The 144179-nt window shown below is 33.1% G+C and overlaps 5 protein-coding genes and 1 long non-coding RNA gene across 6 annotated transcripts; 5 read left to right on the forward strand and 1 right to left on the reverse strand.

Annotated features, from left to right (window-relative positions):
• Positions 1-13432: 13432 nt before the first annotated feature.
• LOC133180203 (uncharacterized) lies at positions 13433-19091 on the forward strand. The gene is made up of 6 exons (XR_009720279.1): positions 13433-13509; positions 13983-14132; positions 14831-14869; positions 15976-16014; positions 17648-17677; positions 18046-19091. It is a non-coding gene; the product is annotated as an uncharacterized LOC133180203 (long non-coding RNA).
• An 8541-nt stretch (positions 19092-27632) lies between these two features.
• On the forward strand, positions 27633-36651 carry LOC133197907 (uncharacterized). The gene is made up of 4 exons (XM_061334086.1): positions 27633-27705; positions 35252-35533; positions 36240-36476; positions 36635-36651. The coding sequence occupies exons 1-4, from the start codon at positions 27633-27635 to the stop codon at positions 36649-36651; spliced, it is 609 nt and encodes a 202-aa protein (XP_061190070.1).
• An 8281-nt stretch (positions 36652-44932) lies between these two features.
• On the forward strand, positions 44933-56740 carry LOC133193029 (xaa-Pro aminopeptidase ApepP-like). Its single transcript, XM_061329033.1, has 23 exons — positions 44933-44995; positions 45198-45477; positions 46104-46177; positions 46390-46479; positions 46738-46798; positions 46903-47007; positions 47077-47178; positions 49073-49219; positions 49547-49642; positions 50146-50233; positions 50726-51053; positions 51168-51254; positions 51534-51584; positions 51676-51737; positions 52005-52145; positions 52223-52283; positions 52530-52599; positions 52691-52798; positions 53163-53237; positions 54544-54627; positions 55696-55760; positions 55882-55977; positions 56248-56740. Exons 2-23 carry the CDS (start codon positions 45411-45413, stop codon positions 56374-56376), a joined length of 2187 nt encoding a protein of 728 aa, XP_061185017.1. The 5' UTR covers positions 44933-44995; positions 45198-45410; the 3' UTR covers positions 56377-56740.
• A 2829-nt stretch (positions 56741-59569) lies between these two features.
• LOC133180209 (uncharacterized) lies at positions 59570-69262 on the forward strand. Its single transcript, XM_061314776.1, has 5 exons — positions 59570-59748; positions 64454-64612; positions 66426-66473; positions 67946-68128; positions 68634-69262. Exons 1-5 carry the CDS (start codon positions 59682-59684, stop codon positions 68969-68971), a joined length of 795 nt encoding a protein of 264 aa, XP_061170760.1. The 5' UTR covers positions 59570-59681; the 3' UTR covers positions 68972-69262.
• Positions 69263-78475: 9213 nt separating this feature from the next.
• Positions 78476-108845, forward strand: LOC133193039 (inositol polyphosphate-5-phosphatase A-like). Its single transcript, XM_061329042.1, is given in 19 exon segments — positions 78476-78768; positions 80841-80882; positions 81115-81215; positions 86458-86545; positions 89896-89959; positions 92383-92414; positions 93304-93375; positions 93811-93863; positions 94419-94482; positions 97697-97752; positions 98564-98648; positions 99145-99234; positions 99383-99460; positions 100755-100828; positions 100905-101016; positions 103830-103892; positions 104365-105079; positions 105082-105144; positions 106143-108845. Coding segments are annotated over 19 exon segments (2088 nt in total). The 5' UTR covers positions 78476-78696; the 3' UTR covers positions 106307-108845.
• Positions 108846-129607: 20762 nt separating this feature from the next.
• LOC133180220 (homeobox protein Nkx-6.2-like) lies at positions 129608-141516 on the reverse strand. The gene is made up of 3 exons (XM_061314782.1): positions 140998-141516; positions 137793-137965; positions 129608-129790 (listed from the first exon to the last, which is right to left on the reverse strand). The coding sequence occupies exons 1-3, from the start codon at positions 141446-141448 to the stop codon at positions 129608-129610; spliced, it is 807 nt and encodes a 268-aa protein (XP_061170766.1). The 5' UTR covers positions 141449-141516.
• Positions 141517-144179: the final 2663 nt, after the last annotated feature.

Raw genomic sequence — 144179 nt, forward strand, 5'->3', positions numbered from 1 at the left:
CAACTATTCAGAAATTTCCTTTCGTTTAAGAGATATATAGAATAACAATATTTAGGGGCCAGCCCTCCAACTCCTTAATGGGGATGTCTTGCAAAAATTAAGAGGGTGTATATTGTTTAGAACATTATTCTGAACATCTTTTGTTCAATATTGCTTATCAAAATATTTCCCCTTTTCGAGACATAAAGTGTCAAAGATTTAGCATTCTGGCCCCGTATGACCCCTTATTACGTAACATATGATCAAAAGTTTATAATATATAGTTGCAGATTGTTAAGATGAACATTTTTGCTTCAGTAATTTATAACAAAATATTGATCATTAAAGAGTTATAGATGAAAGACTTTTGGCCCTTCTGAGCCCCTAATTTGAGGGGTCAGCCCCTTTTTCTTGATATCAAATAAAAGGTCTTGTGATTTTGAAGACTTTTTGTTCAACATCTATTCAGAAATTTCCTTTCGTTTAAGAGATATATAGAATAACAATATTTAGGGGCCAGCCCTCCAACTCCTTAATGGGGATGTCTTGCAAAAATTAAGAGGGTGTATATTGTTTAGAACATTATTCTGAACATCTTTTGTTCAATATTGCTTATCAAAATATTTCCCCTTTTCGAGATATAATGTGTCAATGATTTAGCATTCTGGCCCCTTATGGCCCCTTATTACGTAACATATGATCAAAATTTTATAATATATAGTTGCAGAGTGTTAAGATGAACATTTTTGCTTCAGTAATTTATAACAAAATATTGATCATTAAAGAGTTATAGATGAAAGACTTTTGGCCCTTCTGAGCCCCTAATTTGAGGGGTTAGCCCCTTTTTTGATATCAAATGAAAGGTCTTGTGATTTTGAAGACTTTTTGTTCAACAACTATTCAGAAATTTCCTTTCGTTTAAGAGATATATAGAATAACAATATTTAGGGGCCAGCCCTCCAAGTCCTTAATGGGGATGTCTTGCAAAAAATAAAAGGGTGTATATTGTTTAGAACATTATTCTGAACATCTTTTGTTCAATATTGCTTATCAAAATATTTCCCCTTTTCGAGATATAATGTGTCAAAGATTTAGCATTCTGGCCCCTTATGGCCCCTTATTACGTAACATATGATCAAAATTTTATAATATATAGTTGCAGAGTGTTAAGATAAACATTTTTGCTTCAGTAATTTATAACAAAATATTGATCATTAAAGAGTTATAGATGAAAGACTTTTGGCCCTTCTGAGCCCCTAATTTGAGGAGTCGGCCCCTTTTTCTTGATATCAAATAAAAGGTCTTGTGATTTTGAAGACTTTTTGTTCAATATGTTTTAACAAAATACTTCTATTTAAAATGTCATTATAAGAAATGTCTCTAAAATTCACTCATAAATCACGTCCTAAATTTTGACCCCTACCGAGCTTCCATACTTCGCACTTCCGGAAAATTTGGAAACCAAGGTGCACAAAAAGAACATGTCCTCTATCACCACTGAAAGTTTCAGCACTCTAGCTTTTGTCATTCTTGAGTTTTTGTGCAGACACAAGGTCTATCAAAAAATCGATCAAAGGGCGATAACTTCCGACCGGAAGTGATTTCTCAAAAACTGAAGCGGCGTTATAAACTTCAGATAGCAACGCATTAACCCTGAAAATTTGAAGCAAATCGATCGAGCGATCTCCGAGAAATCTTCTGCACAAAATCGGTAAGGAAAAAAAAAAGAATAATAATAATAATAATAATAAGAAAAGTGAAAAATCAACAATAGAATAATAGAAGGGTCTTCCGCAGAAGACGGAAGACCCTAATAATAGGGAAAAAGAAACCGAACGAAAACAATAAGGTCTTCCGTTGGAGACGGAAGACCTTAATAATAATAATAATAATAAGAAACAGAGTAAAAACAATATGTTCCCAAACTCCGTTTGGGGAACATAATAATAATAATAATAATAATAAGAAACCGAGTAAAAACAATATGTTCCCAAACTTCGTTTGGGGAACATAATAATAATAATGACCACAATATGTATATGTATATCTTTCTCAATGGTCTCTCGATGTCTAAGTCATCAAACAAAGAGATCGGCGGGAAAACGTCCCTAACCAATCGCTAGCTTGGTTATTAAAACTGACCAATAACATTATATACCCTCAGGATAAGTAAGAACTTCTAGAACATAAGTAAAGATTAAAACCAAATGAAGTTGTAATATTTTATTAATTTTATTAACGGTGCGCGCAAAACTCCGCGAAAACGAAATGCTGCGCGATGCTAAAAATAAAATATATATACGTGAATATTAAGTCACTGAACTATATAATATTCACTTAATAAAATAAATTAAATATCACTTTATCATATATATATATATATATATATATATATATATATATATATATATATATATATATATATATATATATATATATATATGTAATCCAAATTTAAATGAAGAACTCAAACTTTAATCTATAGTGCTTTCGCCCCATGCAGGCTCACCCATAGATTTGAAATTAAAAACCATAGATATATTGGCATCCCAGATTAAAGTTTTTGGAGCAGATTTCTTTCAATTACTGCCCTATATTAATCAGAGATGCATGGAAGATGTTTCTAGTAAGATTCATTTGACCAGTCAAGGTTTCAGATGCTGAAATTTCAGCTAAAGAATGACCAGGTTAATGTTTTTGGAGCAGATTAAAGTTTTTGGAGCAGGTCTCATTTCCAAGTAACCGTGATGGGAGGGGAGAAAAATGCAACGGACCAGACCGGGATTTGAACCCGGGCCCCCTGAATCTCCAGTCAGGTGCTCTACCAAATGAGCTATCTGGCCACCGGCAATCGAACCCGTATGACCGCCACATTCCTCCCTCCTTAAAGGTCTTCACCCTCGAAGACACTAACCCAGGTTCTTCCTTGGCAGGTCTTTCACCGGTCACTTCCAGCTGGACATGGCACGGCACCAAATGTAAGGGGAGAGGATAAAAATGCGACAGACCAGACCGGGATTCGAACTCGGGCCCCCTGAATCTCTAGTCAGGTGCTTTACCAACTGAGCTACCCAGGGTGATATCCACGGCCCTAACCATTACATAACTATAAGCCCTATGTTGACCAAACTTGCACAGATTATACATCTAAGGATGCACACTACTGAACTTGCTTCGGATGCTGGATCTGACCTACATTTTCTGGATGAATGACTAGGTTAAAGGTTTTGGAGCAGGTTCATTCTAAAGTATCTATAAGCCCTACATTGACCAAACATGCATGGATGATACACCTAAGGATGAACACTACCAGAGTTGCTTAATTCAGATGCTGGATTTGACCAAACATTTTCCCGATGAGTAACCAGGTTAAAGTTTTTGGAGCGGGTTTATTCTAAAGTAACTATAAGCCCTACCTGGACCACACTGCCATGATTGATGTATCAAGGGATGCACACTACCAGAGTTGCTTCGGATGCTGAATTTGACCTGCATTTTCCAGATGAGTGTTCAGGTTAAAGTTTTTGGAGCAGATCCATTACCAAGTTACTATAAGGCATATTTGAACCAAGCTTGCATGGATGATGCATCAAGAGATGAACACTCTAAAACTGCTTCAGATGCTGGATTTAACTTACATTTTCTGAAAGAGTGACCAGTTTAAAGTTTTTAGATAAGTCCATTCCCAAGCTACTACAAGCCCTCTTAGACCAAAATTGCATAAATATTGCACTTAGGGATGCACAACACTAGATTATTAGTTTAGTGTTGGACTTTGCCTTACTTAAAGACAACATTCTATGAGGTGGGCTCTGTAATCTCTGATTAATGATGTTTTCGTTAATTTCGATGATTAACGATTGTTGAGTTGACATTAATTGATTCCATAAATTTAATAAAATTCGGTCTATGATTGATTGATTGTATGTTGTTTTACGTCCCATTCGAGAATTTTTCACTCAGATAGAGACGTCACCATTACCGGTGAAGGGCTTCAAATTTTTACCTTTACTCGGCACGCAAGGCCAATGAGCAGTGAGGGATCTTAATCGTGCCAACGCCTGCCGTGACACGGGGCCTCGGTTTTTAAGGTCTCATCCGAAGGACCGGCAACTTTCACTTCAAAGTGCCGAGCGCATGACGAAGGAACAGTTGCTACCCATTTTTTATCGACTTGGGTCAGTCGCGGCCGAGATTCGAACTCCCGATCACGGAGCGAGCGCTCTACCGACTGAGCTATTGGTCTATGAGAATAACGATTGCCTTCATTCAAAGTTTACCATTCTACCATATTGTGAAATTCATCAGAAATTTTAGCATTATTAAAAAGTGTACAAACTCTCACAATTTTGGTATACCATACCCTTTTCCAGTTTATTTTGGTAGATGATGAATTTTAGTGCAAAATTTTAAAAGATTCTCTACATTTGTCCTCTTGAGGAATTATTTACGTCACTGGACGACTTTTGAATAAATAAGTCTTGTAATATTTGTTTATAGTGGTAGTTATCCATTTATAATTCATAATGACACACTGTTCGTATCATACATTTGATAAACCACACATATTACAAATCTTCTGTATGCAGTTTAACCATGGGTTTGTTATATTCATCACAATGAAGTTTAAACGATTATATGTATAATACCTTTACAATTTTATTTTGCGGGCCCGAAAAAGCTTTGCCCAATACGAAATCATTCTACAATATACTGAGACATATATAGGAAAACGACCTGTTTCATCATAGACCATGTGCGCTGGCGTGGAGCTTTAAAATATAGATGTAAACAATTAACATCATTGACAACTGCTTTTTCAATAAAAATGGAACTCGTAAATTTACTTACCTCGTCATTTGTCATTTGCAAAATTATTTTGTTAAAAAATATTCTGATTGTACACACAAGTACTCTGAAATTGGCATTAAAAAGATGCTCGAGTTTCTGATTGACAATATCTTTGTGGTTTTTGGAGACCAGGTCTTTTAACAATCTGTTGGAATTTCTATGGTTACCAATTGCGGCCCGTTCTTAGCAGACCTATTTTGTATTCATATGAAGAAGAATTTATTCAAAATCTTATACATGAGAAAAAGAAAACACTTGCTGTCGCCTTCAACTCGACATTTAAATATATCGACGACGTATTATCAATTAACAATAGTTATTCCCATTATTGTGTTGACAAGATATATTCCAGTGAGCTTGAAATAAAAGATACCACAGAGTCTGACACATCTGTTTCATATTTGGGTATTTTATTAGAAAAAGACGATAATGGTAATCTAACAACAAAGCTTTATGATAAACGTGGTGACTTTTACCAGCTGTTTACTTTTCAATCGTCAATTTCCCTTACTTATGCAACAATATACCTTAATTTTATCACCTTCATATGGGAAGTTGATTCGATACGCAAGAGCATGCTCTACATAGGAACAATTTCTAAAACGAGGTAAGTTATTGGCAAACAAGTTGATGAAACAAGAATATTAACAGTCTCGTTTAAAGTCATCATTTCGTAAGTTCTAAGGTCGATACAATGACCTTGTCAGCAAATACAATCTATCATTAAATGACTGGCATTTTTCATACTTATTGTTAGACCATTATTTACACACTGAACTGTCGACGGATTATTCCGTTATTTCCCGATCATGACAAGGAGCACACGGCGTGTGTGACCGTGGGCAGGGGATGCTCACTCCTCCATGACACCTGATCCCACCTCTGATGGTTTTTGGAGGTCCGTATTTGCTTTGCTCCCGATTTGTATTGTTTTAATGGACTTTGAGCTCGAATACTGTTCGTTATCTCCATATTTCATTCTTCTGTGCTACAGCATATCAAATATGGATTTCAAAAACTTTAAATATGTTCTTTATACAACAATTCCTCATGATAAACTAAAGAACAGGCTTTTTGACAACATAAACAACTGCGTCTTCAATAATAAAGGGAATTCGTAAAATTTCTTATCTTATGATTGGTCATCTTCAACTTTTCTTTGTTAAAAATCATTCTGATTGTACACAAGTACTCTGAAGTTGATATTAAACAGTTACTGGAGTTCATCATTCACAAAATCCATGAAGTCTTTGGAGACCAAGTCTTCTAACAATCTGTAGGAAAGTATTAACTGTTGTTAAGGAGAAACGTTAGACACAGTGTGCTATATCATATTCAAGAATAGGTGTAAATCAAATATGAATTTCAAAAAACTCCAAATTCTATATGAAAAGGCCAAGAATATACTTGGATACAGGATTGGAACTCTAATTATGGCTATTACTAACCATAGGCTTTTAAACCGCAACGTTTTATGGAAGAGAATTCTGCTCAAGTAACCCATCTGTTCCTTAAACTTAAATTTGTGCTCCTTTATGTGCTCCTTTATTAACCGACCTGTTTCACATAGTATATACGATGTCTCCTTTGATTCACCTTATGTACATAAACAGTTAGGTCTTCATCACATCCGCACCAACATGTCCCTTTGAAAGGGTTAAATTGTCTATTTGAAAAGGGCAAGAAATGGCATACTTGGATGCAGGCTGAAATCTTTGATTATGGATATTGCTAATCACAGACTTTTAAAACCACCACGTTTTATGGAAGAAAATACTGCTCAAGTAACCCGTCTGTTCCTGAAACATAAAGAACAAGGATCACTTAGGGCCTTTTTTTGGCCCTGTGAATTTCAGAAAAACTGAAACTGCTTGGTTTTTAAGTAACAATGCATTAAATATTATTTAGACCTTTGATGACTGCATATCTATCAAAAATGACGCAATTTTGTGGCTAGCCAATGCATTATGACGTCATGAAATGCGTCATTTTCCTCACATCCTGAAAAATTCTACAAAAAAGCCAATTTTTAAAGCTATTTTTCGATATTTAATATAGAGCGCAACCTCTGATCTAAAATATGCAACTATTAAATGATAGAGCTATTTCTGAGGATTACAAAACATGCTTTATTTTTTAGATCAGAGGGTGCGCTCATATTATTTCTCTTCTGTGAAAGTACTCAAATATACTTGTTTTCCTTAAAATTCAAGAACACTGCAATTCCATGAAGACTGTTTTCAAAGACCTTGGCTTTAAGGAGAAAATTTTTAATAGGAAATGACAGCACTAAGTCTCTACTTTATCTTGATGTTAAAAATGGAACATAAAGTGTTAGTCAATAAATTGGTTTATTTACAGGGCCATTTTATGCATAAAGTGAACCGTGCTCTCTGACAACAAAGAAATTGACACAGTATTGTATTCCACCATATTTTAAGGTGAAGTCTTCACTTTGTATTTCATACAAATACCGGGTATTCATTGACTACTTCCAATTCCCTTTCTATTACAAAACCTTCTACAGTGCTTAAATATCCAACGTCTGAAACATAATCCTCCAACGTGTTCATGTTCTTCTCCATATGACAAAAGTCTTCCTACAGCTATATGCATTACATTACTGGTGACGTGAAAAAAGTCAATAATGATGACCTAAAATCACTGTTTTTAAAACGGCCAAAACTCAGGGAACCCCGATCTTTCAACTGGAGTTAAAATTTCATAAATATTATAAATTCTGTCAAAGATTATGCCAGACAGTCGGTCAAATATGAGGAAGACCTTGACACTTTGTTAGAATTGCAATATACGATGGATGTTGAAATCTCGCATTAGAACGGTTGAGGGGCAATATGAGAACCATATATCCTTCTGTCTTCAATAATTCAGTAGTGAAAAAAATTAGATTGAGTACACGATCAATATGTACTGGTCCCAGCTGACAAAGCATGTAACAAAATTGTCATTGTTTGTAAGACTTATTATCATAATTGTATTTAGAGGAATTGGATTTCATTCTAGAAGTGGTAATCGAACTTGTACTCATGATCCCCTTTCTTTAGTTAGGAGGAAATAAATTCTTCAAACTCATATGTCAATTATAAATATTTCTAACAAACCCAACAACCAAATTGAATTTGAATTACCATATCTGTACTGGATTTCTAAGCTACAAAAATCCTTAAGATACAAACGGTGTTCTAGTAAATGTTCACGAGCCTCTTTTTTTACCCCTCACAAAAGTATTAACAGCAGTGAGGGAGAAAGTTTAGGGGTTTTGTACAACAACATATTCGGGAGGTGATGTTAGTTAGATGTGAATACTTAAAAATTCTAAGCACCTTTTAGAAAATTTGGAATCACAAAATTTAACCAAATCAATAGCATCAAAATGTTAAACTTTTTAAAACTTTATACAACCATTCTCAAAGATGAATTAAATACCACATAGACAGCTGCTTTTCCAGTAATATTAGAACTCGTAAAATTAACCTTTTCATTGGTCATCTACAAAATTATTTTGTAAAAAACATTCTGATTTTACACACAAGTACTCCGAAGTTTATATTAGAAAGATGCTTGAGATTCTGATTTGGGGGAGGGGGGGATCTAGTCTTTCAACAATCTGTTGGAATTCTCATGGGTATACAAATTGCGTCCCGTTATTAGCAGACCTTTCTTGTATTCATATGAAGCAGAATTTATTCAAAAACTTCTACATGATAATAAAAGGTCTCTTGCTATGGCCTTCAATTTAACATTTAGATACATCGACGACCTTTTATCAATTAACAATATTCATTTCATTTCTACTTTGATTCAATGTATTCCTTTGAACTCGAAATAAAAGACATCTCTGAGTCTAACACATATGTTTCATATTTGGATATTTTACAACAGAAATACATAGAGGACAATCTAAATTGCTTTATGATAAACCTGATGACTTCGAATTTTCTATCGTCAACTTACCCTATTCATGTAGCAATAAATCATTATCACCTGCATTTGGAGTTAATGTCTCCCAATTGATTCGATATGCTAGAGCATGTTCTACCTTCGAACAATTTCTAAAAGGAGGCAAGTTATTGTCAGTGAAGGTGATAGTACGAAGATATCAACAGTTTACTCTGGAGTGAATATTTCGCAAATTCTATGGTCGATATAATGACAGGGGATGCTTATACTCCTCCATGGCACCTGATCTCATCTCTGATGTTTAGAGGCTCCTGTTTACTCTGCTTACATTTTTAATGGTTCAACGGAAGTTTGACCTTGATTACTGTTCGTTATCATCATATATCATATATCATATATCATTCATATGAAGCAGACTTTATTCAAAAACTTCTATATGCGAAGACTCCTTTCTCGCATTTCGATATATCAACATTTTATCAACTAAAATAGTTATTTTCATTTATATGTTAACTCGATATGTCCCAGGCAGAGAACTCGAAATTAAGGACACCACAGAATCATTTCTGAAATGTTTTGTGAAAATACTGAGTAAAGAAAGATTTAATGTTGAAACTCTTTCACCAAACTGTAGAGGTCTACCGTCGCCAGAATACTTTCACATTTTTTACGCAACATTTATCCAAATGATTTGTTCATAATTACATGAAGTAAATTCATGATTTTTTTGTCCTACATTTTTCGTGCACATTCTCTAAAAACGTCGTATCTACTCTCTTAATTCTTAATTTTTGGATGAGAAAGGATGATTGTATAAACTTAGGCTCAAAGAAAAGCGACACTTTTTTGTGTATCATCAACTGCTTTTCAATCAGTGCTGTCATAAGTGGTCAAAAACATGTATCTGTTGTTATATATTTTAATAGAAACTTTAAGAGAAATACTTTTATTCCTTTCTTCAATCAATATATCACTCGTTCACTTGCACCTCATCTTACTGACAAATAAATGTCGAATGTTTGCATGAGTATACGTATGGGCACATCTAGTGAAATGAAATATGGAGATAAAGAACAGTAATAAGCCCAAAGTCCTTTGAAACAATACAAATCGGAAGCAGAGCAAACATGGACCTCTAAAAGCACCAGAGGTGGAATCAGGTGCCATGGAAGAGCAATCATCCTCTGTCGCCCGGTCACACTCTCGTGGACTTTCTGCCATGATCGAACGAACGGAAAAATCAGTAGACAATTCAGTGTGTAAATAATGGCCTAACAATTTGTATGAAAAACGCCAGCCAGCACTCGACCCAACAGTAGACCGTATTTGCCGACAAGGCTACCGCACCGACCACAGAACCTGCAAAATGTTGACCCAAAACGAGACTGTTGATATCCTTGTCCAATCAACCCGTTGGTCAACAGCTTGTCTCGTTAGCTCACCTGAGCCAAAGGCTCAAGTGAGCTTTTCTGATCAAAATTTGTCCGTTGTCTGTCGTCGTTGTTGTTGTAAACTTTTCACATTTTCATCTTCTTCTCAAGAACCACTGGGCCAAATTCAACCAAACTTGCCACAAAGCATCCTTGGGTAAAGGGGATTCAAGTTGTTCAAATGAAGGGCCACGCCCTCTTTCAAGGGGAGATAATTAGGAATTAGTGAGAAAATAATGGCATCATTTAAAAATCTTCTTCACAAGAACCACTGGGCCAGGAAAGATGAAACTTATGTGGAAACATCCTCAGGTAGTGTAGATTCAAGTTTGTTCAAATCATGACCCCCGGGGGTAGGGTGGGGCCACAATGGGGGATCCAAGTTTTACATAGAAATATATAAGAAAATATCTTTAAAAATCTTCTTCTTAAGAACAGTAAAGCCAAGATTGGTCATATTTATATGGAAGCATCCTCAGGTAGTGTAGATTCAAGTTTGTTCAAATGATGACCCCCGGGGGTAGGGTGGGGCCACAATGGGGGATCCAGGTTTTACATAGAAATATATAAGAAAATATCTTTAAAAATCTTCTTCTTAAGAACAGCAAAGCCATGATTGGTCATATTTATATGGAAGCATCCTCAGGTAGTGTAGATTCAAGTTTGTTCAAACGATGACCCCCGGGGATAGGGTGGGGCCACAATGGGGGATCAAAATTTTACATAGATATATATAAGAAAATATCTTTAAAAATCTTCTTCTTAAGAACAGCAAAGCCATGATTGGTCATATTTATATGGAAGCATCCTCAGGTAGTGTAGATTCAAATTTGTTCAAATGATGACCCCCGGGGGTAGGGAGGGGCCACAATGGGGTATCAAATTTTTACAAAGGAATATATAGGAAAAAATCTTTAAAAAATCTTCTGCTCAAGAACAGCAAAACTGTAATGTCTTACATTCTGTACATTGTTATTTAGAAATTTGCAGATTATGCATTTTTAGGTACAGTCACAAATGTGTCAATATCTGTATGACTAAATACATTGTTCATTGTTCAAATTGTTTTTATAATCATATTCTCACGCTTGAATTTTGCTGACTGACCATAAAGTCCTGTCTGCTGTTTATGTTAAAGTCAAAATCTGCTGCGTTTTGTTTATTTAACTTGGGAGGGCCTGCAGTTTGATATTTATTTTAATTATGAAACTATGCTGTTTCCTGTGTAGATTTACTATTTAGTCTGTATTTTCACTCACAAAATTCATTCTTGTAAAAGACTCAGAAATGTACATGTCCAGACGTTATTAATCTCGGAGAAACTGTGGCCGATCACAATGTAAGTTTTACAAGTTTTCAGTTTATTGTTTTTAAAGCTGCAACTTTAAGGCTAATGTAAAGCGACATTAAATACCTCTGTAAAAGTTCATGTGTACTTTTAGCGAGTAAATCTGTGTATCTAATTTGTCAGGAATGTAACTTGATCGAGTTCATTCAAACTTTGTGTCTTTGTAGTGATTTTGTTTGTAGCTTGTATTTGTATATTTGTATTTGTTTATTATAGCTTTTTACCATCCACACATCCACTTACAACTCACACAGCTACTGTATATCGTCACCTATTGTAATCAGTGACACCTGCGCATATTAGGATCCGCGCCCCTATGTGAACTGTTTGTGACAATAAAACCTGGTTAACTGACTGTAATCCGTGTTTATATGTTTCAATTAAAAATGACATGGAAGGCAGTACAAAAACCATTTGTTATATTGACATGGAAGCATCCCCAGGTAGTTTAAAATTCAAGTCCCCCCCCCCCCCCCGATGTAAACTTTTCAATACTGAACTGATTTGTGCTTTTTCCTAGCCAATGTGCTCAGGTGAGTGATATGGCCCATGGGCCTCTTGTTTTTTAATCTGTTCGCACGCAGAGCCCGTCCCTGCGCATCGAATCAACTAGAAGACATAAACTCCATATGCAGGTGATAAGGGTACATAAATAAGGGAAGTTGAAGATAGAAAAGTCATAAAGCTTATCATAAAATGTTGTTGTTATGTTACCATTATCGTCTTTTTCTAGTAAAATATCGAAATATGATACAGATGTGTCACCCGCTGTGGTATCTTTATTTCAAGCTCACTGAAATATATCGGGTCGACATATGAATTGAAGTAACTATTGTTAATAGATACTGCGTCGTCGATATATCTTAATGTCGGGCTGAAGGCCGCAGCAAATTTTTTTTTTCATGTAGAAGTTGTTGAATAAATTATGCTTCATAAGAATATGAAAATAGGTCTCCTAATAAAGGGGCGCAATTGAATACCTATAGATTGTTGGAAGACCTGATATCCAAAAATTACATAAATGTTGTCAATCAGGAACTCAAACATTTTTTTTTTTATGTCACCCCCCCCCCTTAACAAAAATTACTATGGTTACTTGTAACTATAGTTAACTTTAGTATCAAAGTTTTTTTTTTATTGAAAAGCAGCTGTCTGTGATGTCAAAAAGCCTGGACTTTAATTATCGTGGGGAATGGTTGTATATAGTGATGAAAAGTCGTCTAGAATCTGGTGGAATGAATTATCGGAAGATTGTAATCTTTATTCACATCCAAATTCGATAAAAAAAAATCAACACGTGAAAAATTTATCCAGTTTACTTGTAAAGTCATTAAAACTGACTAGAATTATAGTAGTTCGTTATACGATGGTTGATAAAAGTCTCGGTTTATTGTTCCTTTGATCGATATACAGAATTAATAGTCAGTGTTTAATGAAAAAGAATGTAAAAAAAAAAAACGCGACAATAACGAAAGTGATCAATTTCATAATTACAAGTTCTTTTTATTAGATTTCACTTACCATCCATATTGAAAAAAAAAATATTCTAAAATATTTTTGCCAACTTGGTTTCGGATCAGTTATTTATAACGTGATCTTCAAGTATCAGGATCTTTCATTGTTTAGTTGACTAAACTATCACTCTCCAGTTAATTCTAGGAAAGACCAATGACTAATTGTCTAAGATTTTATTACGATATCCTTTTTCTCATTTTTAATAGGCAATTCAACACTTTTGCGCATGCTAACAGATATTATTACTTAAAAACCTAGTCCGCTTTTTTACTGATAAATTTTTAAAATTTCTATTTGTATCTTCACAAACACACTTTTATGTTATTGATAAATATATATGTGTGTACGAAAAGCAATAGGAAGGTAATTAATACATTACTTATAACAATATTTTATTCAGAACATCTTAATGGATTGAGCAACAAGCAATACTTTAAGTATCCTCTCTCTGAAAAGAACGTCAAGGTATGTATAGGCAAAATATTCAAAATTAGTTTTTAAAAAATGCTTTTACTGAACGTTCTCATGCATTGTCTTTCACAATTAATTATCGGTAAAGTGATTCCAAACCAATATAATAAGAGGAGTTGAAGTACTGAATATTTCATGACTCATTGATAAAATGCAAATACATGGCTTTCCACCAGTAGCTTCCGCTTTAATTTTATGTTTCGAAGACTGGGGAGTTGGCTGCTGTTATTGTTTGTTCTGGAGATTTACAATGGGAGAACTAAAAGCGAATTTTCTTACCCCTCTTACATTTCTTGTTATTGCAGTGAAAGGCGTGTATTATTTTGATTGAGTTAAGGGCGAATATTATTTTCTGAAGTCATCTTCGGAGATAACCAGCTATTTATTAATTTTCATATTATTTTTGTACATATATTTATAGCAGTAATTGTTATCTGTTATTTCTGTTATGTCACAACAATTTTCAGGTTGTGAAAACGGAACATTTTGGGGAAGCTGTGACCTAAATGTATATTGTGTTTGTTTCAATCAACAATGGCACAAACCAACACTTCAAACCGTTGCTGAATTTCTAGGTGCCTCCTTTGATGGAGGAATTTGCAATTGTCGTGCGGCTAGTAAGTATGTAATTTTCTTATCGCATTATACATTAGGACAGCTATTGTAAATAAGAATAAACTTCTGATGATGCTTTAATATTGTCCTGCGATCAACAATTTTACACAACAGCTCAGCAAGATCATTAATAGTAGATCTTTTTGGACTAGTCGATTTAGTAGACAAATATTTATATGATAAATTTACACACTGAAAATCCTCATGATTTCGTTAAATAGTCCATGAATTAATGAGACAAAAATCTTAAATTCTGAACACATGTAGGTTGTTTCGAAAGGGACACTCTAAGTCATAGTAATATACATTCTTAAGTTGGTGTGTCAAATCATTGACCCCGTGGATAGCATCATATGGTTTAATATTGGAATCAGTTTTACATAATGCATTTGCACTTTTTTTTTTTTACATAAAAACATATGCACAGGGGAAAAACCTTTAAAATGGTTGTACAAATTTACGTGGACCTGTTCTCAGCAATTCATGCGGAATTATTTCATATCAGTACCAGTTTTTTTTTATATTAAAGAATCCCCTGGTAATTTTGTAAATGCAAAAAGCGATCAGAATCCGTAAGATTTTTACACACCTGTTTACAAGTTCAAGTGTTAAGTGAATATTTTGTCATTAATATTAAAAGGTAACAGAAAAGAAATATGATTAATTATAATTAACTGACAATATTTCTAATACCTTACAGAAGGCATATTATACTGTACTAATCCCTATTTGTTTCAAGGTAAGTAATAATTGTACACCAAATACTTCTATAAAAATCCAAGTAAGAATAGTCGGTTTTGATTGTTTAACTTAAATTTTGTAAAAATATCATCTGAAAGATCACAGTTAGTTATGTCCCAGGTTTAAAATGTTACAACTTTTTGAAAATTATTTGTATTTAAATGATTAAATATTGAATTTTTTTCCTAAAACAAGTCAAAAATTAAGTATTTCTAGTTCATTTATTACAAGTGGCATTAACAGTTTTCCGAGGGTGTGTTCAATCTGGGAGACGGTACAAGAAGTGAAAGGCAACTGTAATATGATGAAAATACGATATCCTGTATTTATGCCATTATTTTAAATGGTATAATGTCAGACTGGACCGTGCGTCTTGAATATACAAAAATATAAAGCTGATATCTTTCGTATAACATTGTATAACAATTGCCCTGATTCTTACATTTTTACTCAATATTGAAATTCTATTGGACGCATTTTACAGTGTCATTATTATAAGAAAATTAAAGCAGTGTCCAAAACCTTTTCGAACAACCCTCGTCTATATCTGCCTAGCAAGTATTTTATGATAAAGATTTGAATTGAAATTGATTAAAATTTAGACATACTCTTGTCTAAATGACTTGAATATGTTACATATTCTTGACTCAAGGTCATTTCTAATTTTGGACATTGAAATCATGTCATATTTAAGACCATAATATCTCTGGTTGCCTTTATTTTTTTTTTATAAAGTTCATGGTCTCTGGGAAATGAGATTTTAAAAGCAACTTAAAAAACTGAAAAAAAAAAAATAATAATAATACTGATAAATCACAATGTATATTCAAGTCATCAGTATGATATTCAGCGTTACATTGAATCTATCATATCAGTTCAAAATGTAAATGTCATCGAAGTAATAAAGTGATTGTCAGTTGTAAAACTGGAAAAGTGGGGATCAATATATTGCAAATTAATTTTAAGAGATTCTAGTTTTATTTGCTTACTTATATTTTTTATAATGTCAAATCGGGAAACCATGAATTTATGGACCTTAGATACCTGTGTGTTTATATATCCTTAAATGTTATACTTTCATGCATCCATGTAATTTTTTTTCAGGAATTACTTCAAGTGCCAAAAATTTACTTTCACGAGCAGGTAAAAAAATTCCACGGAGAACTAATTTTTCTGAAAGTATGTATGTGAATAAGTATCCTTAGAAGAAAGTAAGAAAAGAATGTTGAAGAGATATTAAGAAGCTTAAAAGGTACATATAATAGTGTTGTCAACGAGTACCCGGTTAAAGGGTTAACCATCGAACGATGCGAGTATCGGTTAGTAAAACTGCTATAAGGTTACTCGGATATCTAGACATTTCACGAAGTAAAAGAGGAAAAAAGTATGCTTATTTTGTTTTAAATATAAACTAACACATGTCACAAATTTTATTTACCGTTAGTCCTGACTGCGTTTCGCAGAAAACGATCGATTTGTTTTGAATGGTTTTTCACAGTTGACCTAATTGATTACTTTGATTGCCAAAGGGTTTATTACAAGTTTTGAAGACTTGAGTTATAATAACCTCATTTTTTAGCCTGTTCTAGTCTAGTACGGTGTAGAACAAAAGCTGTCCTTCTTCGATATGCAATGAAATATGTAGAGGTAACGAACAATATTCGAGCTCAAAAGTCCATTAAACGTTACAAAATAGGAGCAGAGCAAACACGAACCTCTAAGACATTAGAAGTGGGATCAAGTGCCATGGAGGAGTGAGCATCCCCCCTGCCGACCTGTCACACCCGCCGTGTGCTCCTTGTTATGATCGGGAAATAAAGGGAAAATCCGTCGACAATTCAGTGTGTAAATAATGGCCTAACAATTAGTATGAAAAGATTGTATTTGCTGACAAGGTCATTGTATCGACCGTAGAACTTACGAAATGATGACGTTAAAAGAGACTGCTGATATTCTTATTTCATCAACTTGTTTGTCAATACCTTACCTCGTTTTAGAAATTATTCATACGTAAAGCATGGTCTTGCGTATCGAATCAACTGAGAGATATAAACCCCGTTTGCAGGTGATAAGGGTATATTGCTGCATAAGTAAGGGAAGTTGACGATTGAAAAGTTAAAGTCATCACGTTTATCATAAGGCTTTGTTGTTAGATTATCATTAACGTCTTTTTCTAATAAAATATCCAAATATGAAACAGATGTGTCAGACTCTGTGGTATCTTTTATTTCAAACTCACCGGGATATATCGTGTCGACACATGAATGGAAATAACCATTGTTAATTGACAATACGTCGTCGATATATCTAAATGACGAGTTGAAGGACACGGCAAGTGTTTTCTTCTTTTCACGTAAAAGATTTTGTACAAATTCTGCCTCATATAAATACAAAAATAGATCTGCTAATAACGGGACGCAATTGGTACCCAATTGGAATTCCAATAGTAAAAATTCATGCAGAAATAAATAAATAATCAATAAAAAAAAAAACCTTGGTATAGGGGTAAAATAAAATCCAAATCTAAACGAAAAATCAATAGCCCTTTCACCCCAAGTGGGCTCATCAGTAGACTTGTGACAAAAACCTGCATGGGGCGTAAGCGCTATAGATTATACTAGTAGTTAAATATATATATTCAAAAGTGGTGTCTCCATTTGAATCTTTTTTTACCTTCTGCTTATCTCATATTCATGAAAATAATGAAAAATGTTTTTTACAATATCACGCCGACTTCTGATACGGTTTTTATTAAGATGTTTTTATTTTATTGCAGATGAAACAGAGTGCAAACAGCTAATTGAAGGTAATTAATTTGTTAATTATTAAATTTGAAGATACAGTCTGATACAAGAAAGGGCCTGCTATAGCCCTTATATGCTTTTATATTCTTGTATAGAGCAGTTAAGTTTTTGTTAAAGTCCATCTAATAAATGAACAAAAGTTGCTATATTGTCAACGCCTACAAATAAATCAACAACAGAGCCAACACCAAAACCACGAACAGAACAACCAACAAAAGCATCAACTGAACCACAAACTAAACATGTTATATTCTCTTACTGACTTAGAAATCGATATTTCCAAATCAAATGCAATTTAATGGAAACTACACAAAAAAATCCCAATTTAGAATGGCGAGTTTCTTAACACGATTATGTTTCTTCTTAACAGAAGGTCTTTGTCCCTGTTCGTGTGACTACATGGACAAAATCGAGTACTGGAGCAATGAAACTAACCAGCTGAGACAGTACTATGAACTGAGTCAAAGATTGGCTCAACTAAAGCAATTTCTCAGACTGGACTTTAAAAATCTTTCATCAAAGGTAAACAAAAAGATCAGCGCTGACGACCAGCGACCATCAGCAACAGCTACAGGTTACATTGGGGCTTGCATCTTGGTTTTGGCTTTTACTGGAATTGTTCTTATAGACTTTCCAACACTAATGCGTCAGACTCGATCAATGTTGAGAGATATCAGAAAGCTAAAACAAAATAGGAATGCTGAGCATGAAATTCATCTGAAAAAAGAAACAATATAGTTCGCTAGAGAGAGAGACAGAGTGAGAGAGAGATAGAGAGAAAAAGGGATCGTGACACATCTGAGAAGAAACATGTGTGAACATGTGTGTCATTGCTTCGTCTTTCTGACAATTTTTGTGCTAAGATTCGAGATTTTGTTAACACTTGATCATGATCTCTGGTTCAAAAGTTTGTATGTGATATGTTATTTATTGGAAATATCCATTTTCTGTAGGGGGTTTGGGGTTGTCTAATTATAATTTTTTTTTGCCAAGCGCATTTAGAGAGAAATTCAGTGCCTTTATACCATAGAATAAGATCAGATAATGTCATAAGTATCAAGGAGACTGATACTGCATTGAATAAGAAAAGCATTAGCAATCTTACAACTTGTGACCACTTAAGTCTTGGACACAAATTACTGCTTTTTATACTGATTTTTGACTATGAATACTCCGTATACCTGATCAATACAAAAGACTCTCGGCGGATGTTATCGGTCAACAGGGGTTGCTTGCTCCTCTTAAGCACCTGATCACACCTCTGGTGTTTCCTTTTTTTTGGCCAATTCATCTTTCGTATTGTTTACCGGATTTATGAAATTGATTACAGTTCATTATCTTTACCTTTTTTATATGCTGTGTGCATCTTTAAAAGTAATGAACTATTTCTGTTTCACCTACGAAAATTTCAAATACCTTAAGTAGCATTAAATTCTCTAAAACTCTTTTTTAATTGTTCTGTTTTGTTTTACAAAGAGTTACACTTAGGTATATATTTAAATACTCAGTTTTAATACGATTTGAAATAATTAAGTTGGAAAATACAAACATTAATTTTTATTGGCTCTTTTTTCATATACAATGTAATAAAATAATAAACATGCAACAAATTTTACTATGTACAGTAGCGTTAATCTGCATCCTACATGATAATGTTTCGCAAATCAGGAAAAATTACAGTGCATTCTATCTACATATACAAATCATATGTTCATTATTTTTACAAAGAAAAATATTACAGGGGATATTGCTTTTTGATTATGACATTTAATTTAAATACATAGTAAAATAATACCATTAGTTCTGGGGTAATAATTATAATGTATCTAATATTGGTTGCCAATTTTCAATAAAATTATCTAAATTACTATTTGAGCAATACGCTGCCTTTTTAAGTAGTAATTTCTTTTTCAGAAGGTATAAAAAGGCATGAAAACTTGGTTCGTTTTTAAATACAAACATACTCATGGTGAACAAAATAACAGGAATTTTCTAATTTATATGCATATATAGCAATGCTGGTAGATTCGTGTCTCATTACTAGGGATGGCAAATCGCCCCCTCCCCCGTTTTATGTCTTCTATAGTATCGGTAATTGCACTGATTTTTGTCTTTTGTCCCAAAGGTTGAGACTTGTCAATTTTACGCACCGTTAATCATTTTCGCTGTTGTAATTCTGACTAAATTTGTAAAACTTTATCTTGGAGTTTTTGTTCTCAACACAAGGTAGGCGTTCCGAGCGTTACCATTTCGGCAGAAAGAATTAGAAATTTATTTGAAAATTGTTTTAGAAAGTATAAGGCCAAATTCGAACCATCTATTTTTCCGTTTTCTCTCAATCGGCATTGTTGGAAAAAAAAAAACTTACAAAGACTACATAAACAATATATTTTGGTTCCAGCTATATGGTCTATAATTGTAAGACTCATTATTACAACTGCATTTCAGAGAAAAAACGTTTTAATTCTACATCTGGAAATCCAAAGAGTCACTTTCTGACAAAGAAATTCTTTAAAATCGCATTTCAGTCTTATATACTTTTGAAATTTCAGTTAAACAAGATGAGTTCAATCTATCCTACCTAGACAGGATTTTCTACCTTCAGGAAAATCCTCACAAAAAAGACACATTACAGGGTCCAGCAATTGCTCTCCCAAGACTCTATCTACACGCCTCACAAAAAAGTAACTGTTTTGAAGAAGAAACTATACAGCATATTATAGAAGTGGTGTCAATTAGATATGGATTCTTCAAAAATACAAAGAACCTTTTATAAAATTTAAAATTACTTTTTTTAAAAGTTAGTCACATCAAAACACATGACTTGCATATACGTTTAATAACCATTCCTCACGATAAATTAAAGATTAGGCTTTTTGCTATCATGGACAACTGCTTCTTCAATAAAAATGAAACTCAAAATATTTTAAATCACGTGATTGGTCATTTACAAAATAACTCTGTTAAAAATCATTTTGAATCTACACACATGTACCCTGAAGTTGATGTTAAGAGGATGCTGGAGTTCCTCATTGACAACAACTATGTAGTTTTTTGATGTGTTCCAACAATATGTTGGAATTGCGACGGGCACTTATTGTGCTCCATTATCAGCCGACCTGCTATGAAGCAGACTTTATTCAGCAACTTCTACACGAGAAGAAGAAACTCTTCCTTTGACCTTCAACTCTACGATTAGATTTACAGACAATGTTTTATCAATGCAATTAACAATAGTTATTTCCGTTCATAAGTCGACTCGATATATCCCAGGGAACATGAAATAAAAGACACTACAAAATCTGTCACATCTGTTTCATATTTGGATATTTTACTGACTATAGACAATAATGGCCAACTATTAACAAATCTTTATGACAAAAGATTGATTGATTGGTTGTATATTGTTACGTCTGATTCGAGAATTTCCACTCATTGAGACGTCACCATGTACCGGTGAAGGGCTTCGAATTTGAACGTGGGCGCTTTTGATTGACATTCGGCAGGAATCGGGGCGCACTTGAAAAGTGAAAACTTTAATGAACTGTAAAATTAAATTTTAACATTCATTTGGACTTTTGCGAGAAGCGCTGACTTTTACAGTTGACGGCTTATTTTTACATAAGGACAATGTACGGAAGCTCTTCTACGATATAAATATTTAGGTCAACATTTAATTAAACGAAAATAACGGGTTATTTCAAAGCACAAATAAATTGCCCTTAAAGAAAACGACAACCACCCTACCCTTAACTTCCGGCCTTCACATGTTAGTGCCCCTAACACCATACCTATGACCACAATAAATCTTTTCCCATCTATTATCAATTCTGTACCTCCATACATGATGCAGGTTTAAATGTCAACGTAAACAGTCAACTATAAAAGTCAGCGCTCCTAGCAAAAGTCCTTTAATGTATTATGTTCCTGTGATATAGGAAAGGAAAATATTTTCCCTATAATAGTGTGTTTTGATTTCCTGAAAATTATAACTTGAAACATGGGTAGATGAGTCATTTGGTACAAAATATTACATTTTTAACCAAGTTTTTCTAAGAATTTGCTATCTCTGGGTCATCTCTCCAAGATTTTAAAAAGACATTTGTGTGCATTTGTATTCAAAGAAACTAGAGGCATAAATTACAGAGATTCGCAACTCCGCCATTAACATGTTTGTTTACTGAAATATGTGACGGTCCTGTTATTATCCTAAGAATAACTCTTTATTGGTCTATATTTTTATCTAAAGTAAAAGAAATATTAATCCTTTTATATATGGGTGTATGATTTGTAAAGTTTTATTGATTTTTAAAAGCAAACTAGGCAAATTAAAGAGGTCACTGATCACTGATGATCAAAAGTCGGCAAAATCGCGGCGATATGGCCGACCAAGAGTCACCTGTTGCAATTTCAGATTTCTTCTTTGTTACTGTTTTAAATAAAGAAACTTACGAAAATATAATATCCTGAATAATTTGTTAAAATAATTTTTTTTTACTCTGTTATACCTGTTTATTTTTAAGTTTTATGTGATTTAAGTTTCACGAGATTTGAAAAAAAGTAAACAATAGGGAAGGCGAGATCACGCGAGACTTCGAAGAGTTGTGAATCTGTTTTTTTTAATGTCTCTGTAGAAACGGGCAAACATGTGTAAAAATGGAGAGAAGATCCAGAGACTATTAGAAAATGAACTTCCCCCCCCCCCCCAAATACCAATGTGCAAATGCGTCGCTTCTTTGTCATTTTAAATTCCGAAGCGTTTGTGTAGTGAGGATAGCTCAGTAGTATGTGTTACAAGTCCAGCGCACTTTGGAGTAGAGAAGGTTTTGGTTGGATCCTCGCATGGAGCAATTTTTTTTTCTTTTTTATACAAACAATCAAGTCGTTCATCAGTATTTTATTAACTGATTTATAAGTTTTACAAGAGATAATTTCGGGGATTTTTCAAACCTACTGAAACTTCATTTCATATTTCTTGTTAGTTGTTTATTATTTATGTGAAGTATTTCTATGTTATCGTAACTATTAAGACAGGTGGACTAAAATATTTCATATTTGAAAGCTATTTCAATGTAAATCTAAACATTTTCCTATGTACGTAACTTTGAAAAATCTGTCCACTTCTGGTCAGCCGACCAAATCATGGACATTTAAACCATAAATGTTTCGTACACATGATTCCTGCAGATCGCACGCCAAGTACGCCCATCTTCTTGAGACCTATACTCAGCTTTGAGCAGTGAGGGTTCATTATCGTGCCCACGCCTACCGTGACACGGGATCTCGGTTTTTAAGGTCTCATCCGAAAGACTCGTGACTTTCACTTCTAGTGCCGGCGCTATCTATGTTTACGTCTTAGGTCTGACTCGGCAAGGCGAACGAGAATCGAACCCGGACCTCCCGATCACGAAGTGAACACCCTACCACTAGGCTACTGTGACCGGTTTATGACAAAAGATAAGACTTCAGCTTTTCCATCGTCAACTTTACTTACTTATGTAGTAATATTCAACTATCACCTGCATTTGGTGTTTATGTCTCCCAACTTATTCGACATTCGAGAGCATGCTTAAAGTATGATTAATTTTTAAACCGAGACAGTCTATTGAAAAATAAAATCAATTTCAACAACCTCATTTCAAGTCAGCATTTTGAAAAGTCTATGGTCGTTATTATGGCCTTGTTTGCAGATACAACCTATCACTGGGTTGTATTTTGACTGAAATTTCATTTGAGACTTTTTCTACTAAATTTAACTGCGGATTATTCTGGTGTGACCAGTCTACAAGGAATGCTTACTCCTTCTAGGCACCTGATTCCATCTCTACAATTTTCAGAGGTTCTATGCTCTGTATTATATTTTTAAGAAAAAAGATTTGTGAGCTTGATCACTGTTCATTATCTTCTGAGTTGTTTTTTATTACAATTACACATTTCATACCATTTAGATAGGTTGCTTTTGTACTAAATTTGACTGCGAAGTACTCTGTTTACCTGATCAATACATATGGTTCACGGCGGGTGTGACCGGTTGATAGGGGATGCTTAATCAATCCCACCTCTGGTGTTTCCAGGAGTCCGGTTTTTTTGTTTTTTTTTTGTTTTTTTTTTTTTTTGCCCTTTTTCACGATTCGTTATATCTACTGTATTTAGGAGGTTGATCATTATTTATTATCTTCACATTTTACAGGTCGCTTTTTTATTGCAAAATCTGCAATCTTATAGTTGAGTAAAAGACTAATTAAGAAAATGTATATAATTAAGTTCATTTAAAGATGGTAGGACGTTCGCTTCTGGATCGAAGGCCCAAGTTCGATTCTCGTTCGCAGCGCCGAGTCAAGCCTATGACCTAAACATAGGTAGTAACTTAGCCAAGCGCCCAGCATGAAAAGTGAAAGTTACAATCTTTGTGATGAGACCCTTAAAAACCGAGGTCCCGTTTCACGGTAGGCGTTTGCTCGATAAAGTACCTTCACTGTCCTGAGTGCCGAGTATAGGCCTAAATTTGAAGCCCTTCACCAGTATACGAGGGCTATTCATTAAAAAAATGGCACTTAAAATATACTCCATTTAAATTTTACCTTTGATTGAATTGAACCTCTCTTGAAATGATCCTTGTCTTCCATACTATTGACACATTGTCACAAACTATTTGCAAAACGATTTTTAAAGAAACCATCTTTTCCGGACCCACCTTCAGGACACTGGTTACATGTATATGAAGACAGAATGGAAGTCTCGAAAGGACATTTTGAAAATCAGAGCATGGGACAAATATTTTATATAATGAATATTACGCGATAATAGATAAAAAATCCAAGAAGTTTTCTTGAAACAATGTGGTCTATCTTGCAAAACCGTTTACCGATAGATAAAGCATTTCCGACTTGGCAGAGACTCAGTTGAAAATATCAAAAAGTCAGAAAGGCCTAGATCAGTCATCAATGAGAAATCAGTCGCAGCAGTAAAAAATTAATAACAGAGACAAAAAATTGACCGTGAAACATAATAGATGAATATTGCATCGGGTAGCATTTTTAAGATTTCAAAAGAAAGTTATCATACACATTTTAAATGATGAACAAAAACGAAAGTAATCGCAAATTTTTAGAAAACTATTGAAAATTTACAGAAATGCAATAAAATATGTCTAAATGTTATTGTTACTGGCGATGAAACTTGCTTAAATTTTTATGAATCCCAGAGAAAACTGAGAAATAACTGGCTCACTAAACAAATATAACGATCTACCATTGCTAAACCTGGAAAACCGTAAGGAATGTTCTGTATGCGAACCTCCAATTTTAACGATGTAAGTAGTCGCTCAAATTCCAATTAAAAATTCTAAAAGTGTAATTTAAGCTCTTTACGTAAAAAATATTGTCTGAGGTACAAAAATATCAGTAAACCGATGTCAGGAATGAGGGCAATTATGCTTTTACACAATAATACCTTAGCACACAGTTCAATTAAACACAGCTATTTTGCGTGAAAATGGAATACAGCAACTGGATCTCCCTCTTTAGTCACCAATTTATCACCATGTGGCTTTTTCTTAGTCACTAAATTGAAAAAAAATATCTGGAAGCCCTTTTCATCCCCATTCTGCATTAGATTCAGCAGTGTATCAGTGTCTAAAGGGTATTCCTCCTGCGGAGTGCGCATAAGTGCGTTCCAGTGATAATTAAAAAGACTTTATAGAAGTTAAGGGGAATCAGAAAAGAGAACTATGTTATTTATTGCTGAATTGAAAAAGTCGCACCATTCAATGAATAACCCTCGTATTGTGACGCCTCAATATGGATGGAAAATTCTCGAAAGGATCGTCACTAGCTCAGTGGGTAGAGCTCTCGTTCCGTGATCGGAAAGTCTCGGCCGTGACTGACCTAAGTCGATAAAAAATAGGAAGCAACTGTTCCTTCGCCAAGCGCTCGGCACTCTTGAGTAAAAGTTGCAGGTCCTTCGGATGAGACCTTTAAAACCGAAGTCCCGTGTCACGGTAGGCGTTGGCACGATAAAAATCCCTCACTGCTCAATGGCCCTAAGTGCCGAGTAATGTCTAAGTTTGAGCCCCTTCGCCGGTATATGGTGACGTCTCTATATGAGTGAAAAATCTCAAAAAAGGACGTAAAACAACACACGATCAATCGACCAATCGATGGGACGTAAAATAACATACAACCAACCAATCGTTTAAAGATGTATTTCAAATTAGATTTTAAAAAAAAAACAACAACTCTTAATAAGTAAACGTTTTTACATATCAAGTTAAGTGGTGATAATTATGAACTACATGTATAACCTACAATTCTCTTTGTTTGTTTGTTTAAGTCCCTTCGAGAATTTTTCACTCATATTTAGACGCTACCATTTTCCGGTGGAGGACTGCAAAGCTAGACCTGTATTCGGCATTTGCGGCCTTTGAGCATAGAGGGGACTTTTTCGTGCCAGCACCTCCGCGCCCCGGGACCTCAGCTTATATGGTCTCAACCGAAGAACCGGTCTCCCTGTTACACATTGGATTCAAATCCAGTCGTTGTTAGAAAACGTACACATTTACATGTAATTTTCCTTTTAGTTTTAAAGATATTCCCTTAAAATGGCAACGAAACGATAAATTTGAGAAACCAATTCTATATTTACTACTATATATGTATTGAGAAAAATGATTGACAGATATAAAGCGTTTCCAAAACAAAACTGTTATCAAATAGTTGTTTTTATGAAGAGATCGTGAAAATTATAACCTTATACCTATTACCTTATACCAACAATCTATATCTCAGTGTTTAAAAGATCCAGGGTATGAGAGGTAGGACAGATCTAGAGTACCCAATGGTAGTGTTCTCTGGTTAGCTGCAGACACAAAAATGGTGAATGAATTATGCATACTTGTAGTGCACTTGAGTTTCACTCGATGGACTTTCTAATGATCATAAAAATGTTTGTTCAAAAACAAGGAAAGAAGCAATAAATTTGTCTACTAAACTCAAGTATTTCATTATTAGGTAACCGGTCAAACATCAATATAAGTGAAATTCATCAATAGATAATATTTAAAAGCGTATATTTTTTAATATGTAGCGAATGATCCAAATTCATTATATTATGTTTGAGGAAAATTATTATCCCCAGCAACATTATAAACGTAAATCAATCACCAATTTTGTTTGTCAATGCAATTTATAACCGCCTCTTCCCTTTTTCATGGAAAGGTCTTTATGTTTATTGCACATTCTCTCTAGCTGGTCTTAATATAAACTAAGCATCACAGTTTTCAGATGAGAGCAGATGAACACTGAACTTTGTCAACGCAGTATAATCAACTCTATCTAGAAAAGGTGAAATTTTTTTGACATCCGAATGTATTGAAATTTCAAGACGATCTTTTATTCATATTTGTTTAATTCTATTAGCTTGTTGAAGAAGCAAAAAATTCGATAATTCAAGAATTTTTTTTTTGTTAAATTCTTAAGTAATAAAATAATTTGGAAGTTAATAAAATAAATCTTTATGTCTTTAATTTCCTTTCTGGACTTCTATATTCTTATGGTATTATGTTTCTGAATTGTGGGACTCCTCAAAAGAATTTCATCATGCATCTAGTTTATTTGTCATAATTAGCGAATACTACAGAATGATGTTTAGTTCCAGGCCTACTAAATCTTACTATCAGTTCCAACATTTAGATTTGTGGATTCAGAACTCGATTGATTAATGAAATTTCTTTTCAGTTTAAATTACATTTCATCTTAAATTTCTTGTAACTTATCGTAAGAATGTTTTTATTTTTTATTTATTTTTTTATTTTTTCATTTTTATTTTTATTTTAATTATTATTTTGGCAAGAGAAAACTTTCAATCATTTTAAAATAGATGTTTTTATAGACACTGCATTCAAATACATTCTTTACAATGCCTAAAATGTTATAAAAACATCTTTTGAAGCCCCAAAGAATGAAAGTCGTCGAAATCTTGCTATTATTGGTCAGCAGCAAGAGCATATTTGCCCTAGGATCCGAACAACAAGGTATTTCTATAAGTCTATTTTTTTTAAATAAGATGTCTTAATTTTATCAATTTTGTTTTAACAGCCAAGTCGGCGGCAGCCAACAAAAAAAAGATAGAAAGAAACAAAAGAAAAAAATGAAGCATAAAATAAGAACGAAAAATTTAACAAGACCCCTCCCCCCCAAAAAAAAAATAATAAATAAAAAAGAGAAGGATAAGAAAAGGAAGAAAATCAAAATTATTCTAACTCAGAAAAACATTTTGGGAGAGGGGGTGTTCCCTCGTGGATGGGGAGGGGCCAGCCTTACCCTCTCCCCCTATTATCTTTGAAACTATCTATGTAGTCTTGGGAGAAAAGGTCTTCCAACAACCTGTTGGAATTTCCATGGATAATAATGTGGCCTTTTATTAGAAAATATTTTAAGCTAACTTGAGCTGAATGTCCGGCGTCCGTCTGTGTGTTTCTTTGTCTGTCGAATATTGTGTGTTGTCTGTAAACTTCACATTTCCGACTTCTCCAAACCACTGGACCAGTCTGAACCAACTTGCCACAAAGTTTCCTTATGTGAGGGATCCAAGTTTGTTAACATGAAAAGACGCCCCTTCGTTAAGGGGGGTTAATTTAGAATTAGCATCTTCTTTAAAAAAACAAAACAGATCAAATTTTTACATGGAAAATATGGGGACATCTTCCTTGGAATAAAAAGGCAGTGGTTAGTCATATTAATAAGTATCCTCAGTTAAGGCAGAATCCAATATATTTAATTCATGGCCCCAGGGACTATGGTGGGACCACAATAAGGGATTAAAATATTACAATGGAACAAATATGAACATTTTTAGAAATCTTTAGAAATACGATTCGAATTTGATGTGCACGCTCTGAGTAAGATCAGCTTTTTAAAACAAGGTAAATTACTGACGAATAAGTTGATGTTACAAGAATTTCAACAACCCCGTTTAAAGTCAGCTTATCGCAAATTGTAGGGTCGTTGTGACCACAATGAGCTTCCATCTGCACTAAAAAATGATATATATTCCCATTTTAATCTTGATAATCGGTGGCCAGTGTAAATATCTTTCCCATGTTTCCCCTCAAAACATTACGGGTAATGAGTAAGTTAAATGGAACACACACACACCCTCACACGCCTTGTATGTAAATACAACCTACCGTTGGGTCGTATTTTTTCTGACATGTTTCATACCATTTCTTACGTCATTGCTTTTTTACTCAGTCTGACTACTGAGTACTCCGTATACCTGATCAATACATAAGGATAACGGCTAGTGTGAGTTGTCGGCAGGGGATGCTTACTTCTAGATACCAGAACCAACCTCTTGTGTTTCCAGGGGTCCGTGTTTTTGCCCTGTTCACGATTCGGTTTGTCTACTGTATTTATGAGAATGATCACTGGTTAACTCAATATTTCCCATCGGAATTCCAACAGATTGTTGAAGACCTAGTCTCCAAAGACTACATAAATATTGTCAATGAGAACTCCAGCATCTTTTTAATATCAAGTTCAGAGTTTTTGTATGTATATGTAGATTCAGAATGATTTTTAAGAAAGTAATTTTGTAACTGACCAATCAAAGATCTGAAAATTTGCGAGTTCCATTTCTCTTTAGGAAATAGTTGTTAGAAATAAGTTGTTAGACTATTATTTTTATACTGAATTGTCAACGGATCTCTCCGTTTACGAGAAAGAGCTCTTGCGGGTGGGACCGGTAAACAGGGGACGCTTACTCTTCCTAGACGCCTGATCCCAACGCTGGTCTGTGTTTTTGCCCTGTACATGATTCGTTTTGTTTACTAGATTTATGAGATTGATCACTATTCATCACTGTTCATTATCTTTACCTTCTAGTCTTTAGACTTTTGGCCATGATTATCATTCGTAATGTTCACATCTAAGACATCAGAAGTGCCATGTAGGAGTGAGCATCCCTTACCGACCAGTCACATCCGCCGTGTGCTCCTTGTCATGATCGGGAAATAACGGAAAAATCCGTCGACAAATCAGTTGTCAATAATGACCTAACAATTAGAATGAAAAAAAGTCAGTCAGCATTTGACTTAATGAAAGATTGTATTTGCTGACAAGATCATTGTATCGACCATAGAACTTACGTATTGATGACTTTAAACGAGACTGCTGATATCAACTTGTTTGTCAATAATTTACCTCGTTTAAGAAATTGTTCACACGTAGAGCATGATCTTGCGTATCGAATCAACCGAGAGATATAGACCCTGAATGCAGGTGATAAGGGTATATTGCTGCTTAAGTAAGGGGAGTTGACGATTAAAAAGTTACAGTCATCAAGTTTATCATAAAGCTTTGTTGTAAGATTACCATTAACGTCTTTTTCTAATAAAATATCCAAATATGAAACAGATGTGTCAGACTCTGTGGTATCTTTTATCTCAACCTCACCGGGATATATCGTGTCGACATAAGAATGTCGATATATCTAAATGTCGAGTTGAAGGCCACAGCAAGTGTTTTCTTCTTTTCACATAAAAGATTTTGAACAAATTCTGCTTCATATGAATACAAAAATAAGTCTGCTATAACGGGGCGCAATTGGTACCCATGGCAATTCCAATTGTTGGAAAATCTGGTCTCCAAAAACCACATAGATATTGTCAATCAGAAACTCGAGCATATTTTTAATGTCAACTTCAGAGTACGTGTGTGTATAATCAGATTGTTTTTTAACAAAATAATTTTGCAAATGACCAATGACAAGGTAAGTTAATTTACGAGTTCCATTTTTATTGAAAAAGCAGCTATCAACTATGTCAGAAAGTCTGGACTTTAATTTATCGTGGGGAATAATTGTATATAAAGTTGAAAAGTCGTAAGTTTTCATGTTGTTGATTTTAGTAAAATTTTGTGATTTCAATATTCAAAGAGTTCCTTGGAATTTTTGAGGATCCACATCTGATTTATACCACTTCTCCAACATACTGTTGCATAGTACTCTTGAAGTTTCTCCTTCACTGCTGTTAATAACTTAGTGAGGAGTAAAGAAAGAATAATCAATAAAATGAAATCTAAAACTAACATAAATCAGGGAAATTGGACTCTATTATTGATATTTGAAGGAATAATATTGCTAATTATAGATGATTTTTATTTCTGCATTCATTTGAACAGAATTTTTAGTCACTACTGATACCGGAAATAGCTATTTATATCAGGATTAAGTAATTGTAAATAAGGTTAAGATAATTTCCACACACAAAACAAAGAAAACAAGGCAGCGGAATATAAACTCATATGAGGGGAACTTTATTTCAATAATAAACAGGAGTCATTTTTACAGAAGAACTTATGAGACCAAAAACTTAAGTTGATTGTAAAATCTTGCAAAATTAATGAATATGTTAAAAATTGTTCGTATAAAAATATCTCTATAGTTCTTTTTAAAGAGTTGAACTTTATTTTCATCTTAACATCAAAAAGAAAGTTATTCGCAAAACTATATTTTGGTCTTAGTCGTAAATTGTTTTGTAAAACTGGGCCCAGAACTTCAAGACGAAAAGGAAAATTTTATTTCTCTGTTCTCTGTACAGAAATTAGCCGAAAAATTTATTATTTCCTTATGCCTGGGTCAGAGGGAACCATACTTTCAAGAAAATTCATTTTTTATTTATTTTTGTATTTAGTAGAGTACTTTGAAATTTTTTGTCGATCTGAGGTCCAGTTTTAGGTTAAGAGACATATACTACGTCGCTGTTATGCCGGATGGGAGTGGGGGGGGGGGGTGGAGGAGGTTGAATATCATGTAGCTAAACATTCTTAACTTAACACTATTTTAAACAGAATTTTCTATGCAAACGGCATGTGAAAATAAGCCAAAAAAGAAAAAAAAATTTCAGAAATTATTCTAGAAAACCGACACGCATGTCTCTTAGTATAAAAGATATACAACCGAAACTTATTTTCTACAAACTTAAAAGTATTCCGTCCTTTCTGCCTCCTTAGGAGGTTTAATTTGCACACAGAACATATTACGCATTAACTTAGGGCATTCACAGTAATTAAATGAAAATAAAGTGAATTTTTATGCCCCTGTATCGAAGATTCGGGGGTATATAATTTTTGCCCTGTCCGTCCGTCTGTCTGTCTGTCTGTTTGTCTGTTTGTCCGCAAAAACTTTAACATTGTCCATAACTTTTGATTGCTTGGAGCTATGGCTTTCATTTTTCACATGTGTATTTCTTGTGACAAGACCTTTCTTTGGGTACCACCATATTTGACATTTTGACTTTGACCTTGGAGTTTGACCCAGTTTTGCAAAATTTTATCCAACTTTAACCTTGGCCATAACTTTTAAAAAATGGTGCTAAGGCTTTCATACTTCACATGTATAATCCTTATGACAAGTCGACGTCCTTCCATTGGATACCAACAACTTTGACCCTTTGACCTTGACCTTGGAGTTCGACCTACTTTTGAAAAATTTTAACATTGGCCATAACTTTTAAACCGTTTTTGCTAGGCCTTTCATACTTCACATATGTAATCCTTGTGACAAGACCTTCCTTAGGATACCAGCAATTGTAATCCATTGACCTTGACCTTGGAGTTTGACCTACTTTTGAAAAACTTAAACTTTGGTCATAACTTTTGAACTATTGGTGCTTCAGTTTACATATTTCACCTGTATCTTTCTTGTGAGAAGGCCTTTCCTAAGGCACCATTAATTTTGACCATTTGACCTTGACCTTGATGTTTGACTAACTTTTGAAAAACTTTAACCTTTTCTATATCTATTCAATGGTTGCTGCTAAGGCTATCATATTTCACAGGTATATTCCTCGAGACAACACCTTACTTTTGGTACCAACATGTTTGATTTGCATTTGAGAAAGTTTAACCTTTGCTATAAGTTACCACACGGGGGCATCAGTGTTTCACAAACACATCTTGTTTCTTTTGTGTTTAACAGATTGGATTGGAAATAAACAGAAATCATGGGCTATTTTTACAAATAGGCTACATCAACATCTGTTTTATATTTTTCTAGAAAAAGACGCTAAATGGTAACCTAACAACCAAGCTTTATGATAAACGTGATGACTTCAACTTTTCAATCGTCAACTTCCCGTACTTATGTAGCAATATATCCTCATCACCTGCATATGGGGTTTATGTTTCTCAGTTGATTAGATACGCAAGAGGATGCTCTACGTACGAACAGATTATAAAACGAGGCAAGCTATTGACAAACAAGTAAATGAAACATTATCATTAAGTGAAATGCTGACTGGCGTTTTTCATATTTATTATTAGGCCATTATTTTCACACTGAAATGTCTACGGATTTTTCCGTTTTTCCCGATCATGACAAGGAGCACACGGCGGGTGTGAGCCGTCGGCAGGGGATGCTCATTTCTCAATGGCACCTGATCATACCACTTATGTTTTAGAGGCCCTTGTTTACTCTTCTCCTGATTTGTATTGTTTGAATGGACTTTCGAGCTTGATTACTGTGCATTGTATCCCTATTTCATTAAGATACATGATTTCATATATCGTTTTCATTTCGACAAAAGATGTTGCCATGGTTACTAAAAATAGAAATTTCTTTGAAAGACTTTCAAAACGCTACTCCTCCTACAGCTTTGGTCCAATGTCAATACAATTTGCACACAGGTAAATTATACTAAGTGACATAATTATCTGTAATGGTTTTTAATTTCTACAAACGGTATTGCCCTGGTTAATTCTTTGAATTCTTTATTTTAAACCAGTAATCTCTGACGAGACTGAGGCTCTACTGGTGTGTACTAATAATTAAGAAAGATGGATCTTAGGGAATTTTAGTTGCTTAAAAAGTTTAATCAAAATAAAACTTTAGGAAAATAGCACTTTAAAAAAATCAAAAGAATTTTTTTGGTAACCATGGCAACATCTTTCATCATAACAAATTAAACAAAACAATAGAACAATGCAGCTTTATGTTGTCTAATTGTGAACCAAATCTTTTTAAAAAAAATTAGACCAAATCTCTCGGAAGTGTAGGCTTTTGAAATAATTTTAAAGAAATTTCTATTTTAGTAACCATATCAACATTGTTCGTCGAAATCGAATACTGATATATAGAATTATGTATCTTATTGTAGTCTATGTATGTACAAAGTCTAATTGAAATTGGGCCAAAAGTGTAGGAGGCGTAGCATTTTGAAAGATTTTCAAAGAAATTTCTATTTTTAGTAACCATTCACCATTCATCGAAATAAAAAAAAAACAATATATAGAATCATTTATCTTAATGTAGTCTACTTAGGTACCACGTCTTACTGAAATTGGGCCAAAACTGTAGGAGGAGTAGCAATTTGACAGAATTTCAAAGAAATTTCTATTTTTAGTAACCATGGCAACACCGTACATCGAAATCAATCACATATACAGAATTATGTATCTTAACGTAGTCTACTTGTGTACCATGTCTTATTTAATTGGACCAAAACTGTAGGAAAAGTATTATGAAAGAATTTTAAAGAAATTTTGTTTTTAGTAACCATGGCAACACCGTTCATCAAAATCAAATAAACGATACTCGGAATTGTGTATCTTAATGTGGTCCACTTGTGTTCCAAGTCATTGAATTGGAATCAAAACTGTAGGAGGGGTAGCGTTTTGAAAAATTGTTTATAGACAGACAGACAGACGGAAAGACGGACGGATCGACGGACGACGGACACCTTACCAATGCATAAGCTCTTCTGGTCTCTGACCAGTAGAGCTAATAAACTACTTCTCCTACAGTTTGGTCTGATTAGACTATTTACACAAGTGAACAATGCTAAGTTGCAAATTTCTTCATTTTAGCTTAACATCACTAGAGCTACAATCTCGTCAGAGACTTCTGGTTACTTCTTTCAAGTTTCATAAAGATTTTGTAAGCCATTTAAGAAAACACTCCCTGACAAAACTTAGTTGAAAACAAAATGATATGTTGCCCCGACCTCGTTCGGGTGGCTGAAGTGATAGACCTTCTGATTCCAATTTCTTTACAGAAATCACTTGTCGCCCGCGTGGCGCAGTGGTTAGAGCGTCTGCTCTAGAGTCGCGAGGTAAGGAGTTGATCCTTACGTCGCGGGTTCGAATCCCACTGTGGGACGTGGAGACCGGTCCTTCGGATGAGACCGTATAAACCGAGGTCCCGTGTCGCAGTAGGTGTTGGCACGAAAAAGACCCCTCACTGCTCAATGGCCGTAAGTGCCGAGTATAGGACAAAATTTGCAGCTCTCCACCGGCAAGTGGTGGCGTCTCCATATGAGTGAAAAATTCTCTAGAGGGACGTTAAACAACAACCAAACAAACAGAAATCACTTTTTAATACAGCGGATGGAATAAATCGTTTAAAGTTTCCAAAAACCACTGGGAAAAATAAAAAATTAGGGAACTTTTCAGCTTTTTCCAAGCACGATAGGCATTTAGAAAATTATGAATAATGACTGCACAGCTCGAGTTTTTAATCATAATTTCTGTAAAGTTTCACTTAACTTCTCCAAGCCACCTCTGAGAACATTTCTCCAACAGGTTCTACCACATCAACAAGTGTACCGAGACACTCAACCACAATGACAAGTGTACCTTATCATTCCACCACACTCAAACGTATACCGACAGATTCCATCAAATCAAAAAGTGTACCAACAGATATCACCTTATCAAACATACTAACAGATGGCACCACATCAACAGGTGAACCGAAAGATTCCACCACATCAATACGTGATCCGATGGTTTCCTTCACTTCAGAGAAAGAGACAGCAAATTTCATCTCACCGACGAGTGTTCAGACTGTTTCAACAGAACCAGGTGAAAGTGTCAATATTCTATGAGCTCCACTTGAGTGATATGTGCGTAGCTTCCAAATATTTCGATATAGAGAACCCCCACTCATACTTTTTTCTTCTTCTTGGACTAAGCTACGGTGCTTCTATAAACAAAATAAATATTGAATCTATCATGATAAACAGGTCACTTTTTTGAAATGGCAAAATTCAATAAATACAATTATCTTGCATTAAAATCAATTTAAGGAAGCACAAGCACAATAGCGAAGATTTGGGGTTCTAACGCATAGTAAGTGGTGTTTACAGCTCAATTCATTCTCTCAAAACCCTGTAAATACAAATACTTAGGATAAGAAGGGACATTCACATTTCTTTTGATTAGTTGTCGAATACGTACATATTCAATCTGACTGACGATATCACTTTTTAAATAATCAATGGCTAATATAAATGTTCTGGCAAATTTGCATCCAGACAATATCAAAATTTGTTAGACCTAAATGACAACACATGACCTTGGAAGTAAAGTGGTCACTTGGTGAAGTGCAATATAATTAAAAGTATTTCCTAAACGTGCCATATTAAGGAAAGTATTTCCTAGATTGAAAAATTAGGACATTGAGAACAAATTCGATGAAAATTTGTATATAAAAAACTTTTGTTAAATGAATTTCAAAACATTCTTTGTCAGTATTATTGTTAATATGTTTTACATTTTACAATTGTAGCTCTGTGTTCTTGCTCTTGTGATTACTTCGATAAAATTGAATACTGGAGTAATGTAACCAATCAGCTGCAACAATACTATGAACTAGAAGAAAAACTGAACAATATTAAGCACCTGCTCAGCTTGAACACTGGAAACTTATCGTCAACGATCAGAAAGAAGACCAGCTCTAGTGGAGGACGAGCATCTGCAGAAGTTGTGGGTTATGTTGGTGTGACTATCCTTGCATTGGTTTTTGGTATAATTGTCCTGGTTGATTCTTGCAATTTAGTTTGCCAGTTTTGCTTATTCTATAGAAATTCTCGAAAATTGCGAGTAAAAGTAAATCCCTGACTAAAGAATACTTAGTACATGTTTTTAAGAATGTATGTGTATTGTGATTTCTGAATTCAATAGAGTTCATTAACAAATGATTGGAGGTGTTATTGATTTTAAAAACTGAACTTGTCTGTAACTTTCAAATGTTTAAAGAACAATTTCAGCATCTCTTGGATGAGAGAGGAAGATATCGATGTTAAACTCCATATTACACTTATTTATTTTTCAATGAGTATACGTAAAATAATTGTATGTTGTGCTTGATAAAGATTGATATACAGTTTAAATATGTATTCTTCCTCTTTATACTTCCATTCATGTCAACTCGATGTATCCCTGTAAACTCGAAATAAAAGACACCACAGAGTCTGCTCTGTCTAATTTCTTTCATATTTGGACGTTTAACTGACTATAGATGATAAGGGTCAACTAACAACTACAGTTTATGACAAACGAGATGACTGTGTTTTCTTATTTATGTATTCCACTATCGTCTGCATATCGTGTTTATGTCTCCCAACTTATTCGATACTAAAGAGCATGCTCTGAGTACGATCGATTTCTTAACCGAGGCAGGCTGCTGACAGATAAGTTGATGTTACAGGGATTACAACAACCTCGTTTAATGTCAGCATTTCTTAAATTCTATGGTCGTTATAATGACCTTGTTAGCAAATACAGGTCGTATTTTTGACTGACATATTTTATATCAGTTTTTAAACAAAAATTCACTACGGATTAATCCGTCTACTTGATAAAGGGCTCACGGCGGTGTGACCAGCCGACTGGAAAGGCTTACTCCTTCTAGACAAATGCTTCCACCTCTGGGATTTCCAGTGTCTGTGTTGTATGCTTATTCATAGATTAGCATTTTTTTGGACTGATTATGAATAGAAATAACATAAATAATAAATCCCTAAAATATAAAGAAATTATTTTTTCTTTGGTGCTTAAATATGCGAGTTTGTGCCATTTTCTATGTAAATCTATGCTGAATTTTGCTCACATTTTTAAACATTATTACAAAATCTTACAACATTATTACAAAATCTTACAAAATTTTCACATTTATCCTAGCAAATATAAATCAGGTAACCTAAATGAATAAAAATCTATGAGATGTACTGCTGGTTTGTTTGTCCTTAATTGGATGAGACCACAAGACTTAAAAAAAGCTTAACAAACCCTGAGTTGAAAAACATTTGAAATTACCGTTTGACATAATTTTATCATGTTCTGAATTGCAATTCAGCCCTGGCAATTCCCGCAAATACTCACAGATGGAAAATATTTCCTATATAAATACACTCTTTTGGTTTTTTCCAGTTAGGGTTTCTTTTTTTGTTTTTGCCACGAATCAGGTAGAGATTTTTGACTACCACGTTTTTGATTGATTCCATCGTGCAATTAATATACAAAGCCATTGCACATTCAGACATTGCATTCTCTCTAATTTTGTGTGACCAAACAAAATTTACTATTTGAAATTCAATATACTAATATCTTTTAAAAGAATCTGACTCTGAGAATAAAATTTTATGAAAGTGGAAACCTTCTTTGGAAATTTGTTTTTCACGAACAGCAAGGATTTTTTTACCATAAGAATTGGACATGAACAATATGTTATGGTTCCAGCCGACAAGGCTTATAAGAATATCGTCTTTGTTTGTAAGGCTCATTATTTTAACTGCATTGTGGAGGAAATCGGTTTCAATTCTACATCTGGAAATCCAATTTATACTCGCAGTTCACTTTCTAAAGATGAAATTCTCTACATATCACATTTCAGTGATTATTACTTTTAACATACCTCACTTATACTAGAATTTTTAAGCTTCATAAAATATCTTTACAAACAGAGTTGTATTGGCAGGTCTAGCAAATGCTCTTCCAAGCACCTGTCTTTATTCCTTCCAAAAATATTTACAGCTGTTAAGGAGAAGATCCAGACGTACTGTGCAACAGCATAGTGGAAGTGGTGTAAATCAAATTTGGAATCTCAAAAACTCCAAAGAACTTTAAGAATGTTTAAAATCATCAAATTTTTCAAAAAGTCAGTAACATCAAAACGTTCGACTTCTCTACATTTTATATAACCATTCCTCACGATAAATTAAAAACTAGGCATTTTGATATCATAGACAACTGCTTCTTCAATAAAAATGGTAGTCGGAAATTTGTGTATCTTGAGATTGGTCATCAACAAAATTACCTTGTCAAAAATCACTCTGATTTTACAAACAAGTACTCTGAAGATATCAAAAGGATGCTAGAGCTCATCATTGACAAAATCTAAGTAGTATTCGGAGACCAATTCTTCCAACAAACTGTTGGAATTTCGATGTGCACTAAATGTGGTGTTCTTTTATTACCCGACCTAGTTTTATATCCATATGAAGCAGACTTTATTCAAAAACGTCTACATGAAAAGAAGAAAATACTTGCTATGGCCTTCAACTGGACATTTCGATATATCAACGACGTGTTATCAATTAACAATAATTACTTCCATTCACTTGTTGTCTCGATATATCCCAGTGAACTTGAAATAAAATATTTAAAAAAACCCACAGAGTCTACCACATCTGTTTCATATTTGGGTGTTTTACATAGACGATAAGGCCAACTAACAACAAAATTGTATGACAAACGAGATGACTTCAGCCTTTCCATCGTCAACTTTCATTATTTATGTAGTAATATTCCACTATCGTCTGCATATGGTGTTTATGTCTCCCAACTTATTCGATACTAAAGAGCATGCTCTGAGTACAATCGATTTGTTAACCGAGGCAGGCTACTGAAAGATAAGTTGATGTCACAGTGATTTCAACAACCTCGTTTAATGTCAGCATTTTGTAAATTCTGTGGTCGTTTTTATGACATGTTCGTGAATATATCCTATCATCAGGTGGTATTTTGGCTGACATACATATCAATTTTTAGGCCTCTGTTTTAATACTGAATTTGAATGTTCCGTCTTCCTAAATAATACATAGGACTCGCGGCGGGTATGAGCGGTCAAAATGGCATTCTTACGCGTCCAAGGCACTTGATCCCACCAGCGGTCTTTGTTTAATGCTCTCTTCACAAATTTTCATTGTTTATAGATTGTTTTGGTCGATCACTGTTCGATCTACTAGGAGACTTTTCAACTAAACTCTGATGTTATCCGCTCAAAACATTGGGACGATGAAATTTTCCTGTTGGATAAGACAAGTAAATATGCACAGTTTGTGGCAAAATAATACCAAAGAATAACTGACTTTATAGGTTTGTTTTGCTGGTTTTTTTTCCCTATTTGAATGGCAATAAAACTTATTCCAACCGGAAATATATTTAAATTTCACAAGAATACTATTTTAATTACTAGGATGTTATATGATGTACAAAAAAATCATTGGTTATACTAAGCAAATCAATTAATTTTTCAGTGGCAACTGCTTCCGTTAGACTTAAGTTCTTTCTAATTTACAGGGCAAAATACAAGTATACTTGTGGAATGTTAGGCATGCCTCGTTTCATTAACCTCTTGTATTGTATCAAGATACATATTGTTTTATAATTTTTGTGTTTTACATATTGTTCTTCATTTCGTTGCCTTGATGTATTTCCATCATGCAGAGACGGAGATAAAGGAAACGAATATGCATATTTGATTAAGGAAACTAAAAACACTGACAATTTTTTATTGACTTTGAGAAAATTTTATTACATAGAGGTGTACATATTGAATTTTTCTAGTTCATTTTCAACATAGGGTACCTCCCATATTTCACTGGGGAAAATATTCAAAGACAATGAAGTATCAGTGAACAGAAATTACTGTTGTTTACTTACAGTGGGAATGTACATGCAAACAATGTTTTCAATTTTAACTTTCTTTTGTCTAATATAATGTTTAGAATTATTTCTTTAGTCTAGTATTCTAAATTGTGTCATTAACTATAGAGTTCCATTTATTCCATTTTACATCAAAGGGCAGATCACTCTAACTGCTTAAAACTACCATGTAATTTGAGTATTTTTACTGAGCAGTGTCAGAGGTTCCTCAATAATTCAATTATCACTAATTCTCTCGACATCCTGATAAATATATTCTCTATTTATGGTTGATATCAAATATTATGCCAGTGTTTTGATACCTGTAACGTTTTCGCCGTAATGAGTTCGTAAGATAGGATAAATATGACTAAATATGGTATGGTTTTAAAAAGCCTGGTTGTGGCTAAGATTTGGTCTCTTCATTTCTGGTAGCGAATATAATTATGAATAACCTGGTAGCGGGTTTTTACAAAAGAAATCAACAAAAACAAATAAAGTTTTCAAAAATTATATTCTGATATTCAAAAATTTATTATAGTTAACAAAATCAACAACAATATATGTTTATATATATATGGTCGCACAACGTCACTTGCTAGATTTACAGGACCCCGAAATTCGGATAAAGTTAAAGTTAATTACCAATACCTAATTTCATAAATGATAAATAAATGATATAAATTTCAATAATATATTAATATTACCTCGACATTCCAAAGATAGTCTGGGAGCGACTAAAAATTGAATAATAAAAAAAAATCCACAAGTCTGGTCTGGACAAAAGTAACTCTAAAAATTTCTACATCCGTTCACTAGAATCCCAAAACTTCAACTGCACTACAAAACTAAACGTTAACGCTAATGTGACGTCGCATAACTAAACGTGACGTTGCACAACCCAAAATCACGACACATTTCAGGTAAAACCTATACATAATTTCCCGCGACCGGAAGTAACGGAAAATGAAAGTACAAATATGTAATGACATATAAATAAGGTAAAACAATGATGTACAACAAATCTAAATGTAGTTTAAACATATAATAATGATGAATGAATCTTCCGATCGGTATAAATTAAGATCACAAATAGATAAACACAGATTTTAATAATATAGTCAAAAAATCGTTACATACCCATAAACAACTTAAAAAAATTATTCAGTGGTTTATTTTATTCTGTATTTTTTTCTTACATCAGATGCAATGTCATGACTCTCGATAAAACATCGTGACTAAAATCTGGGGACTACTGGGGAAACGTTTTGTTTATTAATCAGTTAACTCAACATATTTCTTCAAAAAAATTAAAATCAAGTTTGGATTGAAATATTGAATTTCACCATTGACGGTTTTTCAAGTATCAAAATATTGTAAATTGTCAGTTTCCTTAAAAATTGCAAGGATATTATATCCGAGAAACTCCGTACTGTCTTCTTAGTCTTGCCCCGTGATCTGTTGCACTCCGTGGGATCATGGAACAAGACCACTATTTTTATGATGTTTATCGAAAAGTAGACTTTCAATTAAATTTACGATAATCGCTCTGCCGTTAAAAATAAGTATATTAACAGACATCACTTTCTTGCAAATTGTCAAATTCATTTAAAATTCCCAATATAACTTGGATCCCAAAACCGTGTCCACTTTCATTCTGTCTTTTAGCTGTAATTACTCTGCGACTGAAATTTAAATGTAGTCAATGGACTCTAACTTATACCTTATGTAATGTTAGAATAGTAAGCATTATATTTTGGTGCAGATGGAACATTGACTGGGGGGTAATTTTTCGACGTCGAAAAGTGACACCTTGTTATTATTTGACGTCGAAAAATGAACCATTTGCCTGTAGAAAAAGTGGTATCACCCTTAAAATACTGACTCATATCAGCTTTTAAATTTTGACCACGGATTATTCCCTCTACCTGATCAATATATCGAGCTCAGAGGATGCTTATTCCTCCTAGGCACCTGATCCCACCCTGTAATTTCCCTGTTCAAAGATTTTTACTATTTGTAGGTTTTTTTCTGGTTTGGGGGATTTTTTTGATCGATTGCAGTAGGTGATCTTAACCTATATCTGCTTACCCTACTTGAAGAACCCCCCCCCCCCCCGGCAGAATAATGATTCCATGTAGATTTTATTAGGAATATATTTTTCTTTTTGTTTAAAATAAAATTAAGAAATATAAATCAAGAGGTTCGTGGGCCAAGATGCTTACCTGAAATAAATTGAGGATACATGATCTAGTCTCATTAAATTGTTCTCATTAAATCTTTAGAATAAAATGATCTGTCTTTTAACATAAATTAACAGCGTTCTAACTATGTGAAAATTCTTCCATTTTGATCTGAAAAATTCACATTGTTTAACAATATATTTTATTTTTAATTTAAAGTTGCGTTTGAGTGTGTGTATTTTAGGTCATGATTTTTACAGTGTATACACATGGAAATTTCGGAAATAAACCAAAAGTATCTTACAATTAAAATAAGAAGAATTGTGTGATGTTTTAGATACTTTTGGTACATTTTCATTAAAACCGAATGAACAAGCATTAATTAAGTATCCATTGTACATAGCAAACAAAAGTGGAGTTGAAATGCAAGCAATTTTAACCTAAACTGAAAAAAAAAAATCCCTGGTTCATTATAATGACCAAGGAATTTTCGAAATGATTGAGATGCTGAAAGCTCTGTAACCTCAATTTTTTGTCAGTATTCTGTCTTTGTATAACAGTTGATCGTACTCAGAGCATGCTATACAGCACCGAATAAGTTGGGAGAAAAACACACCACATGCAGGCAAGAGTTGAATATTACTGCATAAACACTTGTAATACAATGATGCACATTGAAATGTTAAAATTTTCCATTTGAATGGAACGCTTTGAGCTAACTTAATAACACGCCTATTTCTTCAGAAAGAAAAAAAGCCGTCTCATGCTTCATTCGAATACCGGTGGAACAGGTATTCCATTAACACAATAGCCAATCAGATCATTATTTAAAACACGTGTTCGACCGACACATGTGTTCTGATAACTTCTAGCCATATAAGCATGATGAATTCATTGTAACATTCGTTGCAATACGTCAGTTTTACAGAATCGGGGAGGCTCTCACTCTCTCCTAAATTCATTAAATCCCCATTTCAGCAAAACTCGTGTTGCTGGTCGCAGAGAGTGAGGTGTCTTAAAACATTGCGACGAATATTATATTCTAAATTCTGAAGAAATGGGCGGGTCATTATGTAACAATAATTGACATTTGATAAGAAAGATTTAAACGTTTCATTCAAACAAAATATTTTACCACTTCAATGCGCATCATCGTAAGCTGGTAATAGAAAAGCCGATTCGGAAGTTATCCTGTTTGTCATATACATATAGTTTAGTTGTTAGGTGGCCATAAACGTCTAAAATCAGGAAAATATCTGAAGAATATAAAACAGGTTATAAAGAAAGCTTAAAATGCCAGTTTTAACCAATAGCCACTGTGAGGTACAATGGAGCGCATTGAAGTGGTAAAGTTTTTCGTTTGAGTGGAAAGTTTGGGTGTTTCTTATGTGAATTGCTACATAATGACACGCCGATTTCTTTAAAAACGAGAAAGAAATAATTTGTCTAATGCTTTAGGACACCCCACACTCTGCGAGTAGCAACATGAGTTAAACTGAAATACAGATTTTATGAAGTTCGGAGTGAGAGTAAGAGACTTTCACTTCTGTAAAACGCGTATTGCAACGAATATGTACATAATTATAAATTTATCGTTTATTGGAGTTACCACAACACATGTATCGATGTAAACACATGTAAACACGTGTTTACTCGGTGCTTATGTAGACTGTCAATTTGATTGGTTATTGTATTTATAGAATGCCTGTTCAACAGGTATTCGAATGAATCATTTGAACGCTGTTTTCCTTTCTAAAGAAATGGGCATGTCATTATATGACAATCAACGTTCTAAAGAAAGCTCAAAACGTTCAATTTTACCACTTCAATGCGCTTCATTGTATCAAAAGTGCTATTTTTATTGTTTTTGGCTGGGGGTCATTTTTCGACGTCGAAAAAATGACCCCCTGTTAGTTTTCTACGTGGGTCATTATTTGTCTTTGCACAAGCAATTTGGAATTTATTTGCAAAAATATCCTTAAAATTAGTAAAGATAGAGTTGTGCTTTCTACACTTTTAATTCTGCAGTATCTGTAAAAATTGAAAATTTGCAATCTATCTGCCTTGCATTTTGCATATTTTAAGCATTCAACATTTTGTGGGATTAGGACTAGATTTATTATAAGTGTTTTTTAAAATAAATATATGAATGGGTGAACAATTCTATACATACATGTAGGAGTGGATCATTTGCTCTATATTAATCTATGTATGAATGCCAGCTTATTTATTTATTTTCAAATGCTAGCGGCACCCATTCCTTCACTCTGAGCTGGTGTGACGCCTTTCTTTCCTTGGGAGATACAGAGTTTAAAAACAGGTATGTTTACTCTCTTTCTTTTGCAGGGTACCACCCATATCTTCGAATATCTCTGATATTGTGTACGAATTTAGCTTTAAATATGTATCGTCTGCATGTTTTAAAATAGGTCAGGTGAGTCTGACTTTTACTCTAATTTTTATTAAAGCCTTGTGTTATTAAAAATTTCAAACTATTTGATTTCAGAAAAGAAACGCTTAATTTAAAGTAAATCAGATTTATTTTTCATTCGCTTCCGTTTTAGCGGAATTTGCCAGGACTGCTTTGTTGACATGTGTAATCGTGAAATATAATTAGGGGACAGATGTTATTGTAGGTACTACAAAAGTACAAAGTATACGACAAAGGCTTGAACTGAAAGTACCATGTAAATGCTGAAAGTTCTCCACTGTCGATGATATTTTGATCTTAAGACAAACTGTGATCCTTTCCTTGGTGATAATACAATGAACAATTCTATGCATGGTCATACAGGGTATTATAATCCTCTGGACTAGAAATACCACAGACGTTCTGAAACTCGGCAAAGATGTACTACGTAGTTTTGTTTCTATTATTTCCAGTCTTGTGGATAAATAGTACTACAGGTACTGCAGGTAAGGTGGGTTATTTTTAGTATTTAGTTCTTAAACTTCTCCTATGAAAAAAAAGCAGTGACTTCAAACTGATGAAATAAATATGATACTGTAGTTGTTTTTAATCAACTGGAAGTCAAGGTAGCTTTTTGGGAGAGAAGGTGTGTGTGTGTGTGTGTGTTTGTTTTTAATGAGTTATATAATCTGTTCCAGTTTACCTGTTCGGTGTGTTTGCTCAAAATGATTACAGTCCCTTAAATGTTCTACTTTCTCATTTTCCGTTTGCTTGTCGTTCGTTTATTGTTCGCAGTTTTGCGTTCATCAACTGCTCGCGTTCACCGTTCACATAGCGTTAGCTCACCATAAACTTGCGTTTACCTTACGCTCATCTTTCATTCAGCGTTCAATTATCGTTCAGACTTCGATCTCCAAAACTCCAAGGTAAAACGATAGATTGGAGGTCCCTATGATAACAGGTTAAATGCATTGTCATAGTTATTTTATTTATGAACACTGCAATGAGAGGATCGTACATGTATGTACAAGTACATGTGGATTGCTATGGAAATGAAAGCAAGCAAAAATAATTACAAAGAAAGGTAATACTTTAAAGATTAATTGATATACTTCAATAATAATTTTAACAGAAAAATGGTATGCAAAAGACTTTATACCAAAAGAGAGTTATTACTTTAACGAGGGCGATTGTCACACAGATCGGGTAAGTTACAAATGAAACGTATGAAAATGTTCCGAAATACAAAAGCATGTAAACAAAAAGTTAATATGTTTTCAAAGCAATTTTTATTTTAATCTGTTTGCTTGTAAATTGCAGAATTATCAAAATACACAAAATGTGAAAGAAACATTTTTAAAATCTAATGTGCTCAAATACTCTGGACATGTGATCTTATTACAAATTTCTCTTTACAGGCGAAAGTTAAACGTCTAAATGATGTTAGGAATCTCATGCGAGAAAATCATATTGACGCCTACATAATATGTAATGTGAATGAGAACCATGTGAGTAAATATTTCGCATTATTGAAGAATGTTTTCTCAAATTATTTCATCCCTGAACAACAGAAATAACGAAAAAACAAATGTTATCTTTATTTAAAATTGTTATCTGAATCAAAACAAAATATTTGCATCTTAATCCATTGATTTTGAAGTTATTAGGTAGATAAAAGCAAGAGCTGTAACGAAAAGAGAATTTTGTTTTAACATTAACTTTTTCTTTATGCTCCTTGATATGAATTATGTAGATATATCTTGAAGGGTACCCTAACACCATATGACAGAAGGATAGAAGCTATATCAGGGTTCACTGGAGGAATAGGTAAAATTTTCTCTTGGTACGATGAAGTGACTTAGATAAGTCAAAAGATTTATTTTGTAATACTTTACTTCAATATTCCTTGATTTTTTTCCCTTTTCTTTCAGGAACTGCGGTGGTGACGCTTGACAAGGCGGTGTTATGGACAGATGGTAGAACGTTCCAGACGGCCATTGATGACGTAGACTGTGGTTGGGCAGTGTACAGAAAAGGTATAAAGATACAAATCTTCGCAAACTGTATCTTTGGTGAATGAATGAATAAATTTATACCTTTTGAAGGTGGAGATGATACAACCTCTCTGGTGGACTGGATTTTTACTAACATACAGGCAACTACAGGTTCTGTTTCTGTTGGAGCAAGCCCGTATCTTGTAAGCGCCGGTAAGTTTGGATTTCTTCCTTCTTAAGTCATGGCAAGCTTATTTTTTCAACGGATAGGTGAAGTAGCGCTATAGCCATTATAAAACACAGAAGTAGATTTCTGATCCTTTGGTTCATTTTGCTGAATCGATTAATTATAAATAGGAAGGTAGTTTTGCACTGGGGATTTGGGTTTTCAATACTCGAGTGGCCTTCACGTTGGCAATGGCATCTTTGTGCTTCAAGGAATCTGTCTTTAAATGTAATATCTATATTGAGGTGGAAAATATAATTTATATTTAAGAGATCGATAGAACCAATGGGCATCTGGTTTAAAATACTCCAGTGTGATATTGTCTTTTAGAAATCCCATCCACTTTGCACTTTTCTCCTAGCTCGGAAAGACTTTATATCACCGGAAATTAATTTTGTACAAAATGGAGTTGCTTCCCATCAATTAATGTAGATTGTCTCATCTGTAGTAAATTTCAGGCTATATCGTACTTTCCATTCAATGATTGATTTATTAATTGTGTTTTTACGTCCCATTCGAGAATTTTCCACTCATATAGAGACGTCACCATATACTGGCGAAGGGTTCAAAAGACAAGATAGGCTAAGACCCTTTCTTGGCCCCTGGTTTGGGGTGTCATTTAGAAAGATGCAACAGTTTGTCAATAGAAACCTGGTGTCACCCCTGCCACAAAATGAGTATTGGTTCTAAGTTATGGGATACAGAGTTCACAGGAAGGTCAGAAAACATGTCATTTTTCGATTTTTCTCATTTTTATACAAATTTTCATCGATTTTAGAGCACTGTTTGTTTCAGAAAACACAGAGCACAAGCTTGCCTATCTACCAAACTTATATATTTCATACACTAGTATCAGATGCATTTTGTATGACAAAATCTCAGATAGGCAAGCTTGTGCTTTACAGTATGTTTCCCGAAGTAAAAAGTATCTCAAATTGTTCGAAATTCCACCAGAATTGAGGAAATTCGGGAAAATAATCTACTTCTGCACCCTCTTGTGACCTCCGTGTAAGCGTTGAATCAAAATAAGTGTTGGTTATAAAACAAGCATCATATTTAGTTCTTCACAATAAACTATAACAGTTTTAACTGTGTTCTGACTTTTACATCACATAAGGGGTAAGATTGGTCGTTACATACCTTGTCCTTTAGACGATTACTCGGTACTCAGGGACATTGAGCTGTGGGGGATCTTTTTCGTGCCAGTGCCTACCGCGACACGGGGTCTCTAGATCTGTTTTTAAGGTCACATCCGCAGAAAACACCCACATCTTTTACTTCAGAGTGCCGAGCGCTTGGCGAAGGAACAGTTGCTACCTATTTTTTATCGACTTGTGTCAGTCGCGGCCGGGGTATGAACCCACGACCTTCCGATCATGGAGCGATCGCACTTCCAACTGACATTTTTTGAATCCAATGAAGTTTAGCTCCAGACTCTATACGAAAGAGGTCTCTCAACATTTATTTCAAATCTTGTGAAAAGGGATTTGTCATGGACGATTGCGTAATATTTCCAAGCCTTCGAAAGGCCCTAGAAGGTAACTAAGAAAAGCTACTTTTACTATGGATTTTAGAAATAACTGAACTCTGCAGTCTTGGTATAATGGAGCCCAAGTTTCTGGTACTTTTGTACATGATAAACGACAAAAAAAAAATCGAACCTTCAGTTTATAATTATACGAAACTGACATGGTATTTATTTTCTGAGAATGCAATGAATGCCCTTACGGATGCACAACTCCCCGTTCAAAGAGGAAATTTGAAAGTTAACCATTTTATACCTTTGTTGGACCCAATGAAGATTTTTATCCAAGATTTATTTGTTAGTTTACTTAAGCAGCGTGATTAAGTTCAGTAAATCTGGTCCATTTTTCATTTTAGTTTGGTGGAAAAATTTTGAAAAAGTATTTGCAGAGAAAAAGATCGATTTTGTTCCAGTGTATCCAGATTTTATTGATTTAGTATGGACGGACGACAGACCTCCGTTACCATCTTCACCTATTCACATACTTCCACTGAAATTTACAGGTAAATTCAAACGAATATGAGCATGTACATGTTATTATGATATTATACTATGATGTTCATAGAAATTAAATTAAAAGAAATAAAATTTAGGAAAAGTAGGTATAACTTCTCAAAAACTAACCTTATTCTGAAAACTAGACTTATATAGAAAGTCTGCAAGATTATTTACGATTGTACTATTATTAACAGAATTTTGAAAATGTTGACATCTCTTTTGCATCGTAATACTATGCCAGAACTATTAAAACATCGGTATTCGATTGCTTAATAAATATGTTTGATTAATGCATTAAATTAAAACATTTGACATTTTTTCTCCCCTTGCAGGCGAAACTTGGCAAAGCAAAATTAAACGGACGATGCACATGATGGGAGAAAAGAATGCTGATGTTTTAGTACTGACTAATTTGGATGAAATAGCTTGTAAGTAGCAAACCTTTACAGTATGTGCTCAAAAAGTGACAAAACTTTACAATTTAATAATGAGGCAAGAATTTGAGTCATATTCAAGAGGCTCATTGAGGTATAACCCTTGACATGTCTTTGAACTTCTTTTGACATTCGTGAGTATTCATATAATTTAAATTATTTCTTTCTTTCTTTCATTTATTTTAAACCAATACTTACTGAAAACATTTCTATAAAGATGCTTCCTTATGTAAATAAAGAAAATTTTTTTTAAATTTGTAATTATCATGAAAAGCCCCTAAAATAGGAGAAGCACTGGTATTCAGTTATAAAGAATATTGACTTTGACTATCTTTAACAACAGAGAAGTTGAAAGGCATGTATTTGATTCAATCATGCTTTTGACAAAAAATTATAATACATAGAAAAAATTTCTGTTATTCATCCTGATATTCTCGTTAAGGCCCTTTGATTTATTCGTATTTTATTCATCTAATGTATTTATCACTATTTTACAGGGTTATTTAATATCAGAGCAAGAGACTTCACTTTTGACCCGTATTTTATCTCTTTTTGCCTTATAAATGCCAGAACGAGTGATGTAAGGTAAATTTTTTATCCAAGTATGTTTATTGAGTACTTGATATGGCATGATCTACTAAAAGCTTAACTAAAATGCATTTGGAAATATTTCACAGATTTTAAGACTGATTCATTAGTCATTGATATTCTTTGTTTCATTCATTTCAGTTTTTCTAAACTTTAGAGTCCTGTATAGTCAGTGATTTTACTTAAAATACTAAAAAATAGGGTGGGGTCATACATTTATATAATGATATTGTGGTTGTTGGTGTCTTTGTGTTATCTATGATATACCCCATTTCATTAATATGTGAGTCTAATGCTAATAAAGATGATACGTAAGAGATATTGGCTGGAATTCGATTTTCTAAGATGTCAAAATAAATGATAATTTATGAATTCCTAATCTTTGCTTGGGGTGGGGGGGGGGGGGGGGGGGTATGCATGTACAAATAGTTTTTTCATGAGTTTTTTAACAAGCAATAAGTTAACTATTTTATTCTTACATATGAGTAGCCTTTACATTGTTAACCATGAAAAGAAGCTTACACAAAACTGTGAATTGGAGGATCTAAAAATCCACGAGTTCCTCAATACGTCTCAAAATGGCAGTTGTGCTCACTGGAAATGCCTTTCGAATACAAACAAGTATGGAGACGATAGTGTAGAAAGATGTGAGAGAATAAGTGAAGTCATGAGTGACAGAGGTAATTGTGTGGAGGTAAAAGAATATAGTCCTAGTGTGTTAAAAGATGACATCCGTAAATTATCCCATGATGAACGTATTCGAAAAGTTTGGGTTTCATGGGAGAGCAGCCAGTCATTTGTTATGGAAATTCCAAAGGTAAGATTAAATTACCTGTAAAAAGTAGTTCAGTTTTAAAAAATCATTTATTTAATATATTAATGTATCTGTAAAAATTTCTTTTCATTTAAACGGATTTGAATTTTGTTACAGGAAAAACTTGTAATGGAACATTCACCTCCTTTAATCTTTAAAGCAGCGAAAAACGATGGTGAGATACAAGGGAAAAAGAACTCCACGGTACATTATTTGCTTTTTAAACGTGTTTCCTAGAAGTCTAACAATATAAAATGTGAAGATAACGAATAGTTCTCATGTTCAGAAGTCTTATTTAACATTAGAAAATGAGAGCAAAGCAAACATAGACCAATGGAAATATCAGAGTTGGGATAAGAATGTATGGAATATATCTGAATAAATTTTCTAACCCAAGACTTTATGATGAAAACAATATCAAAGTTAAATTCACTCAGGCACACACACAAAAAAACTCCCCAAACTGAATGAATTATTTTACAGCTACGAGAATCTGTGTTCTTATCTTCCTATTTTGCTGGACTAGAGGAAAGGGTAAGTAGAGAAATGTACTCACATTGTTAGAAGAGATTTACTTAAAATAGCATTGAGATAAAGATCACTATTTTCACATGAATCCAAAAAGATGAAAAATGGAGAAGTTCTGAGCGTGCAAGAAATTGAAGCTGAAACAAAGGAGTTAAGAAAGTGAGTATCTAAAATTAATCATTATCCTCTATATATTGAGTGCCCTCTGCATATTGTAACCCCAAAAAGAGACTCGCAGTAATATTTCACCAATCAAAAAGTACATTTTCTTACGGTAATTTTCAGAGATTCCAAACATTTAATTTACCGAATATCATTGTCTCACATAAAAAGTGAATGGTCATTTTTTAAAATACAATTCTCTGGGTTAAAGAAAAAGAAATTTTGGAAATTCTATCAATATTTTGCATCTAAATATATTTGTAGGAACGTCCTTTTCAATAGAGGTCCCAGTGGCACTTCTCTGATTGGTTTTGGTTCCACTGCTCTTCCGATGGTTCCAAAAATTACTGACGATGTTATCACAGAAAAAGATGTCTTACTTTTTGACATGGGCGCACAATATTTGTAAGTATACACTGAATAAAGTAAACCATGAATGCAGAAATGTAAAACTTAGTCACAGTAAAGCATTTCTTTCATAGGGATGGCACCACGGATATCGCTCGTTCATTTGTGTATGGAACTCCTTCAGAGAGGCAAAAAGTAACTTTCTAATGTTGATTAGTAAGATCTTTTTAAAAAGTTAATTTTAGACATAACAGTTTTTTAAAAACTTTAAACAAGAAAAAACAAAACTAGCAATGAAAATCACTGAATGTATTTTTGATGTTTTGTTTTTTTTTCTTTTTTAATTGATATTTTGTTTTATTTGTCTGAATAATTTTATAGTGGATAGAGAAGGAATCATATTTTTTTTATTTCTAATTAATAACATAAAATTCTCTGTAGGATATATACACACGTTTGTTGATGACACACATTAATCTAGCAAAGAAGACATTTCCAGTAGGAAGCACAGGTGATCTGAGTTTAGAATTCAAAACAAATGAGTAAGTTTTTAGGTAAAGATTGTTTTTGAAAATAACCATTTTTACCTTTGTAATATACAGGTCGTGATTTAGATACGAGAGAAATGAGAGAACCCCTTCAAGAAATAGGTGTCGATTTTCCACATGAAATAGGACATATGGTAGCTGCTTATGGTGCCATTGTAGAAGGTAGAGTCTGCACTGCCACTCTTGCAATTCTTCTGAATTCTCCATTTCATGAAAATTACTTAATAATTATTACAATAATGTCAATACTTTAAAAGTTACCCAATACCTTGGCAGATTTAAATATCAGTTTCAAGGGCTTTTTAATACGTCATGTTCTCTCACATGGATAATAAACTAAACATTTGTCCTAAAATGAAATAAATGTTTTCTATTTAGATTTAAGAATATGAAAATTGGGAAAAGGAAATTTGGAAATAAGGCCTTGAGATCGATAACATCGTGTTGTTGAATGTTGTTCCATTTTGCCAAAAAAAGGAAAAGGAAACTTCTCCAAAATATGCTTCAAACTTTGTTTAAATTCTAGGTCCAGCATCCATTTCTAACACCTCTGCAGACTGGAAAAGCGATGTTCCTTTGGACAGACATATATTTGATTGCAGTAAGTTATTAACTATAGATATTTATACAAACTATAGTTTCACAAATTTGAACTTAAAATGAATGCTAAGATCATACGCTCTACGACAAATACAAATTTACTATATATTAATTTAAATTTCATTTGATGAAGCGTAGCTACACTTCTTTCTTTAAAAATAGTCAGACTAAAACGAAAAGCTTTAATTAATATTACGTATATAAAAAATATGAATAGTGATTAATAAATGTATTGAAGTTATGAACGGTTTGGGCAGAAATTTAAGAAAATTTGAAATAAATCCTATATTTAAAATTAAAAAAAATTATTTGTGAAGTTTTTTTTAATGGTAAAGGTTGATTCCGATGTGATTAATGAATGACTGAAACCGGACACTAGTTTTTCTCGAATTCAGTCTTTCATCTAAGTTGTTTTAGTGCATATGTCCTTTGCAGAATGCACTTAGTCTGAAAAAAGGTTAAAAAACGAAGATTATTTTCGTAAAGTTTGGATCTGAGCAACTTTGTTGTGATAAAGATGACAGAAATAAAATGAATTATTTCTTAGTTTGCTTTCAGTATAGTGTCATCAATTAAGCAACTAGCTAAGTCTGTGAAAGCACACATGGACTGTGATAATTTTTTTACCTTCCCAAAATATTTGGATCACTTCTCACAGTATCTTTGCAAATAAATGTTTTGTCCCCCTCTATTTCCATTTTTTAAAATATACTAGGTTAAAGAAGGGGCAATTTCTTTATTACATGATAATGCGTGAAATAAATAAAATCCCGATGCATTTCTAAGCATAAGCGCTTGGAGAGAGTTAATCGATCTATGCTAGTTATGCTGAACGGTCGGAGAACTCAACTTACAAAGAAGATGAGGTGTAAATTATTTTATGTAACCAATAATACTTTAATCTTTCGAGTCTTTCTGCTAATGATTACAATAATCCCTTTTCAATGAAGACTGTGATAACTGTAAGACTAATGCCTATCTGCTAATTCTTATCTTCTGAAATGAAAATCCATCATCTACTTTCCAATATTTTACATACCGATTAAAATCATGGTATTAGCGTTTTCGTCGGAAAAATTTCTTAGTCTTTATTTCTGGTCTTGCCACAATATGCCAGAAATATTTAAAAAATATTATCCCCGGCGTTAAGTATATGCAGGGTAACAATATTTGCCTTGCTGGAATTGTTGGTTAAATAAATGAATGAAATGAGAGTAAGTTGTCTTACTTCTATATGTTTTTAATCCATGGAAATGTTGTTATACACAGAAAAGGAAATAACAATACTTGTTTCATTTGAATTTCAGACACTTGTAAACAGCCACAAGATTTAATTACGACTCCTGATTGGCGTGATTATACACTGAAAGAGGGCATGGTTTTCTCAAATGGTAAATCTCGCTCTAAATGCTAACAGTAGCTTTGGATATTTACATGTCATTTGACGACGTTTCAGCATTCATCATTCAGTTTCATACCTACTTTGATTTGATATATATCTTTGAACTAGAAATGAAAGATACCACAGAGTCTGACACATCTGTTTCATATTTGGATGTTGTACTTGAGAAAGTATGAATGTTAAAATGATAAACAAACTTTATCTTAAACTAGATGACTTCATTTCTTCTATCGTCAACTTCCCTTATCTATGTAGCAATATATCATAATCAATTTACGTCTCCCAGTTGATTCAATACGCAAGAGCATGTTCTACGTACGAACTATCTCTAAAACGAGGTAGGCTATTGACAAATTAGTGTGACCGGTCCACAGGGGATACTTATTCCTCCAAGGCACCTGATCCAACCACTGGAATTTCCGGGATCCTTGTTTTATGCCCCGTTCACAGATATGTATTCTTTGTAGATTTTTTTTGATCGTATAAAGCATTTCGTAAATTCTCTGATCGATACTAGGGCCTTGTTTGCAAATACAATCTGTCTTAAATTGAATATTTTACTGACGTTTTTCGTGCATATTGTCCATTATTTTCACACTGAAGGATTTTCTTTCGGTTACTCGATCATGAAAAGGAGCACATAGCGGGTGTGACCAGTGGTCAGGGGATGCTTGCTACTCCATGGCACCTGATCCCACCTCTGCCGATATATAGATTACTATAGAAAACATAGATACTATATGCCTATGTCCCCTCAATAAAAACGTCTGATGACCTTTTTTTTTTTTTTAAATGCTCCTCAACTGAAAATGTATGGCAGGATTGGCTGTGCCCCCCCCCCCTCCAACTGAAATTGCTTCCTACGGGCCTGTGCTACATGTAATAACCTGTGCTGTTTTCTTTTAATAATGATCACTCTTTTTTTTCTTTTTTTTTTGTTATCTTTTCATTTCAATTTTACATTTATCCTTATCATATCCATATACTTTACTTGAATTTATTTTATTCGTCACACTTTTTAACCAACTTAATGTGAGTGTCTTTTTTCATAATCCAGAACCGAGCTTTTATGGGAAAGGAGAATTTGGCATGCGAATAGAAAACACAATGCTTATCATTAAGGTAAGTGGTCCTAAATGCTAGAATCGATTTAGTAACACACATTCGTAGAAGAAATACATTATTTTGTGAAAACTTAACACAATTTCGAATAATAGTAGATATATTTGCAAATATTCTTCAGGGAAATTGTTCTGAGCCCTGCTATGCTTTTGAACAACTGGTGTTTTTGCCATATGAATCCAAACTTATAAAACCAGAGTTGTTAACAGATGATCAGGTATACATTACAAATTATTTACATTTTTTTAAAAAATAAAAGGTCATATTTCGGGGGACCTGCTAAATGAGAAATCAAAGCTGAAAAAATATTGCGTTTCTGAATAGTCGAATAGATGATGAAAATTTGAACACATTATGTATCTAGGTCAGGCTAGCACTCAATGGAAACCTTTAATACAAAGTTTATAATTTTATAATAGTTTTATAATTATCATGTTTCTAAACATCTGAAAAGAGTGGAAATATATGTTTTATAATGTCTTTACAGATTTCTTGGTTAAAAGACTACTATACAATGGTGGATAAATTAGTAACTCCTCAACTGGGAGCAAATAACGACACAAATGCGTTGAAATGGCTGAAAGAGAGAACAAATTTAGAATTTCTATTTCAATAATTCATGGACACATGGAAGTACTGCTTTAAAACATATATCCAATATTATACAAACACTGATTAAATTACAATGTCAATGAGCTACCAGAAAAGGACAATTTTTATCGAAGCCAGATGTAATGAAGTCAATATTGAAGGCTATTTAATTGACCTCAGGGATAATGTTACAGAAAAATTAAAAAAGAATATATGCTGTCTATTTTTCAAAATTGTTCGAATGGATTTCTTTTTTTTTGTCTATCATGTAGAATATTTGTATTTATACCATGTTATTGTACATGTAGTTTTTGTAATGTTTGTTTAAAAAATACATGTTACGACAGAAATAAAATATGAATGACAAAAAAAAAATAATAATAGACCTCAATAATTTTTTTTTTAAATTAAAAATCCACCTAGGTCTTCTTGTTCTTCCTTTTATTTAAACTGTGTGCTTCTGCTGGACACAGCATACAGGAGGTGGAAACGTAGTTGAAAAAATGATCTGGAAGCAATCATTTAAACAGGTCCGAAATTCAGGAAGCCCCGATATCTCATAAGGCGAAAGAGTTTCACTTATATGAATTCTTTCGAAGAGTATGCCAGACGATAAGCAAAATATGAAGGGGAAGAACTGACTTCGACACTTCGTGAAAATGAATAAAGAGAAGTTTTCATACATAATATCTTATGATGGATCATCTACAAAATAACTTTGTAAAATATTATTCTGATTCTACGAATAAGTACTCGAAGTTGATATTAAGAGAATGCTGGAGTTTCTCATTCACAACATCTATGTAATCTTGAGACCAGGTCTTCTAACAATCTGTTTGAATACTGATGGGCACTACTAGTGTCCTTTTATTAGCCGCCCTGTTTCTATAATCTTATAAAACAACATTTAATTTTCAAAAACGAATTCATCAGAAGATAAAAAAAAACCCAATTAATGTGGACTTCAACTCGTCATTCAGATATATCGACGACGTTTTATCAATAAACAATAGCTATTTCTATTCATATGCCAACTCGATATATCCCAGTGAACTCGAAAAAAGACGCCCCAGAGTCTGCTACATCTGATTCATATTTGGTTGTTTTACTGACTATAGACGATAAGGGCAACTAACACCTAAATTGTATGACAAACTAGACTTCAGCTTTTCCATCGTCAACTTTCCTGATTTATATAGTAACATTCACAATCAACTGCATATGGTGTTTATGGCTTCCAACTTATTCGATACTCAAGAGCATGCTCTGAGTACGATCAAGTATTAAACCTAGGCAGGCTATTGACAGACAAGTTTATGTTACAGGGATTTCAACAAACTCGTTTAAAGTCAGCATTTCGTTGATTCTATGGTCGTTATAATGTTTTTGTTAGCAAATACAACCTATTATTTGGTCGTATTTTGACTGATATTTTTCACATCAATTGTTGGGCCATTGTAACTAATCTAAATTTAACCTCGTATTATTCCGTCTATTGGATCAATTCATCTCCTCCTAGGCACCTGACCTCTGGTGTTTCAAGGTTTCCATGTTTTGCCTTTTTAAAGACTATTTTTGTTTACTGGATTTATGAGATTGATCGGTGTCGGTGTTTTTTTTTTATCTTCACATTGTACATACACGGTTCAAGGCGGATGTGACCGGTCGACAAGTGATGCTTATTCCTCCTGATCCCACCTCTGGAATTTCCAGGGGTCCGTATTTTATGTCCTGATCACAGATTTGTATTGTTTTTAGGGTTTTCGAGATCGATCACTGTTTGTTATTTTCACCTATTTCATCATCAATATCGATAAGACACGGATATTAAAATGACAAAAAAGTCTTTATTTTAAATTTTAATGAGAGTGAATGTGTGGTTTGAATAAGCAATATTATTCTAATTGCTTCCAGAAGTGTCTTTAAAATGTATGTTCCCCTTTTGGACCTAGGTGCTAAATTTTTATTGATGTCATCGCTATGTTCAAAAGGTTTCCAATAAATTATTTATCAAGTTTGATTATATTGAATTAATGATTCATTAACTTGTTTTGCACAAAGACATGTTCTCTTTATCACAATCTGTAACAAACTTTGTTAAAGTGTAAAATTACACGAATATAAATTGCATAATTTACTATCTTTAATCAGCTTTCACATCTCCAGATATTCCCAGTTTGATGTTCAAATTACAATATTTTTTTAAAATGCAAATTAGATATAATGAGTCTGCCAATTATTAAAAAGATTAATTCATGTTCATTCATTTACCATTGAACACGGATGAAAAGCTTTGGTAATCCTATCTTCCTATTGAAATATACATCAATATTATTATTAATTGATGCATGTCATAATATCGACATTGCTTTTTAAAACATGACAATGCTTTTGAATGTATTCCACTGCGTTCATTAAAAACCCCATTCGCTGTAGTGGACAAAATGGTAGAACTTTTTTTGTGAGTAAGTACATGTTTTGCTAATCCTATTCACTTTTATATCATTATATCTCAATAATTTTCAGTAAAATACTGTAATCGAATTGAAGGAGGAAATTCACTTTTGCCAAGCTCATAAATTATTTTGTTTGTTACTTTTTACTCGGAACGAATCATGTTAATTGCAATCTTAACATTCTTAACATTAATCAAACATTAACAAAATTTTTATTACTTTGACATTGACTTAAAAATATTAACGTGAAGGAGCTTCTAGACACTGCTCACTAATTTCAGAGTATTTCTGTGTAGTTAGATTGATTCACCATTTGATTAAATAAAGAATAAATTGCAATCTGCACTGTAAGTAATTAAAGTATTTTAAACATTACTTTAGACCAAAAAAGAGAAAATTGGAAACATTGTTTGTATGTTTTTCCCCAAGTTAGTAAGCCAACATGATTTTTCTTCATCAGTATTTAATGGTCTTTCAAGATTTTTCCTGGGTAAATTGCAATCTGCACTGTAATTAATCTAAGTATTGTGGACATTATTTTAGACCAAATAGGAGTAAATGGAAACATTTTTTGTATGAATTTTCTCATTTGAGTAAGCAAACATGATTTTTCTTTATCAGTACTTCGTTGTCTTTCAAGGCTTTTTTCCTGGGTAAAAAACGCACGCAGCCTATGTTAAAAATGAACTATATAATTTTAATTTGTATTCCATTACAGTAGGTTGTATAATTTTCTCAAAGTCCAGAAACCTTTTTCATAAGTATATGGAGGGTCCTAAAAAGAAATAGATTAAATTTGAAAATAAACATTGATTTCTAGAGATTTTATACGATTTACTTCATTTATTGAGCCATCGATTCTGAATCAACAAAAATGGTCAACAATGAAGGATTTCTACCTTTTGCCATTTTAATGATTGGACATATTCAAGGACAAAGTGGTAACTATAACCTGATATATATATATATATATATATATATATATATATATATATATATATATATATATATATATATATATATATATATATATATTGTGTGTGTGTGTGAGTGAATGTTCACTTATGTAACAATTGATATAAGACATATCAATCAAAGTACGACTCAAGAATAAGCGATTTCATAAACATTTATTGAAACTGTCTTTTCTATTAAAAATCTAATTGAATCATCATCATATGTATTAACTTAATGAAGCTATTGCTAATTAATCAAATATGATGAAAATAAGATTAAATAGCTATTTTTGATTGATGAATGTTCTGATATGTGACTTTTATGTCCATTATGTTCTGTGTATGATTTTAAGCCCCTTACTCACGGTGACTATGGAATACTACATGTACAGTGTCCATACACACACAGTGACGTACTCCCTATCTGAAGAAAAATTCATACACGTACTTATTCGTCATCACTAACATTGAATTTTGATGCATGACAGAAGAAATGAAGTTTCGTGTCATATTTGGAGTACTTTTAAGACAATTATTCAGTTTAATATTTTATTTTTTGCAAGATAATTGCTTATAGTATGACTTTGATGAGTGATCCTAAAAGCAAATTTTTGTTCCATAGATTTATATGCTCAAATGGTGCTTTGAAGATTAAGGGTTAGGACGTTGTAATTTACGCGTCCGTTTGCTATAATTACTTAGGTATTGATTCTCATAAATTTTAAAGTATTTGGAGATCTTGAAATCACTATTTATTTCCCCTAATGCATCTTCATTCAAACGTTTGACTTCATAACACTTCACCCTACCATTCCTGACAATCAATTAAAGACAACATAGACTACTGCTTCTTCGATAAAATTGGAACTCACAGATCGCTTATCTTGTGGTAAGTCATCTATAAAGTAACACTTCATCATTCTACATAATTACTCTGAAGTTGATATTAAAACGATGCTGGAGTTCCTCCTTGACAGGAAACCGGGTCTTCCAACAATCTGTTAGAATTACAATAGGCATAAATTATGTTTCTTTATTAATCGACCTATATATTTTGCATTTTTATGAAGCAGAATTTATTGAAGGAGGTTGGATCTTGCTATCAAAAGTCTTGAGAATTTTTTGTCAAGTATATTTTTAGCATCTACACACATAGCTTAATTAAAAATCAAAACAAAAAATGGGGGTCAACACGCTTCTTATGGCGCTGTGGTACATTTAATGTGACCTTTTTGGACTGAAATTGTGTCTTAACATAATTCACTACTTCGAAGTTTATCCTCCAATATTTTTATCCGAATAAACCATGGGACAAATTTACTCTTAATCTATCTTGAAAAGACACATTAAAAATTGTGACGAAGAAAAGTTTCAATTTCTTTGCATAATCAATCATTTGACCTTTCTGAGCTCAAATTTGACATTTTTCTGTCATAAATAATTTAACAAGCAAGAAAACAATTTTAAAGCCTTAAACTTTTACTGAATTTAAGCAGAATGATCGAAGTTATCTTATATATTCAGAAAAGAAAATCAAAAGTGGGGGTCTATGACGTATATTTTCAAAATAGTACTGAAAAGTGTTAATTTCCAGTTTAAATTGATCCTATTTTCCCCTAGACTTTCAGTATATATTTGCTATATTTGTTATAAAATGATGATAGAATTCGTAAAGGTTGATTTAATAAATACATGTATTTCAGGACCAGCAAAAAACATTTCACTACACAAATGTGTGCTGGCTGCATGGAAAAATAGCAATCAAAACTACTTAACAGTACTGAAATACCTCGAAAGAGAATTCAAAAATTGATCATTTTCTTCTAAGAAAAAACCTTCCGCCACAAAATCTAGTTCCTCACTTAATGTTTTTTACATGCAATTTAATAGTTGGTGTTTTAATTGAATATAGTATTGTAGAATCCAAATTAAATGTAAGAACTAAGATATGATGTAGAATTTTAGAAATAAAGGTACAAAATATCTGCTTAAAAGCTCAGGATCGAACCTCCTTATAACTTCTATACGGTTAGAAGAAACTCTTGCTGTTGCCTTAAATTTGACATTTAGATGAATCGAAGACATTTAATCAATTAACAGTATTTATTTTTATTCATATGTTGACGAGATATATACACAAAACTCGAAATATAAATTTAGGGAGTCTACGATACCTTTTTCATATTTGGATGTTTCTGAATGTAGACTTTATTGATAAACTAACAATTAAACTATATGACAAAAGAGGAGAAGTCAGATTTTCCGTTGTCAACTTCCCACATACTCAGTATTTGTACCAACATTCCATTATCACGTGCATATAATGTCCATGCTTCCAAAATGATTCGGTACGCAAGAGCATGTTTTTGAGTTCTATCACTTTTAAACTTGGCAGACTACTGCCAAAGAGGTTGCTGCTACAGAGATTCAACAGTCTCATTGAAAGGGAACATCTCGCGAATGCTATGGTCGTTATAATGACCTTGTTTGCAAATAAAGTTTATCTTTGGGTCGAATCATGTTTTCATACATATTTTAACTGTATTTTCTCCTTTTTCCTTATCAAAGTTTATGGCACACAGCGGATGTGGCCGGTGAACATGGGATACCTCTCATCTTAGGCACTGTATCTCTAAATCTCCGTGTTTTGCCCCGTTCTCGATATTTATTCTTTATATAATCTAAGAGATCGATCACTGTTTTCTCCATACTCGTATATTTCATCATTTTGTAGATTCTAGGGTCGTTATGATAACGTTTTTAACAAATACAACGTAAAACATATCATATGGTCGTACTTTGGCTGACGTGTTTATGTCCCGTCTACCGGATCAATACATAGCACTCACGCCGGGTGTGACCGGTCAACAGGAGATACTCCCACCTCTGGAATTGCCTAGGGTCCTTGTTTTATGCCTTGTTCCCAGATTTATATATATATATATATATATATTATTCATCATTTTCAAAGTTTATTTTATTTTAAAATTATTTTCTTTTGTTTTTTTTCTGCATATCTAATATTTTTCAATGGCCAAGGTGGTATAAAGATTTCTTAAAAAGACTCACCTTAAAGTCTAATAGTAATGTGTGAGATGACATTCCTGAAGCTAGCTTCCAATATTCCTCGATTGAAAGGCATTTTTCTGTAATTTTATTGGAATATTAATCATATGTCAGTTTTGAATATTTTTAATATTCCAAACAACCAAAATGAATTTGAATTACCATATTTATATTGGATTCCGAAACTTCATAAAAATCCTTACAAAGAAAGATACATAGCGGGTTCCAGTAAATGTTCAACCAAGCCTCTATCTTTACTCCTCACTAAGATATTAACAGTGGTGAAGGAGAAACTTCAAGAGTACTGTGCAACAATATATTCGAGAAGTGGTGTAAATCAGATGTGGATACTTAAAAATTCCAAGGAACTTTTGGAAAATTTGAAATCACAAGATTTTACCAAAATCAACAGCTTAAAAAGTTACGACTTTTCAACTTTGTACACAACCATTCCCTACGATAAATTAAAGTCCAGGCTTTTTGATATCATTGACAGCTGCTTTTTCAATAAAAATGGAACTCGTAAATATACTTACCTTGTCATTGGTCATTTGCAAAATTATTTTGTTAAAAAACATTCTGATTGTTCACACAAGTACTCTGAAGTTGACATTAAAAAGATGCTTGAGTTTCTGATTGACAATATCTATGTGATTTTTGGAGACCAGGTCTTCCAACAATCTATTGGAATTCCCATGGGTACCAATTGCGCCCCGTTATTAGCAGACCTTTTTTTGTATTCATATAAAGCAGAATTTGTCCAAAATCTTGTACGTGAAAAGAAGAAAACACTTGCTGTGGCCTTCAACTCGACATTTAGACATATCGACGACGTATTGTCAATTAACAATGGCTATTTCCATTCTTATGTCGATACGATATATCCTTGTGAACTTGAGATAAAAGATACCACAGAGTCTGACACATCTGTTTCATATTTGGATATTTTACTTGAAAAAGACGTTAATGGTAATCTAACAACCAAGCTTTATGATAAACGTGATGACTTTAACTTTTCAATCGTCAACTTCCCTTACTTATGCAGCAATATACCTTCATCACCTGCATACGGGGTATATATCTCTCAGTTGATTCGAGCATGCTCTACGTATGTACAATTTCTAAAACGAGGTAAATTATTGACAAATAAGTTGATGAAACAAAAATATCAGCTGTTTCGTTTAAATTCATCATTTCATAAGTTCTATGGTCGATACAATGACCTTGTCAGCAAATACAATTTATCATTGAGTCAAATGCTGACGGACGTTTTTCATACTAATTGTTAGGCCATTATTTACACACTGAATTGTCGACGGATTTTTCTGTTATTTCCCGATCATGACAAGGAGCACACGGCGGGTGTGACCGGTCGGCAGGGGATGCTCACTCCTCCATGGCACCTGATCCCACCTCTGATGTTTGGAGGTCCGTGTTTGCTCTGCTCCTATTTTGTATTGATTAATGGACTTTTGAGCTTGAATACTGTTCGTTATCTCCATATATTTCATCCTATTTGGTTGTGTAAACCTAACTTCAAAATTAACATTTCGTAAAATATATCATGCATATGTTATATTCGAATAAGCTAGTAAATAGTTATATATGATTTTGGTTGTCACAGACGTCTGTACTGTGGGACAGATTAAGGGGCGATGTGATTGTAACAAGTATGAAATCTGTCACGGTGGAGTATGGCAGGAGCAAACCGTCCCAAACAATGAGAAGTTTGTCACCATTTGCAGCTACTGTACAGAAGACGATACTAAAAACGGATGTTCAAGTATTTTCAATATTATTTTCATAGCTTAAGAAGCATTCTGCTTCATTGGAACAGCTTCATTATATATTGTTACAATACACTAGTATTTCATATGCAGGCAAATTCAACTGGTGAATTTCAAAGTTTAATAGAAACATTCCCTAGGTTTGTGATTTAAGATGTATCCTCTCTTAGACTGGTAAGTAAAAACAAGAGGCCCATGGGCCACATCGCTCACCTGAGTAACTTTGGCCATGCTGTTCATTACCAGACTTCCCGCCTTGTAATAACTATTGTGGCCCCGCCCTACCCCCAGGGGCCATGATTTGAACAATTTAGAATCTACACTACCCCAGGATGCTTCCACATAAGTTTCAGTTTTTCTGGCCCAGTGGTTCTTGAGAAGAAGATTTTTCAAGATTTTTCTTATATATTTCAATGTAAAACTTGGATTCCCTATTGTGGCCTCGCCCCACCCCCGGGGATCATGAATTGAACAATTTAGAATCCACACTACCTCAGGATGCTTCCACATAAGTTTCAGCTTTTTTGGCCCAGTGGTTCTTGAGAAGAAGATTTTTAAAGATTTTTCCAATATATTTCAATGTAAAACTTGTATTCCCTATTGTGGCCCCGCCCTACCCCCGGGGGTCATGATTTGAACAATTTAGAATCTACACTACACCAGGATGCTTCCACATAAGTGTCAGCTTGTCTGGCTCAGTGGTTCTTGAGAAGAAGATTTTTATATATTTCAATGTAAAACCTGGATTCCCTACTGTGGCCCCGCCCTACCCCCAGGGGTCATGATTTGAACAATTTAGAATCTACATTACCCCAGGATGCTTCCACATAAGTTTCATCTTTTCTGGCCTAGTGGTTCTTGAGAAGAAGATTTTTGAAGATTTTTCCTATATATTTCAATGTAAAACCTGTATTTCCTATTGTGGCCCCGCCCTTCCCCCGGGGGTCATGATTCGAACAATTTAGAATCTACACTACCCCAGGATGCTTCCATATAGGTTTCAGCTTTTCTGGCCTAGTGGTTCTTGAGAAGAAGATTTTTGAAGTTTTTTCCTATATATTTCAATGTAAAACCTGTATTTCCTATTGTGGCCCCGCCCTTCCCCCGGGGTCATGATTTGAACAATTTAGAATCTACACTACCCCAGGATGCTTCCATATAAGTTTCAGCTTTTCTGGCTCAGTGGTTCTTGAGAAGAAGATTTTTGAAGATTTTTCCTATATATTTCAATGTAAAACTTGGATTCCCTATTGTGGCCCCGCCCTTCCCCTGGGGGTCATGATTTTAACAATTTAGAATCTACACTATCCCAGGATGCTTCCATATAAGTTTCAGCTTTTTCTGCCCAGTGGTTCTTGAGAAGAAGATTTTTCAAGATTTTTCCTATATATTTCAATGTAAAACTTGGATTCCCTATTGTGGCCCCGCCCTACCCCCGGGGGTCATGATTTGAACAATTTAGAATCTACACTATCCCAGGATGCTTCCATATAAGTTTCAGCTTTTCTGGTCCAGTGGTTCTTGAGAAGAAGATTTTTTTATAACCCCACCCTATTTTTGTCTTTTCTTGATTATCTCCCCTTGTAAGGGGACTTGGCCCTTTATTTTAACAATTTAAACTCCCCTTCCCCCAAGGATACTTTGTACCAAGTTTGGTTAAAATTGGCCCAGTGGTTCTTGAGAAGAAGTTGAAAATGTGAAAAGTTTACAGACAGGCGGACGGACGACGGACAACGGGTGATCAGAAAAGCTCACTTGAGCTTTCAGCTCAGGTGAGCTAATAAAATATTTTTTAATTATTATTTTTAGATTCCCAGAGAGAGGTTACGTGTGAAAGTAGCGTGTTATCTGCTACCAGTATGTATATAGTACATCATATTCCATGGCTTATTTTACTCTCGAAAGAAATTGTATCTGAATGTTATATCAGTATGTACATCTGTTTGTCTGTGTGGCCGTTTGCTGTGAGTGCCGTAGAATATAAAAATCAAGGTCAAATATGCATTAAAAGTTATTTATATTTAGAAGGCAATTAACAATGCAAAGGCTATTTGACCTTTCAGATTTCAATGAAATTATTGAAAAACATTTACATGTAGACTGAAGATTTCATTCAATATCACAACATCAAAGTTTAAGTCAAAAGCAGAGATAAAGATGCCAATATATGGTGAACACAATATGAAAGGTCTTATTTGACCTCTGAGTCATGCTTATAACAAAGATGTTTGGTAAAAAGAAAAGCGTACTAGTAATTAATTCAGTAAGTAGATCATGGTCAAGGACTCACAGATCAGCATTATGGGCAGTATCTTTCGACCTTTATGTCTCCTAATTACTCCCGAGTTGCCATGAGACCAAAAAGTGTGGTGTTGTATAGCAAAACATACACAAACTATAAAATTGATGCATAAAATTTGTAACTTTTTTAGTTTTGTCTTATTTTTGATTCAGAACAGTCAATGTCTGACAATTTATGCACATGCATATAAATATTTAATCTTCTCTTAGTCTTTAAAAATACCAAATTTCATTCAAATTAAATAAAACTTTTCTTTCTTTAAATATTTCGGATTTTCAACAATTCGGCATGAGCATCACTGAAGAGACTTAATTTGTCGAAATACACATCTGGTGCATCAAAATTGGTATCGTGTAAGATTTACATGAGTAAGGATTTTATTTACTGTACCACTGCTAAATTGAGAATCAGTGCGTAAGCACCAATACGTGTATCCTTATCTAGTTTACAGTGGTTGTACCAAGTTTCACTCAAATCGGTCTAAAATTATACGAGGGGTGGCGTTCAGAACTGCTATAAGAGAGTTTACATGTATTTTATTAAATTTTTTTTTAGTAGATATCGCTCATTAAAACTGAAAATCAATCACAGGAATACACAAATCCGAATGTTTTTATAAAATTGTGAAAATCTTTATCAAATCATATGAATGGGGAAATAGCTTTTTTAAAGTGATTTTTACAGGTGAAATCTTACCTTTTGCGTTGTACATGTAACAGTGATAACAACTTGTACTCTTCTATTCAAAACTCGATGTATAGGGATACATGTACTTATATTGTATCCTTATCTAGTCTACAGACGCACCACATTTTATTCATATACATACATAAACTTTACTTTGTTATTTAGTCACATTTTTTTCTTACAGACAGGCTAATGCCCAATATTTGATTCCCTTGTCCTTCGTGTTTTAGAGATAAAAACTAAAAATATAGGCTTTAAAATACTGACAATAAAACGTTAACAAAAACTACATGTATATGTTTTTAAACACGTTCAAACACGTGTATGAAAACATTTTCAGACGGTATCCCTCTTGCCTCAAGTCTGTCAACAAATTCATTGGAGATCGAATCAACGGATTCCACCAAATCAACGCCTGTATCAACGGATTCCATCACATCAACGCCTGTATCAACGGATTCCACCATATCAACGCCTGTATCAACGGATTCCACCGCATCATTGCCTGTATCAACGGATTCCGGTAACAGTATAGACAATATCCTCCAACAAATTTTTGTTTCGTTGTTTGTTTGTTGTTTAACGTCCCTCTCGAGAATTTTTTACTCATATGGAGACGCTACCACTTCACGGTGGAGAGCTCCAATTTGACCTATATGCTCGGCACTTAGGGCCATTGAGCAGTGAGGGATCTTTTTCGTGCCAACACCTACTGCGACACGGGACCTCCGTTTATAGTCTCATCCGAAGGACCGGTCTCCACGTCCCACAGTGGGATTCGAACCCGCGACGTAAGGATCAACTCCTTACTCCGCGACTCTAGAGCAGACGCTCTACCACTGCGCCATGCGGCGACTCCAACAAAGTTATGAAGTTTTCAATGATGCTGTCTTACAGATTTGGAACTAAATATAAATTACACATTATTCTTTGGAAAATGCTACTGAATCACGTTCACCGAAAGGGTACACTTTAAACAAAATTTGGAATAGTGCACTCATTAATACAAGAATTTCCATTTTTTGTAGCTACCGAGACAGCAGAGGATCAAATGTGTCCTTGTGACTGCGAGTTTATGGACCAGATTGCATTCTGGGAAAATGCTGATACTCAACCTGAGATCGAAGAAGAAATTCTTCTTTCCAAAATAAACGAAATGAAAAAAGAGTTGCAGGTCAACACATCTGAATTAACGTCTACAAAAATGAAAAAGATCAGCGCCCCCGACAGTCGTACATCCGCCTCCGTCGCTGGTTATGTTGGTATGGTCTTCATCGTCGTCGTACTGGGATCCATTGTTATATTAGACTTACCAACCCTGATCATCCAGTTTAAAGGACTCTGGAGAAGAATAAGACATTTTTAAGCATTTGAATTTTGTATAGTGCTGTGTAGAAAAGTAGACGGACTCTGGATACAACGAAAGATTTCACCTAATGTTATTCCAAGTCAGTGGACTCAAAGTCTATATTGGAGGAGTTCAATGTCGAGTTAAAATAGTGTCTTGCCTTCCATCCAAACAGGAGGACTCCGTTAAAGAAGAAAAATAAACCAAATCAAATTATGTTACTCATTATATTTTATAATTCTTCAATTTATTCCATTTTAACATGGAGGTGTTGGTTAATGGAGAAGATGCCTCGTTTTTAACTTGAAGAACAGCAATTATTTTTTCTTTAAATTATTGATTATCAAAATAAATATTTGTTTTAAATAGTTGCAAGCAGAGCTTTGTAAAGCTTTTATTTTGAATGGATCATTAGAAACATTCCAAATTTTTAGCTCACCTGAGCAGAAGACTCAAGTGAGCTTTTCTGATCGAAATTTGTCCGTTGTCTGTCATCGTTGTCGTCGTTATCGTAAACTTTTCACATATTCATCTTCTCAAGAATCACTGGGTCGATTTCAATTTAACTTGCCACAAAGTATCCTTGGGTAAAAGAGATTCAGGTTTGTTCAAATGAAGGGCCACGCCTTCTTCCATGGGGAGATAATTACGAATTCGTGAAAAAAGTAATGGCAACATTTAAAATTCTTCTCAAGATCCACTGTGCTAGAAAATAATAAACTTATATGGAATCATCGTGAGGTACTGTTGATTCTTCTGTTGATTCTACTGTTGAACAAACTTGATTCTACACTACCTGAAGATGCTTCCATATAAATATGACTAACCATGACTTTGTTATTCTTGATAAGAAGAATTTTAAAGATTTTTCCTACATAGTTCTATGTAACACTTTGATCGCCCATAGTAGTGGCCTTACCCTACCCTACCCCAGGGTCATGATTGAACAAACTTGATTCTACACTACCAAAGGATGCTTCCATACAAATATAATTAATCATGACTTTGCTGTTTTTGAAAAGAAGAAATTTAAAGATTTTTCCTATGAATTCCTGTGTAAAACTTTGATTGCTCTTAGTGGCCTTACCCTACCCCTGGGGCCATGATTTGAACAAACTTGAATCTACACTACCAAAGGATGCTTCCATACAAATATAATTAATCATGACTTTGCTGTTTTTGAAAAGAAGAAATTTAAAGATTTTTCCTTTGAATTCCTGTGTAAAACTTTGATTGCCTTAAGTGGCCTTACCCTACCCCCGGGGCCATGATTTGAACAAACTTGAATCTACATTTCCTGAGTATGCTTCCTTACAAATATGATTAATCATTACTCTGCTATTCTTGAGAAGAATTTTAAAGATTTTCCTATGCATTTCACATGGAAAACTTTGTTTGCCCATTGTGGTCCCATCCTATCACCAAGGGTCATGATTTGAATAAACTTGAATCTACATTACTTGAGGATGCTTCCATACAAATATGATTAATCATGACTTGTAAACTGGTAATGGCGTAAAACATAAACAATCGACTTTAAAAACGTATTGGCAAAAAGTAAAAGCGTAATAGGAAAATGTAAATTAAGTTATGAAATATAGAAGAGTGTAGCTTTCATTTGGTATATTTTTGAAAGTTATAATACTATGTAAAACTGTAATTGCCCATTGTGGCCAACTCGTACCCCAGGGGTCTTGATATGAACAAACTTGAATCTACACTATCTGATGGAGCTTCCATACAAATATCATTAATCATGACTATGATGTTCTTGAAAAGAAGAATTTTAAAAATGTTCTAATGTATTTCTATTAAGTACCAGTCCACATAAAAATCAGACAAAGGGTGATGTATGAGGGTTCTCAGAATTTGATGATTTTCCACTCTTAGATTTGTTTTGAACTATGAACAATGTACGTAAAATGAAAACTGTTTTGAGTCATGGTTACCATGGAAACCCGGCAAAAGAATTTTCCTTAGCAACCAGCAAATATTTTACGTGTTGGTAGACAAAATATCGCCTATCTTTAAGGCTTAAAATAAAATGTAAATACCATGAGAATTATTCTCACTTACTGGTGTAATAAAGATACATATTTTAAGTGTTTTGACAATGCAATAAAAAAAAATTTAGGTCTTAAGTTAGTCCTGTGCTAGACATTGGAAGTTACACATGTTTTGCAATTTTTGCTGATTCAGCATTTTTCGTGATTTTGGCAATATTCAAGGCCAAATTTAAAAAGAGGCCAGATTAATACAGTTGTTGCATGTATTTCACATAAAAGCAGAGGAATTTCTTTTTTAGAATTTGAAGTCAAATCCATGGGCCTTCTTGAAAATCGAAATCTGTTGCCTAGCAACAAATATGGGCATTTTGATACATAAAATGAGAAACAATGTAAAAAGTTTACGGAAAAAGCAAATGAATTGTTATCTATGAATAACGATTAACAAATTTTAAAATAGTAGAATTAAATTTGGACTTCCTAGCAAATTCCTAGCAAATTATTGAATATTGTGTAATTATATATTATTAGCAACAACAAGTCCTCCATAGCAACGAGGCAAAGAAAGTTAATCTTGATGTGTACTCATGTAATCTTATTAGACTTATTCAAAATAAGTCTAAAAAATGTGGTTGAGCAAAATTGACAATAAAATGTTGGTTTTATTAAAGTTTTTTGGTACTTAATCAACCCATGGCAACAATTCCCAGTACATGGCAACCATTGTACCCTATGCCTCCTGTAAAACAGATTTAACTTTGGGATCATATTGTTTGTCATGGAAACAAAGGAACTTTGTTATTCTTGATAAGAAGAATTTTAAATATTTTTTCTACATAGTTCTATGTAAAACTTTGATCGCCCATTGTGGCCCCGACCTGCCCCCGGGGGTCATGATTTGAACAAACTTGAACCAACACTACACAAGAAAGCTTTCAAATAAGCTTAATTTGTTTCTGTCCCAGTCGTTCTTGAGAAGAAGATTTTTAAATTACCCATCCCAATTTTAACTACTTCAATGATCTCCCCTTTGAAGAGGGTGGGGCACTTAATTCATTTGAACAAACTTGAATGCCCTTTATCCAAGGATACTCTGTGCCAAGTTTGGTTGAAATTGGCCCAGTGGTTCTGGAGAAGAAGATGAAAATGGGAAACGTTTACGATGACAATGACGACAGACAATAGACAAATTTCAGAAAATGTTCAGAAAAGCCCACTTGGGTAATTGACTCAGGTGAGCTAAAAGAACTCTTGAGGAAAGGACAGAAAGTCTGCGAAAAGTGCTTGTTAAGATGTTTGATATCGTGAAATCTTTGATGAAAAAGAATATCGCAATGCAGGGTTGATCATTAATTTCGAGTCATTCTATGCAGCATTAAATAACTGGAAGAATGTAGCAACTAAACCTATTTTATGACTCACACAAATAGAAATGAGATTATAAATATATAAAATAATTATACGAGGGTTGTCCAAAATTCCGTAAACAAGGGTAGTTTTGTTGGAACCCGGTGTCATAAATATACTTAAGAATGCATGCAATCTATTACAAATCATTGGGGAAAAAAAACGAAAACAAACTACCAAAGTTAAAGCTTTCAATTAACAAATTGAAAACATATGGCAAGATGACCATGGGCCACAGCGCTTACCTGAGTCACTCTACAACTGGAAATCCTAGCTTATACTCACAGTTCACTTTCTAACGGTGAAATTCTTCAAAATCAAATTTCAGTCTTTAATACTTCCAACATTCGAGTCAACAAAGGTAAGTTCGATCTACCCTACCTATAGAGGATTCCTACACATCATAAAAAAATGGCTATGGCCATCAGTTCGACAGTTAGACATATCGACGACGTTGATTCGATGTATCCCAGTTAACTCGAAATAAAAGACAACAAAGTGCTTGACACATCTGTTTCATATTTTGATATTTTACTAGAAAAAGACTTAGGTGGCACATTACCAACAAGCTTTATGATAAATGAAATGACTTTTACTTTTCTATCGTCCACTTCCCTTATTTCATTAGCAATATTTCATGATTACCTACATACGTACATATGTCTCCAAGTTGATTCCACACGCAGGAGCACGTTCTACGTATGAACAATTCCTAAAATAAGGCAGTCGCCGGCGTGGCGCAGTGGTAGAGCGTCTGCTCTAGAGTCGCGGAGTAAGGAGCTGATCCTTACATCGCGAGTTCGAATCAACTGCGGGACGTGGAGACCAGTCCTTCGGATGAAACCGTATAAACCGAGGCCCCGTGTCGCAGTAAGTGTTGGCACGAAAAAAAAAACCCTCACTGCTCAATGGCCCTAAGTGCCGAGTATAGGTATAAATTTGCAGCCCTCTACCGGCAAGTGGTGGCGTCTCCATATGAATGAAAAATTGTCGAGAGGGACGTTAAACAACATAGAAATATACGAATAAAATTAGGCAAGCTATTGACGAATAAGTTGATGATACAATGATATCAACAGTATCGTTTTAAGTCAATATTTCGCAAATTCTATGGTCGATACAATGACCTTGTTAGCAAATATAATATATCAATGAATGTCAGTCATTGACTGTCCTTTTTCATACAAATTGTTAGGCCATTATTTTCACACTGAATTGTCAATGGGGTCTCGATTTTTAAAGTCTCATCCAAAGGACCCGCAACTTTCACTTCAAAGTGCCAAACGCTTGGCGAAGGAACAGTTGCTACCTATTTTTATCAACTTAGGTCAGTCGCAGCTGAAGCTCGAACCCACGACCTTCCGATCACGGAGAGAGCGCTCTACCGCTTGAGCTACGTGACAAAAGTAGAAGTGGCAATCCAGCTTATACCCATAGCTCCCTTTCTAAGGAGGAAATTCTTCAAAATCATACGTCAATTTTGAATATTTTTAATATTCCCAAAATGAATTTGAATTACCATATTTATGAAGTATTCCAAAACTTCATAAAAATCCTTACAAACAAAGATACATAGCGGGTTCCAGAAAATTAAATGCTCTACCAAGCCTCTTTCTTTACTCCTCACTAAAATATTAACAGCAGTGAAGGAGAAACTTCAGGAGTACTGTGCAACAATATATTCTAGAAGTGTTGTAAATTAGATGTGGATACTTAAAAATTCCAAGGAACTTTTGGAAAATTTGAAATCACAAAATTTTACCAAAATTAATAATAAAAACTTGAGACTTTTCAACTCTGTATACAGCCATTTCCCGCGATAAATTTAAGTCCAGGCTTTTTGACATCATTGAAGCTGCTTTTTCAATAAAAATGGAACTCGTAAATTACTTACCTCGTCATTGGTCATTTGCAAAATTATTTTGTTAAAAAACATTCTGATTGTACACACAAGTACTCTTAAGTTGATATTAAAAAGATGCTTGAGTTTCTGATTGACAATATCTATGTGGTTTTTGAAGACCACGGCTTCCAACAATCTGTTGCGCCCCGTTGTTAGCAGACCAATTTTTGTTTTTATATGAAGCAGAATTTATTCAAAATTTTATACATGAGAAAAAGAAATCTCTTGCTGTTGCCTTCAACTCGACATTTAGATATATCGACGACGTATTATCGATTAACAATAGTTTTTTTCCATTCATATGTCGACACACTATATCCCAGTGAGCTTGAAATAAAAGATACCACAGAGTCTGTTACATCTGTTTCATATTTGGATATTTTACTTAAAGAGACGTTAAAGGTAATCTAACAACAAAGCTTAATGATAAACGTAATGACTTTTCAATCGTCAACTTCCCTTACTTACGCAGCAATATACTCTTATCACCTGCATATGGGGTGTGTATCTCTCATTTGATTCGATACGCAAGAGCATGCTCTAAGTATGAACAATTTCAAAAACGAGGTAAGTTATTGACAAACAAGTTGATGAAACAAGAATATCAACAGTTTCTTTTAAAGTCATCATTTCGTAAGTTCTATGGTCGATACAATTGACCTTGTCAGCAAATATAATCTATCATTAAGTCATATGCTGACTGACGTTTTTCGTACTAATTGTTAGGTCATTCTTTACACATTGAATTGTAGAAGGATTTTTCCGTTAACTTCCGATCATGACAAGGAGCAAACGCGTACGGCTGGTGTGACCGGTCGGCAGGGGATGCTCTGTGGCAACGCACTTTGAAAAAATTACGCACTTTGAAAAAATTGTTCAAAGTGCGTTAAAATTGGGACAAAATCAACGCACTTTGAATTTTTTTTTCAAAGTGCGTTAAATTTTGGACAAAATCAACGCACTTTGAACATTTTTTTCAAAATGCGTTAAGAGTGTACATCAACATTTTTTACCATGGAGACACTTAACGCACTTTGAAAAAATACGTATAAAACAAAAATTCTGGACTTAGATTTTAATAATAGACAGCATTAATTTGTTATGTTTCTTCCAAAGAACTGATGAATTGATCTACCCTCATCGAGAACGAGGAGAAGACAGGTAGAAAGTCCCTCAGCCTAACTCTCTATCTTTCCTACACAAATATATGTATTTTCATAACTGGTGTATATGATATTGATATTATTTCTCTCAATAAATTTGAGTTAACGTAAAATAGATGAAAATATTGAGATAAGCTTTCCTGAAAAAAAATTACGCACCCTATTATACTCGTATTAAAGAAGAGAGCCGCATAACCTTTATTCAAAATGTATCCACAATGATTCCTCAGAAAAAATGCACTTACATGGTAATTAAAACATGCTATTTGACATGTCTAGAGTTTTTATGATATCAAATTACAGATTTAGAATTAATCTGACTGCATAACTTTTTTGAGAAAAAGTTATTAGTGAACGAGGTTAAAAATTCAGTCGAGTGAGTAATGTGTCTAAGGTTTATTTTCTTACTTTCAAATAAATGAGTCAACCATTGTTTCATATATGTTCACAATAGAAAGATAGATGAATATGATAGAAAAATAGATGAGAGAGAGAGGGGGAGAGGGAATTTTAATGGTATGGAAAAATCATAATTGCGATGCTTTAAGTCACTTATCGACACCTACATCTACCGAATTTATTAGAGACTGGATAAAATTTAAAAAAGAAAAGAAAAAAAGAAACGAAACTGTGCTATTAAACAATCATTCCTCAGTTATTTCTAAGACCCATTTCCCTTTTATAACAGTTACGAGAACCTTTGGAAACAAGACAACTCCTAAAAATCTTTAAAACGTCCATATCTCAGATCCTGACGTCATCACCGAAAAAGTTATCCAACCAGGTTCAAATAATTATTTATCATACCTTAAATTGGCAAGAATATTGACCAAGTCGTGCACATTTTTTTTTAAAGTGCGTTAATATGGTCGATATTAACGCACTTTGAAAAGAAATATTTTTTTTTCAAAGTGCGTTAACGTGGTCCCAAAATTTACGCACTTTGAAATATTTTTTCAAAGTGCGTAATTTTTCAAAGTGCGTTGTAACAATGCTCACTCCTCATTGGGACCTGATCCCACCTCTGATGTTTTTGTAGGTCCGTGTTTGCTCTGCTGCTACCGATTTGTATTGTTTTAATGGACTTTAAGCTTGAATATAGTTCCTTGGCTCCATATTTCAGTATTCTTAAGTTTACATACATAGTGGTCCTAACCTATACCCCTCGGGGGGGGGGGGGGGGGGGGGTGATGATTTAAACAAACGTGAATCTATTCACTGAGTATGCTTCCATATTTCTTTGACTAATGATGGCTTTAAAATATTTCCCCCTATATATTTCAATGTAAAAGATTGATCTTCTATTGTGTCCTGCCCACAGGCCTTTGGATCGCTTAAACAGACTTTAAAAAATTCGGGTGTATAAATTTTTAACACATTAATTTTTTTAAAGCGATCTAAAGGCCTGTGGTCCTACCCTACCATTGGGGGACATGATTTGAACAAACTTGAACCTACACTTCCTGAGGATGCTTCCGTATTAATATGAGTAAACATGGCTTTCCTGTTGTTGAGAAGAAGATTTTTAAAGATTTTTCAAGTGTACCATTTTTATACTAAATTTGACTACGGAATATACCGTCTATACCTGATCAATACAAAGGGCTCACGGCGAATGTGATCGACAGGGGATGCTTACTCCTCCTTGACACCTGATCCCACTTATGGAATTCCCGGGGGTCCGGTTTTTATGCCCTGTTCACAGATTTGTCATAAAAAATGTACACGTTCAAAAATAAATCTCAATCCACTGTATACCAGAGAATTTACGTTTCTATACCACAGTGGTTATTAAAAAAAAAATATTTAATAGGCCTATTGCGCTAATATTCTGGTAAGAAAAAAAACCATACAGTCACTGCTAGATTATTTTTTCTCAATTACTTTTTTGGTTATTTGTAATTCATACTATCGGGAGGGAGGATGGGGATATAAATATTTGCAAATTTATTTTTCTGGGTAGCAGCGTTTATTCCAAGCCCCTAATCTAGCGGCACATGAAAGAGTTTGACGCTTGGTAAGATAATTCTTATCAAAACTTCCAGAACATCAGGTAGCAAAGGCAGCTGTTAAATCAGTGGCTATCGTTTCTAGTATGATTGACTATCAGTAACTCATTTCTATCCAAAAACCGCATTGACTTTGCAATGATTAGTTTTCTGTAAATGCGTATTCAAATTATTTACAGTATGCTATCTTTCGTAGAACTATCAATAACTTTACGAAAATAACTGTACAATCATGTTTAATTTATTTCTTCATCGACAATAGTTGATCTCGTGTATCTAGTGGGGACAACTGATAGCTTTCTGTGACTTGTGACAGGCACGTAGTATCGTTTTTGAAAGGGGGGGGGGGGGGGGGTTACAACTTACCTGAAAAATTGAAAAAATTTTGACGAGCCAAAAAAAAAAAAAAAATTAATTGCCCAAACTCCAACCAAAATTCTTTTCGTGTGCGGGGTGGGGTGGAAGTGTAGGGTGGGGTAGGTTCCAAATTTCTTTCACAACATACATTATCACATTACCATGATTTCTCTATACCGCAACAAAAAGTGGGGGCAGCTTTTCCAGGAACATTTTCAACAGATAAAAGGTTTGTTTGGAAAGACGTGTGGGGCGCCAGCCCTCCATCCCCACCCCTATTACATGACTGAAAAGTAAACGCGAGTGAAGATTGAATAGAATCCTTTAAATGCTCCGCATTAATGCACATGCATAAATACATGTGCAGATGTTCCTCCGGCACTTAATTTCACGCACAACAATCAAGCCTATTCAAATGACCAATCCTTTATCCAGCAGGGATAAATTTTAATGCTTACATGTACAATAAGTTACATGTGAATCACTTTCGGAAGTAAAATCGATGTTCAGGACTTGTCTCTCTCCTTTGTCTATATCATGTAAATCCTTACGAAATAATTATAAATTGCTCTCGATACAAAATTCAGAAATGTTCCTCTTAGTTAATCTTCGCTGAACACAGTGAAAAAATGTGTTAAAAATTATATAAATGTAAATTATTTAAAAATGTATTGTATGTTTCCTGTATGCGTTACTTACCTTGAATGAAGAGTTGGCTTTCCTGACAGATGGCGCGAACTCTATCGGAAATGACGTCAAATATTTGCTGGCATGCAAAGGCGGAGCGAATGGATTAACTGAAAATATGGGATAGATCATGAAAACGTGGATATGTTGTGAAAGTTATTAAAGTGAAAATTTTGCAATGCAAATTTCACAATTCAGTGGATGAATTCTAATGCTTAAAATGGATGGAAGTTACACGAGGGTGCTACTGGTTAGCGCAAATGTGGGGTCTATTTTTGAGGACGTACGTACTTTTACGTTCATTCACTCTATATAAACAATAATTCTGATTATGCTTATCCTTTAGTAATGGATACCTTTAATGGATTGTTTACACGTATGTCCTTTCTTGTTAACTATAACACATCTGTTGCTATTATCCAAATTATTTGGCCCGCGTTAATATACTAGACTGTTGCACAGTCACAGATCAGTGAAATCGGCGTGAAATGGAAATACTTTTCACACGCTGCTCGCCACTTCACACCGTGACACGTTAATGTGTGAGAAAGTGATATCCGTTAAAAGCCAGGATTATTATAACTGGCTGTATCTCCAATTTTCATTTAATTTAAAGCACTTCTGATGAATAATTACACAGCACATTCATGTGTATAACATGTTTAAACCTTCCATTGTGATTCAGTATAGCATGTGTAGTGCACTTTTATACCTGTGTTTGACATAAAATAGAACAAATAATGTCCTCTTGATTTCACAACATTAATAACAATCCTTGTTTTCACATTCTGAGATAGAAGGATTGGGCATGAAAACTATATGGAGTGTACTTCTTCACACTAACTCTCTTTAGAGAAGTGGGTGTAGGTTATGTCTGTCCACTTCTCTAAAGAGAATATTTCACACTATTCTTTTGAGGGAAAGTAAGGGCTAAAATTAAAAAGAAAAACATTGGCAGAAAATTGTAGCTCAGAAAAGTTGTACTTTACATTGTATTTTAATCGCACACTTTTTTTGCAACAGCATTTGTACAAGTAGTGGCATTAATGCTAAATGTTTGGCTTTCATAAATAAGTTTTAGGAGTCTCTTATTCAGATTTACAGTTAAGAGATGTGGGGGTAATATGAAGTTGAATTTTACCATGCATCCCCGACAGAACATGTTCAGGATTCAAATGAAAAACACTTCACTAGAAAAAATTGCAAATTTGTTTCTGCAGGGTTTAAAGTTAACAATTGTTTTACTTTGATGCAAACATCGCAAGTCAGAGTCATGACATAGCCCCAAGTCTTTTTCATGACATAGGCCCAAGTCAGTGTCATGACATATCCCCAAGTCAGTGTCATGACATAGCCCCAAAATCTATGTTGCTCCATCTTTTCCTTATTATTCATTTTATTTTTATATGCTATTTATAAAAAAAATTTAATCACCTGATTGAAAAACACTGTGTGGGTTGTACTGAATGCAGTTTGAGATTTATAAAGCCTCAGTGTCTTCTTAATTTTATTATAATTTTTTAAAATTTTACAGTCTATGCGAAAGTCACCTGACCGTCGGTTTTTAGTGGTAAAATTTGGTTCGGGTCAGTAAAAAAATTCAGGATTCAGGACCGATTGTCCGATGAAAAAATAAGGCCTAAAAATCTTAATTTACATGTACATATGGCCTTTCTGTCCACACATATGCCTTATTCGATCCATTTAGCAGTAATGCATGATTAATTTTAATAGATCTATAACAACCCTGTTATGATCGTTTATTTCTAATTCAAATTTCCTCCGTTCTGGAATACAGATCTCTAGATAGCTCATACGTAGATTCAGTTGGGGGGAATTATTTTCATTATTAAACAAGAGTAACCATTATGAGTTACTTCAGGAAAGAAATAAATATATTTTAAAGTGCATTTTAAGTTTTAAAAAAATCTTTGTCACTGCATGTGTATTTTGTTTGTATGTGTCAAATAACCAGAAAAAGAGAAAATTGTATGCAATTGTATACTACCTTTCAAAAAGGAAAATTATTAATAATAAGCTTGTTCAGTTCAGTAAAATCATTTTTTTATAATCTCAACTCTGGATCCATTTAAGGTTCAATTCAACAGTGAGAATACCCCCTTTTTTTCTCAGTGTGTCATAATGGTGTATGAATTTAAAGAAAAAAGGTCGGTCTGGTAAGTGAATGCTTGGTCTGGTAAAATATATATTTTCACCAGACCTTATGTCCTTTTGACTTTCGCATAGACTGATTTTAATATTTAATCAGGAAGGTTTACTGTTGTTTTCAACATCTCTTATGTCTTCTGAATATTGGGTTCAGTGAACTAAATTTCTGTTTTCTTTCAATTTCAGCCAGAGCATATGTTAAAACTGTGGCTAAGGGAGTTCTTAAAAGTAAGTATACATTTATATGCTTCATGGGTATTTGTAGAGAATTTTCATTTATTCAATCAGTCTGAGAATCATTGCAGTCTTTACATCAAAGATCATGATGCAAGAGGGTCATACAATTTTGTCATTTGGTCAGTGCAACAGGTTTCCAAATGAAGAATGTCAATTAATATAACATTAGAAAGTAAGGTTCCATGTCAGTGTAGCTATTTAGGTAGTGCTTCCTGTGTTTCAGTGTGTTGCTCATTATGAACCAGAATTTGTGGCCCTGCATTGTCAGGAGGTGGGAGGAAAGAACTACGAGGCTTCAATGCAGCATGTCAACCAGTTTGTCAAGTAAGTGTGTAGCATTGGTGGTGGGCGTAGTATTATTCTTAAAGTTAAATGTATAACAGATAAATCACAAGGGGTGAAAAATCAAGTCTCAACTGGGACTTGAACCCAGGGCCTCTGGCATAGCATGAAAACACTCTAACAACTGATCTAGAGTCAGAATGTTGACTGATATTCACACACGTGTTAACTCAGTAATATATTCCCCCTCTTTGTATAAATTCATCCCTACTGAACTTTATTATGGAAATGCTGTAAAGCATATTCCTCAGGAATAGTGGGCTTTGTAGGTTGGGCACCAAATGTAACAAGTGAACAAGTGAAAAATCAAGTCTCTTCAGGGACTTGAACCAGGGCCCCTGGCGAGAGTCAGGTGTAAAGTGTAGAGTTCTAGAGTCGGATCCATGGTAAGTTTTTACAGGTCATGTAGTAAATGTTAGTGTACTAGTGGTGGATCCAGTGTAACTTTTTTAAACTTTATGTAATAGGCATATAATTGTCTCAGTATTTGGTCCTGATGGTGAATAGAATTCAGGGTTTTACACTACAGTTCATAACTGGGTTCAGGCTACTTGTAGTCTTGTAAACCTACCAATGTCCATTCCAATCAGTATTACTTTAGGTAGTAGGTTTAATTGTGAGTAAGCTGCTTCTGATTAACAATTTTCTAAACCATGTATATTATATGTAAATTTTAAATATATATTGATTTGGTAAGCTGTCAGGTAAACTACTGTGTTCATGCAAACATCCCATAATATCAGCTTCAGAGAGCATCATAAGGACTTAAAGGTGTTGGCTTAGATGTCTTATTCCTTCAGAGCTTCTGGATCTTACACATGTGGAATATATAAGAGTAAAACATGCTGCTGACATAAGGTTATACTTAAAACAATACAAAGTTTTCATTTGAAAGAGAACAAATTACTTCATTAATTGTCTGAGCACGGTAGCAGATAACAATTAATTATAGCATTATAGGCCATGTGGGGACTTTATTGACCTTGAACAATGAAATTTAGGGGCCCAGAGGATGTTAGTTGTAAACAGTATATATATAAACTAAAAATATTTTGAATGTTTTCTGACTAAATTTGTACAACATTATTGGACACTGTATTCAGTTAACTCACATACCAAAAATCAGCTCGATATCCGCAAGTGTTGACTGAGGAAGAAAGATGGAAAACCAAGTGGGAAATCTTGTTCCCCTTAGAAATTTAAAAAGGCCATAATTCCTTCAAAATTTATCAAAGTGGAACAAAATGCAAACTTGATCTGTAACTCATCAAGGTACACTCACATGCCAAAAATCAGCTCAATATCTGCAAGTGCAGTGTACGGAAAACTAAGTGGGACAGACTGACCGACAAACAGAGGGACAGATGGACAGACAGACAGAGGAACAAATGAGGAGGAAACCTACAGTCCCCTCTGGTTTCACAGATAGGGGACTAGTAAGGCTAGTTTACATAATCTGATCATGTAGATCATATGCATTTAATTTGATTATAAAAACTTTCTACAATGCAGTCAAGACTATATTTTGAGTCAATCTTTTATACTAACTGATGCTATATATAGGTCCTTTGTACACATTGTTATGACATGATGTACCTGGATTATCTGTGTATGTATTGTAACAGCATGTAATGATGGGATGACTTGGCTGTACATATGATACTGTGGTTATGCAGTCTTATCTAATCACCTGTACCTATATGCTGATGCCTACTGACACATGCATTCATCAAGTGCTTTAGAATATAGAACTGAAATTGTGGTCATTGTTATTATATAGCATATTGCTTGTTCACCAGAGAATGTCTGACTATTTTTATACATATATAGATGTACAGATAGTAAAAAGGCCTGTGGAAATTATATACAAGGATAATCTGTATATATTTACTCCTGTAAAATTTGAACAATTTACCAAATGTACAAATCATTATGGACAAATGGCTTGATGATTTGCCACACAGATTAGCAGCATTAGTGTCAAATGCCAGAAGTAGATACATATGGGACATAGACTGATCTCTGACTATCTCTGAAAATATCATACAACATATTTTACACATCAGTAACACATATTGTCACTGCTGAGGTATTGAGATAGTCACTTCTCCTTCAAACCAAGATATATAGTGACACTTGAAAAGTCTTATTTACATTGTTACCTAAAATGATTGAAATCACAATGTATTGGCGTCCTTGGGGGAAAAAACAGTTAATGCATGTTCTAGATAATATATAAATATATCTGCCTTTACGTATGTGAAATTTAGAAATGCCTGTCTGGAAAATCTGAAAATAGACAATTCGTGATGGATTAGAGAAATCGTAGTGTCTTAGGGCAGATGGATTAGAGAAATCCTTGGTATATCAGCTGTCTTTTGAGAGCTTGGAATTCCTCCAGATACAGAATTCTGTTACTGCTGCCTGTTTTAAAGCAATTATAGTAGCAGATCTATACAGTACATCCCTCTTTTAAAAGCTTTTTAAAATCACTTATTATCTGTTTCACAGTGTTCACCATTTTAAAATGATTATTTTTGTGGGTTAAGTGACATTGGCAAAGCAGATTTCTGTTCATGACGATTATGTATTCATAGATAGTATTCATTTGGGAAAAGAAAGTTTGATGTATTTTACACCACAAGAAATGTTTCAATACACATCTGTTTAATTTCATCTAACCCACTTGTTTCATGTTTCTAAATCATATAATACAATAGTTTTGTTATATAATTTGATTCTCAAATTACATATTTGGGAGTGAAGTATTTTTTTTACTACACAGATATATATTAATTCATTTATGTTGAATTATTGTTATTGTTGAATAAATTCTGTCTCAAAACATGCTATTGAAACCAAGTAGGGGTTCAAATAAAAGCAGAATTAGCAGAATGGAGGGATAATTGTGCTGTAGAAATCAGGTCACAGTAATACCCTACTCTGCCTATAGTCCTCATGAATTCTTCATGTTGTGTCTGAATGCTACCAGTGAACATATACTTAAAAGATGTATACACTATAATACCCAATTCATGTGTTCTTTATAAAAACCTGTATATACTGTAGTTATGTACTAGACGTACATCTGTAGTCAATTACACAAATCTGTGTAATAGTGCTAATTGCGACAGTATTAAGTATCATGATTTCTACATGGTACTCTTAGGTGTAACTGATGAAAGTTACAATAAGACTAACATAAATGTAATACATGGTAATATATGGTTTGATTTTATTAATTAAAGTATGTTTATGTCAGTGTCATCTATCACGGACACCTGTGAGGAGGCAGATGGGCTATAACTACATAAATATATAGATTGACCTTTGTTATTGTTGTATCGTGTACTGAGAGATTTTATGAACACAGGTAGAAATAAGTAATAACTCTTTTACATCATGCAAAAATACTTAGTTTATTGTATTGGTAGTTAAATGTATGTCTGTCCACATAGGTATAAGTACAGGGATATTAAATCTCATTTGTCTGTCTGTCAGTCTGTCACAAAAACTTAAGAACCCATATACACTGCAAACTAAAGAGTTCTGATTCTGTGGTATTTTTATGTAGTAAGAGTAATCTGCCCTTACGTCTAAAATGAAAGAAATCGAAATCTACAGTTTATTAATCAATTTCTCATCAATTCAAGCATTCTCAACATTTTGATAGGCCAAGACAAATTAATTGAATACCCCTGCATGCATTTTTCCCACTTAGGTAAACAACAGTGATTTGTATTCAATCAAAACTTAATTAACTTTGAAAATTTTTCCTGAGGATAAAAGCCAGGCATCCTATGTTAAAGATGATTTAAATAAGCTCAATATTTACACCTTTTATATTATTTTCTCTTAATGTCCAAAAAACATTTTCAATTAGTGTAGAGAGGGACCTTAAACCTTGGTCGTAACTTTGGAATGAGAGAAATAAGATGGGAATTTTATATTTCACATTTGTATTACCTGTAACAAGACCTTTCCGAATGAACTATGATTTTTGACCTATGGCCTTGACTTTTCTACAACTTCAACCTTGGTATTACTAATAACTTTTGAATATGAGATAAGACTTTGAAATTTGTATTCACATGTGCATTAACCGTGACAATACCTTTCTAATATAATATGATTTTGACCTCATGATGTTGACCTTTATGGTTGACCTACTTTCAAAACTTTTAACCTTGGTCATAACTTTTGCACCTGAAGAGACCTGCAGGGCTTTCATATTTTTTCATATGTGCATTACCTGTGACAAAAATTTTCAAACTGTATTATGTTTTTTTACCTCTAGATCAAACCTTAAAGTTTGACTTTCAAAATCTTTAATCGGTCATTGCACCCCAACCTGCAGTAAGACCCTGTAAGCAAGGGACAACAATTATTATTTATTTACATTATTTTACATTCAACATACCCATGCAGCTCCCTTGGGAGGAAGCAATAGAATACCACACCAGAAAGTCACCACAGTTTGGAAAATAGCTCTATATAAGTTAGTGGTGTGCCTTACTTTATGAATTAACAAACTTCAATGTATGCATGACTTATTATCTTGTAATTAGGTTATAAAATGATGCATAATTTTCAAGTCCTGAATATTCGTACTTTTGCCTTAACCATGACTACTTGTATTTTTATTTAACAGGACATCAACCTCCCAGCTGTTAACATTTGTGTAGTATCTATTCATCATGTATCATTTTCATATAACAGCTCTTTGTGGTTTTGACAATCCCTGGCTTACTTAAAGAAATATTTTTAATATTTAAATTGACTGATTTTGAATACTGTTTACAGGAAAAAAATTCGACCTCATTTTATTTTCGCCATTGTCCAAGTGGGTGAATTTAAAATGGAGGGAATTCCAATAAGACAGAGCTATCTCTTTTACACAACTGTGCTTGGGTGAATTTAAAGTTGAGCGATATCATTTGCAAGTGTGAAAGGATAGAAATAACCTTGTATACAATATGGTCAGGTCCTGATGAGAACTAATCAGATATAATATGAATATGTACCATTATGTTATTAATAAGCTTTATACAGCATATATCTAGACATTCAATCATTAGTGTCCTTTGATTTATCAACTCATAAATTCTTCACTTCTTTTTCATGTCATCCCCCCCCCCCCCCCCCCCCAAGACCAAGATAAATTAGGCATTGCATTTGGATTTTAAAAATTGTAGATAATTTGTGTGTTTGTTATGTTTTCTAGGGCCATGTTAGGTTGTGAAGAACTTCAGAAGTATGACAGAGCTCGGGTGTTTCTGGATGAAGATTATACTGCAGCAGACAAGTTTACAGTAAGACAAATATAGATCACACATATACAGGACAGAATTTGTATAGATCTAACTTAGTCTACCAATATAATACTGCAACAGACAAGTTTACAGTAAGACAAATATAGATCACACACATACAGGACAGAATTTGTATTGATCTAACTTAGTCTACCAAGCTTATACTGCAACAGACAAGTTTACAGTAAGACAAATAGAGATCACACACATACAGGACAGAATTTGTATTGATCTAACTTAGTCTACCAAGCTTATACTGCAACAGACAAGTTTACAGTAAGACAAATATAGATCATACACATACAGGACAGAATTTGTATAGATCTAACTTAGTCTACCAATATAATACTGCAACAGACAAGTTTACAGTAAGACAAAAATAGATCATACACATACAGAACAGAATTTGTATAGATCTAACTTAGTCTACCAATATAATACTGCAACAGACAAGTTTACAGTGAGACAAAAATAGATCATACACATACAGGACAGAATTTGTATTGATCTAACTTAGTCTACCAAGCTTATACTGCAACAGACAAGTTTACAGTAAGACAAATAGAGATCACACACATACAGGACAGAATTTGTATAGATCTAACTTAGTCTACCAAGCTTATACTGCAACAGACAAGTTTACAGTAAGACAAATATAGATCACACACATACAGGACAGAATTTGTATAGATCTAACTTAGTCTACCAATATAATACTGCAACAGACAAGTTTACAGTAAGACAAAAATAGATCATACACATACAGGACAGAATTTGTATAGATCTAGTCTACCAAGCTTATACTGCAGCAGACAAGAGGTAATATATGTCATGTAAATATACATATAGATTACACGTCACAGGACAGCTGACTTCATTAAGACCTTATATAGTCTTACCAGGATTATACTAGAGCAGACTAGTTTACAGTCACACACACGTCACAGGACAGACTTCATTAAGACCTTATATAGTCTTACCAGGATTATACTAGAGCAGACTAGTTTACAGTCACACACACGTCACAGGACAGACTTCATTAAGACCTTATATAGTCTTACCAGGATTATACTAGAGCAGACTAGTTTACAGTCACACACACATGTCACAGGACAGACTTCATTAAGACCTTATATAGTCTTACCAGGATTATAGTAGAGCAGACTAGTTTACAGTCACACACACATCACAGGACAGACTTCATTAAGACCTTATATAGTCTTACCAGGATTATACTAGAGCAGACTAGTTTACAGTCACACACACACGTCACAGGACAGACTTCATTAAGACCTTATATAGTCTTACCAGGATTATACTAGAGCAGACTAGTTTACAGTCACACACACGTCACAGGACAGACTTCATTAAGACCTTATATAGTCTTACCAGGATTATACTAGAGCAGACTAGTTTACAGTCACACACACACGTCACAGGACAGACTTCATTAAGACCTTATATAGTCTTACCAGGATTATACTAGAGCAGACTAGTTTACAGTCACACCATGTCACAGGACAGACTTCATTAATACCTTATATAGTCTTACCAGGATTATACTAGAGTAGACTAGTTTACAGTCACACACACGTCACAGGACAGACTTCATTAAGACCTTATATAGTCTTACCAGGATTATACTAGAGCAGACTAGTTTACAGTCACACACACATCACAGGACAGACTTGTATAGATCTAACATAGTCTACTGGGATTATACTGCAACAGACAATTTTACAGTAAGAATGCAATAGATCAAACACATACAGAGTAACAGGACAGAATTCATATATAGTTCTAACACTAGAACAGACAAGTTTACAGCATGACAGCAGTATACATACAGGACATATTCTTCAGTTATAATCATACTTTTCAGTTAATCATGCTTGACAAATTAATGCAGCTAATATTTTTCACATTATAGAAATAATCTTAAATTTAATCCGAGATCTTGTTTTCCATCTCTCTATCTGCTTTATTCATCCTTCCTCCTTCCAAACTAAAAATTTAAAACTATGAACTACTTAACTGAAAATAAAGTATATGTATGTAACCATGCACACACAGTTCACGGCTTCATTTTCAATAGGATATTCATGCAGCTGTCTGTATGTAGCATTCATGCAACAGATTTTATTATTTTTGCATTTTCATTATACAGTCACATTGAATTAAAGATATTTGTAAAATGAACACAAATATAATCAAATATAGTATTTACCTTAATTTTAAAAACCATTTTCCTAAATGTCTTTGACCATGTTGACAGCCACATCGACGAAATCTAAATTACTATTTCAGATATCTTTATTAAAGCATATCAACCACTTAATTAATAAAACTTTAATAAAAATTCAATCTGAAGTTGTACTTTAATATTGTAGTTTTTCATTTCTATAAACCCCACACAACCCAAAGTTCTTTCAAGTCTAATGTTTTTTTTTTTTAATTTTGATAATAACTTCTAATTAGTTTTGGTAATTATGGTTATAGTTACCAGGACTTTGTCTAGATCTGACATTATCAGGCTTATACCACAGGTGGCATACAGAACAGGAATTGAAAAGATCAAACATAGTCTACTAGGATTACAGCATACAGTTTACAGTAATTCTATTCCATATCTAATAAATCAAATGGATATATCTTAATCTACCAAGAATAAAAGGAGCATATAAGTTTACAGTAAGACATATATATAAAACACATGGAGGACAGAATTCGAGACCTAACATTGTCTACTAAGGATTATAATGTATCAGACAAGTTTACATTAAGACATATATATATATATATATATATATATATATATATATATATATATATATATATATATATATATATATATATATATATATATATATATATATATATAAAACACATGCAGGACGGAATATTGCAATAATTATACTGCATGCATGTATCAAACAAGTAAATACAGCAAGACAGTTATAGACCAAACACATGCAGGTCATTGTCAACTTAAAGATATAGAAGGCCATATGAATACTAACTTGATGCTGTTCTGAGCATTGTCTTTCACAACTGCATCTTAGCTTCAAAATCTGAAGATATCTCCAAATCCATGCACACTAATTACGTAGACTGTCTGTGTTTCTAATTCCATCCTTGGTAAACAAGGTAGTAATTTAACTGACTAAAAACATAGCTGACAGTACTGCAAAAACTAAAAACCTTCGAAACATGAAAAGTTAAGCATGTTTTTATTACAAACAAAATTTTACAAAATGTATATAAATGTGCATTGCAGAAATTGAAATAGAACTGGACTAGAGATAAAAGATGTAAAGTCAAGATGTAACAGGAATAGTTATGTTTTGTAGGCACTGGGAAACCTGTACTTCATTCATGAAAGCCTTGAGGATGTGTCAATATGGGATTTTGTGGGTAAGTAGCCGAGGAGGATATATTGCTACTTAGACGAGAGGATTTGCTGGTATATTGATTACATCGCAAACATTCACCCAAGAAAAAAATCCTTTCTATCGGCTCCAATAGGATAAATACAGAGTTCCAAGAATAGTGTATACAACATTATGTTGCCAAGTACAATGTTTGGAGATAACAATTCAAATGATATACATGTACTAGAAATATTCTCAGATTTAGATAATAGTGCATTTTTTATCAAATTTTATTTCTTAATTTTCATAAAATGATTAAGTCTAGTTGTTTGGAAAGTGTAGGAATCTTTTAGATCTCTGTGAACAGTTGGATCTGAATTACGTGTACTGTAACAGTGTACATTTTTAGCTCTGTTGATCGCAGACAAGAGGAGCTAATTGCCAATTTGTCTGTCTGTTAACAGTTTTTTGAATGTTTCTCATTTTACTGTCTTTGTGTGATTTTGGTAAGACCTATTAAGAGTTATACACTGCATAAAGATACATATATATTTCTATGCACTGCATGAGTTCAAATTCAATAAAAGCTGTTTGTGCTTTTACTTAAAAAAAAAGGAGACAAATGATCTCTCAAATTATTTCAAAAATTCTCTAATTTCTGTCCAATCTGCTGTATAGGGGGAAAGTAACTCATGGTGTAAATATTCGCTATGTTCACGGTGATGATAAATCCATGAATTTAAGAAACGGTGAATAAGTTTTCAATAATTTTTTTTGGAAATATGAGTATAGACTAGGATAGGTATATTTACATAGAGTAGTCATTCAATAGTTATGAGTGGTACTTGTCATTCAATTATTTTAATTATTACGCTTTACTTAACTTAAATTAGCAGATAATGACCTGTATTTATTGTTGAAAAGCCGTTTTAATAGCCAACGCTTCATGTTTGATCAATCAAAGCACGTGGGTCGTGGGTATTGATTACTGATTACCCATGCGTAACTAACATTACCACGCGTATAAGTTTTTTTTCCAACATTTGGGTTTAAAAAAAATTCTTCAAATAACTCACGGACTTACTGTAGATATGGAAGGATATTATTTCGTCTACATACATTAAAACAATTATTATCATTGAGTGGTTTTCGCTGAGAGATGCCGTTCCTTCAGAAAGAAAATACATGCACTCATCGTAATAGCATACGGGAAAGTCATTCAACGTTTATAGTCAAAGATGTTTAACGGCATTTGTTTTATTGTAAATTAATTACCAAATCTAACCACTTTATTTAAACCTCCCCGAGTATTGTTTATGAAGTGAATACATAACGATGATGAATGTCGTTGTGGCAATGCTGGATACAGCCAAGGGAGAAAACTTATTTCACACAAATTCTGCGAATTCATCAAACCAAGATCATGTCAGAGGAGAGAAAAACATGAAAATTACAACCTGTGAAATTAATCCCCTATACAGTATTTCGTTGTATCAATTTCCAACTTTAATGGAGAGATTTACTGCTATTACAAAAAATACAAAAATCTTGTAATTTCATATAATTCAAAAACTATACAAACATCATCCTTTTTATGAGGTAGATCCATAGGTTTATTTATATATCAACTTAACGGAAATGCATTTGACCTTTTTGTCTGTAAAAAAAATTATCAAGGAACATGGTGATCAATAAGTGGAAATTATCAAGGAACATCGGTGCTTATAAAAATTGATTAATTATACAAATGAAGCTTATAAGGAAGTCAAAAGATACATATTAGAATTATACAGGATTTTTGTATTTCATGAAATTTCAAACTTATATGAATAGAGTCTAGGAAAAATATTAATAAGAAAGACTGAGACAGAGCAATTATTTGTCTGGATTTGTTTTTTATGTCTGCTATAAAATAGTACTGGTTAAGTGTCATTAAGAAGGTTCTTGTGTTAAAACAAGGTTAATTAACATTTGAGAGATGACACTTCAATTTTGACGGCGACTCGTTATGCAGACAGTCTATTCATGTGGATTTTTATTAAAACATGACGTGCGGGGGTGTTGTAGTGAAATAAATAATTCTGTCCTAGATGTTATCTGCATTTTTATGATAATTTATGCTGATCTATACATTTTCTATGGGTGTATATATAATTAAAAATATCCTTATGGCACAAAGTTGTGCTCTCTGAATTTAAACTATTTTGGATAGAGTATTGCACATTTCAACAACTACATCATGTCAATTGTTTTAATTTAAAAGTATTCTTTTTATATATTAAAGCTACAATTGCCACATCAATTTAATCAAGAAAAAATATAATTCTTCAATTTATTACTCTTTTGTTATGGGAATTCTTCTTAGTATACAAGACTTAAGGTGATAATTGAGTGAATGGACCTCCTATTGAGAAAGATAAATAATGTCTTTTGTATAAGTTCCTAATTCTTCTTTTTTTTTTACAGAATGCAAGTTCATTGCTGTGGAAGGAAGAGAGGTAATTTGAAGTAGCATTTTAATGCTTACTGTTAATTGATTGATTATTTCTATACAAACTTCTGAGGTTCAGTTCTTTAATTTATGGCAACTTTACATATATTGACGGCTATAGCAAATCAAGTGGGAATCCCAAAAAAGTGCTTACTAGGCAATTTCCTCAAGCGTTGCTGGGTAAGCTTGCATTTCCCCAACTTTTTTTTTTAATTACTTGTGGAATTTTATTGCTACACTTGGTCAAATCATAACAGGATAATGTTTTGTACAGGAGAACTTTATCAGATGATGATGTATATAGGGGAAAAGTGTTTTATGACCCAAAATCAGGTATAAAGTTCTGATTTTTATTTGAACTTCTGTTCATATGAGCACAGCTTGCTCCGTGTGAGACCCAGAATCCTCAAATTTTGTCAGCTGATGCAATTTGGGAGGGAAGTGGCCTTACTGTAGTTGAGCCATAAGTAGGTAGCTGTGACCCCTGTTGTCAGATATATATATATATATATATATATATATATATATATATATATATATATATATACAAAGTCAAGGTCATATCCAGCACAGTGTGAGACATACTAAGTTGATGTCAGGGTTCAAGTTGTTATTTTATTGTTCATGTTCATTAAATCTTGATTTTTCAGCAGCACTGATTTAACATGATGCCCTTTGTGAATATTTTGCTCTTTTGTATTTATGATCATACATAGACACAAAGCACATTTAATGAACTGTACATATAATGAACTAACTGCACCAATTGTTCAAAATTCATATAAATAGATACAATATTGTATTTATAGTGAATTTTATTCCTCTTAAGGTGTTGCTACAGTATGTGAATGTAAAGTAGTTTGATTTGTTGCACACACAGTCATTTTCTGTTTTAGGTCTTGTCAGGAAATATAGAGAATGTTCAGATTAAAGAGAAGGCCAAATTTCCACAAGACTTTTTCCCTGAGGTAATCTATATATTACTGCTTTGACAGCAGAGAAGTTATTGATTCTGAATTTAAGACTTGGCAATAAATTTCTGGATAACTATTGCAGTTCATGTTCTAAGAGAAAAAATTATGACAGAGTTATGTATGCACACTGTTTAAATTGAATGTAGATTTTATCATAGAGTCGGTAATCACCTGTATTGAAATATTTAATAAAGCAAGTAATGGATGAACACACACTTGAAAAATCTGCTTATCATCATACCATACTGAGAGAGAAATTGGATAATAGACTGCTTTACATGTATTTAATGATGCAGTGCTAGCTCCTCTTTATCAAAGCTCAGTGTTCTTTAATGTTCATCTATAATGGATTTCTTCAGCATTCCAAACGTGGTTTAAAAATAGCATTCAAACTTCACATTTTCTTCTTCTTTTGTGTTTTTTATCTAGTTCAAATGGTCAAGGAAAGGTTTTATACGAACGAGATGGAATATCAAGAATTGGTAATTTATATGCATGTTATCATTTTTAAAACACCAAAGCACATTGTGCCTATACATATGACGAAAAATGTTTACACCAAATTGAAACTGTCAATACTTTGTTCTACTGTTTTAATAAATGTTATATATTCTTAGAAAATGAAAATTGAATTTGTTTGATAGAATATCCAGCTGCTATTTAAAGGTAAAGTGTCCTCATGAAAATGTTGATGTATTAAGTGCAAGTTCTACTGCATATTTCTGTTTATAATCATCTAATGAAGGATGGAAGTAACCAGTTTACATTCCTGTTAAATTGGTGCTGATGACAGAAATGATCCTTATTAATGCACTTTCCAATGTTATTTAGATATAATGTTTATTCTACCATGAATATTACACTAAATCAACTTCTATGAGCATCACTGGATTAGTTTTTTTTTTCTATACACAAAGTTTAGCAGATGCACAACAAAGATTTTAAAAAGCTTTAAATTTCCAAAACATGGGCTAGGATACTTCTTTAATATTCTAATATTGAAGAGTTCCTTGTGAACTTATAAATTTATTTTACAGTTTGTTTGACTTGGTTAACATTCATCTGTTCCATGACGCATCAAACATAGTGGCAATGCAAAGAGTAAGTATTTCTTGAAACTTCCCACAAATGATACAAATGTGATTTCAAAGACAGAACTTGCATTTTACGAAATACTTCAATGCATAATGTAGAGAAAGCATAAATTTAGGTTTGATTTTTTATGATAAAAGGAATAGTATTGGTAGGTATTGTCTCCTAGTCAGGTGTTGATCAGGCCAGAATGTTATTGGTTATACAGAGTATAAATCTCCTGTGCAGCATTAAATATCCACAGCAGACACAACCTAAAAAGTGTAGGAACTGCTCATAATGAAAATCTGGATGAATGTACAGTAATTTAATATTGACTGTGTTTTTCCTGTGAATAATTCAAAAGTAAATGTAATCATGGTTGTTTTGACAAGCAATTTCTGGATTATTTCCCTCATATTTGTAAGCCCCAGTCCCCCCCCCCCCCCACACACACACACACACATTAGTGAATTTGACAATGTATGAAAAAACAAAGGGAATATCTTGAAAAATTGTGTGAAAACTGCTGATGGTGTCCTCATAACAAGAATTGCTCACTGTATCAGGATTCCCCTATTGTGATTTATGGTCATATTTATTCTTACCACCACATCTCATTATGACTCGTACAAATTTATTGATGGGAAATTCATTAAATTCTGCATTACTGAATTAAATTTACTCTCCTTTGGATATTAAAGTTCAAAGTATTTGTAATTCAAGTCATGAAAAAGAAAAAACTTGGTTTGAGGAGATTTAAATGGACTGGGTGCTTATGTGTATTTTTTTTTATTTATTTTGATGAAAGCCTTGTTAGATGTTGTTTAATATTGGTTCTTATATCCTATACATCAGATTGATAGCTGTTTTATGAATTGGTCATGTTGATATCAGTCTATTGAGAGCTGTTTATCTGATGAATAGATTGAGGTATATATTTTTGTGTCATTTGCACGTTCAAGTTTTTATGTTGAATATTTATGGTGCAGGTGGTTCAGAAAAAAAAATCTGCCCTGAAAGTAGAAATCCCAGTGATATATAATGTTCTAAAATAGATTTTGCTTATGTTTTCTTGAGTGTATTTTGATAAAGCCCTCTTTCTTGGAGAAGTAAACTTGTCATAATGCATAATTATGTAAAATATGATAGACCTAAGTTTTTTGGCATTATAATTAATACAAAGTTAGCTGTCATTAAAACATTAACATCCCCATTGTTGATTCTGTATACATGTATACAGATGAATGTGCAGCTGTGAGTGGTAGGTGGTCCAGGCAGCAGATTCATGCACACTAATTCTCTTAAGTTTAATATTCTACACTGTGCGTGAATATGACTAATGACATTGTACCGATCAGTGGGAGACCAGGAACAGATTATGATTTGTGTGTCCGTCAGGATTACTGAACAGCCTATTGATTTCAGATTCCTAAGAGATGACATAAAATATCATATAATTAGGAATGGAAAATGAGCTCTGGTTATAAAGAAGTTTGAAAACCTTTAACTTAGAATAAAACTAGTCTTTGATAGACTGAATTGGCAAGACCTTGCCTTATAAAAGGACACAGAGAGAAATTAATTGTTATGTTTTGTGTAGAAAGTCACTAATAAGTTGAACTTGTAAATGAAATTTGATTGTCATTTTTTTTATTATATTAAAAGTCAAGATTGAGTAAAGTGAAGAAAGTATTTTGAAGTGCACGATCTTTGCCAGTTAATCAATTTCATTTATCTTTCTAATTTCCTGCGTAATCCAAGATGTTTATCCAGAACACAATCTAGGTCAATAATTTAAGATGTTATGTGAGAAGCATGTCCTGAAACTGGATTGAGAAAGCAGAAGCTAAAGTATTTTTATCTTTTTAATAAGTATTTGCTTCTGGGTGCTACGGTATCCACATTATGTCAACAAATTGAATTTTTATGCATATAAAGGGAGGTATATAGAGATTTATAAGAGGATCTGCTAGCAAGATTTGTCATTAGCAGAAACATGCCTATGTCAACAAACATTTTTGATAAGAGATTTTTTAATGTAAAGGGAAGATAGACCGAATGAGAATATAACAGCATTTCGAAAGGTAGACAGACATCTCGGCCCAAAGACACCTCGGCCCGTCACGCTTGACATCTCGGCCCTGACAGGTCGGCCCAATATTGTTGACACGTCGGCCCATATAAAAGACACCTCGGCCCAAGCAAAATTTTATGATGGAAAAAAATTAACAGCGTTTGAATTGCTATTATTGGTGTAATTATTTTTTCTGACGATTAAACGATTGTTTTAAATTGAAAAATAGGGGTCTTAATCTTGTTTTTTAAAAAAGAAACATTTATTGTTTATATAGATCGATCCATATGACTTCATTGTATATATTAATGTTTCTTTTTTTTCTTTTTTTTTCTTTTTTGGGAAAGCACACATACTTGCTTTGCATGATACAAGGAGCTTGGAAAAAAAGCGAGGAAAATAAATTCATGAATGGAAGTGTTTTTCTTATAAGAAATAAATGAGAAATCAATACATGTAAATGTCTTTAATTACTATCTCCCAATTAACTCTGCTCATAATTAACCCCCTGTTGTCACCAATACCAAAGGATGCACCGCAGCATATTACTTGTTTATCATTTAGCACTTTAATTAATAGCATTGGCTTCTCATTCATTGAATATCGTCATAGTGCTCGTGGAAGTTCTTTTGAAAAAAAAATCTTGATAGTTTATTCATGTACTTTTTCAATTCAAGTCTCAAAATTGGAAATGTATATTTCATGGAAAATTTTGATTCGGCCGAGGTGTCTTATGAATGGGCCGACCTGTCTTCAATCTTGGGCTGACCCGTCTGAGCCGAGGTGTCATTGGGCCGAAATGTCAATGAGCCAAGGTTATGTTGGGCCGAGATGTCTGACATTCTTTCGAAAATAGCAAACTTAGGTCAGATTTTGACCCCCCCCCTTCCCCCATTCTTTTGAAAATTTTTCGTAACTTACCCTTGAGTTGATACTAAGCCAAGCTTGGGGTAACAGTATTCATTATTGCCTCCTTCCTAGTTCAGATGTCAAGGGACTGGATAGACATGGAAACAACATTAATTTTGTTTTTAGTAGACTTGTGTAAACATATGCTAACCCTTCACATGCTCATTTTGTAATAGTTAGAAAATCATCCTTCCATTATTACTAATTACTGTATTTTTTTATTATAAATAAATAAACTAAAATGAATGTTTGTTGTAGAGTCCCTCTGTGTACAGTGACAATAGAAAGGCAGCATTCCTACACACGCTTCAAAGGTCAGCATTTATAATGTGTCTCATTAACTCATATAGGATAAAAAAAACTTGTGAACTAATGATCAATTATTTAATAACCTAAAAGTAAGTGACTATTAATCCATGTTTTATTTCATAAAAGTTTATATATTCATACTTTAGTAGATGCATATTTCATGCAATAATTCAATTCAATTCAATTAGTTTATTGACCAATAAAGAACCCTCATGGGGCAGAAAAAAAGTACAGTAAAACTCATTTAGTATAAACACGGATATAGTGAATTCACAAATATAGCGATTTTTTTTTGGAATCCTGGGCAAAATTCTTAACAAATCCTAGGATATATTATGGTTATATCGAACTTTGATATAACACATTTACAGATATAGTGGACTAATTTAATGTCCTGTACAGGTTAAAAAAAAACAAACAAAAATTACATCTTTATATAATGAATTTTCAGTATCTTAAAATTCAAATATTTATCTGACATTATTTTTTATCAGTATTAATATATGAAATTCAATTCATGAGAAATTTTTAGTACCCTAAGGAAAATTTTGTATTTAATACCTCCCAGTTTATATTTGGTAGTCATACTTGAAGGAAAAAATGCATGTTGCGAATTCATTATATATACCTCAACGAATTAATTATATTTCATTAATTGTTAATGCTTTCCATTTAGCTGTATTATCTGGCTTAAGTGTAACATTAAAAGCTATATTCAAGGTGTATGAGCTTTGGAAACAGAAAAAGTAAGAGTGTAATTATGTAAATGGATGGTATATGGAGCAGAGTTTGATATTGGAATGCTTTTATACACAGATTTGAACAAGACCAGTATGATAAAGTTCCTATGTTTATATTTGGAGATTTTAATTTCCGACTTGACATTAACCAGCTTGTACAGGTAAGATTTGACTTTAAGTGGGTGTTTATCAGAAGATGACATGTTTTTAATTCTATAAATATCTTTGTGAAAGATAGCAGGAATTTGTTTACATAGGAAAGTCTGATTTAGAACCACAAGACAATGTTTTTGCTAATAATCTGTTGTTTGTTTAAACCACTTTCACCATACCATAGAGAAATCTTTCATTTAAATTCAATACAATGACATTTTTTAAGTATTCTTCAGCACAGTTTTTAATTTGTCTACAACTAATATTTTAAATCTTAAAGAAATACACAAAATTGAATTTAGAGGACAGGTAACAAAAGTCTGTTAAATCAATACAGACAGTTTAAACAAACAAAGCTTTCAAGAGAAAACAACACAGCTTTCTTTTTTGATTGGATTAGTATATGTTTGTTTATCTGGATCGGGTTGTCTTATATCGTTATTTCTGTGTATAAGAGGTTGGAATGACAAGCATGTCTTAATATGAAATTTTGTTTCTGTATAGGATTTAACAGCTAAAACCAACTCACAACAAATAAAGGGCAAGAAAGACCAAATAGCCAAAATTGTTTACACAGAAGAGGGAAATGGCAAGGTATTCCTGTAGATTCAAGTTGATAAATATTTTATTTCTTAGCTACAGAAATTTTCAACAATATTTCTTGCATATTTTTTCTTACTCATGCAAAGAGTGATGAATGTAAAAGTCATCTTACATTGTACATTATTACTTGCATTTTCAGGTTGTTTTGACAGTAGAAACCAAAGGCTTTGACCACCATGACAAACACTCAGAAGTTTTCTCAAAAAGGGCTAAAAGTGTAGGCATCTTTTTTTCCTAAAACACTTGATTATGATGGAGCTCCTGCACATGACTGAATTTATTCACAGAACACACATAACTACTCCCCCCACCCCCCTCCAACAAACACACAAAGCTGTTAGGTCACTTTAATTATCCCCTCACAACGGAGTTAGAGGGGATATTATAACACATTTGTGTGTGTGGTTGAGTGAATGCGTGGGTAATGGAAGTTATGCAAGCAATAATATTGGGGTTGATGCGCTCCCTGCACGATGGAACATCCCCTTTGCAGTGCCCTTGTTCTTTGTGTATGTCTGTCTATGAAAACTTGGAGAGGGTCAGCATTATGTCAGTTCCCTGCTTATCACAAATGGTATCTAACCTAGACTTGTACATTTGGCACCATGGATGGACATCAGACCCATAACTAGACTTCATTGATTCCAGTATGTTCAGCATTTACTTTTTTTTCCAGCTCTGTACAAGTGGCATCCCAAATCAAACTTATATATAATGTGCATCTTTACATGCTTAATCTGCTACATGCTTCAGATGCTGCATCTGACCTACATTTTACACTTTAGTGACTTCAGTAAAGGACAGTATTTAGGCATATTTCTAGCCCATTGCAAGTGATATGTACAAAGAAAACCTACACTTATAATGGAGCTTAGAATGTTTTTTTTTCTGAAGTATGCATCGGATGCTACATCAGAACTATATATTCTATGATTCAAGAAAGTTCTTAATTGGGTCCTTGGGTTCAGGATCTGGGGTGGGGTTACATTTTTCATATATTACACTTTGAAAATCTTTATGCGAGGACATCTAGCAAACTATTTACATGGAAATAATGAGGTGTAAGCTCTCTACTTAAAATTGTAAAATTCATGTTCCCTGGGTCCAGGGTACAGGTCTTAGGGGGAGACTAACTTAGTCATGTATTGAAAGTGCATTGTATCTTTTAAAATGTTCTTTACCCTTGATTATCTAAGACACAAATTGTGTGCAATATGATGAGACTTTTGTAGTCGCTACCAAGTTGTAAAACTTCTCTCTCTTGGGTCCAGTGTTCCAGTTACAGATGGAGATAAATTGGTTATATCCCGAGAATTCATGATAATTGCATGACCATCAAGACCCATTGTCCTCTTGTTATCATTTTACATGAATATGATGTTTAACAAAATTCAAGAAAGAAAAAGTGCTACAATCTTATTTCTGTTGTTAAGTAGATGTGATGTTGCAGTGCAATCAGTAGCAGACTGACAGAATTGTTATTTCTAAACATCTCTATTTTAACATTGTAGTTACATAGATATGATGTTGAAATGCAATCCTACAAAGAGAAAGTGTCAGAATTTGAAATTTCCTTCCCTCCAAGGTAAGAATGAATCAACCTGAATATATGTCAGGAAGGATAACTCTTTCTGGTATGTCATATTTATTTATTTTTGCAGCTATCCTTTTTGTGAGGATGTAAATGACGGGGTGTCATACATGAAAACCAGATGTCCCTCATGGTGTGACAGAATACTGTTGTCCCACAGTGCCAAAAATATCATTGTCAATGTAAGTAGATAGAATACTGTTGTCCCACAGTGCCAAAAATATCATTGTCAATGTAAGTAGATAGAATACTGTTGTCCCACAGTGCCAAAAATATCATTGTCAATGTAAGTAGATAGAATACTGTTGTCCCACAGTGCCAAAAATATCATTGTCAATGTAAGTAGATAGAATACTGTTGTCCAACAGTGCCAAAAATATCATTGTCAATGTAAGTAGATAGAATATTGTTGTCCAACAGTGCCAAAAATATCATTGTCAATGTAAGTAGATAGAATACTGTTGTCCCACAGTGCCAAAAATATCATTGTCAATGTAAGTAGATAGAATACTGTTGTCCCACAGTGCCAAAAATATCATTGTCAATGTAAGTAGATAGAATATTGTTGTCCAACAGTGCCAAAAATATCATTGTCAATGTAAGTACTAAATAGAATATTGTTGTCCAACAGTGCCAAAAATATCATTGTCAATGTAAGTAGATAGAATATTGTTGTCCCACAGTGCCAAAAATATCATTGTCAATGTAAGTAGATAGAATACTGTTGTCCAACAGTGCCAAAAATATCATTGTCAATGTAAGTAGATAGAATACTGTTGTCCCACAGTGCCACAGTGCCAAAAATATCATTGTCAATGTAAGTAGATAGAATATTGTTGTCCAACAGTGCCAAAAATATCATTGTCAATGTAAGTAGATAGAATATTGTTGTCCAACAGTGCCAAAAATATCATTGTCAATGTAAGTAGATAGAATACTGTTGTCCAACAGTGCCAAAAATATCATTGTCAATGTAAGTAGATAGAATATTGTTGTCCCACAGTGCCAAAAATATCATTGTCAATGTAAGTAGATAGAATACTGTTGTCCCACAGTGCCAAAAATATCATTGTCAATGTAAGTAGATAGAATATTGTTGTCCAACAGTGCCAAAAATATCATTGTCAATGTAAGTAAATAGAAAACTGTTGTCCTACAGTACCAAAAATATCATTGTCAATGTAAGTAGATAGAATACTGTTGTCCAACAGTGCCAAAAATATCATTGTCAATGTAAGTAGATAGAATACTGTTATCCCACAGTGCCAAAAATATCATTGTCAATGTAAGTAAATAGAAAACTGTTGTCCTACAGTACCAAAAATATCATTGTCAATGTAAGTACTAAATAGAATACTGTTGTCCCATAGTGCCAAAAATATCACTGTAAGTGTAAGTAAATAAAATACTGTTGTCCCACAGTGCCAAACAGTTTCATTGTCAATGCATAAAGTAAATTGAATACTGTTGTCCCACAGTGCCAAACAATATCATCATCAGTGTAAGTAGATACATGTACTAATCTGATTATCTTGAAATCACTGGGACTGAGATTTAATATCTTAGACAATCGAGGATGCGAGATTACAAGGTTTAATACTTAAGAAACATGAAGAAAAGTGGCTAGGACTTCCAAAACACTGGACATATCCCTGATGTTCGAGATATTGGTGTTCATGATAATGAATCTCAGTTTTAGAATGGTATAGAATGAAAATTAACATCCATTGCCAAAAAAGTGAGGGGACAGTCTTGGTCAGTTTTACCATATTTATGATTAAAAAGTGGATCTGGAACATGTAAATCTTGCATACTTTGCTTATTTCCAAGTAGATTTACTGTCCCAGGTGCTCTAAACATGTGCATTAACTTGAAGTCCCGTAAATATATTGCTCCATTGAATTTTTCCAGTCTGTTGAACATTTCTGTTAGGTCTAGTATGGGCTTCATGAGACCATTGCTGAAAATCACCCCTTAATTAACCCCTGCAAGCTATTGTTTTTGGTCTTAAATCTATAGATATGCAAGCCAGGTGATTTGGAGGTGTTAATGAAAAGCATACTCAAACACAAGATGACACAACAATTAACGAGCAGCTTGGGGATGATTACTGATGTAGGAATTTCAGATTTTCAAAAAACATGCTTTTGCACATTATTACATATCAAAGTACATGCTGAACACATCAGAGTTATATATCAATCGAGAAATTAAATGTTAACAAAAGCTAATATACAGCACAAAAAACCTAAATCAGTACATGTATGTATCGATGTCCAATAAACAATCTAACAAAGGACTCTGTATCAAACTGGATAATCTAAACTATCGATCTAAATATTGATAAATACCACAAAATATATGGCTTTATAGTTTTTATGAAAAGCTTAATTGTCATTGTAAGTTATTACAGTAATCATTTCGTCATTTGCAGAGTGTAACTCATATCTGGGTATCATAAATCCTGATAGTGGCATCATTATAATCACTATGAAAATGATTGTAATGTGAATTTTTTGTTGCAGTGTTAGTTAAAGAGATAGATATACATATAAAAGTAAACATATCGAAAAAGAAGATATTAATTGCACACAGTTTGTAATTGTTTATGAAAAAGAAGATTTTCACTACTACAGAACTTTTCCTGCTTAAATTGTGCACATGTTTAGGTAATAGAACTTGCAACATTACAATATTGGTGCCAAATTCATCAACTTTGGTATCTTGAACACTTGAATATCTCAAAGTTTTTCCTCAATCCCGCCAAGTTCAAGATATCAAATTTAACTGTACTGATGTCCCACAATGCCAAAAAAAAATCATTGTTATATGTAAGAAAAGACTTAAGAGAATTTTTTTATGAAACAGATTTTTTTAACCAAGGAACAATTGATGATATGAGAAAACGTAAACTGACAGAATATCCAGGTGTATCTATTAATGCATGCAATTTAAATGTGAATATTTTTGTAATTTGTGTTGATATATTTTTTAGGATGACAAACACAAACCTAAGTATGATGTAATAGGTCGAGAGACATGTATGGGTGACCACAAAGTAAGTCTAACAGAAATTCATGTTTTTCTACCACAATGAGCTTTAATAAATAAATGTTTCTACGGAAAGATCAATCCAAGCTTAGTCATTATTGGTTAGCTATATTTAGAACTTCAAATCGACAATGTTTATGAGATGAATGGGGGAATATGTTGCAGTGTAATGATAGTATTGAACACTGTGTGTTGAAAATAATCTATAAATGTAATATCCCTGTCTTTATGATGTAGATTTTTAATATGTCGAACATTCTGAAATCAGAAATAATACTAGCAGTGTAAGTAGCTCATTGAAAAACTTTCCTAAGGAATTATTCTAAATTCAAAAACAAAAAAACAAAAAATCTTCAGACCCACTGAAAAGTATAGTCTCTGGCTGATTGACAGGAATTTTGAATTCATACACTGCGTACAACTTTAAAAGATAATTTCACAAAATGTAGTCTATACATGTATATTTTTCCTCTTTTCAGCCTGTATATTTATTCTTGAACCTCAAGCGGAGTCAAGGTAAAGAAACTCTTTCCAAATCCGACCTCAAACCACCTCTGTGTAGTACCCTGTCCATAAATGGGGAACCAGTTAAAGTGGATGACATTAATGACATAAACATTCATGACTACTCTACATTTGCAAATGAGCAAGCACTCCTTCCAGAATTTAAAAACACTGTCCGGCTTAAACCTTCCCCACAAAAGCCCTCCATTAATTTCCTCTCTGATGGCTCCCCCGTTAAGAGACGATCCTCATTTGTAGAAATTGCAAAGCAAGTTGTTAGTATGGAAAAAGTATTACTTCATTGGCCCCGACCTAGAACAAGGCCAAGAGCTAGACATCATAGCTCATCTTCTGAAGACATGAATGACACAGAAACTGAAGAAGACTCTGAACAAGTTAAAGCCTCTCTAAATTCTGACTCGGCTAGTACCAGTCAGTCAGAACTGTCCCCCTCCACTTCCCAAGATACTAGCCCCAACAAACATGTAACTGGTGGTGGCCCCAATACAACTGCAGCTGTAGAGCATGATGATGTTGTCTTGTCTATTGTTTCTCCCAATAATTTGCATGAGCATGATGGGTTTGTTAAGAAGGAACATGATGGGTGCACAGTAGATGAACCTAATGAAAATTCGGCATTGATGAAAAATGGAGAAGGGAAAGAAAGAAATGTGGAGTCGGCCAGTTCTAGAGGAAGACTGTGTCCGTGTTCTTGTGTCTTGTTATGATCCTCCTGTTGACCATTGTTTGGTGTTGTGAGTTCAATTTTCATTATATTTACTTTTTGCTTTCATTATTTTATTTCTTTTTTTATTCTTGCACCTTTCCATTTCGATTCCCTAGATTTCATTTATTTTACAATTATTATTTTAAATTGAAATTTAATTTCAATACAATTAAAGGAAAAATGCAATTAAATTTCCTGAAGGGAAGTGCATATACATGTATTTTATAAAGCAATTCACACAAAGTTTTCAAGTCAATAAGAATTGGATCTTGCTTGCATGTCACGAGTGCAGTGAAAAAAAATAATTATAATTAGCTTTAATTTACTAAAATATGTTTGTTAATTGTTTGCTTTGTCAGAAAAAAGTTGTGTACAATTACATGTTTTTGTGTAAAATGCTCTACTTAACGTAGTATGTGTATGAATTACTACTAGTTGTCTGATAAGCTCTAATCTGTAGAGTAATTATAGATTAATACTAACCTTAAATACACATTTGTTATTCAGAACAGGCAACTGCAGAATACTAATATTAAATTTTCCTACTCTATACTTAAAATTTATAATTAACCTGAACCCATCTAGTTTAAAAAATATTCTATTCTACTTGTTCTACAAGTTGTTAATGTTCACAAGATCAACAAGGCAAAAGTTGTTTCTGAAGTCTTGTACACATGGTTTAAAATGCTAAGAAAAAATATTTTTTAGATAAGAAATTTCAATTCAAAAAGCCCTGCTATGCCTTCAGTAGAGAGTATTGCCCTATATACCTCTTTTTCTTCCAACTTTTTTCCTTCCTGCATGCACTGGACCTTTTTCCAAATACTGTATTTTTTCCAGGATTTTGCAAAGTGTTCTTGACAGATTATTTGTATGTTTCAAAAGAAGCATTATCAGTGCTAATGTATGCAATAAATTCAAATGTATGTGATCTGCCTAATAAGAATTTCAGTATAGTGAAGCTCACGATCAGTGCAATTAAGAGTAATGCTTGATATTATTACATTACTAGAAACTTTTTTTCAGCCCCTACCGTGTCAGCCCCAGAACTACTTCAGTTGCCAACAGCAACAGAGGTCATTATTCCAAGCACCCAGGTCAAAATCTCCCATGTGGACACAACCAAATACATTCACATTCGTCAACAGAATGGGACGTCGACACGAGTGTTCAGAGAGACATCCGTATGACCAAAGTTTTACCAACTCCGTGATATATTTGATTCTATCCATACCTCATTTATGTTAATCATCACTAGAAAGGGTACCCCCTCCTAATCGTCACTGAAGGGTACCCCCACCTATCCATATCAGTTCTTGTAATGACACAATCGGCTAACTGTTTTAGAGCGTATGTTATTCAGCAGTCATGTGATTTATTGCAGAAAACCGTATTTTATAAATACATGTAAGTAGTTATTGATGGTGCAAAACCAGGCATCAAAATGTCCTATTGATTGTTGTATTACATATATGGAGTCCCAAATCAGATAGAATTATAATTATCTGTATTGTGTTTTGTTTGTGCGTCGATGTATCCTGTAGCTTGTTTGTGCTAACGTTATATCTAGTTGTCTTTCTGAACTTTATAAACCATGTAAAAAAGGATTGTGTTGGCATTGAGAAATATAATAATGTTAGAATATTTTTTGTTCCATCTTTGGTGGTCTTAACATCAAGGATGGAATTCATATAATCTGTGTAAGGATATCAGATGATGAGTATCATTATCTTTTTAGTAGTTTATCGTACAGTCGGTATTCTGTTTTCAGAGTATGTAAATCTCACATATCTTCAGAAATTACATGTCTGTAAGGATTTATATTGTAGATTAAACTATACTGACCAGGGTTGATAATACATATGTGAACATTTGTCCCTTATACTTCCAGAGCTTGATTAGAATTCATGTCATATTAAATCTCAATACTCACATATCCTTGTATACTTTGTAATTACAGCAATTAATTAGTAGTAGATAGTCAAAAATAATTCTAATATCAATACTCATTAATTACCTTCTTATTCACAGAGTTATCAGGATATGGACACAGTTCCATAGATAGATACAAAATGTGTGGGTCAAATCATTTTTTTCAGGGGTTTCGTCTTTTTTATGTTTTGAAAACTCTGCTGTATCATGCAGGGATAAATTTTGTGTTCACTTTATCTATTTACCTACGCATAATACATGGTGTAAATATTTCCTTTTTGTATTTTCTTTTTTCCCAAAACCTCACTTTTTTTTTAATCAGGCAATGTAAAGCAGTTCCATATTGAGAGACCAATGCTTTTTTTTATGAAGGGATTTTGGAATGTCAGGTTTTTTTCATATTTTTTTTTTTTACTCTGCATCATGTTCAGTTAAGATTTTTATTAAGAAATTCAAATATATTCAAAGAGAGACTTTTTGTCAAAAGTTAGAGCATTGAACCCAATAAAGGTCCATAAAAAATTAATTTTGCATCTGATAATCATGTTTATACAAAGAAATAAACAGAGGTTTACTTCTGGATCTAATTACAGTTGGAATTACAAAATAACATTGGCTCAATGGAGGTTTTTACTGGATAGTCAAAATTGTTAACAATTTTCAGAATTCTTATTAAAGTTCAGAAATCCCAGAATTCATTAGTTTGACACAGAGGTGAAGTTACCATGACATTTATCAAAAAGTGTGAGTCCAGGTGTATTTGAACCAGTTTGAATTTAAACTTTGTAAATTAAATGATTTTAATTGATATATTTAACTGCAGATGTACACGTAGAATCTATATAAGGCTTCATTCTCCATTATCAGTCCTTATTGTGCTAGATATATGTATTATAAATGAATTCATGGTAAGCAATATAAATGCTCTTCATTTTCACACATCCAGTATCCAAAACCAATTCCGTTGTGTTTTTAAACTTATACAAAATGTAAATGTTTTCAATAATTATATGGATCTGAAATACTGAAGATAATGTTATTAGTATTTTGTTGAAATTTAAATATAATTGATATATGATCACAAAGTGAAAGTATAGCCAGATAGTCAATAGTCATATTAATGGCACAACTCTAAGAATTTACCAGTTCATATCCAGTTTTAGGAATGAAGAGTTATCTTTCTTTGGCAATTATTGTAAATGATTTATCCGTCCACATAAAAAAGTTAAAAGATTGAATTTTGTTTATTTGATGTGAAATAAATAAAGTCAGACACAAATATTAACAGTTCAATTAGTATTTCCCAGATGATCTCTTGGCTTACCTCATTATACTCGAGTTTTTATCTGAATTAGTTACGTACATGACTGGACTTTTACCTTCAATAGTAAAATAAAAATATAACTGCGTCCATTTGATGTGTCTTTGCACATTTGGAAAAAAAGCTAGATCATGACACATGTAGACCAGTGCTGTATATTTTCAGTTTTCTTTACCAACTAAAAAAAAAGATTGTATTAAATAACAGTGAAATATTGTAATCATATTATGGATTATGAAATGGGTCTATGCAATATTGGACAGATTGGTGTTTATTAGTGCTTTACACTGAGTGTTTGTGTACTGGGCTTAACATGTTCATGTTGTGTTGTTCTTTTTTTCCATAGTTAATGTAAAAATTCTAATTTTCATTAATATATTGTTGAAAAAACCCTGTAAATTAAAACCATACTTTATAATAGATTATCTTTTATGTACCTAAATTGTATATGAATAAAAAACAAAACCTTATTTAAATTATGTGTCTTTTTTTATTTAAGCAGAACAGTATGATTTCTGAATTTTGGAAACAAAATGAACACAATCAAATACTGTGAAGTTTCTTAGAAAAGTAATATTGGTGTGTTCAATTAGATTTGAGAATTTTTTAATTTTTTTTAAAAAAAGGGGGGGGGGAGATGAATCTGTCCCTCATACAACATACCACTTGGAGAAGATAACCAGCACCATTGCAGATCGGTCTGTGCTCCTGTGAATTGCAACATGGAATACCTCAAGCTCATACGACGGGGTTTTGTGTCATATAAATTAAGGGGGTAACAATAAATGGATGCATTGTGATACACAGGGGGTAGATAAGATGTATCGATACATAAGATGAAGAATTGATTTTTCCTCCGATACTTTCAGGATGTATATAATTAAAAAAAAGTTAAAACTAGTATGCTTCAATCTTGTTTCAGAAAATACTGAAGACTTAAAATAAGACTTTTTGGAAAAGGAATGCTGAAACCTACATTTTCCTGTCTTAAAACCCAAAAATAAATTATGGAGAAACCAGTCAATTTTAAAAACTTAATAGATCGTGACATATTACGATGTTTCAATGCCCCGCCATGAATAAGGCCCGGGCATATAGTGATTGTCATGTCCGTACTTCCGTCACACTTTGAGTTGCTCAATTTCAAAGAAACTATTCAAATATTTTATCAAACTTCATATGCTGATACATACTGATAAGCGCTATTCAACTACATCAACATTTTTTTTACGTAGGCCTTGACCTCGCTTTTCAACATATTGTGTTTAGCTAAGTTTCAAAGAAACGATTCAAGATATCTTTATTAAACCTTTTATGATGATACATATTGGACAGAGCTATGCAACTTCATCAACATTTTTTTTTACCTTGACCTTTCCTTTGACCTTGACCTCTCTTTTTTTTAAATTAGTGTTAAGCTCAGTTTCAAAGAAACTAAGATATTTTTATCAAGTATTATACGCTAAAACAAATTGGTGAGAGCTATTCAACTTCATCAACATTTTTTACTTTAACCTTTCCTCTGGTCTTGACCTCACTTTTCTTAAAGAGGCAAAGCTGCTTCTCCGACGACACGGCCGACTCAAGAATTTAAAAGGAAATCACCTGTTTCTATTTATAGATATACCTTTTCAATTCAAGATCAAACTATGTAATATGGTTTGAGGACGAGTATTATATTTTCATAGTTGCAAGTATGTCAAATGACATTCATTTAATTGGTTCAATACTCTAATTCTGAGACAAAAGATTTAGAAAATCAATAAAAATAAAACAAGTAGCTATGAATTTACAAACTTTAAAGCTATATATGGCGTATCTGAGCTAAAAAAAAAATAAAATTTGAGATTGAGTGAAGATAAACGTGATATATGTTTTTTTACCTTCAAATAAAAATTTTCACCGATTTTGAACTTGAATAACCTAATGTTTCCATATTAAATTGATTTTAAACTGTGTCTGTTAATTAAATGCGGAGTCGTTAAATAAATCGGATATTGTATTAAATTTCTAATACCTGTGAAACGTGATTGATTTTGATTGTGTAATTTGCAGGAGAGTCCTATCTTTATATAAAGTAATAAAACAAATAGAAAGATCTTTCTAATTTTAGTTAAATACGCCATATATGACTTTAATGAAATAGTTTAGGACTGTCTTTTCCCGAGATACTTTTAAAGTGTAATGTGTATATTATAACTTCCTGAAAATATGCATATTATAAAACGTAATAAAGAAAAACGTATAAAAGATACACAAAGAAAAAAAAATTAAAAAAAGAATAAATGGAAAAATGTGGGGCTCGAACCCGCAATCACCACATTTACATTCCAGCAATCATACCACTGCGCCAACGAAGTCAACGATGTCGAATGGATAAATTGAAGACAGATTATCTCCATATATTTCATTGCTAAATCTTACGATTATATGAGAAGAAAATTTGAATATATATTTTCATCATTTTCAATATGAAGACCACCTTTAACCAAAATTATCTAAATGTAATGAAGTGCAGTCATATCCAAATAAAATTATTCAAAAGTTGTTTTTCTGGTTAAGGGTGGTCTTTGGGAACAGTTTGTCATCTTTAGGTGGGTACCTCAATATTTACTATATACTCCATACAAACTGGATAATTTTTATATTTATCATATGAAGGAACCATCAATATTGAAATATCATTATTGTGTGGTTTGGTTTTACGTATGTATAAACTAATATTGTATGACAAAATTTTGGATAAACAATGAATTTAATAAATCACTAGTAGAGTAGGCGAAAATGCCTATCAAATGCGCTATGGCTCTTTGTGTTTAGCAGTTTCAAAGAAACTATGCAAGGTATTTTATCGAACTTCATATTGCTTATACATATTGGTGAAAGTTATAATTGAATTGCATCAACATTTTTGACCCTGGCCTTTCCTTTTACATTGACCTTTTTTCTCAAATTTGTGTTTAGCTCAGTTTTAAGAAACAAATAATGATATGTTTATTAAACTTCATTTGCTGATACAATTGAACTGCATCATTTTTTTTTTTACCTTGACCTTTCTTATGACCTTAACCTCACTTTTATTAAACTTGTATATTGACTCATTTTTCAAAGAAATTATTCAAGAAATTTTATTGTAATCTTATGCACTGATACATAATTTTGTGAGAATTCATCAAATGTGTCCATTTTTTTTTTTTACCTTAACCTTCCCAAAGACCTTCGACTTTACTTTAATTTATTGTATATAAAACTAAGTTTTAAAGAAACTATTCAAGATATTTTCATCAAATTTCATACACTAATACAAATTTTCATGCTACATTTCTAAAGAACCCTAGACGGGGCATTCATGTCTTATGGACATATTTCTAGTTTTTAAATATCTTGATACTTTTTCCCCTCACGATAGAGTATAGCACTAAATATGTTGAATCTACGCCAAAGAAAAGAGTACAGAAATGTCTTTGGTCATGCAAAAGAATCAAACAGCAGAAAGTAGTTTAAAGATTTTATTACACAATAGAAGATACCGGAGAAACATTTTGAAATTTTTCATCTTTTGAAAATCATTAAATGTATACAACTACATGTACTAGGATGCAAAATGTTAGACTGCGTCAATGTTTGTTTACTGGATGTGTTAAGTTCGGACAAGGTCCCTGAATTATAAATATGAAACATAGTGAATCTAGTATTTTGTTACATATTGTTTTGTTTTGTTTTTTTGTTTTTTTTTTAACTTTTGTTAACTTTGTTTTTTATTTTTAAAATTTTTTTTTTCAAGTTACGAATGATATTCAGCAACCATCCCCATGTCAATTAATAGGGTCAAAATTACTAGTAAACTCGATATATTTTAACTTTTTTGTCCGTGTTCTTTGAATTTTATAGACTTCAAAGAACATAAGCTACTTTAAAATATGTCATAGAAATTGTAAAACATGTAAAATAGTTTGTATGTTTTTAGCTAAAACATATAATCAAGAAGTTTTCCTATTTTTCCTGAATTTTCTCTAAAATAGATATAAATTTACTCAAATTTTACCATAAAAAATAATTTTAATCTATCGAAGCTATGATATTTTTTTAATGTATTCTATGACCCTTTGAAAGAAAAAAATGTGTGGATCAGGCCCGTAAAACGCGGGGGGGGGGGGGGAGCAAACAAATCTAAGTCAAGATGTACTGAAAGTCACGATGGTTGTGTAAAGTTAAATTGTACAATGATCTTTAAAATGGTCTGGAAAGAAAAAAAAGGTCAAATTTCTAGTAAAGGAAACCACTACTAGCGCAATTCCCTCAAACTAAAGGAGTTCAACCGCAGAGTTGAATTGAAAATACTCTTAAGAAATAGACAGATTCAATAAAAATGTGCGTTAGATAATATCAAAGAAATATTCCAGATGACCCCGTAATCTCCAGATTTCATTGATGGTAAAACTATTACATAAATATTTAAGTGTGTGATTATTGCGGGTAGAAGCTTCCATTCAGTTGACCGGATGGGTCCCAGATTCCACGTTTAAAATGACGATACGACACTGATGATTAAGCAATCATCAAAGACCATGTAAATAAAGGAATCTCTAAAAACTTGATAATGAACTGAGGTAAGCCCGTGGCACGCGAAACCTTCCATTGACAAATATTAGTCGGATTTATTCAAAGATAAACAGTGATCAATAAACACAAGATGTATCATTTCATTTCCCGCCGTTTAATACCTGAAATAGCCGAGATGCCAAGCAGACGAGCAGAGCATCTCAAAAGAAACTTCAGACGTGGAGTCGGAGCTGCAATTTGCCGAAATAAATGGCATAATCCGTCGTCTAATTAACTGCCTCTTTTAAAAACTTCCAAATTTATCAAATCTAGAATAGGCGATATCAGATTAATTTTTATCGTTTTTATTTGGCCCTAGTACGATGCTGCTTTATTAGTGACAAAGTATTTTAACCGTCTCTTAGATTACCCGATTCCTCAATATTTGCTCATTAATCTCAGCAAGCATCCAGGAGAGCTGGCTTCATCTGTTAGCTGGTACCCGTGCCTATGATACTGGTACCCGAGTTAGTAAATCGCGCTCACCTTCTACGTTGAAACACATTAAATTTCAAAAATAAAAACTCTTTAATTTCAAATTATATGTAATTACGTGCATATAAGGTATAACCTTTAGTATTTCCAACATGTGTTTGACTTGAATCGCTGACATTTTTACAATATATAGGAATACAAATTCACTCGTCTATTATTTGTCAAAAATACTTATAATATAGATCTTTCGAAGCATGAGAACAAATTCCTTTGTTTTATAGTTCTCTGCTTAGATTTTTCTGCATGTAAATTATTTTTATAAAGTTAAGGCTGTCAAGGCACTGTTCTGAGTATATTGAATATTATGAGTGATTGTTTAGTTGATTTCCAGTCTGTTGTTGTTGTCGTGGAGCTATCTTGCAACTGCGTTGAACAATGTAATCTGAATTTGGTTGATTTGCTGCTGAATCGTTATATTTCGCGAAGGTTTAATCTTTGTTACCCAGAAATTTACAACCTCATTGAATACTGAAATATAAGCGATATTTTTTAGAACAAAATGGTCGGTAACAAAATTATGTATCTGGAACCTGCGATTTTTTTAACAACTTACAAAAATTCGCCCCAAGAACAAAGAAAGGAAGGTTGTTTGCATTTAAAAAAAAATTAGGAGAACCCAAATACGTTCTGTTTCTCAGTATTATAGGCTCAACCAGTGCTCACAAGGACTATCTTTTTCTTTTGTGGATTAGATTGTAGCATTTGACATTTAGAGGATACTGATGTAGATCTTCAATGTATAAATAAGAGTGGGAACTATACTTCAGTTCATTGGTGGCGTTGGGAAATTTCACTACATTCTTGGCTTTGCAAAATAAAACTGTAACAATTAAAAACTAGGTTTTTTGATGCCATAGACAACTGAATCTTCAATAAAAATGAAACCCGGAAAAACTTGCCTATGCCTTCAACTCGACATTCAGATATATCAACAACGTTTTATTAATTAACGAAATTTACTTCCATTCATATGTCGACTCGATATATCCCAGTTAATTCGTAATAAAAGACGCCACAGAGTCTGTCACATATCTGTTTCATATTTGGATGTTTTACTGACTATAGACAATAAGGGTCAACTAACAAATAAATTGACAGATTTTCCATCGTCAAAATTAACTTTCCTTACTTATAATGTAGTAATATTCCAAAATCACCTTCATATGGTGTTTATGTCTCCCAACTTATTCGATACCCAAGGGCATGCTTTGAGTACGAGCAATTTTTTTAACCGAAACAGGCTATTGACAAATAAATTGATGTTACAGGGATTTCAACAACCTCGTTTAATGTCAATTTTTCTAAATTCTATGGTCGTTATAATGATCTTTTTTGCAAATACAACTTAACACTGAGTCGTGTTTTGACTGACATATTTCATACCAATTGTTAGGCCATTGTATTCTAAACTAAATTTGACTACAGATTATTCCGCCTACCTGTTCAATACATATGGCTCACGGTCTGACTGTGATCGGTCGACAGGGAATGCTTACTCCGCCTAGGCACCTGATCCCACCTCGATATGGAATTTCCAGAAGTCCACGCTTTCCTGCCTCGTTCGCAGATTTGTATTGTTTGTAGGTTTTATGAGATCAATCGCTGTTGGTTATCTTCAACTTTGTCATACCAAAAAATCAGGGTCGATGACATACCGGTATTCTTTGTTTTTTTTTTTGTTTTGTTTTTTTTTTTTTTTTTTTTTTTTTGATTTTCGTGTTTCACAAACATTCTGTTTTCATATTGTCTGATGAACTTGAGGAACTTGATATCACATGTACAACATGTACAAGAATAGTGACCTACATGTAACTCATTAATTGATTCCACAGTAGTATGGCCTTGTGCTTTGCTTTTCTTAAAAATGCAGATATACCTTATTACATCAATATTCAAGAAATGAGTTTCAGTTTTTGAAAGATTAAGAGGGTATGACCTAAATCTTTTCATTTAGGCATATTGTCCTCTAACAAATTGCGATTTCTTTTTCAATTTTGTCATATACAAACTCAAATTGAAAAAAAAAAATCTAAATTTGGGAGAGGACAAAATTACTATTTCATGAAGCGCGTGAGTTGGTTTACTTTTCCATGAAAATAGCGAAAATAAAAAATTCAGCAAAAAATAGCTGTATACTGTATTGAACCCCCAAAATAAACCAAATCCTTTATCCCAATTTTCATATTTGTTTTAACATCCTTTGCTTGAAAACATATTGCTTGGAAAGGAATGATTAACAGACGGACAAAAATATATCTTGCTTTTGCTAGAAACAAATATTTCATCGTGTGCATGCATGTTGGACAAGACATGTTATGCTGTGACTTTCAAGAACATTATACCAGGTATGACATGAACCAATATTCCACTGCAAATAATCAGGGAGGGTGCCAGGATTCGTTATTGCCAGTTGACAAGGAATCCTAAAGAGACTGGCTTCGTGGCCCGGCCCACCTTCTGTAAATGTTGTCATCGCGTCTTTCGGTAACGTGTGACTTGGATTATCTATTTCGTACCTCCGATTTCATATCATTTGTAAACCCTGGTCACATTCGCCTGTCAACATGGCTGACGACCAATGAAAAAAGTCAACAAAATGGCAGAAAGTCAACATCATTTATTTTTGTCTACTTGTTTTCAGCTTAGATTCGAATAAATTTGACATCGCCTTCCTCCCTCACTTTATCTTGTGAAAATATTTCTTCTCTGATTCATCCAATTTTGTCCTCTTGTTTTAATCCCTTAATCAATTATTCTTTTTAAAAGTCCGTAGTTACACTCAGATACTTTTCTCAGAAAACAAAAATAACCAATTTAAATCATTTAAAGATATGCCTTTTGAATTTTGGCCATAGAACGCAATTACTACTGCAGATGGTGTATTTTGCAGATGGTATATATTTTGTTCATGATATGCCAATAAAGCTGCTTTCGTTAAAACGGTTTGTTTGTTTAGATTGGCTAATCATATAGCTCTGCCCTCGTAATGCAACAAATTGTAATCCTCCAAGATCAAGGCGAAAATCATTAGGAACCTCGACCCCCACCGTTGCTTATATTTACACGGCTGTAGAAAATATGGTGTTTTCAGGGTCTAGCAGTTTTGACAGACAGGTAATATGTTGAAAACACATGAAATGATTTCCAGTTATCAATTATTTGCTGTTGAAATAAACTAAGATGTCAAAAGTATGAGGTGGAACTTCCATGCGATGTTCATTCCATTTCTTGTATGTTTACCCAAACCTTTTTGTACGGTGCTCAGATAATATGATATTCTTGAAGCAAACATTCCTTGGAAAGCAGGATTCCGTTGTTTTATCATTCAGTTCACCGTTCATTCTTACGTGGAACACAATAAGTTTGGATCCTTGGAAATTTCTTGTGCTTCCAAATAAAATACATATTGCACAAAATGAATGCAATTTGTTTATTTTAGGTAATTATACATGAAGGTTTGTTAATAATTTCGATAAGATACCTTTAGATACATTTTGTTGTTGACTTCAAACCTAATAAGGATTTATCACTACATCGTGACGTTTTTGTTTAGAGAGCCTTTTTTGATAGTCCAAGTGATACTCTGACTGTTCCTTTGAATTCTTAGTCCTTCTGTGTGTTCGTAATTAAGATTTTTTCTGTTAGTCTGACACAGCTTGAATTCCTCAATATCAAGTCTCGCTCAAAGCAGCATAAATTTGCACATTAATGCATAGACAACCTTTTTTTTAACCCCCCCCAAAAAAAAAAAAGGCGAAGAAAGTATATCTCTCCTAACTAGTATTTGAGAAATCTTTTTTTTTTTAACCCAGACATTTGTTTTCTACTAAAGAAGATTTATTTGTAGAAATATTTCAAAAAGCACGAAAACAAAACTTCCATTCATATTTCTGATTACGGAAAATTTGAGAAGAGTTCAAACAAACTATGTTTTTTGTTCATCAAATCTCAACTTCATATATGGCACACCAAATTCACTAAAATTCGATTAACATATAGTTTCATAGTAACTGTTGATAAACTAGGTTTTATTATAACTATAGTTCTGTTCGTAAATCATAGATACGGTTAATCCTAGTCATTTGATAAGATTTTGTTATGCTACGATTATTTTCATTGGTTGTTAGAAATATATTACTTGTTGGCATTAAAAGTAAATTTTCTATCATGTTAAAAAAAATCTAATAGGAAATGAAAAAAAAAAAAACAGACAGGACAATTATTGATTAAAATTCATTTTTTTTTTTTTTTAAGATAGTGGAAAATGCGGATGGTTTGTAACATCATTTTTTTCTTCTTCATAAGTAATAAAGTAAATCATCGACATTTATCCCTGCTGTCTTTCCAATCTTTTCCGTCGTATAGATGAAACAAAGATGATTGAGCATTGTTGGTATCAAACGAGTCGCTGAAAGTTTGACTTATTTAAGATTATCAAGAAGAAAAATTAATTAAAAATTAAAATAAATTTTTGAATTAAACTATCGTTAACAATTAACTGGTATTTAGATTCATAAACGATATTTAACAACTCTTAACTATAGTTTACGAGTGTGAATTAAAGTGAATTATAGTTTACGACGGTACCGGTAAACTATGATTGACAAATGTGAATATAGTTTATGTCTCAAAACTATAGTTTGCGATCGTTAATTATTGTTTACGTCTGTTTCGTTTTGAACATATTTTATTGAGTACATCAAAAGGAAACATAAAGTTCTTATAACTTACTAGTTCCTCTCCTTATATATGACAATATGTCATGCAAATTAAAGAAAAATAATACAATTGATACAAGTGAAAAGCGATTAAATAACTAACATATATCAACAAAGAAAATCTACATGTTTCGTCATGAGCAGCAGCATACGTCTGTTGAATATAGTTTTTTTTTTTAGCATTAATGACATTTATTCATAGTTTACGCATGAAATCTATATTTAACGAATGTAAATCATAGTTTATCAAATAAGTATAGCTTCCTGATTTGTAAATCTATGATTAACAACTCTTAACTATGGTTAAAAATTTACAACTGAGAATCTATATTTTATCAGCAAAATCTATTGTTAACGTTTATTTACAGAAAGATAAACGTCGATTTGCATTCGTAAACCATAGTTTACAACAGTTAAACAGTTTTACAGACGAAAACTATAGTTAACGAATCGTTAACTATACTTTATTGATCGATAAAACTAGTTTATCAACCGGTAAAGTATGTTTTTCTATAATTTTTGTGAATTTGGCGTGCCATGATGTTTTTAATGACTTTGAATGCATATTGTAGTTGTATAACACAGTTCCCTGGTCATAGTGTTCTGGGTTGCTACTGTAAATCGTTACTGGTCTTCTGGATATTTTCAGGGTAACAAGTGGTCTTCTAGACATTTTCAGGGTAACAAGCCACTTTTCAATATTACGAAAATCTAATTAAAGGTTTATGATGGAGTTTTAAACGATTAAGGTCTATATTGAAGCAATAAAACAGCTGGAATTGATTTTTAAGACGCAAAGATTTCGTTTCTTTTGATAGTTAATCGTCTTTTCAATCGTTTGCTACTCGTTGAATACAGACAACGTAACAATTTCCGTTTGCGGTAATGATCCGTATAAAGTTAAACACTTTGGTGATGCGGACACAGGTGTCCGCCGGGCGTTTGATCTTGCCAGTGCTTTATCTAGACTTTCCTATAAATCTCATTTTTGTAATTTCGATGCCAATATTTGTCATCAAATCCAAATTATCTGTCATCCAAGTGGAAAGTTTTTCCTAGATAGAGATACAAAGTACCTGAAATTGAATAATATATGCGGATATCCCCTTCCACTTCTAAAGTTTTCAGTTGTGGAAAAGGAAAGCGAAATTTCAATGTAGAATCTAATAGTTCAAAATTTTAAAACCATAATTTTGTATGATAGATACTTGTATCTCCACCCTTAGGACATTTTTCATTTGTTTTAAATCAAATACGATCCTTCTTTGACACACTATATATTACCAAAAACAAAAATTAAAATAAAAATCATTTCATGTAATTGTCAGTTCCTAAATTTCTAGATATGATTTTCATGAAATGCTTGAATGGAGGACTGGGTATAGAAAAATCATTTTGGGAAAAGTCATCGAAAGTTTCGCGAATCCGTCTATGAGGGTGGTTACTATCTGTAAAATTTTCTTAGATGTGAAAGTACAAGAAGACTATAAGTTTTTTTCCGACCAACCAAATTTTTCCTTTGCTTATTTTGTGATGCTGGCTGGGAGCGGAATTTGAACAAATACATAATACTAGTACCTCTTATACTGTATAAAAATTGCATTTTAAAAAAAGTTTTGTTGGCCTTGAACCCCTATTTTCTTACATAATCTGTCCATAACAGGTACACAGGATTCAGTCAACCATTTGACTGCTGGTTGCCAATCACTGTTCCGATTGCAAAGCATGATAGCAATAGTCACGTGTAGGTATCCATTACTTCAACATTGTTATCTTCTAACCATTTATCTCCTAGTTTATAAATAATGAAGTCTTTGTATGGCTGATTGTACTCAGTGAATAATAAGATCCACGTTAATCTTATAAACTACTTCTGTTCTTTAACCCATATTTGCCGGAATAATCTTCTGGGCCATTATTTTGTCCCGATCTTTTCAGCTTGGTGCCAACTTCAAAATGGTGAAGAGGAATTGATGTTTTTATGGACCTTTTTAATTTACTGTGAGAAAATTTTTAGCAGTTAATTGTAATGTTATTTTTCGCGTCCAATTTATTATGGAGAGGCAATAAAAGTTTTTGAAATGTTCTTATCGCCGTTTTGGCTTCACCAGGATACGAGAGCGAGGATCTTGGGTATGCGATTAATAAATCAAGACTCCGGTGAATGTAATCGCAAATAGCTGTCAATGTCTGTGTGCATATTATACCGCGTAACTATCCATAAACATCTGTTGAACTTAAATATATCTTTCTTCTTATTTTCTCTCTTTTTTTTCTCTCATATGAATTAAATACATGTATTATATATTTCCAAAGTTAATCATGTCTTTGGAATATTCGTATTTTTGACTCTACTAACTGATGTAAATATAGCACAAAGAGAATGTTTGGTGTAAAGACAATGCTCATATCTCTTGTATGACTTTAAGGGGACCTTTACATATCGTCACAATATGTCTGACTTCCGTTTGAACCGCCATTTTGGTCGGAAATGATCACATTCTGTCGTAAACAATTACAAATCTCCATGAAATAAGTATTTATTTATATATTTTTTTTTATTGATCTATTCATTCGGAGAGAATTTGTGTCTTCAAAATAACAGACTTTTTTTTATACATGTATAGGATAATTCCTTTTAAAGCCAAAATTAAAAATACAGTTGTATATATGTATGTATCAATAATGTTTTATTATAAATTTGTACTTTGAATCAAAAAAGAATAAAATATAAAATTGAAAGTTCAAGTAATTAATGTTCATATTTTACAGTCCACAAAGATGACGATGAAAACAAGAGTACCATGGGCCACAACGCTTACCTGAGTCACAATGTCCCTACTTTTCTTCAGTTCAGTTTATTCATTCAAAACCATCGAAATGTACACGAGGCACAACACATATATACATATAAATTATGATAAAGTGGGGCAAGCAGTAGGTGTGATTATAGTCCAGTCAGGGGAAGGACAGACTAAACTATTAATTCTAATAATAAGTGTGCAAGTTTTTTTCCTCAAAATTTCAACATTTTTAGCACATACATGTACATTGTAACTTCATAAAACTTCATAGTATTTAGCATTTAAGAAAACAAAATTTCGGGTACAAAAATTCTTTTCAAAAAATACCTAAAACATTGCATTCTAAGACATATAGTGATATTCATTACTTATATGTATCTGCTTATTGTCGCATAAATATAGATGGTGTTTTGTTTTTTACTTTGCTTCACCATAAACCATATAACTTAAAGAATGATATTTCTAATTTTAGGTATCACTCAAAGTTGTACGGTTTATAGTGAAGCTGGGTGGTTTGCATTACACGTAAGAATCTCTACCACAATTATATTGAGCAAAAAATACATATGGAAAAGAAAATAAATTGTTTGTAGTTATATAAACAATATGATTAGGGTGAAATGACGAACCACTGGATTACTTTTGTAAAACTGGATTAGCAAACTGATGGTATGAGCACAGTTTTTATGTATATAATGGAGTATCTGCAACTCAGAAATTGGTTTTAAAAACGATCATGTAATATGTTCAAAAGTGGAATAGTGAAGTTCGTATATTGTATCTTCAAAAAGCTTAAATTATAGAATATTTAAAACCAATTTTGAATTTAAAAAATATTTACGTTACATTGATGTCGCGAAAATTCAGAGAAATGCTCTTCTAATATTAAGAAAAACAAACCATCATCATGGACGATTTTTTTTTTTTTTTTTTTTTTTTTTTTTTTTTTTTTTTTTTTTTTTGGTATAATCTGTTCGATAGTAAATATAGCTATATAGATAGGAAATGAACCTTTTTAAGAATGTAATGCTTTAGCAGACTCATTCTTTTCTTGCTTTACATAATGAACCTGTCTGTGAAAATACAACCTATAAGTTATTAAATTTCTTTAAAATTTCTACATCATATGTATTGTCTCAAAAGCGGCTGAGCACACGCACTATGTTTTTAATCATAAATTTGATTTGGCGGTGAGGAAGCAGCGTGACAAAAGCTGGCTATTGCTCTACGAGCAATGAGCTCGGCAATAAAAATAGGAAAAGTTTACAATGTCAAATTTTGATCAAAAACGCTTACATTTGTACCTGAGTCTTTGGCCCAGGTGAACTAAAAAGATGCTAAATGCTCTTTAAAAAGTGGAAATTGTGAAAGAAATGAAATTATGGTTTATTGACCTTCTTATATAAGAGAGATAACCTTGCATCTTATCAATGACTATTATTCCATTATAAAATTGTCAAGTTTAGGTCAGAAGATATCCAAAATCCGGAGAAAGTTAAGATTTAATCATACCTTCTTGTGTTTTGTAGTTTTTAGGAGATATCCAAATGAATTAGTTACTTGGTAAAATTAAGGTAAATTTATATTTATTTTCGAGGATTTCGTTTTTCTTGTTTGTGCATTAAATTTCAATATAGATATAAAAGTATAGATTTGGGGAGAATGAAAAAAAGTCTGGTTTGATACGGTATTTTTGTGATAAATATATGTTTAAACCATAATTAAAAACTGTTTTACAGGTTTCTATAACATAATTTTTTGAGTTGGGTGCGAACCCCCCCCCCCTCCCCTGAAAAACACTAGAAAATATTATTTTTGAAACAAAATACATTATTAATCTGTTTAAAGGAATCCTGCTAGATGTTGTTTATTTCATATGTGAAAAATTGACTTCAAGAATGCATCACAATCCTCGAAAAAGGTACCCTGTTATGGTACATTTTGTAACCATGTATATATTGTGGTCGGCAACGCATGTTGCGAAAATTTGCATATTTTTCGCCAAAAGTATTGGTCGAAGAAATTTCACTGGGGTCGTAGAAAGAGAAAGAGAGAGACTTTTGGTATTTTTAATGAATTTATATTAATCATGTTAATTGCACCATTCTCCGTCTTCACACTATAACTTGTATTCTAAATATATATCATTTTATTGCAGCTGCTTCCTTTTAGTTAAAAATGACAATTGTGTGTTAAAACCACTGTTATTTTTTTCTTTTAGTGAACAGGCAGTTTCATAGAAACTAAGATATAATTTTCTATTTGAATACCATTTTTTGTAAAAACATACATATCGGTATACATGTTTATACAGAGAAACTACTTCATGAAATATGCCTACTGGAAAATTCTGTGTAATATACACATATATTACATTCACAAAACTAAAAAAATCCCCAATATGGGGTGACATTATGCAGTGTATACCAAATGACAACTGCTGTATGTACATGAAACGTTTAGTACAACAAATCAAAACACTTTTTCTCAGATGCATGAATATCTATCGTTCTCAGTTTTTTTTTTTAAAGAAAAGGTTAATTTTTCACTGTTAGAAATAGTAAAAAAAGGTAGCTATTTAGGCGATTTATGTATCACGTTATACATAACGTGTATATGTATACTTCTATTATTTTCTGTTCTCTCTCTCTCTCTCTCTCTCTCTCTCTCTCTCTCTCTCTCTCTCTGTTATTTTGTTGTTTTATAATCTAGAAACGAATTCCGAAAGTGAATTACATGTGTTTGTCATGTCAGTAATAATGTATGTCTTTCCGTGTTGTGTTTTAATTAAAAACAGAATAAATAAGCATATAAAATAAAGACAAATATGAAATATTCTGTATTTTTAATGGCGATTTTTCTTCTTTTAAATAACTTAACCTTTTTATTACGAGAATCCTATGAAATGACAACCCAATGATATTTGAGTTTTCCAGCTAGAAAATATAAACAATAGATAAAAAATGTAATATGAAAATTTATTTCACCGTCCTAGGAATCTAGTTTTTCGCGCGACAGATGATAAGTCACGTGAGATGGCGAGAACAAGCGAGAGTTTTAGCTGATTTACTTACAAAGATGGAGAATCTGAACAAAGCGACTGACCTGACAATCAATTCAAAAGGAGATAATAACACAAAGGGAACCATTAGCTAGATGGTCGGCCACCCCTGTCATGTTGTATGGAATTGAAATAAAAAAGATGAATGGATCAAAGTGCATCGGAGACATTCCTTGACAAGGAAAATAAGAGATCCTTCGCTTTTTGTTTGCGCTTTGAAATATTCTTAGGAGTGATTGCGCTGAAGCCAAAACAAACATTCTGAAACAGAAGTCAATACTTGTATTTCTGTATCGGACAAGCAAAATCACTAAACAAGTTTGCCCTTTGCTTCCACATCAGCAGACTTGAGGCAAGGATATTCAAATAAAACACCTTCAGATATTTCTGAACGCTTGAAATTACAGAGAAAAGATAATCTTTTACAATTTGGCTTCAGTTTGATAAACTTTTGCGCACAAATGTGCAAGCAGTAAAGCTCTGATATTTTGTTAGAAGTCCGGTGTAAAGTATAGGTGTTGCGGTTAAGTGATAATTATTCTTTTTCTGCAATGCACAATCTTCTTATCAGCAATTCAGGTGGATTTTTTGCTTGGGCTTATCACTCACACACACACACACACCAAAAAAAAAAAAAAAAAAAAAAAAAAAAAAAAAAAAATCATGAAAAATTAATCATATTCAAATACCATCTGAATTGTCAAACAAATATAAATATATATTTGTATTATACTGAATACTCCAGAAGTATGAAAATTGTGTACAGAGTTAAAGAGATACCTTCTTGTTAAGCTGTCCGTGTACCAGATCAATGGCATCACTATCTTTCTCTTTTATTAATTTGTTTCAGTGGGACATTAACAATTAATAAGCTTCAAAAGCAGGGCAATAAATCATCACTCTTAGAAGAATTGGTCTTGTCAACAACACGTGTCGAGTTTCGCGCGTCTTTGAGACAGACGACAAGGAGACTCTATGACCTCAAAGAGAGGCTATTCCCTGAGAGTGAAATTAACACTTAGTAACGCCTTCAGTGTTAAATGCTAGCAAGTTGGGATGCAGCATTTGTTTAAAAAAGAAGATTAGAACAAATGGTTTGAGCAAAGGAGCAACATTGAGGGTCAACATCGAAGAATTAATTTTGTCCAATTGTTAAATACGGTAATTTATCTCGCGCACCGTAGGAATTGCACTTTACATCTTGAATAATTTGGGACACATAAAAATATAAATGTGGCATGTTTTATTCAATCTAAAGATAATGCAGTTATCAATATCCTTAAACATGAAAGCCACAAAATCAACGGACTATTATTAGTGAAATATGTAGTCCAAAAACAGACTTTTAAATACCGTACCAAAGTTTATCTCATTCCGCGGCTACCTGGTCCTTGCTCCCCAACGATCTTATAATTTATTTTAAAAAATAAAAAATGCTCTACAGGAATAAAGAGGACTCCCTCATTAGGCGCGGCAGGGAAGTGGCGAATGGATAATTTATATAGTCTCTGACGGTCGTCCATTGTGTGAGTAGATTTATTTGATGGATGTCACCTCAGTCCACACAATGACATACGGTTTATGGGACTAGGACTAGGTTGTTTAAGCACAGAAAATCTTCCTTCTACATTTGTTGCTTATTTTTTTTTTAATTTTATTATTATTATTATTATTATTATTATTATTTTGCAGTTGTATGATTTATTTTACACCTGTGCATCTTGTAAGAAATTTGCTCTTAAACATATAATTTGGATTTCGCATTTTGGTTATTACACTAGGAGTTTTATCTGCACAGTATCAAATTGATGAATCTTTTATCAGTCAGTAAAATGTTTACATTTGAGGGAGAAGGGCATAAGAGACGCGATCTGTGTCTAGCTGCTTAATTAATAAACACGAGAAGGAAGAAATCATGTCAGTCAATCATTAAAGATAATCATATTTCCAGTCTCATAGTTATAACTCAATTCCCTAGAAAGAAAATCGTTATTTGCTTAAATAGAAATACAAATAATTCATTTCTTTCGTTCACGAACAAATAACCATTTATGTATCCCCCTCATATGTAATAAATCAAAGTTGTCAAAAGCCGAGGACTTCCGGATTACATTGTAACCCCTATTAATGCGGACCCCATAGTTATGGATCGGGAGCGCAGAGAGGGCGCCGGTGGCTTTTTTGAAAAGGACCAATATCTGTGAGAGAGAGAGAGAGAGAGAGAGAGAGAGGGGGGGGATAACGCAAAGAATAAAGGAGTCTTAATTTTACTTTCAAAAAGAGGAAACCAAAAACTGGATATTTTCGTCAACTGTTATTTTGGCTATAAAGAAATTAAAACTATTTTTTTCCAAATTAGCTTGTTTTTTTTTTTTTTTTTTATTTATTGTTTGTTTGTTTTTATTTTGCTTTTTGTTTTAAGAAAACCTTAGCTTCATCCATTTATGTGTGTGAAATAGTAAGAAAAAAAAAAAACCCGGAATAAATACAGTTTTCTTGGTCTTAGTAGATTATAGTAAATCATAAATACAGTTTGCAGAAATAGATTTCAAAGGGCAACAAATTTTTTTGTTTACTCTTTCGGGAAATTTCATTAAAAAAAAAACGCACCATCATATTAACAATTTTTACGAAAGACTAGAAAAATATCAAATTTGAATTTCTAGTACAGACTGTAGTTAACCAACAGCATACTGGGCATATTTCTGACTTGACCTTTCGTAGAGGTCATGGGAACAAATTCAAGGTAAAATTTTGTTAAAAGAACTTTATGCTAATAGCTAAGACTTATTTTCATTGTACTAGATTGTATGTTTTTGTAAGAAAGTATTGCAGTCAATTGAAGAATTAATTCAAGGTGTATTTCTAATAGAGAATATGAGCGAAAAGCATATAATACTCAAACTTATTTATTTTTTCTTTCTTTCATTTTTTAAACATATATAAGAGATGCCGAAGATTGTGTAGTCAGAAACCTGATGCAATAATCAACTTTTCGAATACTTTAATGTTACACATACGATTATTCTGAATGAAGAACCCTCAAATATTTGAAAAATAGGGAAATCTTTGGGTTGAATGCATATTTTCTGTCCTCCCAATACACAGTGTCAGACAGTACAGTGAAGTCACAAGAAGCGCCGTCTTAGCATGGCAAATCACATTAGGCAGCTAAACTGTCCCGTGCTAACGTTTACATGTACTACACACTTCTGCCTATTGCGCAAAGTAAATGCAGTGAAAAAGATTTCAGTGTACATTATAGATGAAATTAAAAAAAAATACAAGAAATTGCAAAGAAACAAAATAGACCTCCACTAGACAGTCTCTCAGAATTGAACCAGTTTGAATGACATTTGTGCTTCTAGATGGTTAACAAGTGCGAGATGTTTGAGAAAGTATGAGGTTAAAACGGCACGTTTAATATGGTGAGTGCCAATATAAAGTACTGAATATTTTTGGTCAGTAATTGGGGATATGATTGCAAAAACTGTAATTCCAAATATGCATGTAATTCATATGCAAATATATATATATAGTGTGAATTATACAGCACCATCAGTTGCATTTCTAATCATTCAATGCTTTTGTCATGTATCTGGCGTTTCCTTTTTTGTCTTCGTGTTAATATTCCTAAAGCATTTTTTGTATCATTCAACAACGATTAAAACGTAAAAACAAACAAAAAGTCAATACATTTTGGTCTTTATTTCCTTTAATATCGTCATTAATCCTGATATAGACATAAAATTTTAATTTTATCATTGAAAAAATGTACAGTATAAATTCAAAATAATAATAAAAAACGTACAGCTTTTTTTCATTGATCAAAAGTCAAAATGAATTGCTTGTCAATGAGGCTTTGCCCATAATCCCCGTCTTATATGCACGAAAAATGATTGCAGAAAGCTGCAGTTTGCCATTACGTTTTGCTAATGCAGACTTTTAAATATCAGCTATACCTTTCCTCAGGTAAATACTAAATAAACATTCACTGGGTTTCAAAGAAACCGAAATAGGCAAAGATAAGATATAAAGTTATTTTATTAAGTCCCTGGTCCTGAGATTCCTTCCCAGACATGAGGTTTCCCTAATCTTTCGGATATATGTTTTTGTCAATACTAGCTATTGCACGATTTTCTTAATGCTAATATACATGTGAATTCTATTGAAATGAATCGCTTATAATGGCTGTAAATTGAAATTGAACCATCGGCTCTGAGATATTCTAGCGTGGTGTCTTAACCGTATCTGGGCGATAGGAGCAAGTCTAAATAAACACAAGATGGACTATGTTTTGTGTTATTTTTCGATAACGCAAATTGGGAACTTTAAAAAGTAGTTCTGTGTCAAATTGGTAGATTACAAATGCAAAAGATTTTTGGAATTTCTTCATAAACAGTGATACCAATACTGACTTTAAAATTTTAACTTGTTTTGTTATCTCTAAAAATTAGAAAAACATAACGCTGAACGGGTACATGGTAAAGCTTAACATTTAGTCATGGACTCCAGCACAATATTACAACAGATGACCGCATGTTGAGAAAGTACACGTTTATGTTGTGTAAGAGGAGCTTTCATAGAGTCCACTGCCTGGCAGTAACTTGGAATGGTACATAGAGTAAGATACTCTGTCAAACTTGACGCGAGTCAACTAATCTTTTTGATGGGCAAATCTTGATAAATCGAGGGGTAATGAATGCAGGATTTCAAGTGTCAATATTCGGTGAAATATTGTAGCGACTTTGGCGCTTTTTTGTCCTATGAACAGATATGGGTTTCTCGCGTTCCATGGACTTGCGCTAAAAAAACAGAATGGCACGGATATTTCTGGGACGACTTGAGCCGAATGGGATGATCGGGAGATCTTTTTATTAATGCCTCAAATGCAAAAACAAAAGTAAACGATTGAAAATGACAGGAGCTTCCCAAATGATTAACTATAATGGTGGCATATCCCTACTACATTGATCAATGACGTAGAACTTCTTAATTTTGAAATCCGTGTATAATGCAAAATAGTGCTATACTGTATGTAGAAATAATTTAGTATCAATACTATGATGAGGAAATTGAGACTCTTGCGAAACGTATCATATTTATACAGAAATATTCGTAAGTTTTAAAATATTCTTATAATAGAAGCAGCTAGCACCAATGTACGCACATTTGTTGTTTTATAAATCACTCTATCTAAGTAGACATATATATACTAGTATGTCTCTGACCTAGAGCTCTAAATCACCAATTACATGTAGTTCAACCAGAGGTTTTCGTGCAATTATCATCACTAGAAAAGCACTACTTCCTGAATTAAATGAAAATATGAAAACCATTGTAAAAAGAAATTTAAAAAATCTAACGTACAAAACATCGGTCCTCAACACACGGTTCTTAGTTTCCTAGTGAAATATTGCCAAATAGTAACCGTATGACCACCTCACTCTGCGCAGTGTTCGACATTACTCTTTCAGCAGCCGATCGCTTTGTCGCCATTTTTTTTATTAGCACTATTTTTTATTGCAGACGAATGCGAGGGATCCATCCTTGAATTGCTACAAGCCAGCTTGTTCTAAGTATTCTGACATTTGGTCACGCAGTTTACTGCTGTCAGACGATTGGTCATCCTCTATATCGGAAGTTTCCAGGTCCTCGGCTTGTTCTTGCTTTTTCTTTGCCGATGCCATTTCCGCTGCATGTTTCTTTCTCCATTTTGTTCGTCTGTTTTGGAACCAAACCTGTAACAATTCAAGACACACATTTACTTTGTGCAAGTTGACGTATTGAAGTATTACAAAAATTGCTCACGTTAAATGAATAACACTCAACAACTTCCGCGCCTCCAAACACCTGTGCTTTGTTATGACATAAATTTCCCAATTACAGATTAAAGCAAAAGTAATAAAATTTCAATATTATTTGTCACTTTAAAAATTGGCAAATAAAAATCTATTTGTGGAGTGTGCATAATTGCGGGTAAGCGGGTGGAAGTGTCAAACACAGTAGAGTTTATTTCTGTGTCCATTCAGATCCAATGGTGTTTTATGCGAATAGTCGAGTGTTATGGGTACCCCCATTTTACAATGAGGTGCTAAATATCAAAGGAATACAGCGATGATTTATTGTGCACATCTGTGCAAAACAGATAACGTGAATACATATCTAGCACAATTGAATATTATTCAATGATTTATTTGTCAAATCAAATCTTTTACCTCAATTAAGTTACTTTGATACGAAGAAAGTTTCATTATCGATACAATTTAACAAGATTTATTGGCAAACTCAACATTAAGAATAAATTTACAAAAGAAATATTTCAATTAGAATCAGCACAAAGACAAAATTCAAAAAAAAAAAAAAAATGCTTGAAATTTACCTATTTTTCAGTGAAAGGATTTTTACGAAGTATGGATGTTTATATTGACAATGTCAACTTGTGAAGAACATTCTCTAAGTACAAAGTTTTGATTTCGAGTTAATTGAAAAAGAATAAAACCGACAGAAACAGTTTTCTTAAGAAAATTGTCACTGAGTGGCTTCGTAAAATTGTATATCGCATAATAAGACGGATAATGACGGTGTTATGTGTGTTTGTAAAGCTGTTTATGGCAAACTGCAATCTGCGCGGTATTTAGCCCCACCTCTTGTAAAGGAGACTGTGCGCCGAGGCCCAAGTGACTAATAGGTATCCAAGTATTGTTGATCTGTTCGGGGATTTTATTAATTTGTGATAAGATTAATTCTGCGGCTAAAACATTTTACTAGGTAATTATTCCCCTCAACAAAAACCCGCTAGAGGTATTTCCGCCGCGCGTCTACCTTTTTTATTGGGAAGTTTTGTTTTGTACCAAACAAGTTGCGGGAACCAAAACAAGCATTAACGTGTATTGGCTGTATCATATATTGTCAGACACTATGTTCTTGCTCCTGGACGATTCAGTATGTCAGTTCATCCGAGGTTAACCACATAAAGGACTTCTTTTCAGCTAGAGGATGATATAATTACTCAGAGATGTATTAAGTCCTACACTAAAATCTAAATTTTAAATCAGACTCTTAATTGTATTTTAATATGTAAAAAATCGGTATCTTTATTTTTTTTTTTCAATATCAAATACTAGTGAAATACTCGAACAATCACTGTACGTATTTGTGATTTCCAAGAGCCTTTTTTAAAAAGTACATGTAATTTTTTATGAAATTAACACAAGAAATATAAATAATTTTACAAATCACAAAACATTATAAAAGGACATAAATTTATTCGCTCTTTCCTTCGATTTAACTCACGAAGTTAATTCGAGATATTAATCTAATCGGGCACTGACCTATTAATATTAACGCCAGAATTCTAATAAAAGGTCTATATAATTTTATTAATTTAATGTGGAACAAATTTTCACATTAATTTTTAAGTGAAATTTGTATTTTTCAATTAAGATGTACAAAACTTATTTACTGAAATGAGGAGAGTGCTTTAAAATATCCAAAGCATGACAGGGTTCTGAAAATTCTCATGAAAAGGAGAGATAACTGTTTGTGTGACAAATGTGGTAAACTTGCATGGAAATTTGAGCGATTTATTGTATAGGAAAAGAAAATAAAGATATATTCTCAATAAAAATAATTTTAAGTAAGAGGTACATGTATCTGAAAAAAATGAATTGTTGGAGATTTTAGTATGTGCCACACTAATATCACTTCGAATTTTACCTGGAAAAACTCTTGACTCCCAAAATGATTTTCCTTCATCAACAAGTCCAAAATATTGAAAGAAAAGTATCTCTGAGTGTTTATATCGGAATAATCTTTAAGTCTTTTTTTAAACAATGCTGAGATTATAGTTGATAATTTAAAAACTTAAAAAAAAAATTAACTGAGTACATGTTTTATTTCATGTCTTAAGGGGGCCGACTGGGGTTTTATTGTTTAAGAACTATACAATTTAGAAACTCTTTTCTTTTACACCATGTGTAGCCAGCACTGACTTTAGTGTACATGCAAAGTTTCAGGAAAATCCAACGGCTGCGTACTGTATTTCTAGGGACCATCTCAAAATACAGTTACATTTACCATAAGATTGTATGGGGAAATGCTTTTTTCGATGTGCAAAGCAAATTACAAAAATACTACAATAGACCTTTTGTTTAAATTAAAATATGTGATAAGCAATACTATAATGAACATTATATGTAAAAAATACAAAATTCCACAGTCTGGTTTCAAGACTGGCCATATCAAAATGTCAAAACTTACGAAATTATCTTGTATAGAATAGTACAAAATATGACAGCTGCTAAGAATTTTTACAGAAAATAATTAAAAATAACTGAGATTTTCAAATTCCTGTGTTTAAAATTTTGAGAGCATATACTTTTTCTTTTACAAACTTTTTGTGACTCCCTCTTAAATAATTTTAGTTTATCATAACTTCACAAACACAGAAAAACGACTTGAATGTACCCATAAGGTACAAAATAATTGGAAAAAACATTTCTTTGAAAATGTCAATAAAATGTTAACCTCTGCTTTCTTAATTTTGTTAAATTTGATAAACTTTATTAAATTTATTGCTTTAAACGCGTAAAAACGCTTTATTTTAATATAGTGCGCGAAGTATTGCGCAATGGAAACCCCAGTCGCCTCCCTTAAGATGGGACAATACTAGATTAATCGATTGTTCAGTCTACATGTATAATACCCATTAGTAAGATAGTAAGTGAAGGTAAGTGGAATGAAGCCATATTGTAAGCATAAAATAATTGTTAGTATTTTTTTCTTTTAAAGAAATAATATTCTCAAGAAAATTAATTAAGAGAAATTATTTCTAACATTTGCAAAGAAAAAAATGTTTTCCCATATCCCTTAACTTGGATTTTAAATTACTACGTATTAGCTTGAAAAGTTTATTTTTTTCCCATTACATGATTTTTCTAGCAGGAAGGAAATCAAAAGCCTGAAAGGATTCAATTGCGCCAAACATGAGAAGCAATTCCAAAACTTCTTTTGAATTTAATAAAGAATTAAACATTGTACACAAAGTATCATGACTGTATTTTGGGACCTTATGCCGTGGTCCGAATTGAACAGGGAACGAATTAATTTAACACCTTCCAAAGTAAACAAACATGGGTGTTGTTTGTTTTTTGTTTTTTATTGTTTAACGTCCCTCTCGAGAATTTTTCACTCATATGGAGACGCCACCACTTGCCGGTGGAGAGCTGCAAATTTTGACCTATACTCGGCACTCAGGGCCATTGAGCAGTGAGGGATCTTTTTCGTGCCAGCACCTACTGCGAAACGGGGCCTCGGTTTATACGGTCTCATCCGAATGACCGGTCTCCACGTCCCACAGTGGGATTCGAACCCGCATTATGGGTGTTGAACAAATAGCAGATTTTTTTTAATCAGTTAACAAACAAAGAATAATTTAATTTACATATTTCTATTAATTTTCTAAACATTGCCCTTTTAGTAGCTTACACAACATTTTCATGAAAGACCTTAGCTATGTGTCTGTTAATATCGTTTGAAACTCATCCGCAGCAACTATCAATAAACTACGGCCCCCATATTTTATTCTTTTTTAAATAAACCCAGTATTAGTGTATTGTGAATATTTGTAGATAAAACTGGTGTGATTTCTTTACAAGAATTTTCAGAAGAAATTGATATGTACTTATTCTTTTGAAGATGAATCTACTGACACCTTTGGATGCTTAAAATGTTTTTTTTATCTTTCGGTCAGATGATCGATCCCTTTATGCTTGAATCCTGAAAATTTGCAACTTGAATGTGATGTGTATGACTAATATCTAAAATTTATTCCAACTTTCCATTTTTCATTTTTTTTTTCAGCTTGGGTGAACTTTGATCACTTGAAATTATCGTATCAAATAAATTTTCATTTCTGTATCTTACACTAATTTTGATAACTGATCTCTATACATATTTTCAACAGTTATATTCAGCGCTTTTGTTTGTTTTGTATGTGTTGTTTTCTTTCTCTTGGTTTGTCTTTTGCATTTGTTTTGTTTTGTAAGATGGGTCAAAAAGTACAATTAGTATTCACAGTTCTTAACATCTAAGCACCAAAACTTAATATCCTTACGCAGTTCGTATATTGTTCTTTGTATTTGTAATCAACTCCAAAATTTGAATTCTAAATTTAAAATGTGTAAATATTGCAGTCAAGGATTTATGTTTATGCCAAGCAATTCCTGCCCTACAGTGGCAAAATAAACTGATTTATAAATATGTGTACCTATAGACAATACAATCAATTCTTCAATATATTTTTTTTGTATGCCAGGCTAATTATCTTTCTTGCTGAAGGACAGTCAGTTGACTACTTATCTCTTCCAGTACCAATCTTCCGGTGTATTTTCAATTAAATTCCAACATCCATGATATCCTTACAAAGACGAAATTGAAAGTAGGTAAAATAACTTTCCAGATAAACTGGATTAATTTGTTAAATTGAAATCACTTTATTGAAGAATTGAGATAACAAAGAGGAAACGGGTATATTGATAAACCCTGAATCCGGTGAACAAAGGCCTCGGGGAGCGACAAAACCCCCTTGATAACGTCTTTGTAGAACTTCAAAGTTCACTGGTGTAATATGAGAGTCAGGGCTACTTTGACAGGATTAGAAGGGGCGGTCAGGCAATATCGTTGCATCGATGGTCGACATTGTCTTGGTGAAAAGTTTATAAAATGGAATTAATTTCTAAGAACATTCATTCCCATTTAGACCACTGATATATAAAGCCTGGCATTGATATAAAGAATTCATTTAGACAAATTACACAACTTTTGAAGGGATAGGATTTGGGGTTTCAGATCGTTGTCTGTGAGTCCATTTGGACTTGTTTCTGTGTGATTTGCATGATTTTCCTCACTACAATCTTCAACTTTTGTTAAAGACGAAAGATTACTATGGTCAGTAAGTGGTTTGAACAAAGTTCCCTTTTGCCACAAACATTCTTCATTCATTGAAAGATTGGATCATTAAAAAATACAAAAATCCAAGCAACAAAGAATTTCTTAGACTGGATCATAAATGCCATTTTTCAAAATTATTTTCGGGGGGGGGGGGGGGTAAATGTATATAAACCAAAAAAAATATTACAAGACAATCGATGCATTTGTATACATTAAAAATACAACATTTATATGGTAGAATAAATAAATTTACAAAAATGATCGCTTTTCATTGGTAAACCTAATAATAGATGTTAATTTAGTTATTAATCTTTGTTTATTTTACGAGATAATCGAGATAATCGATGCATATGTATACATTAAAATACAACCTTTATATGAAAGAATAAATAAATTTATAAAAATGAACGCTTTTAATTGGTAAACTTAATAATAGATGTTAATTTAGTTATTAATCTTTGTTTATTTTCTATTGATATTTTGATGTGAGATTTACTACAAGAGAGTGTATTACTGATTTTGAATATAAACCATAAAATAGGAATTAATTTTTTTTTTTAAATCGTCAATTGAAATAAATAAAATCCATTTCTATATGCATTATTTATCGATACATAGCCCTTCTTTCTGACTTTTTTAACGGTTTTGTTCGCGATTCTCACTGTTTAACAATCAACATACAAATCTTATCTCTCAGCAATTTCTGACCACCGCATAAAATCATGTTTGCACGTGGCTATTTCACATCATAACACAACAGTAATTCATCATCAATATCCGATTTACAAAGAGGGAAACGGTAAACAGAATCTGGAAAGGCCAGCACATCAATAGCTTGTCTCCCTGTGAAGTCTCCATCCTACATACCGCGAAATATGGTCAGCGTAATTTATTACGACTACGAGATTTTAATAATCAGAAATGTTTAAAAATCTGGACGGTATCAAAACACAGTTGTACTTACGGAATTTCTCAGTAGAGAATCTTTACTTAGAAACTGTATCAAATTTAAAAGTATATCACATTTGTTAATAATTCATTGCCCCCTATAAAACTAACGATGAGCGATTCTCTGTCGATGTTTTCCAAATGGTAAAAGGTCCCTCAGAGAGCTACCGGGCCTTCCTTCCTGTCGGAAATACCAGGACATTAGGTGCTTAACTGACAACAATGAAGGCTATGTAGGAGCCGGGATGGTGTAATTGAACATACTGTCTCACAGCGTGAGCCGTCCATCTAATGACTGCTGTGATAGATTTGTGACGGCTATTAACTTCATTGGTGTCAATATTACACATCTTAGAGATAATACATACAATCGGATTAATTAAAAGCATTGCTCAGAAACCACTTAAATTCTAGCAATAAATTTATTTAACTATTCAACTGAATTTCCCTCGTATTTTTGTTAATGAGCATACTGAAAGTTTAATAGACTTTCAGTATTGAAAATCAGAAAATTACTTTTTCGGACTTTTTCTCTAGCTGAGAGAATTTACGTCTCTCATTCAATATCCAGAAAATAAATTTAAATCAATTATTAAGAATTCGATTTAAAAAGATATTTATAAAAATAAAGCGACACGAAAGACAAGAAAATAATTAATAAAACAAAAAATAAGAATTTTATGTTCTATAAACTTAGTGACAAGGAATCCAATTAACAATCAAGTCGATATTTTAGCTATTGTGCATTTTTAACCGAAAATTCAAGCTCCTCGTACGAACAAGGATGCCTCTTTTTTTTTTCTCTCTAATTTTTGAGTTTGTTCCTTTAATTCTCTTAACTTATTCTAAAACCAACAGGAAAAGGCTTGTTCGGACCACCCCTGGGTTCTTCCCTGCCAGAAATCAAATTAGTACCACCTCGACAATGGGGTCCTTGTTAGCATCGGGGAGGGATGATTGCGATAGATAGGGAGATACTTTACACACTGTCCCCAAGGTTGTTTAGAATAATGAGCCAGGGCATTGATTACTTTGATAAAGCATCTGGGCATTTCACGAAACAGTTAGGGGTCCAGGGATTCCACAGAATCGTGACCATTCCTCGATATTTTCAGAGAACCCAAGAAATTTTCAGTAGGAAATTAATGTCGAATTCGCCATTGATTCTTTTGCCGCAAAAATGAAATGAAGTGATTTGACTTGCTAAATTGTTCGATGATTTAAAGGCTTATGGTTAGATTGTGTTTTTATGTCAAATAATCGACGAACAGGAATTTGGATAATCTCTAAAGTCTTGTATCAAGTACACTTTCTTCCAATAATGTTTCGTCCAAATTTCATTGACTTAATAGGTATTTTGTTGGCTTAATTTCGGGCTCATTGGCAATCAATGCAAAATCTAATATCAGTTGGTCTCGCAGGTGTGCAATCCTTAATTTCAATAGGAATAATGTTTTATGGGAGTTGCAGTTAGTCCGGGTATCAATACCTATAAATTTAATTCTTCGTTTTGATTTCTCCTCTGGCTGTGGAGTAACCATATGATTGATATTTAAAAATGTAGTCCAAATTCTGAAGATTTTCTCTCACAGGTGTTTTCGCTTTTTTGATATTTTATCATTTTGTATCAAAGGTGGAACATAAAGACAATGTCAATAAGACATGAATTGTAAAGACATCGAAAACTTCAAAATCTTTTTTTCTCTATACTAGATTTAAGTAAGATCTTTTTTCCTTGTTTCTGCCGTAGAGAAAGACTTGCTTTTACATGCAAAGGCATTTATGTTGGATTATGTCATTCAAAAGTGTCATCTGTCTTTATTATAAAGGACTTGTATTTACCTTGACTTGGCTCTCGGACATCCCTAGCGCGTAGGCCAATCGTGCTCTCTCGGGACCAGCTAAGTATTTGGTCTGTTCAAATGTTTTTTCCAGAGCAAAAATTTGCTGCCCGGAGAAAGTTGGTCGTGTGTGTTTCTTTTTCCCATCTTTGTCCACTACAATGTTTCCTGTACCTGTCCAACGGTTAAATTGACAGTTATTACATTGGGTAAAAGACATTGGTATACAGACCTGTAACATGGAGTTTGTAAACCTTCAAAGTACTAGTTATAGGAAAAGAAACCCGTAGAATTTATTACTAGTTCCTTTTTGATACACCTTGAGCAAGAAATATTTACAAATAATATTTTTTTTAAAATTTCAAATTTTTAAAATTGACTTTACTTCAAAGAAAACTGGCAATTTTTTCGAACAGGATACATCTTAAATTTTTGGAAGATTTTAGTTTTTTGAAAAAAAAAATAGTGGAATTTTGGAATAGATAGAAATTAACTTGGAATAATCATTTTAATTTTCCATAAAATATATCATAAATATATTTGCTATTATTTTATACAACAACAATTCTTGTTTTAAATATTCCTTCGCTTTATCTGTGATACTCTAATGAGAAGTCACTTAACTATACAACTACCCAGACGAGCCTACCGAAAATATACCAGGTAATTGTCACCTTATGTATATACAAATATTCACAATTTCATCATCATTCTTGTTCAATGGAGAACATTTTCCCAGTGATAATTACATATGTATAGTAATTGAACTGAAGTAGCTTTGTAAACAAACATCTTATACTAAACCTTGTGTATGAAATCGATGCATTTCCGCCAAGAAGAGAAATTGACACGATATGGAATTTTATATTTGACAGACATATGAAGGCATAATTCAAAATCGATTTCAACAAATCCCAAATAATAATCCAAAGATTTTTAAAAGAACTTGTTTATCATTTCAGACCCCGTTTTGAGGACATATTAGGTCTTACAGAGATTTAACAAAATATCTATTGCAATGACTTAGATGACCCGCGCTATCAGGGCTGATAACGATGTCTTAAAGTAATTTGGGGGAAAATTATCCAAACGATGTACTTTTAAAGAAGACGAAAACAGTATGACGACATTATTTTCTTTTCTTTTAATCATGATTTTTTTTTAAATCGTTTATTTCTTATTCTCAATTTTGCATTATGCCCCCAAAATTTTATTTTTATTAATCTTTCGATATAATTTTTTTTTTACCCTTATTTCAGTAAAACCAATTTATTCTCAGTGGCACAGTCCTCTTTTTTTGACCACGTGACAACATTACATCCGTCGGTGTGATACTGTTTCACAGACTTATCAAACCAAACTCCGATAAGTTAATAAACACCCGATATTATCAGTATGAAATGGATTTGCTACTATGTAATTAGATATTATCACCTATAAGAAACGGCTTCTTCGGGGTTTGGGACATTTTAAAACAATTTTATCTGACCAAATCTGCTATATTGAATGACCCAATGTTTGTTATCGAATCAAGGAATATTGAATTTTAGTGATCGAGAATTGTTTGGGTTTACCACGTGTGTAAATATAGGTATTAATCAAGAGTCGGTCATTTTCTGTACATATACAATGTATATATAGTTAAAGGTAATGAAATATAAAAATGTGTGTTTTTTTCTTAATTTAATTGTCTTCTCAGTTCAATTTCTGATTTTTTACTTCATTTATCCCCACATTGTAGTGGACAAGAAAATTTTGATTTATCAGTAAATAACGCTTAGATTTGAGTGTACTAATTAACAATATACGAATATTAAATTGAGGCTTATGTTGAAATAAAATTTTAGAATCTGCTTCACACACAGACCTAGTTTAAAAAAATTTTTCAAAGAAGTTTTGATTTCTGTTGCCCTCTTTCCAAATTTTCTATTTTTTTAATTAAATAATTTAACAATTGATGAGATTGTTTAATTTAGCCATTCTTAAGAGTGAAATAATCCGATCTGAGGCGCATCTTTTATTACAATAAACAAAAGTAAATAACGATTGAGAACTAATGCTCTCAAGCAGATGTCTATTTAGACAAAAAATAAACATTCTCACATTCTGTTTTCATTATTTTCTTCCCTTAATTTTCAAAACTTAACAGGACGTGTTCATGCACAAATGTACAGGCTCTCAGTGAATTAATATTAATCAAATAATAATAATAATAAAAAACATGCATGTATTTATTTAAAAAATAAATCAATTTATCATTATGTACAGGTCAAAAAGTTTTGTTGTATGATTTTGTTGTATTAAATTTCCATGAGTTGCAACATGATAAACTTTTTTTTGGTTTCAGATATTATATCTTAATCAATAGTATTAATTTTTATGTAGTTTTTATTTTTTTTTATTATTATTATTATTATTATTATTTTGCTTAACATAGCTTTATTAGTCCCTCATTAAAAAAATAGTAAAAAAATCAAATACGACAAGTCTTACATTCAGTTTTTTTTCCTTCAGTTTTTTTTTTTTTTGGGGGGGGGGTATATTTCTAACTAATCATTTATAAGATTTATTTATACTAACTATTTTATTTCATTATTGAAATTCTCGACTCAAAATATCATTCTTTAATTGAATCGGATGTTAGCCTTATTGAACTCATTTTTTCCTGCCAACGAGAAAGAAGAGAACGTTAAACATTTCTGCAGGCTTCATTGTGTCTATTTGCTCGTCTCCAGACAAAACACCGAAGACGACTTTAATCTATTGTTTGCCTGAAAACCGTTTAAAGTCAATACACAAAATGACTGTGATTCTGATTTGACCAGGCTGTTTTTCACCCACAATCCTCTTATGTGGAATAAACAACATCATATACTGATAGAAGGTAACCACAGACACTAAATTCTATGTAACAATAGGCACCATTTTCTTTCAAATTGAAACAAATTCTTTGATTTTTTTTTTTTGGGGGGGGGGGGGGGGTCAATGTGATCTAAAATAATTTGTCCATTGAAACTAAAGGCACGTTGTATTTTTAATTGGAAATAAAGCTTTTGAATTCAATATCTGTTTGTCCATTGATCTTCATTTGTTTTGATTCTAGATGTCAAAGATTACACATAAACTCTTTCAAAACATTTTTTACCCTCTATTAAAATTTTTGTCAGAAATGAAGGTTAACCTAAATCAATGATTATTTTCCTTACTGTTGGGTCGCCAGCTTTGACCATTGAGAAGTCCCGGCCAGTAAATAGGCGGTCGTCCGGGAAGTTCCGCCAACTTGGGCATTCTGCATTGCGAATTTAAGTACATCCCAGCAGCATTTAACCTGGAAAGTCCTAGAGCATGAATCTGAGGTCGACTCAGGATATCCTGAATTCCATGAGGGGTGGAATTGGCGGAAAAATTCTTCAAAGATTGCTGATACTGGGCTGACGTCAAGAAATTGGCTGCAGCTGACGACGTCACTGGGGCTTTCATTTCTGTCATATTATGAAGGGCTGCTAAAGGGGGAGAACTTAGCACAAACGCCGGTTGTCTCCCGGTAGAGTCCATATTAACATTCATGTTCAGTAGTGATGCCATGGACATGGAGTTAGGACTGGCATTTTGGTGAAACCCCGACGTCCCATTGTCATTTGAGCAATAGTCCAGCATTCTTGTTGTTTGTCGACGTTAGATACTTTATCTACTTAATTAAAGCACGTTTTTACCAAGCTGTCTTCCAGTCCATGATAAAGAATTCGTTACATAATATATGTCCAGATTGAAAAACCTGAAGACACCGGCATCAACCTTCTCTGTCTGTAGGTTTGTCTTTGCACTGCTTTGGTTTCCTGCCGAAATTACGCCTCTCTTATTTTCCGTAAGTTTTTATTTGAATATAGTAGAGTGCAACCATATCAGTTGACCATTTACTCTCTTTACAAACCGCGTGTAGATTTTGTAGAGTGAAAACTTGCTCCCCTAATCAATCAAATATTACTCTCCGAGATATCAATGCCCGATTGTCGGAAAGACCAACCTCCCAGATAGAAGACGCGTTCTGATTGGCTGGTTTATATGATACATTATCAAAGCGACGGGTTCTTCCTAACTGATTCAATTTCTTTTCTCCAAGTCTTTTTAAAATTTTCACTATTTGAGCAAGAAAAGAACATTATTGATAAAAAAACTATTTTTGAAATTCTTGGAGAAAAGTAGCACGCTGTTTTCCTAATATATGAATTTATTTACACCAATGAAAACATGATAAAGCAAAGCCAATACAACATAATAAATAAATAATTGAATAAAAAATAAATAAATAAATAAATATAAAGTTTTATTAAGACCAAAGTGAACAGCTAATTTACTATGGGAAAATAAACCAGAGAACAATAATCTTTATTAACTTTCAAAAGCAAATATTTCCAAAGAAAAAAAATCCCTTTGACATTTTTAAAATTAAAAATTTCATCAATCTTGGAGTCTGGGTTTGAGGGCGGCTTTTTCATATTCATAAAAAGACCCAGTGCACTGTTTAACGTGCACACATGAAAAGTTTACGCCCCTTCCTATAAAGATGTCAACTCAATGATTATTGATGGCCAAATAATTTTTAGAATACATATAACATATCACTAGCAATTAAAATCCGAAGCATTTCTATATCTCGACAGCGTGTTTCCCGGGAAACGCAGTAACTCCGAGTTTTAGCTTTCTGACTCCATTGGCCTAATACGTTTTGGGGGGACATTTTCTTTGGTTCCCCTATCAGGGAGTTCTAAAATGTGGTTCGATCCATTGTGTTCGAAGAAGAAACTTTTAAGATAAATGAGAACTCCATGCCATTAAATTAATCCCCTCTTATAAATCTATTGTTTGGGTCTGGAAGGAAATTCTTATTGCAGTAACCATACAAAATATAGAGAACTCCTCATAAATTCATGAAGTGTCATTCCCGTTTGAGAAATCGTACGGACACAATTTAAGGACATCCAAATGCTCTTGATGACTTCATTGGATATTCAAATCCATAAAACATATCGTCAGGATGTAATCTATTAAGTTCTGAGACACAAAGAACTTTAATTTGACCAGTAGTTTGGACTTAATGCTGATCCATTACAAGTAATGGAATGGTTGTCACAGACAAACCATGACCTAGCAACCTTAAATAGATACAACTTATTAATGCATATATTATCTTTAAAGTTATTTGCTTTTTTGTTCAGAAATGTTTTATTCTTTGTTTGAAAAATCAGCTTAAACAAAGGAAAGATGTTGACAAAACAGCCCCTTTTCGTATAAAAAAAATTCTCTTGAACCATTTATTTCCAGTTGTATTATGTTTTTAAGTAGGCAATGACTCCGTTTTGTAAATGTGTATTGTCCTTTACAAAAATTTTGATATTTCTTATGCAAAATTTGTACATGACAATTAATTGTCATGTACAAATTTTGCTTAAGAAATATCAAAATATTTGTAAAGGACAGTATCTCATTCTATTGAATTATTTTAAGTAAATCTTTTAGCTGTACAACTAAATAAAATAATAATTAAACAACTAAATAATAAATGCAAATCAAACATAGAAACTGAGAAAGAACATAAATATAACAATCGCAGACGTTATAATTCAGAAATGACACCTATAGTTTAAACATCTTTTCTACCATACATCATATCTACAGATATCTACATTTTGTTTTGTTCCAGAAAATTTTCGTCCTTGTGATAAACCAGTCCTAAACGCATAAACTTTAATGATTAATGTGCATTTTTAAACTAAAATTCAAAAACATAATTGTATTTATTCAGCACAATTTTTATATCCATGCGTCATAAGAGTAAAAAAATTCCTCAACCATTCAATCCCCCCCCCCCCCCCCCGGGACAATCTTAGAAAAAATAAAACGCAGAAAACTTAACTATGTTGGCGAAATAATTGTAAATCTCAATAAACTTTATATTCTGTATTTCTGAATGAGGTTTCTTTAGATTTAATTTAATAGAATCGTTCTTATTATTATATTTGTATGATCCTCATATATTAAGAATCATCCGTTATTTTACTACGACTCTTTGTAAGAAAGTAAATGACATCTAATCAAAATCAGAACCCAGCGAGTGAATTTTTTGGAGAGATAGAAAAAAGAGAAAGAAAGGCGGATATCTGAGCAGAACGACTTTTTGCCAATTAGTTTTCATGTCATCAAATCGGTAAATTTCCCAATCGTTCAGTGGTTAATCTTGTGGAAGATTGATCGGGGAACCCTTAGCGCAAAAAAGTTCAACGCCGACAATGGAAAGCGTCCATTAAGGACCAATATGTCAGAATTTTGATCGCATTCAATAGTAGCCAGGCAGTTGGGATGAATCTTAAGAAATTGATTCCGAGAAACA

This window comes from Saccostrea echinata, unplaced genomic scaffold (genome assembly GCF_033153115.1).
Source record: "Saccostrea echinata isolate AGI-Se365-2 ecotype Australia unplaced genomic scaffold, CSIRO_AGI_Sech_v1 ptg000001l, whole genome shotgun sequence".
Classification (NCBI taxonomy): domain Eukaryota; kingdom Metazoa; phylum Mollusca; class Bivalvia; order Ostreida; family Ostreidae; genus Saccostrea; species Saccostrea echinata.

What these genes read in the sequence shown, in the direction of transcription:
- LOC133197907 (XM_061334086.1), top strand. Translation starts at nt 27,633, where the DNA reads ATGAAAGTCGTCGAAATCTTGCTATTATTGGTCAGCAGCAAGAGCATA. An exon ending in CCTAGGATCCGAACAACAAG is followed by an intron (nt 27,706 to 35,251) that starts GTATTTCTATAA and finishes TTTCTCCAACAG; the next exon opens with GTTCTACCACATCAACAAGT. An exon ending in GACTGTTTCAACAGAACCAG is followed by an intron (nt 35,534 to 36,239) that starts GTGAAAGTGTCA and finishes TTACAATTGTAG; the next exon opens with CTCTGTGTTCTTGCTCTTGT.
- LOC133193029 (XM_061329033.1), top strand. Translation starts at nt 45,411, where the DNA reads ATGTACTACGTAGTTTTGTTTCTATTATTTCCAGTCTTGTGGATAAAT. An exon ending in ACACAATGCTTATCATTAAG is followed by an intron (nt 55,761 to 55,881) that starts GTAAGTGGTCCT and finishes AATATTCTTCAG; the next exon opens with GGAAATTGTTCTGAGCCCTG. An exon ending in AGTTGTTAACAGATGATCAG is followed by an intron (nt 55,978 to 56,247) that starts GTATACATTACA and finishes ATGTCTTTACAG; the next exon opens with ATTTCTTGGTTAAAAGACTA.
- LOC133180209 (XM_061314776.1), top strand. Translation starts at nt 59,682, where the DNA reads ATGGTCAACAATGAAGGATTTCTACCTTTTGCCATTTTAATGATTGGA. An exon ending in TACTAAAAACGGATGTTCAA is followed by an intron (nt 64,613 to 66,425) that starts GTATTTTCAATA and finishes TATTATTTTTAG; the next exon opens with ATTCCCAGAGAGAGGTTACG. An exon ending in GCCTGTATCAACGGATTCCG is followed by an intron (nt 68,129 to 68,633) that starts GTAACAGTATAG and finishes CATTTTTTGTAG; the next exon opens with CTACCGAGACAGCAGAGGAT.
- LOC133180220 (XM_061314782.1), bottom strand. Translation starts at nt 141,448, where the DNA reads ATGCTGGACTATTGCTCAAATGACAATGGGACGTCGGGGTTTCACCAA. An exon ending in TCAAAGCTGGCGACCCAACA is followed by an intron (nt 137,966 to 140,997) that starts GTAAGGAAAATA and finishes ACCGTTGGACAG; the next exon opens with GTACAGGAAACATTGTAGTG. An exon ending in TGTCCGAGAGCCAAGTCAAG is followed by an intron (nt 129,791 to 137,792) that starts GTAAATACAAGT and finishes GAATTGTTACAG; the next exon opens with GTTTGGTTCCAAAACAGACG.